The sequence below is a fragment of the Camellia sinensis genome, chromosome 9 (genome assembly GCF_055761805.1).
Source record: "Camellia sinensis isolate YWXY chromosome 9, ASM5576180v1, whole genome shotgun sequence".
Classification (NCBI taxonomy): Eukaryota; Viridiplantae; Streptophyta; class Magnoliopsida; order Ericales; family Theaceae; genus Camellia; species Camellia sinensis.
In genome coordinates, this window is record NC_138969.1 from 98,743,330 (window position 1) to 98,887,508 (window position 144,179).

A 144,179-nucleotide genomic window follows, 5' to 3' on the forward strand; every position below is an offset into this window, starting at 1 on the left:
AATCAGGCTGAGATGCTGTCTGCTTTCTTCTTTTGCAAGGTAGTCCTGGAACCATAGCTTCAGAAGGCTCCGATATCCCCCAGGTACATTGGACTTGTGTTGATAGACTTTGTTAGGTCAGAGATTCAATCAAGGGCAACCAGTGTTTCCTTCGCCAGTGGTAGGGCAAAGAAAGGCCAGTCAGGGCTCACCAGTTCAACTGATCCGATAGTTACCAGTCACATCACCTTTGTTTAAACTCAGAAGACTCGTGATGGCATAGAGTTCGGAAGAAGTTGTTGCCATGATAGCAGCGTTAAAACAGGGAATTGCTAGGCAGGATGGGACCAATGTTGAAATGCAACACCCATCTGGGACACCTACCACACATTTAGCCTCGGGACCCCAGTCGACCTTTGACCCACTCCCGCCAGCTGAAGATTTGCATGGTCTGGATCCCCGAGAAGGGTTGGCTCAAGCTCGAGTTTTCAGACCCCTGGTGCAGCCTAATGGGAGGCTTTATCCCCTTGATATTACTGATCTCGATCTGAGCTCGGAGAAAATTAAAAACCTTGATAAGCAAGTCAAAATGGCACAGGGCCTTAACTCCATTCATGACATTGAGGATGGGTACACCGAGGCTGCAGTAAGGCTCCCAGATAGATTCAGAATGACACACATTGACCGTTTCGACGGGTCTGGAGATCCTATAGTACATATCCGACTTTTCTTGGAAGTCCTTAAACCGATGGGTCTGACTAAGTCGCAGAAACTCTCTCTGTATGGGAGAACCCTGTCGGGTGCAGCCGCCACTTAGTACGCTGAGTTGGAGCATACAGTGAAGCAAAACTGGGAAAAGTTGGCTGAGGCCTTTGTTGATCAGTACTCTTACAATACCCAACCTGAAATAACCACCCAAGACCTTGAAGCAACCCACCAGAACCCCACAGAGTCTTTTGTGGAATTTGTTGCACGGTGGAGAGCAAAGACAGCACAGATGACAGATCGGCCTTCTGAGAGGGACCAAGTGCGGATAGTGGTGCAAAACCTTAAGCCTGATATGTTGCAAAATTTAATAGTCGCTCCACTATTTACTTTCAAAAGTTTGCATGAATTGGGGGTTTAGATTGAGAGTGCGTTCAACAGAGGGATTATTCCCAGAACAAATGAATCGGTAAGGAGGGTGTTTTCCAAGAGTACCCATGCTGGTAGTAGCACTATTTCCAAACCCATTGAAATCAACACAATCGCCACAGCTGACCCTTTTGCCAAATCAAGCCTACAAACAACCAGCCCAGTTCGAGTTGAAGGCAGAACTTTCACCTCTCTCTATATGAGCCTAACCAGCACACTAAAAGTCCCGATGGAAAGAGGGTATCTCAAACCCCTTTATTCTCAACCTTTGCTTGACCCACTCCCTGTTAGACATAACCCCACCAAATACTATGTGTATTATCAATAGCACGGTCATGATACGAACCGTTACATCCGCCTACGTCATAAGATTTAGGATCTTATTGACGAAGAGACCATAGCTCCACCAAAAGGACCTCGGGCTAGTACTAACCTGTCACCTCCACATTTCAATCTAATCCATACATTGCCACTCACTTACAATCCTAGTGTATACACCCCGACCCATCTACCCAAGCCTGAGGTGTTTATCCCAGACAGCATGGACTTGTGTATGATGAATGTGCTCGAACTCCAATCATCGCAAACCCATGAACCCACTACTTTTGAGCTAGTGAGCATGATTGAAGATCTTCAGAGAACAGTGGCAGATTTAGCCTTTGGGGTTTTGGCCCCATCATCAACCACATCACATACCAGGGTTTCATGTCAAAAGGCTCCCCAACCTTGGGATGGGCTGCATTGGAAGAAGGCCAATCTCTTAGCAAAGTGGAGGCCAGTGATAAGAACAAGGCAGGGGCAGGCATTGATCCCTATGAACATCTTCAGTGGGCTGTTGAGGCCTTGAAGGCTAAAGGACTGAACAAACAGCAAATGCTCGCAGTTGTTGCAAAGACTATGGATGACACTTTTGGCAGTCAGGATGAGAGCATTCTGAATCAAGGGGCAAACCGAGAAAAGGGATGTCGTGCCAGAAACATTGCTTCTAGCTTCAATCCTACACTCCGAAGAGATCATCAAACCCAGTCAGCACCTGCCAATCCCTTTGCTGGTACATTCAACACTCTACAAATCTTGAAGTACCAACCCCGAAGCCAAAGGGTCTTCAATCCCCTCTACATGACTTTGTCCAAAGCTCTCCAAATCTTTGTTGGACAAGGCCACCTCAAACCCCTTGAGCCTCAGCCTCTCCCGGATCCCGTTCCAGCCAAGCATGATGCGGCCAAGTACTGTGCCTTCCATCAACAAGTCGGCCATGACACTAACATGTGTTTTCGTCTTCACCACGAAATACAAGATCTGATTGATAACGAGGTCATCGTCGCACCAGGCTCTGCAAATTCTATTGGCACTGGATCAGTGAACTTGGGAAATAATGTGACTATGTGATCGAGGGATGAACCAGCTGCCGATGACACTCATTTTACTCCAGATATGGGGATGGAACGCACTATTTTGAGCATTTTGCGAGTGCGGTTTACTTTACTTTTTGACTTGGGTATTGAGTCGGCTCTGTTATGTTGTATTGAGTCAGTTCTATTGTGTTATTTTGAGTCAGTCTTGTTGTATCGAGTCTGTCTTGTTGTGTCGGAGTCGGGTGATTTCGGGAGTGTTACCTCAGACATCACTTGCTTGTATTATGTTTGTTTTTTACACTCTTTCTTTTGTGTCTATTTCTGCTATGGAGCCAGTTGTGCCAGCAAGTTCTGAATGAAATGGTAGAGATTTTCACCTACTTTTCTGTGCCTTGAAATCATTGCATTGACCTAAGTTTTTCAAAACTTTTCTGACACTGTGATGAAAACAAAGAGGAAGGAATTCCTCAGGATTTGCAAAAATTGATCAACTGAGAGAAAGAGAGGCATGGTAAGCTCTTAATGAATGAGATCATGTTCATTAATGTGAGTACTGAGAAGGATCCTGGCTTGATCCAGATTGGTTCTACATTGTCTTCAGCACGAGCGACTAGTCATTTTCTTAAAAGATTTCAAAAAATGTTTTGCGTGGTTTTGCGAAGACATGCCTAGAATTGATCTTGAGATTGTGCAGCATAGGATCACTCTCGGCCTCGAGACTTACCCCCTTTTGCTTTCAAACCTTGAACTTTGATTCAGAATGTTCAATGATCAACCAAAACGTGAGGCTTGTATAACCGGATCAGAAGCAACCCTTGTACTAGGGGCGAGAAGGTCAGATCGAGAAGGTCAGATGTCATCAAATGAAGCTTACAAAGATAGATCAGAAGTAGCCCTTGAACTAGGGGTAAAAAAAGTCAGATGTGCTCGAAGAGTCAAAGATGAGTTATTTCTCAAGCTAACGAAGGCCAACAAGAAAGCCAAATCCCAGAATGAAGAAAAGAAGAAAGTTTTTGCTGAAGAAAAATCAAGTTCCTATCCACAACATTGGGGGCAATTCAGACCCGATTGGATGGACTCATACATCATCAGCGAACAACAACCATTCTCCTAGATTCAGATGGCTTAGAGATCCTAAAACCGATCAACATGGACAAGTTAAACCCTTTCTATCCTTGAGAGGCTCGCTGGGCCGAAAACCCGGAAGAGTGACCCAAGCAAAAGTTATAGCAAGAAAAAGAAGAAAAGAAGAATGAAAACAAAAATGGAAAAAATGAAAAGAAAAAAAGAACAAAAATGGAAAAAATGAAAAGAGAAAAAAATGAAAAGAGAAACGAATGCAAAGAAAAGAAAACAGAGCTCACATGGTTGAAAATCCGGAAGGGCGACCTTGGCAAAATTTAGAGCATAAAAGGAGAGTGTCAACACCCGAGTGAACCTTAACCCGAAACTATGTCAGGCCTGATTCCGTCTTTGGGATACGTAGTCAACTTCATCCTGAAGTTCGGCCCCAATCATTTTCAGCCTGCTTGGCTCATCCATGTTGATTGACTTATCCTTGTTCAAACTCGGCTATCTTATCCATGCGCAAATTGGTCTGTCTTTGTTCAAATACGGTTGTCCTATTCCGTTAGAAGATTCAGCTGTAAGACAATTCAAGTTCAGATCTGAGGTTGTGCGTCTCAAGAGTAAATTCTATATTGGTCGAGCAGTGGCCATTTGCAAAAATAATTTTTGAGGATTTTTAATAAGGTTGACTAATTGTCTCAAAAATTATTCCATTTTTTTCCCCAAAACTGGACCATTTCTTAGACAAAAAAAAAGGGAAAATTTTCAGTGCTCACAACCTGACTTGCGTGATTTCAAATCAGAAAATCGAACAAGTATGTTCATCTAACTCTCATGTTGGTCAAAATTGTTTTAGTGGAAAGCCAAAAACAAAAAATGGTTAAAATGATGAACTAGGGGCACAGTTGAGTCAGGTTTTCTATCTTTTCCCCATTGTCAACATACTTGCCGGAAAAAGGCACAATATTTGCCAGAAAGGGTACAACTGAAGCTAACAGCAAAGGGCTGGAAGCTCTCTTGACCTCTAAGTAGCGAGGTATCAAGTCAAGTGCAAAGCACGAACTAGAAATGGAACTGGATATTCAGTTCCCTCATTTGGGACGATCACACCCAAATTGGCATCTGACCTGGAATGGGGATGTAGAAAATACAATGTGTTAGACCAATCAATTGTATGCCTAGCCGGTGGGACATGCTGTAACTCACCTCGATCAAGCTAAGCTAGGGGCACCGTCAACCGATGCAAGTTGCAGATCTGCTGCACATCCGGTCGCACCGCAACCCCTCTGTGGGAAAGCTCACTAGTTGTGAGCGAAAAAAGGAGAATCTAGTAGAATACTAGGGGCAAGTGCCCACAACTTCCTGTTTATCCATCAACCACCTAGGGGAGGGATAAAAAATAAGAGAGATTAAAGAATAGAGAGATGTGCGCTGAGAGAAAAAGTGAGGAAAGGGCTTTTTCAGAAAACTAGAGATTGAGTGCCAAAGTGATGTGAGAACCACAAATGAGAAAGGGTGGGAAACATTACCTGGAGAAGCTGTGGGCTCCTTGTGAACTGAGAGATCTCTCGCCATTGAAACACATCCGAGTGTTGTGTTTGTTGTTTTTTGTTTGTCTCGATTCTTGTTTTGAGTCATTTCAAGTGTCAATAGATGTGTTTAGGTTGTTTTACCTTTGTTTTCCTTTGTTGAAGTCATGGTGCACTGTGTTCAGTCGTAGGCTCAATACCCGGTTAAGAACTCATTTCTTCATTTCAAAAATTAATCGTTTTGTGCTCAGAGTACTGTGTCGTTCTCCGCATTTGTGCAAAACATGATTTGTTCTTTCATAAAACTACAGGGTTCAACCCAGGTCATGTGAGAACAGTAGAACAAGGACCTATCTGAAGCTACATGGGTTCCAAACTGCAAAGCAAAAGAAAAGAGGGAAAATTTGGAGCATCTTAGTGTGTTTCAACTTCAGTGAATTTTGAGATTGCGTTCCGAATGTACCTCTTTAGGCCTTGTCAATGCTCCGAAGTATGAGTGTACCTCAAGCTCAAGCTCAAGCTCAAGCTCAAGCCTGCTTCAAGCTAGAATGGCGATCAGAAGTGTTCTCCCGAAGTACCATTCTCTGCCAGAGGCATCTTGACTGTGTTTGCAATGAGTTCCTAGGAGACCAACTGTGACAGTGAAAACTAGAGTTCGAATGGCTGATGCCTAGAACGCAAAGGTTCGGGATTTCTGAGACTAAAGTCTGGTTTAAATACCCAGGGGTGTATCCCCGGCTTGAAATCTGTATGGAAGCCCCATAGGTTGAAGTAGCGTGTACGCGCCACAATTCTGGATACTGAACTAACCTAGTCTGTCACCCCGTTGGAGAAGAGGGAAAGTTGTGAACATGGTCAGGAAGAAAAGGTAGTAGCTGCGGTTTGGAAGCACAATAAAAAAACAGCAGATCCCTAACAGCATAAGGCACGATATTGTATGTACGGTTCATTCAGCGAAATTCCAGGTAAGATCATTCTTATCCTTTGAGGCTTTGTTGGTTAGAAACATTCGAATACGCCTGGTGTTTACACTGACTCCTTTGTTGGTTAGAAACATTCGGGTATGCCCGATGTTTACACCAACGTCCTTTTAGTTAGAAGCGTTTGGGATGTGTATCCAACGCTTATTCCATCTCGTTGGTTAGAAACATTTGGGTACGCCCGGTGTTTACACCAACACCTCGTTGGCTAGAAACATTTGGGTACGCTCGGTGTTTACACTGACATCTCGTTGGTTAGAAACATTCAGGTAGGCCCGGTGTTTACACCGACATCTCGTTAGTTAGAAACATTCGGGTACGCTCGGTGTTTACACCGACACCTCATTGGTTAGAAACACTCGGGTACGCCCGGTGTTTACACCGACATCTCGTTGGTTAGAAACATTCGGGTATGCCCGGTGTTTACATCGACATCTCGTTGGTTAGAAACATTCGGGTACGCCCAGTGTTTACACCGACGCTTGGTTGGTTAGAAACACTCGGGTACGCCCGGTGTTTACACCGACGCCTCGTTGGTTAGAAACACTCGGGAACGCCCGCGGTTAGAAACACTCGGGTACGCCCGGTGTTTACACCGACTCCTTTGTTGGTTAGAAACATTCAGGTACGCCCGATGTTTACACCGACACACTTTTGGTTAGACGCGTTTGGGATGTGTGTCCAACGCTTATACCACCTCGTTGGTTAGAAACACTCGGGTACGCCCGGTGTTTACACCGACTCTCTTATTGGTTAGAAACATTTGGGTATGCCCGGTGTTTACACCAACACTTTGTTGGTTAGAAACATTCGGGTATGCCCGATGTTTACACCGACACCCTTTTGGTTAGAAGCGTTTGGGATGTGTGTCTGATGTTTATACCACCTCGTTGGTTAGAAACACTTGGGTACGCCTGGTGTTTACACTGACTCCCTTGTTGGTTAGAAACATTTGGGTACGCCCGGTGTTTACACCAACACTTCGTTGGTTAGAAACATTCGGGTATGCCCGGTGTTTACACCGACATCCGTTTGGTTAGAAGCGTTTGGGATGTATGTCCGACGCTTACATCTTTTCGTTGGTTAGAAACATTTGGGTACGCCCGGTGTTTATAACACTCCTCGGTTAGAAGCGTTTGGGATGTGTGTCCGATGCTTATACCTCCTTGTTGGTTAGAAACATTCGGGTACACCCGATGTTTATACCACCCCATATTGGTTAGAAACATTCGGGTACGCCCGGTGTTTATACCACTCCTTGGTTAGAAGTGTTTAGGATGTATGTCCGACGCTTATACCACCTTGTTAGTTAGAAACATTCGGGTACGCCCGATGTTTATACCACCTGTAGACACCCCATTTTTGACCGTCCTCAAGACTTGGATGTCATTATTTGAACACACGATAATTATCCATGCTCGTGTTCGTTTTGAGTTCCCGAAGGTCTCGGCTGCGCGCCTTGCCTTAGGATCTCTCAACTTGTTTGTTTTGTGCTTGGTTGTGGACCAAGGACTTGTGGTTTTGCTTTTGAGGGAAGAGGGTGGCTTTTTGGCCATCCCTACAACCCATCGGCCAAGCCTTGTGCTTATCGGCCTTGTCTTCTTGCCATCGGCCATTAGTGGTGGCCGATCAACACTCTTTTTGGTCGATTAGCACTCTTTTTGGTCGATCGACCATATCTTTTGGCTGAGGCCTTTCCACCTGCTTTTGCAGATATTTTTGTGCTAGCTGTGACAACTGGTGAGCCCAGATTTCATCCTCCATACACGTGTATGGAGGGATTGAAACAAGTCTCAAGCTTGCTCAACAAGCTTGAGATTTGATTTTCTATAAGAAGGGAGACCCCTCTCCCTTTCCAGGGGTTCTGAAAAATTGAGATAGAAGTTATATATCACTCTCTCTCTATATTTCTTTTTCTTTCTCGCTCTCTCTATATATATATATTTGTGCTTGTTTGTGCTCTAAAATGCATTTTCTTCACATTTTTGCACACAAACACCTAGTGAAACACCATACTCTTGTTGCTGAGGTACTTGAGGGTTTTTTTTGAACTCAAAGTTTGGTTTTTAGTTCAGAAAGTTGCTGGAGTTACCTCTTTGAAGTGGTTCTACAAGGGTGAGTCACTAACCCTCTTTTAAGCTTTGTGTTCATTGCTTACCTAGCCTTATTTGCATGCTTATTTTGGCTTAACTCTCAGCTGTAAAAATATTCATTTTCATGTGTTTGAAATGATTGGTTAAGGTCTTGTCGGTGTTGGGGGTGATTTACCCCCTTGAGTGCCTTGTTTTGCCTTGTTTTGGGCCACCCCTTTAGGCTTTTGTTTTAGCGTTTGTTTAACCTTTCTAATTTAGTGGTGGAAAGTGTGTTTTGAGGCCTTAAATAGGAGAGGGTCATCCACTCTCCTTGTGTTTTGCATGCTTGTATAGATGGCTCATCAAAGTAGCATGTTTATCTAGCATATGTTGGCCATATCTCAGCATGTTTTTGGTGTTGTTTTGCCATGCTATACCTCTATCTAAGGTTGGTTTGATAGCATCTTGCATGCTCCATGCACTTGTAGTGCAATTCTATTCAATAGCCTAACATGCATCATGTGTTTGGACCATCATTCTTGCATGTTTTGGCTCAACTCCAAGAAGCTTTTGTTTATTTTTAGTATGCTCTAGCTCTGATTTATGTTGTTTTGGTCATGCATGCCATGCTTTGTATAGCCATAGTGCATTCTAGCTTGTTAGCTTAGAGTTTCCAAGCCACTAGCATGCATTGCTTAGGCCATTTGCATGATTTGGCATCATTTGATATGAGATTTCAGTGCATGTTTCATGGTCATGCACTCACATTTGTCACTCTTTCAATGCTTTGAGGAGTTGGTTCTTTATGCCTTAAGAATGAGCCATTGCATATGCCATTTTCCCTAAGCTTGTAAGCTGCCATATCAGTGTGTATTTGGTCTTATTTTGCCATGATATAACTCTAATTTTTGTTGTTGAAGTCACCTCATGCTTGATTTTGATAGGTGTAGTGCAATACTCCTTATTAGCCTTGCAAGTTCATGCTTCATGCCCTTCATGCTAGCATGTTTTAGCTTTGGTCCATGCATGTTTTAGTCTCATTTTGACATGTTCTGGGACTATTTTGGGTTGCCTTGGCCATATGATTCATGTTTTGCATAGTAGTAGTGCAATTGGCCTTGTTAGCTTTGAGTTTTGAGCACCATAACATGCTTAATTTGTGACATGTATATGATTTGGCATCATTTATCATGACATTTTAGAGCATATAGACTTGCCATGCTCCCACTTCTTTCACCCTTAGAGTGCCTCTAAGGGTTGTGCATTGTTGCTTAGCTTATGGACCAATATGTGTGCATGCATGTTTTGCCTTTTGGTGCCTTAGTTTTGGTGTTTAATGGCCACTATTTTGAACATGATTGAGGTCTATCCATATCCAGTTTAAGTCCATCTAGCATGTTGTTGCATGCTTGTTGCATTGCATGGCATTTTCATGCTTGAGTTGCATTGCATTTGGCATGCTTATGTTGAGTTGCATTGCATTTCCATGTTGTGTGCTTTGCATTGTGTTTAGATAGGGAGTTTGTCCAAACACGGGAAATGAAGGACATTTCGTACTTGAAGTGATGAAACGTGCCTCATTTCTCGGTCGCCGACCCTCTTGATCATGCATGATAGAGGTTAAGGCATTTATGTGTTCATGTGCATTCATTTGCCATTGACTTGTGCAACTCGGCCTCTTTGGTCATCATGAATTGAAATGCGTGATTGATAGCTCGAGAGTCGAACACTACACTCCTTTGAGCTTTGAACATGATAAGGAGTGTGGTTGTACACACATTTTCTTGCAAATACATTGTCATGCCTCTGTTAGTGCTCTGTTGCAGCAAAAGGAGAAATTTGCAGGAAGCAGTGGCCGATCGACCACTTAGTATGCCGATCAGCTATCAAAAATTGGCCGATAGCCTTAAAATTGGTCGATGATCATTATTCTTTGGCCGATGGTCACACCTTTTGGCCGACTACCCCTCAGATGGTTCCTAAGGTAGGTCAGAAGCATCACAGAAGTTGGCATAATTTTCAGAGGTGCAGAAGTGTGCAAACAGAGGCAACATGAGGCATGGTAATGGATTTTCGAGTGAGGCGATCGAGCATGCATCTTCGAACTCTTAGAATTGAGCTGAGGCTTTGTAATTTGTAGTTATCTATACTTGTTAGTTAGCTTTTGGAATTTGTAATTAAACTAGCTAATTTGTTAATTAGTTAACGTGTTGTAATAATTAGCTTAGTGTTAGTTAGTTATTCAATTTGATTATGTAATAATTAGTCTAATTAGATTATTAGATTAGTTAGAATAGCTTAGCGTACTCATTCTGACCCTCCATCGAGAGGGCCAACTTTTGTAATAAGCGTGCGTGTGTGTGATGCATGTCTTCTAAACCCCATTTCTTTCTCCCTTTTACTTAACCACTTACGATGGTTATTTTTAGGGCATATTTCGATTAGCATCCTTATGCTTCGCATGCATGCATTCATTCATCTGTTTTGCATGCACTGGGCTCGGCGTATCATACAAACTGCATTGTATTTCAATACGTTTACTTGAATACGTGTTCAACAGCATGTTATCAAGTTACATTCACATGATATCTTAGAATAGCCGAGCCTATCTTAGTTGCATTTTTGCATGTGTTCCATTAGCCATCTTAACATGAACTAGGATCATGCATGATTTCTAACTAGTTCTCTGTTTTGGCTTGGAGTACACTGTGAGTGTTTATGCTTTAGCATCCTTGCATGCATGTAAGTGATTGCCATGTTAACATGCTTGCCATGAGGCTAACTGCTTAAGTGATTAAACTGCTTAAATGCCTGTGGGTAAAGGTTGTCAGATATGCATATATCTTGTCTTCCAAAATGACATTCATTGGGCTCGTCTCAAATTTAACCATCCTTTTCTTTTCTTTTCTTTTGTTAGTAATGACTTCCTGACATTTACTCTAAGTCAATGTAAACACATTAAATATTGTATTGAGCAAGATTCTCATAAAGAACACTGGCTACACATGGAAAATAAGGATTCAAGTGCTTACAGCAATGATGGGCATCCTTTTTTTAGATGACTCAAATTTTTGATCATTTGGAGGCACAAATTGTTCAATTCCTGCTTTCACTGCAGCATCCCAACTACCAGTTTCCTCCAAAGAACGAATTAGTCTTATAGCTTGAAGGCCATCCATCACTGGCATGCATACATCCTGTACATGGTTACAGTTTCAATGTATTAGGATAAGACTACAAATCTATGTGACAATGTTCAGAAACATTTAAATGAGTTGCAAGGTTTGTTTATGCAATTAACCTAATTTCCAAGATAAACTCCTCTGAAAAGTTTTGTGAACATGTAAGTATATTAAGGAAGTTTTGGGATGGACATCTACATTGAACTATTCGCTTTGATGGACAAAAAACTACTAAAATTTTGGAGATCTAAAAAGGAATAAAAAGTAAAAGAGAAAGCAACTATAGGCTTTGATAATGAAGAAGAGAAAAGAAATAAGGCAATCAAAATAATGGCACAACCAGTGACAAACCATTTCACCTAGCAATGTAACAACCATTGGGATAAGCTCAAACACTATCCTGATCTTAAATTGAAGTCTGAAAAAGAAAAGGATATGCATAACAAGTGATTAAAATGGTAAGTTGGTAACTAAAATAATAACCATAATCGAAAACATTTTTTAATTCTAGGAAAATTACCATCAGAACGAGATCATAAGTACAGGACTGAGCTGTACGTACAGCTTCAACTCCATTATTCACAACATCTATGATATGGCCCAACTGCTTCATCATTGACCGTGTCACCATCACATTAATCTTGTTATCTTCCACAAGAAGGATCTTAGGTTTGAACATCGATTTGGGAATTTTTGGACTGTTGTTAGGACTGCACTGGGTGCTTTTATTAGTTCTCTCCCACATCTCACTTGCTTCTTGGGAGTCTATTGCCTTTATTGTTTCCCCAATGTTGCTTTCCCTTGAAGGGTGAGTGGAATTCATATCAGGATTCTGGAATTTACCATTTTCTTTATTGTGACACTGTATCTCACTATCACTACCAATTGCAGTTTTCTTAGCAGAGTCTGGGCTGTCCCTCATTGAAGATTCATGTTCCAATGATGTATTAGCACCATCAACCGAACGGGCATCCTCTAATGAAGTTACCTCTTTTGTTGCAATGTTGCTAGAGGGAAATGAGTAGGAATCTTCTAACAAACCATTAAGTTTATGAGGCATTAAAAGCAATATTGTTTGACAATTTTTTAGCCCTGCCAGGACCACTAGAAGCGAAAAGAGAACCCAAAGTGCGTGGTTGAAATTGAAAAAATATGGAACTTGTGTCATCATCATTGGCATCATCCGGAGCATCATGATCAGCCATATCTAAGAGTTCATCAAGATCATCTGAATTATCAGCTGCAGGTGAAACCTTGTATGGTAGTATAAATGTAAATGTAGATCCATGGTGCTCTCGGCTGGAAACACTGAGATGACCTCCCATAAGCTCAACCTATTTCATACGCATATGAATGTGAAGAGTAGTACATCAGCTAAGAAAGTTTATATCAAAGCGACAAAATGAAAATTCATGTCTCCATATGAAATGAAAGACAATTTGAACTTCAAGTCGCAGATAGACTGGAAATTCACATAGAAAGTTTATATCAAATGAAGTGGTATGGGCAATAGGCTTGGAATAATTTAGAATGAGATGCTCAATTTCAGTAATTTTAAATTTCTATTGGATTTCTTGCATGTAAACTACCTACTCTCGTATAAAAAGTGATATAAATTGCCGTTTCTCACCGTAGGGACAGATGTTTCAGGAAGAAGATTAATGTGATTTAGTGGAAATGTCTGCCTATGAATACAATGCTTGTGGTTCATATAATTGAAACATATATGCCTTCTAATGCCCATTTCACAGTACAGCATGAACCCTGGTCTAGAAAAAAAAAAAAGAAAAAAAAAAGAGTTTAACATGATCACCAGTTGTTTGCAGATTGCTAGGCCTAGCCCAGTCCCACCATACTTCTGTGCCGTGTCTGCACCTACTTGCATGTATTTCTTAAATAGAGTAGGCAAAGCATTCTCTGTTCCATTGAAATGAAAAGTGAGATTCTAAGAAATAGCAGAAAAATAATTAATAATAGTCTGTACTCAATGTTTCAAAGCATATTTCAAGATGTGAAATTACCCGGTATTCCAATTCCCGTATCATAAACATCGCAGCATATCCATACTATTGTTTCATTTGGCTGAAGGTGGTTCTCTTCACCTCCATCTATCGAGGCCCCATTTCTAACTGGGGTTTTGGGTTCGTCATCAAGTGTATGGTTTTTGTAAGGACCTTCCCCGTGTTTCTCTTCATGAAAACCTTTTTGATCACAGCAACTTTGAGACAATGATACGCATTTATCTTGTTCGTGTACATTTACTGAAACTGTTGGCCTGTCTGCAGTGATCTTCTGATTGGATCCCTCTTCCATACCCGAAGATGGGGCTGGTACCACATAAAGCTTCATTCCAACCTTCCCTTCATGGGTAAACTTGATTGCATTGCTGGAAAAATAAAATCTTATAAATTTGAAGCAGAACCCAACAAATTTGGTAAATAATGCAAGAAAGGTGCTACAAAACCAGAAAGCATGTTGCATATTCATTTTAGTTGTGACAAATGCTCATATTCACAGTGTTATAAAGAGACACACTACTCATTGCTGATCATCCTAATCTAAGGTACTGGGAGAAGTAGATTGGTGTTACATTGTCATTGCATTTAAGAAAGCCACTTTTGTTAAATATCATGGATAAAGTAAAACAATCTCGCCTCAAGAAAGGAATTATAATTTTCTTTTTAACTAAGGAAAAAATAATATACACCTTAAGTTTACAAATTTCTATAACATCTGTCACATAATTGTTCAAAGGAACAGTTCCTTGGTCCTCTTGACAAATATTTCGCAAATCCGGGGAAATCAAACATCATGACCTCTATTGTCTTTTATTGTGATACAATCACTTTCTAATCATATCAAATAGGAATTTCTAGAGGAACAACTATGGAAGCAGAATGTTACATATGGAGCATAATGTTGGACAAGCAAGTAGCAGAAAGTGCACAAGGCTCTAAACATAGTTAAAACCATCCATATAATCTACAAAGGAGAATTTGAAAATAGTACTTGATTAAATTTGTGAGAATCTTTCGAATCCTTAGAACATCTCCAATAACCTGAAATTGATGCATACGGGGTTAACATGTAAAATAATTGCAATATAGAACAAAATACTAGAAAGTTTTGCAATATGTTTAGATCATGGATTTCAATACAAATTTGGAAAGGAAAAGGGAAATGGAGAAAAAATTTAGCTTATCTTTCATTCATATTTCCCTCCCCTTTTCCCTTTCCCTTTCACTTTCCAAATTCCGACCTAAATCCGTGATCCAAACACGGCGGTGGTAGTATTAGTCCCAAGGTTTCTAGATTTGGGTAGGGATTACTTTTCACTGTGAGTATTAGAGCTTGCATTGTGCATCTAGACCATTTCATGGATCATGTAATTTGTTAGGGCTTGGTAACAGTGTGTAGTAAAACTCTCACCTCCTCAGGAACATCATCTGCTACATGACCTTCCAAGGTTAGTATCTTTTGCAATGATGCTGCAGCAGTCTGGAGTACATGCCTTACTACCTCTCTTGGCCTGAATTTTGCAGCTTCCAACTTCATAACTCCTAAAGGAGAAAAGAAAATAAAAAATCAAATCCAAAATTGTAATTAAAATCCTAGTAAGATCAGCTTTACAGTGGAATGCTAGACTATATTGTATGACTAAGATTCCACCGTCACCTAGATTGAAGCCAGATTACTGACTATAAGGAAGACTCACATTCACTCCCTCACATCCGACCCCCTCTTGTGCATAGAGAGATAGACTAACACAGAAACCAAACTAGTAGTGTACAAACACACATGCAAGACTGCACAGTAGTATACTATTGAGGAAACAAATACATACAACAAGACTTGAACCTAAGACCTCTTGAAACCTAAGTTTTGATACCTTGTTAGATAGATCACCAATTGATTAGGGAATTGGTCCAGGAATGTTGATCAAGTCTCATACAAACAATGTAAACAAGGATAAGAACATGTAAATATAAGGGAGGGATGAAACTTCAAACCTGATTCAACTTTGGAAAGGTCAAGAATGTCATTTATAAGTTGAAGAACTAAATCTCTTGAAGATAACATGACACTCAATAATTGTCTTTGCTCCTTGTCAAGGTTTGTGGTGGAAAGAATCTCAGCCATGCTTACAACTCCTGATAGTGGGGATCTTATCTCATGCGACATGGTTGCCTGCATTTGTTTTGCTCGCATTGTTTCCTCTGCAAGAAGAATCAATTGGTAAAAAATGAATACCCTTTTTCTTCTAATGCTTATTCAAACCCACCAAGAATAAATCAAAGAGAAACCTGTTATATGAATTGTTTTGTTTAGCTCTGTCTCCTTGGCTTTTTGTACTGCTATTTCCTCTCGAAGTTTTGCCATCTTTTCCCTTTTTCTCACCTGTCAAGTAATAAGGCACATATTGTATTTTTTGTTGTCATATTGCTTAAAGACCTATAAAACTTCTAAATTTTTTCTTTAAAAAAAAAAGAAAGAGGAAGAATAAAAGGGCATGGTGACATTGAAGGAATCATATAATATAGGTCAAACCAAAACATTGAACATAAAAAATCAATATAATCTAGTCCAACATTTGGACAGGATATATCATGAAAAATGAACTGTTTCTCTAACTTGTGATTCACAAAATCTCAATACTAAAGTCTTTCTTCTCTGATTCAGAAATACAACCATTGATTAGTACATAAGAAGAAAAGCTAATAAGATTTTCTTTTCAAAATGGTAGTCACAAATCAATTTGTAATATTACATAGTGTTGAATTTAATTTTGAAGACCACCATGGCACTATACAGACTGCTGAATCTTGTAAATGAACTCACCTGATTAGTTACATCCATTCCCATGTAATTCACACCAATAGTATCCCCTGCATTGCTGAAGACAGGTTCAACATATATCAAAAATGTCTTTGACCCAAATAGTTCTGTCTCAAAAGTAATTTCCCTTTTTGCAGGTACCCCTCGTTCCAAAACTTCTCTTTTGAAGTGTTGAGATTCCTTTACACCAGCACCAGTGAATATCTCCACATCCGTTTTTTCTATAATGTCCTGAAAAATCAGTGAATTTGAGGAATGCATGTGCCAGATTCTGCAAACAGTGCTTTACAGAAATTACATGAATTACAAAAGTGAAAAAATCGATAAGAAAGGAAAAGTGCATATTGTCAGGTTTCACACCAGCACTGAAATAAAGGATGCAACTTGTAGCAGAAAATAAAACCTCAGAATAAGAAAATCACTGGCAGTCAATTACCTCCTCGTGCAAACTCGGAAAATGATTATAGATGAAACGCTACCGCAACTCTTTATCCTGAAAGAAATGAAAATGAACGCTAAGATATAGATGATGAATTTTCAAGAAACTTATTGTAGATAATAAGAAACATTAAAATGACTGCAACAAAGTGGAGAAAATTTTAGTCAAGAACCACAGTTAGAACAAAATCTTATATCAAAGTTCATCCCCAAATAACTACCAGTTAAATATTGTGTCCATACTGAGTTGCATCCATATGCACTGATAGCATTGCGGCAAAGCAACAAACGGAAGGATTTAAAATGAAATCTGTTCTAAATTACCTGATGGCCCATGACAACTGGTGCATTTTGAATAATGAAATTTAAGAAATTATCGGCTCTTTTTAAAAGATGGGACAATTCTTCCACTGGTGAAGCCCGCCTTTCCAAATTTTCTATGTTTTCCTGCAATTTCTCCGTAAGTATCTGCTCCCGCTGGTTGCTAGCCTTCAACAATTTCTGTAAATGCATGGCCCTCTGCTTCAATATATGACAGTGTCATACTCAGCTTCTATTTCTAGTCCTTTATTTTGAACAACCATGTCATTTCTCCTCCGAGGAACATCTGGCAATATATCATATATAGCATCCAATATAGAAATTAGGCGCTTATCACCACTATAACTTTCTTCCTCAAAACGATATTCCTCAAAAATCTCCAATTGCTTGAGCTCAACCTCTTGCATTTGTTTGCTCAGGTTGTCAAGCTCTTCTCTAAGAAGTCGATTAGCATTGGCCTGCTTATACTCCCAGTTTTTTACAAGATGTACCAACTGAGACAAGCCCTTCTCACTGTAATTGCTTAGCTCTGAAAGACATTTGAAGTCAACTATAGTCTTTTCTTCAATGATTGTAACCTCCTCTAACATATCTTGATCTGCTCCAGGCCTTTCTATATTGAATTTCTTTCCAGCTTCATTTATATCTTCAGGCCACATTGAAGAGAGGACTTCAATGTCCATTTCTTCTACACTGTCGTTCTCCATTTCACAAGCCATTAATGTCACTTATGTATCACACCCAATTCAGGTGTCTAAGTGCCTTCAATGTAGGTGAACATCAAAATGATACTAAGCCATGCTTTCTTGCCTGTATATTTACATCTGAGCCAAGTCGAGGTTATCACTATTTAAAATTGAGTTCCACAAACCAGACTTAACAGAAAAATGGGCGATGTGTGAACGCTTCACTGAACCTTCCTATCAAGAATAAGTTCCAAATAAGATTGAAGCATGCAAGACATAAAGGTATAATTGTATTTTAAGAAGAAAGTAGGTAGGTAATCAAGTAATGCAACATAATCAAATTTTACTATTTGGAGAATCTTCTTAATTCAGCTACTTTGACCTTTTTATTTTTAGAATTGTTCAGTTACAGATTATTAGGCTTAATTTTAGGCTACATCATTGAGAAATCCTTGATTTCAACCATACAACTTTTTAACAAAAAATATATATCTTTTTTACTCTGAAAGTTCCTTCAAACATTGACCCGAGTCCCACCTACTTGGCCATGACTCATAAAAAGGAGGATAATTACTTCCATAGATCATGCCTCAAGTGAATCTCAAATCAAACTCAACACAGGTATAAGGTAGCCTCTTCGTGCATCAATTGCATAAAGTATAGGCGAACCCAAATTAAGAATTTTTCTTTTGGCTTATCTGAATTCAACCTCTACAGTTTTCTAACTGACAAAAAAAAAAAAAAAAAAATAAATAAATAATAATAATAATAATAATAATAATAATAATAATAATAATAATAATTGATTGTTGTAGAACAACCATAGCTAAAATGAAATATAGAAGACCAAGTCCTATCTTTCAAATTGTGACCAAGTAACCAGAAAATTGGTAATATTGTCATCCTAAAACAGTTCTTAGAACCCTTATAAATCCCCCGGAGGGAAGGGAAAGGAAAAGTGAAAAGGATTGTAGATTATGTGACATTAAACTAAAACATTGAAAAACATATATACTCAAAATTTCAAGTATTTTCATTGTATGTAAAATTCATAAACTTTGTCCATTGAAACACAATAAATTTTGAGCTGCCTCACATCAAATACAAAGCACAAGAAATAAGAAAAACCTATCAAAATCAGTCTATTCAAAGAAAAAAATTTTGAGAAGACTGAATTTAAACAGATAGATTAACACAAAACATAAATTATAGAGATAGATTCAAAATCAACACAGGTCAAAAACACAATGCGTAACACAAATTGCTTATGATGATGAATACATGAATTGCAGAGCCACAATTTGAATCGAAATTCAGAATAGAGATTGAAAAAGGCAAGTAAAAAGCTAACCTTTGTGATCCGAGAACAGTTTAACACACACACAAACACACTCTCTCTGTTCCAACAACAAATGAAGGTCTGGCTCAGCAGCCCCTTCCTTTTCACTATAGATCTGAAAGAATCTCTTGAGAAAGTGGTCGGTCAATGAAAAAAAAACTACCGAAGTTTTTGGACCATTTATATGTATATACATATATATGTATATGTATATGTCTATGAGAGAGAGAGAGAGAGAGAGAGAGAGAGAGGAGTGCATGTGAGGGAAAGGAAAACAAAACAAAAAATAAATAAAAAATGGTGAGGGAAGAGAGGCTCAAGAAGCCATGTGAGTTGGAGGTCAAAAATATTAATGTAATGCCAAATACAGCGAGAAAATCATAAACTTTTTTTTACATGCTGTGTTTTTTTTTATAGTACTCTCTTCATTTTTTTTTTTGTTGATGTATGTATAGTATATCAATAATGATAGGTAGCCGAAAGTTCATGGCTCGAATGGTTCGAATGGCTCGAAACACTCAAAACGACGTTGTTTTGAGTGTAAAATAACATCATTTTGATACATTTGAGCCATTCGAGCTACACAAATTCGGGCCACCAAATATTTTTCATAGTATATTTAGAGTTGAGTCTCTCTGTTTCAACTTTAGACTCCCCATTTTCATAGCGTTTTCTTCACTCTCTCTCTCTCTTGTTGTCTCTGCAGAAGATTCATTCAATCAAATTGATTTATTTATTAAATTATGCTATGAATCTTAAATAATTTATTAAATATTTTATCAAATCTCTTAAATTATGTGAGATTCACATAGGTGAATGTGTGAATTTATATAAGTTTCACACCCATATAAGAGATTTAATAAAAAATTTAATAAATTATTTAAAACTTGTAACATTGTTTTATTTATTTTTTTTTAGAGAAATGTTTGGACCCTTTTTGGATTCCTTTTTAGTAAAATATATATATATATATATAGAGAGAGAGAGAGAGAGATTTAAAATGGGCTCTCTCCCGCCCATTATGAGGTAACGTATTAGCCCAATGTTTGAGAAGTTATTTTATAAAGTTAATCACGGCAAGACCCCTCAACTATTTGAATATATTAACTTATTCTACTCATTCATGAGCTTATTCATTTTGATTTCTTCAAATATAAAAATGTATCATTTTTTTTTACCGGATCACTTTTAAAAAACATGTATTCGTATAATTTTTATAATTGAATGAATTAATTTAAACAAATTTATACATAAGAAAGGTAATCCTATTTTTATTCCCTATAAATCTACAAAGACAAAATTAATCACAAAATCAACCATATAAATATAAGTGGAGAAATATGAATGAAACTATAAATTTAAAGATGGAGCACAGTTAGCCAAGTTTATTTTATGTGATTGGTTCTGCAATTGATTCTATAGACTTGTAACGAATATTCTTAATATTAAAATTTGTATAAAAAGTGTTTTGAAAATATAAAAAAATAATAATTAATCAATAAAAAGTGTCTTGTACAAATTTTTCATTTTGTTTTTAATTGTATTCTTGTGGTCAAGTGACACTTTTTACTTAAGCCTTAATCATAGATTAGGATGGTTTAGTTTGTTTTAAACCGTAGTTAAGACGGGCATGTTACCTTATTTATTTTAAACTAATAGCTCATAATATAATTTAAAAGGAAAAAATATCATAATATATAAAAAAAAGTTAAAAGCATCACACTTGTCAATTTTAAATTTATTTAAATTATTTTTAGCATGAAATACTAATAAATCTTAAATAATAATTTTATGAACTATTTGATCATTGCTTTGTTCATATGGACCCAAATGTGTCATTCTAGTGTGAATTACATAAAGGGTCAAATATAAACGCATGTGTTATATGTTGAGGAATAAATGTGAGTTTTGTCATAATGTTGAAATTATTAAACATAATATTTCAAAAAAAACACTTCTTAGTATATTTTTTTCAAATATAACACTCTAATATAACACATTAAAAAACTTCTTATGGTACTTTTCTCAAACTTAACACTCCAACATAACATACTAAAAAACTCCTTAGTATACTTTTCTCAAAAGTAACAACGTAACATTTCACAAAAATTCTTTAGTATACTTTTTTCAAACATAACAAATGTAACATTCCAAAAAAACTCTTTAGTGTATTTTTTTTCAAACGTAACACTCTAATCAATGTAACACAATAATTGCTTAATGTATTTTTTTCAAACGTAGCACTCTAATATAACACTCCAATCTAACACCAGAAAACTACACTAACAGAAATGTAGATTTTCATGTTCGACAACCAACACTTCGGCCACCAATCCCTTCAAAAAGAATATTTCACATCTCACATTTCTATTCTCATCCCAAAAACGAATTAGAAAATTAAAAAAATGAATCATAAAGGGCATTCACTTAAACTTAAATGTCACCAAATCAAATGAATACAACTTCCAAAACAAAAAAAGACTAATTGGTTTATAAGAAAACTCTTAAGACTAAATGAATTAACATTCCCCATATGAGATTTATTTATGGGTAAATTTTCCTTATTTTTACTACAAAACTATATAAATAATTTAGTACACGATGCTTTTAAAAAGTTATAAACAAAATTATTTTTAAAAAAAATCATAAACACTTTATTCAAATTACAGCAAACCTTAATTTAGCCTCCTGGTCCTAGAATGTATACATTTATCAAGGCAAGTGGCATGGCTGTGGGGCTACTGACTTAACAAAAGTGATTTTAATCTATAGTTGAACTAAATCCCAAGGCCTCTACCATTTATTGAATTATTTTATCACCATTTTTTCACAAATAAATGAAAATTATGGAGTTTTCATTTCTTTTTTAATTTAGAAAAAGTGTTCTTCTTATTAAAATGAATTGTGGTTTTGTTTTTGTTGCTTTGTTAATTTATATAAGATGGGAAGGGGAGTGTCATTTAAAATAATCAAATATTAAAATATAGAAATGTTTGTAAAGCAAATGATTTGGGCATAAAATATAAAGAGTATTTGAAATTTGAACTTTAAAGAGATTATTCTAATCAGAGTCACTTTTATCTCGTGAAAGAAAGATGTTATTTTTAAAATTATTCTATTTTCCTTTCATTTAGCGGTGGTGCTACATGCACCAATTAGTGTACTAACTAGTATATTAACATTAGTTATGACATTATTATTGATCCCACTCATTAATTACATTATAAATACCAAAAATCTCTTAAATTATGTCACATCATCAATTGGTACGTTAGTTGGTACACTAATTGGTGCACATAGCATTATTCTTCATTTAGAGCAGATTAGAATAAAAAAAAAAAATTCAATTAACATTCTTCATAATGATATGTGAAGTAAAAACTATATAATTATTTTAAATTTTATTAAAAAAAATTTAGAACACTCATTAATAACACAAATTCTTATAAATTCTTGAGAAGAAGTTTGTCAATTAGTTAATTGATTGGTCACGTTTTACTTTTTCTTGTGTGAATTTGCAAATTTTTTTTTTAGAGTTCCAAAGTTCCTTGATTCAACAGGCACTGATTCCCACCTACCAAGTTTAGAAGCTGGTTATTTATTGATGAGCAATATGGTCAATTCATTCACCTCTAAACCGTATGATATATAGATAATTATTTAGTAATTTCAAAATATCATATTATATTATTTAAATATTATTTTAAATCAATTTTGTAGTGAAAAATTTACGAAGGGAATGACTCACTTAGTATGCATTACGGTTTCTTATTTACCTAAAATATCTCGTAAATAATGTTACATGACACTCTAAAAATATTTATCGATTTTTATAAATTATTATTGTTATGTTTTTTTAGATAGGATATAAATTATTATTATTATTATTATTATTATTATTACAAAGAATATGAAAATAACGACTTGGTCCATCATTAACTTATTGTTATGGATTTGAGTGTCGAAAAATAATAAATTAGGATTAAAATTACAAATATCTTATCCTTCGTAGACTGCTCTTTAACTGGAGGCTGATCACTTTTACTAATCTCTTGACATATGCAAACATGAAATTTTTTCAAATTGTTTGACTTGGATAATTGTCAGCAAAGAATAATTTTAAGCAAAATTTTCGAAATTATTTGACTTTGATAATTGTAGGCAGAGAATAATTGTAATATTAAAAAAAAAAAAGTTACATAATTTCATTGTGTCAATTGGAATGTGTTTCATAATATAATAATGTATATATTATCATTTCATCTCATATTTTAGTTTGCAATAGTACCATAAAATGAAAAGAAAAAATGTTTTGGGTTAATAAATATTCATATTTAAGAGGAGTTCGATGAAAAATTTTACGACAGTTCTCCTCCTTTATGTATGTCAATTTTATACTTTTTTTTCACCAACTTCAAATAGAAAATCCAATTACCTTTATGTTATACTTTGTTAAAAATTAATCCAATTTTTTTAACAATTGCATTGACCTATATTTCATTTGGAAAACAAAAACAGACATTATTAATCAAGTTAAGTTCAATATAGATTGTAAATAAAATGAGTTGTTTTACATTAGATTATTTGTGTCAAAAGCACTTTGCTTATTTATTTATTTTAAAAATTTTAAATTTGGTAATGGGGTGGTTATAGTGATCAAATGGAATCCTTTGGGAAATTTAGTATAACTTTTGAGGGAAATTAAATTATGAATAAAATAAAAGAAGCCTGGAATAAATTATTATTTCAACACCGACAACTTTGAATTAAATTAGTTGGTTGTGGTGTGTGATAATAAATAGGTCTAAGTAGAGCTTATTTTAAGGACAAGTGTTCATAATTTATACGAACTGAACAACTAAAGCCACATTCTCCCCTCCTTTGTCTGCCACTTGGCCTTTGTCTATGTAGCAATTCTCCATGTGACAATCTCTGCTGACCCACCATGCCACATCATTTATAGACAACCACGTGGACACAAATAGAAATTGACACATGGCATACTCCACATGTAGTAATGTTAAAGGTGCCGCCAATGAATGCAATTCATGATTGATGTAAAAGCATAGCAACAAAATTCTTTCAATTATACTACTTGTACCATATTTTCTTCTAATATGTGGGCGAATTTGATTTTAGTTTTTAATCTATTTTGTATCATATCATCTTTCTATTTTTTTATACGTTTTTTTCCAAAAGAGCAAAAAAATTAGCTTTTAACCAACTTTTTAAAACAACCATTTGTCTGTTATCTGGGTTGTCTTGAAAAATTGGTTTAAAATTGACTTTTTAACTTTTTTTTAAAAAAAATGTATAAAAAAGTAGAAAGATGATATAACTCAAAATAAGTTAAAAATAAAAAATGGACTTTTAACCATGTTTCCAAATTGGCCCCTAATATGTATTCACAATTATTAATATAATGAGTCCATTTATATTTAATAAATGAATGTATCGCAAAACAAAATGTGATTATTTAAAATATATATATAAGCGTACATTGTTGAAAATTTTAAATATATTATATTTATATGTGTGGCTTGTTTTTTATTTTTATTTTAGATAGGGTATGTATGGCTTGTGTATATGAAAAGATTTTTTTTTTATAGATGAAGTGTATATGAAGAGATTGAATTAGGTAATTCCAAGATTTTAGAATATGGTCATGGAATGATTTATTTGTCAAGAGGAAAAGGAATTTTTATTTATTTATTTGTCAAGAGGAAAAGGAATTTTTGGGTTCGATATCGAGTTGAATTTTTGTCAGTTCAAGGACTCGTTTCAGATTATTTCATAAATCATAATAGAAGTTGGTAGCTTTTGATTAACTGGAGAATGGAAAAGAATAATCATTTAGTCTCACTAAGTTTTGGAGAAGATAAAATTAATAAAATATTTTTTAGTGGGCATGCTGCAATATTATCCTCACATTTTTTGTTCTAATTCTGTGTACCTAGCATTTTTTATAAAAACAACATAATAATATTAGAAACGAACAAAACACAATGAATGTAACGCCCTCAAAATAACAACATAGAACCCATTAATATAGACATGCATTGATTTACAAAAGTTCCACATTCTTCCATTAATCAGAGTTTCATTACAAAAAGTATTACATGTTAACAATAAAAGCAAATGCCCTAGAGGCTTGCAGCTTTCCAAGTTAACACTTGGTTACAACAAAAGAGTACTAACTCATTTACACATTTAGCCCTTGGCTTGAATATACATGTAATACATCAAGATAAGACAACAAAAAGTGTGTCCGCCTCTAGCCTCCCTAGCTACGTCCTTGGAGGTGGCATGCTACCTGTACCTGAAAATGATATTCCCATATAGGGTGAGCCACAGCCTAGTAGAAATACACTAAACCAAATATGAACAATGACTAAAAGATTAGCAGTTGATAGTTGGTCAACACTGATACTTTCCCTTATCACACTTTACATTTTTATGACATACAAGTCCATATTACAACTCATTTTCCAATTCCTTTCAATTCTCAAATTACAACCATGGCTCAGAACCTGGCCAAATAACTCATATGAGACAATAACCCATATCAAACACTTCCCATTTCATATTAGATAAGCCTACTAGCTATATCACACAACAACAGATAAGCATACAAGCTATATCATTACTTCTACAGATATGCATATGAGCACTATCACACTTCCAATGACAAGCATATGAGCTCTGTCAACACCTTAATAGATAAGCATATGAGCTCTATCTATGGAGTCCATCCCCTATCTCCTCCCAACACATCCGGTTTAGAGGTCCATCCCCTATCTTCCCCTAAACCGTGGAGTACATCCCCTATCTCCTCCAACACAACACAATGCATATAAACAACAATTATACACATCATCACACAGTACATAAATTTAATGTATTCTCTCAATCGTCAATCTCAATGACACATTCTAGTGATTAGTTACAGTTTGCCTAATCATCATGCATTGTCTACAACAATCACGACTATCCTCCACCGATAGCCCAAAGCAGTTATTTCTATACAGAAAATAAATACAACAATGGATATATAATCGACATTTCAATTTGTTGAGTGATAAATAATCCAACTACACCCTTTAACCCCTTCCCTTTCCAATTTCCACATTCTCAATTCAATTCCTCATTTCCAACAATTAACTATACAAATTTATCAATCAATGTAATTAAGGCATTTTCCATAATTAACATTTCAACCCTTAGGTCCCATTTTCATCGATGATTCAACATTAACTTCATTACTCTATGCCAAACATGCGTCTAGGTCTATTATAAATAAAACCCCAACTTTTGGAAATTTACACAAAAGCCCCGAATTTTTACCAAATTACCAAACCAACCCCAACATCTCAAAATACCAAAATTTAAAGACAAAGTTCATAGAAAGGAGTAGGTTATCCCTACCTCCAAGTTTGAGCTCCAATGGAGATGAAGACCAAAACCAAAATGCTCCAAATTTCGAAACTTTCAGATTAAAATGACGCCCTCGACGATCCACACAACTTTTACAAAGGCCGAAGAGAAGGAGGACACTCTAACTAGATCAAACCCTAGAGAGAAGGGAGTATCTAGAGAGAGAGGCTCTCAAAAGGGTTTTTAGAAAAAGTAGGAGAGAGAAAAGAAAGCAAAAAGTGATTTGAAATCACCCAGCGGGTAACTCATATACGTATGACCCGCTCGAGCAGAGAACACGACGCTCGAGCGCCAAGAACAAAACTCTGGACACGCTCGAGCGCAATTAGTCCCGCTCGAGCGCGAAGACACAAGTACAAAGCACTTCCGCTCGAGCACAAAACCAGTCCGCTCGAGCGCAGATTTCCACCTCCCAGAACTTACACCCAGAAAGTACTACTCGCTCGAGCGCCAAACGACCCGCTCGAGCGCCACCGCTCGAGCGTAAACAAACCCGCTCGAGCGTAGAAATCACATCTGCAGAAGTTTTGCAGGAACCCGAAATACTATAGGTGTGCAATACCCGCTCGAGCGCAAGAAGACCCGCTCGAGCGGAACGCCTAAAAACTGAACAACAAGGAATTGAAACCAAGGCCTAACCAACTTGTAACAACCCTGTTCAAAACATCCTAAAACTCAATCATGTGGAATTAAAGGACACAACAAGATAGATACCACTACCAACTTCACGGAACCGAGTCCGGAATACAACAGAACAGTAAAGGGATAACCGGGATCGCTATAATGAAAATGGAAGAAAAAAACAAATCCTTCTCTCTACTATAACTGACATTCCTGTCCACATATACACACACACATATATATATATATATATATTTATATATAGGTATATATATATATACCTATATTTAATAGCACTGCTCTTTAATTCTGTTCCTCTTCTGCTTCTCTTTGTGGGTACAAGTCCCATAAGGATGAACCCTACAATCCCTAGTTTGTAACTCTCCAATGTCGAACTCAAGACTAAAGCACAAATATATACATACATTATATACACATAATATACATCGAGATAAAAAGACAAATGGGAAGAGAGAGGGAAATTTTTAGCAATTCTGGGTAAATCTTAATGTTGATGGGATGCTAAATCATGCATCGTTTGTTACATCTCTCTTTAGCCCAAATCATCAATAGATTGTCCTCGCAACAAACATTTAAAAGAAGCGCAAAAGTTTAAAATGAGAATGCAAACTATGATTCAGCAATGTTCTTCTATTTAAAAAAGAAACTTCCCTCTCGCTAGCTAGCTAGCTACACACAATTTGTGTCTGTGCATTTTCTCACTTTCAAATGTTATTATAACTAAAAATAGTACAAGAGCAGAGCATCCAAAGCCTCGGACAAAAATTCCCAACTCGACCATTTGGCCATGGGATGATCATTCATGATTCAACAATTATGAACAAATATATCACGCGAAGAAAAGAATCGCACCTTAAAACTATTACCATGAACGATCATCATTGTCCATTATTCTAGCTCTTCCATTTCCATCTCCAGAATCTTAAGAAAACCGCTACCTGAACCATCCAATCTAAGCACTGAAACAATCTGCCCCTTCCTTGCTACTAACCTCATTTACGTATCAACAACAATTTCATTGGGTATGGGGACTACTACCATCAGTTTTGCATTACTTTGCCTTTTGGTCAAGGACTGTCAAATTTTACTTTTCAAGATTTAAGTCTCAAATGCAAATCCATTGATAGCGTAGATGCTTCAAACAAAATTTGAGTTGTTGAGTCATCTTCACTGAGATTACAAGTCACTTTCCACCGATCTTTCAGAATCTGTTCTGATCTTTTCGGGTGTAGTTTCACTCTCATGGAGCTCCTCCTTGTAGCTCGAGGTTTTCCCTGCCAATTGTTGGTCATCCCCACTAATATAGCTAATGCCCTCATCAAAAATAACAAAAGCACCAGAATCTCCATTGTAGTGATTAAAATCACCAGATCCACTGAGCACCATAACGTCCTTGTCCAAGTGATTCCTAACTCGTTCCTCAAAAGTAGGAGATGAAGAACTACTGCACTTAGAATGAGACTTTCCCACATCTTTTGTCCTCGCACCATTTTGATTAAGAAAACCAGGTTTTGCAAATCCACTAATATGACTTTATTAGGATTGTAAGAAGATGCACATTCAGCTAGTTCTGAAGGAGCTTTTGCTTTCCCACCTCTCTTTGGAGAATTGTTGCCAAAATGCTTTCTGAGAAAACCTGGAGGAAACAGAGGCTTCAACTTTCCTTCTGAAGAATTTCTTCTAGCCAACTTCCCTGTGGCATCCTTAGTACTGCTAGTTGATGGCAAGCCCTTTCCAGTCTCCATTTTTGCCTGCTCACCGTTGCAATCAACAGGACTAATCTCATCAAGAAGTTCACCTGAGCTTAAATTACCAACAGGAGCATCATGAGAAATTTTTCCCTCCTCACAGACACCATTCTGTATTGGCTGAGCGCTTTCACTTGAAGATTCAGTCAACCTTTCGGTACTACTTCTCTCAGCTGTATTCTCATCAACAGCAGAATGAGGAAAGTCTAATTCAGAATTCTGAGAATAAGCTTCAGGCTTAACCATCTCACTTAGAGAAGAACCAACCGCAGAGACTAACCTATTAGCATGTACAACAGGAGAAGCGATTTCTTCAATCGCATGAGAATACCCATTGCCATGTACTTCAATATCCTGTGGAACAGATGAACTTGACTCAGAATCTACCATTTCAACGTCCTCTCTCACATCTTCAGAATCAGTTCTCTCCTTTTCGCAAGTAGAAACTTTTTCTTGTGAGTCACTATCAGATGACAAGGAACCAGAAGTACATATGCCATTAATTGACTCGGTTGTAGTGAGGAATTCAATTGATTGTTTGACATGGGGCTCCTCTTCTTGAACTGTTTGCTGCTTCCCCTTAGTTAAAGATTCAATTGGCTTCAGACATGATGGTCGGGCACAAACCCTGAAAGCAACAGCAAACAAGATCATTTATATATACATATTATTAGGTATTCAACAAAATTGATACTGCCCAAGATTAGTCTATATGCATAATTTTTGTGAGAGGCCTCATGCTTTTGTGGGCTTAAAAATATGTTGTAACAATTTTCAATATCTTGGGGTCATTGCAATAACTTTTAGCTGGAGTGGAGCGTCCACTGGTTGATCTCCTCCAGGCTCCAGCAGGAATTCATGGGCAGCCTTTGCAGTCCATTATCATAACTAGAATCCAATTACAAAAACAACCCCAATGTAATCGGCATATTAGCCCCTTAAGAGTGTGCTTAGTGTACAAGTGTTAAATATAGGGTTTTGTTGTCAGAGTTTTCAAATAGATGCTATGAAGTGCCGAATCATTGAATGATTTCACATATGATTCTCCCTAACCAGAAAAATCAACCAAGTCTTTTTAAGGCAACAAGCTTTGTAGTACTAATAACAGTCTATTTGTATGGGATGATTTGGAGAGAAAAGAAAAGATAATCCCTTATAACCTACTTTTTCAATCTCCCCAAAAGTGGTGAGATTTGAAGAAGCTTCAAAAGTCAAGCTACAGGAAAGGATCGCACATATAAATAGACAAAATAAAAAATGAGTATCGTGCTGTCTTCAAGAAGCCTTATTTATAATATTGCCTATAATTTAAATCTGTAACGCCCTCAAAAAAATAACATTAAACCCAACAAATAAGACATGCATTAATACTCAAAAGTTCCACATTCTTTTATACATTAGAGTTCCATTACATAAGTATTACATGTTAGCATCAAAACAAAATGCCTCACGGGCTTACAGCTTTCCAAGTCAACACTTGGTTACAACAAACAGTATTAACTCATACACATTAAGCCCTTGGCTTGAAGTTACATGTAATACATCAAAAGTAAAACGACAACATTATGTCCGCCTCAAGCCTCCCAAGCTATGTCCTTGGAGGTGGCATGCTTCCTGCACCTGAAAATGATATTCCCATATAGGGTGAGCCACAGCCCAATAGAAATACACTAAACCAACCATGGACAATGACTAAAACATTAGCAATTGATAGATGGCTAACACTGATACAATGACATAAATCACATATTTATGTCATACGACTTACGAGTCCAAGTTTCCTTTCATTTTCCCTTTTTCAACAGATAAGCATGTCAGCTCTATCATCATTTCAACAGATAGGTATAAAAACTATATCCCACATTCAGATAAGCATATAAGCTATATCCACATTCTACAACAGATATGTATAACCACAATATCCACAGATAAGCATATAAGCTATATCCACACATCACAAGATAAGCATATAAGCTCTATCTTCACTTCTTTAGATAAGCATATGAGCTGTTTCTACGGAGTTCATCCCCTATCTTCTCCCAACACTATCCGGTTTAGAGGTACATCCCCTATCTTCCCCTAAACCGCGGAGTACATCCCCTATCTCCTCCTCTACACATAACGTATACAAACACAATGGTTCTATATACAATCACTCAATACATATTGTTAATGTATTCTATCAACCGTCAAATTCCATGACACATTTCATTGATTAGTTTCAGTTTGCCTAATCATCATGCATTGTCTACAACAATCACGACTATCCTCCATCGATAGCCCAAGCAGTTATTTCTAAACAGAAAATAAATGCACAATGGATATTCAATCAACATTTCATTTCCTCATTCTTCTCAATTAATTATCCCAATTAATTAAACAATGTAATTAGGTCAATTCCCATAATTAACATTTCAACCCTTAGGTCCCATTTTCATCAATGCTTTAACATTCACTCTATTCCTCTATGCCAAACATGCATATAGGTTTATTATGAATAAAACCCCAACTTTTGTAAAATTGCACAGAAGCCCCCAAACTTTCACAAAATTACCAAACCAACCCCAACATCTCAAAATGCCAAAATTTAAAGACAAAATCCATAGAGAGGAGTAGGATATCCCTACCTCAAAGTTTAAGCCCAAAAGGAGATGAAGACCCGAAGATTGACGTGCTCCAAATCCAAACTTTTTCAGATTAAAACAAAGCTCTCAATGCCCTCTATCTTTTTAACAAAGGCCCTAGGCTAGATTAACACCCTAGGGAGATCAATTCTTAGAGAGAATATAAGTGTAGAGAGAGAGGGTCTCGGATTTAGGGTTTGATAAAAAGAAAAGGTGAAAAAGTGATGTTTAAAATCGCTACTGTCCGCTGATATAAAACACGCTCGCTCGAGCGAAGACTTGGTCGCTCGAGCGACCAGACACAGAAAACTCTCGCTCGAGCCAAGATGTTCTCGATCGAGCGAGGAAAAACCCAGACCGCTAGAGCAAAGGAAGCTCGCTCGAGCTAAGAATGGCAACTCTCAGGTCCAGAACCAGACGCAACACTCGCTCGAGCGAAGCCACCCTGGCTCGACCCACCAGACACAACTCAACGCTCGCTCGAGCGACCAACTCCTCGCTCGAGCGAAGGTCCAAAAATCTGGGCAGCAACACTAGGCTCCCAAACACAACCAACCTGTAACAAACCTGCCCAACACATCCTATAACTCAAATATGAAGTAAAGAGGATGCAAACAAGATGATAAACAACAACCAACATCCACGGACACATGTCTGGATCACTGTACAACAAGGGTAAACCCGGGATCGCTATAAAATCAAATTTTGGCAAGTTTTGTTGTCAAAGAAGTCACTAAAAAAAGGTTGAATATGCAATGAATGTAATCTTTTTAAATGATATGTTCAAGATAATTATCAAGAAAAAAAAAATCACATAGTAATACCAGGATGAGGGTCATATAAAATAGCATGTGAAGGGGTTTTAAGATACAAGAAAGTAGTTCACTTAACAGGAGAAAAAAGAAAGATATAAGAAAGTAATGACTAAATAAGAAAGTATTTTAACTTGTATTAGGATTAACACAATTTCATTAATGAATGAGAGAAGCCATAAAGCGCAAAGGAGACAGCAATGAGCTGTCTTTCACCATTGGTGATAGCTTTGCTCCTCATCTACTTCTTCCTCATCAAGGAGATGTAGGGTTAGAGGTTGTTACAACTTAGCCTTTTCCTCAAAAGAGGGCTTGGCCATATGTTTCAAATCACATTTTAAGACATTATTCCACGTCAATCATGAACATGTGTATCCACTGAATTTTAGGTGATAGGCCATCCTTGAGTAACAAAATGTATGACAATTACTCTTATATTGAAATTGACAAGTCACTAATAGTAGGGAAAGTAAGAAGCTCAGCTACCTGCTATACAACAGCATATAAGCCCCCTGCGAGAGCACCTCTTCCAAATCAACCCTCATGACCTGAAAAAAAAATTGTGAATCAAGTTAGATGAAACTACAAATTCAAGTAGACTAACAAAAACAATACACGTTTCAACAAGACCACATAAATATTGCATTTTCTACTGATGTTTGTCTTGACCAGAATCAATTATGTCCCATATTTTTGCATAATGAACAGAGATTTACAAACTAAATGCGCACTGATAATGAACCAGCAGTAAAATTCAAAGAGTATGATACAGACGAGAGAGGAAGCTTCCATGGAGGACATTCTCAAAATGTAATGAGATTTTTTTCGAAGAAGTGAGATCACCATGTCTTACACTCGGTGTTATCAGATAGATGCCTTGGCAAATGGATGTCAACACACACACACACACACACATATATATATAGAGAGAGAGTTTAACATGGAGTAACAGGACAGAAATATATTCACATATGGGACACATGCTTATCAGTACATGTGGTACTGGTCCATTTTCCCCACTTTTATTTTCTTTTTGGGTCCTTGGGTACACACACACACACACACACACACACACACACACACACACACACACACACACAGATAGCTATTTCTACCTTGTAGTCATCAATCCTGTACCATTTTCCACAAAAATCCATTGTATAACAAATGTAATGGCCGAAAAACGATGCATTTAGCATGTCAACATGGACAACCACTACATATAGCTTGTAAACATCGTTACCATCTCCTACTTCACTCATGTAAGGGCTAAGATCTAAAGTCTCAGGGAAAGTCACCCCCTTGTTAAGTTTCCCAAACCTCCCGCTCTGCAACAAATAAGTGCATAAATTAGAACTTATCAGAGAGAAAAATAAAAATTTCAAAATTCTTCAAGCAATTAATTCACAAAACCAAAACAAAAATTCTTCCATGGACAAATCACCAATTCAAGATGTAGTTCAAAATTTAATCATATGGCAAATTAATGACTACTATGCTATGCTATTTCCACAGCCTAAGTATTGGCTGCTTCCACAGGAACCTCACTAGGTGGGCCCAACGTGTGAGTTGGTGCAGTGCCACCAAAAGGTGTGGAAATAGAGGTTCTCCCTTGAAAATTGTTGAAGATATACCCCAAGGAGGGAGGAGGAAAAGAGGAAAGACTACTACTATATATATATATATATACCAAAAGTGAAGGAAAGAAAAACTTAAAACAAACCTGAAAGCTCTTTAAAGCAATTGTAAGAATGTTTAGGGCCCTTCGAACAGTAAGACGCTTCCATGCCATGACATACTCATTGCATCTGCAAAGAGATTGGCATATTCTGATCTTAATACCATTGATTCAGTGGTGTTTACAGCAGAACATTTGCAGCAATATGTTTACAAGTAATCATTTATATTAATAATTATTACTACATTAGTGGAAAAATCAAACCCCCACAATGGGATATCATTGAACTGGTCCTTCTTCACTAGGCAAAAGAGTTGGCATCAGTAAAGGTTCAAATTCGAAGACAAATAGAACTATTGTGTCCTGATGTAGCATATATAAAAAATAAAATAAAATAAAAAAATAAAAGGCCATGCTAACGAGAGCCCTATGAGCTGTCATTAAGGTGGAGATCATGCCGAAATAGTTATGGGTCCCAATATATTTTTCACATATCCCTACTAGAGTAAAGATAGCATACCAGTGGTAGCCTACAAAAAAAAAAAAAAAAAACATAACAAGGCAATGTATCTCTATGTTTGACATGAAAACAAGAACAACCCTTACCCATCACATTTACACATATTATCTCCGTGAAGCCGCTCTCTGACGGTGAATAGGTCCAAGCATTCCTCTAAAGATGTGGCATCCCCTTGAATTTCAACAGTTAGATCCATCATATTTTCATACTGATTTGAAACATTATTGCATTTTGAACAAATCACCTGGGAAATAAGAGAGAAAATAAAAGGAATTAACACATTCAGGAAAAATGTGTGGAAATAGAGGTTCTCCCTTGAAAATTGTTGAAGATATACCCCAAGGAGGGAGGAGGAAAAGAGGAAAGACTACTAATATATATATATATATATACCAAAAGTGAAGGAAAGAAAAACTTATCACAAACCTGAAACCTCTTTAAAGCAATTGTAAGAATGTTTGGGGCCCTTCGAACAGTAAGACGCTTCCATGCCATGACATACTCATTGCATCTGCAAAGAGATTGGCATATTCTGATCTTAATACCATTGATTCAGTGGTGTTTACAGCAGAACATTTGCAGCAATATGTTTACAAGTAATCATTTATATTAATAATTATTACTACATTAGTGGAAAAATCAAACACCCACAATGGGATATCATTGAACTGGTCCTTCTTCACTAGGCAAAAGAGTTGGCATCAGTAAAGGTTCAAATTCAAAGACAAATAGAACTATTGTGTCCTGATGAACCATATATAAAAAATAAAATAAAATAAAATAACAAAAGGCCATGCTAACGAGAGCCCTATGAGCTGTCATTAAGGTGGAGATCATGCCGAAATAGTTATGGGTCCCAATATATTTTTCACATATCCCTACTAGAGTAAATATAGCATACCAGTGGTAGCCTACAAAAAAAAAAAAACATAACAAGGCAATGTATCTCTATGTTTGACATGAAAACAATAACAACCCTTACCCATCACATTTATACATATTATCTCCGTGAAGCCGCTCTCTGACAGTGAATAAGTCCAAGCATTCCTCTAAAGATGTGGCATCCCCTTGAATTTCAACAGTTAGATCCATCATATTTTCATACTGATTTGAAACATTATTGCATTTTGAACAAATCACCTGGGAAATAAGAGAGAAAAAAAAGGAATTAACACATTCAGGAAAAAGGTGTGGAAATAGAGGTTCTCCCTTGAAAATTGTTGAAGATATACCCCAAGGAGGGAGGAGGAAAAGAGGAAAGGCAACAAATATATATATATATATATACCAAAAGTGAAGGAAAGAAAAAACTTATCACAAACCTGAAACCTCTTCAAAGCAATTATAAGAATGTTTAGGGCCCTTCGAACAGTAAGACGCTTCCATGCCATGACATACTCATTGCATCTGCAAAGAGATTGGCATATTCTGATCTTAATGCCATTGATTCAATGGTGTTTACAGCAGAACATTTTCAGCATTATGTTTACAAGTAATCATTTATATTAATAATTATTACTACATTAGTGGAAAAATCAAACCCCCACAATGGGATATCATTGAACTGGTCCTTCTTCACTAGGCAAAAGAGTTGGCATCAGTAAAGGTTCAAATTCAAAGACAAATAGAACTATTGTGTCCTGATGAACCATATATAAAAAATAAAATAAAATAAAATAACAAAAGGCCATGCTAACGAGAGCCCTATGAGCTGTCATTAAGGTGGAGATCATGCCGAAATAGTTATGGGTCCCAATATATTTTTCACATATCCCTACTAGAGTAAATATAGCATACCAGTGGTAGCCTACAAAAAAAAAAAAACATAACAAGGCAATGTATCTCTATGTTTGACATGAAAACAATAACAACCCTTACCCATCACATTTATACATATTATCTCCGTGAAGCCGCTCTCTGACAGTGAATAAGTCCAAGCATTCCTCTAAAGATGTGGCATCCCCTTGAATTTCAACAGTTAGATCCATCATATTTTCATACTGATTTGAAACATTATTGCATTTTGAACAAATCACCTGGGAAATAAGAGAGAAAAAAAAGGAATTAACACATTCAGGAAAAAGGTGTGGAAATAGAGGTTCTCCCTTGAAAATTGTTGAAGATATACCCCAAGGAGGGAGGAGGAAAAGAGGAAAGGCAACAAATATATATATATATATATACCAAAAGTGAAGGAAAGAAAAAACTTATCACAAACCTGAAACCTCTTTAAAGCAATTATAAGAATGTTTAGGGCCCTTCGAACAGTAAGACGCTTCCATGCCATGACATACTCATTGCATCTGCAAAGAGATTGGCATATTCTGATCTTAATGCCATTGATTCAATGGTGTTTACAGCAGAACATTTTCAGCATTATGTTTACAAGTAATCATTTATATTAATAATTATTACTACATTAGTGGAAAAATCAAACCCCCACAATGGGATATCATTGAACTGGTCCTTCTTCACTAGGCAAAAGAGTTGGCATCAGTAAAGGTTCAAATTCGAAGACAAATAGAACTATTGTGTCCTGATGTAGCATATATAAAAAATAAAATAAAATAAAAAAATAAAAGGCCATGCTAACGAGAGCCCTATGAGCTGTCATTAAGGTGGAGATCATGCCGAAATAGTTATGGGTCCCAATATATTTTTCACATATCCCTACTAGAGTAAATATAGCATACCATTGGTAGCCTACAAAAAAAAAAAAAAAAAACATAACAAGGCAATGTATCTCTATGTTTGACATGAAAACAAGAACAACCCTTACCCATCACATTTATACATATTATCTCCGTGAAGCCTCTCTCTGACGGTGAATAGGTCCAAGCATTCCTCTAAAGATGTGGCATCCCCTTGAATTTCAACAGTTAGATCCATCATATTTTCATACTGATTTGAAACATTATTGCATTTTGAACAAATCACCTGGGAAATAAGAGAGAAAAAAAAGGAATTAACACATTCAGGAAAAAGGTGTGGAAATAGAGGTTCTCCATTGAAAATTGTTGAAGATATACCCCAAGGAGGGAGGAGGAAAAGAGGAAAGACTACTAATATATATATATATATACCAAAAGTGAAGGAAAGAAAAACTTATAACAAACCTAAAACATCTTTAAAGCAATTTTAAGAATGTTTGGGGCCCTTCGAACCGTAAGACGCTTCCATGCCATGACATACTCATTGCATCTGCAAAGAGATTGGCATATTCTGATCTTAATACCATTGATTCAGTGGTGTTTACAGCAGAACATTTGCAGCAATATGTTTACAAGTAATCATTTATATTAATAATTATTACTACATTAGTGAAAAAATCAAACCCCGACAATGGGATATCATTGAACTGGTCCTTCTTCACTAGGCAAAAGAGTTGGCATCAGTAAAGGTTCAAATTCGAAGACAAATAGAACTATTGTGTCCTGATGTAGCATATATAAAAAATAAAATAAAATAAAAAAATAAAAGGCCATGCTAACGAGAGCCCTATGAGCTGTCATTAAGGTGGAGATCATGCCGAAATAGTTATGGGTCCCAATATATTTTTCACATATCCCTACTAGAGTAAATATAGCATACCATTGGTAGCCTACAAAAAAAAAAAAAAAAACATAACAAGGCAATGTATCTCTATGTTTGACATGAAAACAAGAACAACCCTTACCCATCACATTTATACATATTATCTCCGTGAAGCCTCTCTCTGACGGTGAATAGGTCCAAGCATTCCTCTAAAGATGTGGCATCCCCTTGAATTTCAACAGTTAGATCCATCATATTTTCATACTGATTTGAAACATTATTGCATTTTGAACAAATCACCTGGGAAATAAGAGAGAAAAAAAAGGAATTAACACATTCAGGAAAAAGGTGTGGAAATAGAGGTTCTCCATTGAAAATTGTTGAAGATATACCCCAAGGAGGGAGGAGGAAAAGAGGAAAGACTACTAATATATATATATATATATATACCAAAAGTGAAGGAAAGAAAAACTTATAACAAACCTAAAACATCTTTAAAGCAATTTTAAGAATGTTTGGGGCCCTTCGAACCGTAAGACGCTTCCATGCCATGACATACTCATTGCATCTGCAAAGAGATTGGCATATTCTGATCTTAATACCATTGATTCAGTGGTGTTTACAGCAGAACATTTGCAGCAATATGTTTACAAGTAATCATTTATATTAATAATTATTACTACATTAGTGGAAAAATCAAACCCCCACAATGGGATATCATTGAACTGGTCCTTCTTCACTAGGCAAAAGAGTTGGCATCAGTAAAGGTTCAAATTCAAAGACAAATAGAACTATTGTGTCCTGATGTAGCATATATAAAAAAGAAAATAAAATAAAAAAATAAAAGGCCATGCTAACGAGAGCCCTATGAGCTGTCATTAAGGTGGAGATCATGCCGAAATAGTTATGGGTCCCAATATATTTTTCACATATCCCTACTAGAGTAAATATAGCATACCAGTGGTAGCCTACTAAAAAAAAAAAAAAAACCTAACAAGGCAAAGTATCTCTATGTTTGACATGAAAACAAGAACAACCCTTAGCCATCACATTTATACATTTTATCTCCGTGAAGACGCTCTCTGACAGTGAATTGGTCCAAGCATTCCTCTAAAGATGTGGCATCCCCTTGAATTTCGACAGTTAGATCCATCATATTTTCATACTGATTTGAAACATTATTGCATTTTGAACAAATCACCTGGGAAATAAGAGAGAAAAAAAAGGAATTAACACATTCAGGAAAAATGTGTGGAAATAGAGGTTCTCCTTTGAAAATTGTTGAAGATATACCCCAAGGAGGGAGGAGGAAAAGAGGAAAGACTACTAATATAAATATATATATATATATATATATATATATACGAAAAGTGAAGGAAAGAAAAACTTGTCACAAACCTAAAACCTCTTTAAAGCAATTGTAAGAAAGTTTGGGGCCCTTCGAACAGTAAGACGCTTCCATGCCAAGACATACTCATTGCATCTGCAAAGAGATTGACATATTCTGATCTTAATACCATTGATTCAGTGGTGTTTATAGCAAAACATTTGCTGCAATATGTTTACAAGTAATCATTTACATTAATAATTATTACTACATTAGTGGAAAAATCAAACCCCCACAATGGGATATCATTGAACTGGTCCTTCTTCACTAGGCAAAAGAGTTGGCATCAGTAAAGGTTCAAATTCAAAGACAAATAGAACTATTGTGTCCTGATGTACCATATATAAAAAATAAAATAAAATAAAAGAATAAAAGGCCATGCTAACGAGAGCCCTATGAGCTGTCATTAAGGTGGAGATCATGCCGAAATAGGTATGGGTCGCATTATATTTTTCACATATCCCTACTAGAGTAAATATAGCATACCAGTGGTAGCCTACAAAAAAAAAAAAAAAAAAAAAAAAAAACATAACTAGGCAATGTATCTCTATGTTTGACATGAAAACAAGAACAACCCTTAGCCATCACATTTATACATATTATCTCCGTGAAGCCGCTCTCTGACAGTGAATAGGTCCAAGCATTCCTCTAAAGATGTGGCATCGCCTTGAATTTCAACAGTTAGATCCATCATATTTTCATACTGATTTGAAACATTATTGCATTTTGAACAAATCACCTGGGAAACAAGAGAGAAAAAGAAGGAATTAACACATTCAGGAAAAAGGTGTGGAAATAAAGGTTCTCCCTTGAAAATTGTTGAAGATATACCCCAAGGAGGGAGGAGGAAAAGTGGAAAGACTACTAATATATATATATATATATACCAAAAGTGAAGGAAAGAAAAACTTATCACAAACTTGAAACCTCTGTAAAGCAATTGTAAGAATGTTTGGGGCCCTTCGAACAGTAAGACGCTTCCATGCCATGACATACTCATTGCATCTGCAAAGAGATTGACGTATTCTGATCTTAATACCATTGATTCAGTGGTGTTTAGAGCAGAACATTTGCAGCAATATGTTTACAAGTAATCATTTATATTAGTAATTATTACAACATTAGTGGAAAAATCAAACCCCCATAATGGGATATCATTGAACTGGTCCTTCTTCACAAGGCAAAAGAGTTGGCGTCAGTAAAGGTTCAAATTCAAAGACAAATAGAGCTATTGTGTCCTGATGTACCATATATAAAAAATAAAATAAAATAAAAAAATAAAAGGCCATGCTAACGCGAGCCCTATAAGCTGTCATTAAGGTGGAGATCATGCCGAAATAGTTATGGGTCGCAATATATTTTTCACATATCCCTACTAGAGTAAATATGGCATACCAGTGGTAGCCTACAAAAAAAAAAAAAACATAACAAGGCAATGTATCTCTATGTTTGACATGAAAACAAGAACAACCCTTAGCCATCACATTTATACATATTATCTCCGTGAAGCAGCTCTCTGACAGTGAATAGGTCCAAGCATTCCTCTAAAGATGTGGCATCCCCTTGAATTTCAACAGTTAGATCCATCATATTTTCATACTCATTTGAAACATTATTGCATTTTGAACAAATCACCTGGAAAATAAGAGAGGAAAAAAAGGAATTAACACATTCAAGAAAAAGGTGTGGAAATAGAGGTTCTCCCTTGAAAATTGTTGAAGATATACCCCAAGGAGGGAGGAGGAAAAGAGGAAAGACTACTAATATATATATATATATATATACCAAAAGTGAAGGAAAGAAAAACTTATCACAAACCTGAAACCTCTTTAAAGCAATTGTAAGAATGTTTGGGGCCCTTCGAACAGTAAGACGCTTCCATGCCATGACATACTCATTGCATCTGCAAAGAGATTGGCATATTCTGATCTTAATACCATTGATTTAGTGTTGTTTACAGCAGAACATTTGCAGCAATATGTTTACAAGTAATCATTTATATTAATAATTATTACTACATTAGTGGAAAAATCAAACCCCCACAATGGGATATCATTGTACTGGTCCTTCTTCACCAGGCAAAAGAGTTGGCATCAGTAAAGGTTCAAATTCAAAGACAAATAGAACTATTGTGTCCTGATGTACCATATATAAAAAATAAAATAAAATAAAAAAATAAGAGGCCATGCTAACGAGATCCCTATGAGCTATCATTAAGGTGGAGATCATGCCGAAATAGTTATGGGTCCTAATACATTTTTCACATATCCCTACTAGAGTAAATATAGCATACCAGTGGTAGCCTACAAAAAAAAAAAAAAAAAAAAAAAAAACATAACAAGGCAATGTATCTCTATGTTTGACATGAAAACAAGAACAACCCTTACCCATCACATTTATACATATTATCTCCGTGAAGCCTCTCTCTGACGGTGAATAGGTCCAAGCATTCCTCTAAAGATGTGGCATCGCCTTGAATTTCAACAGTTATATCCATCATATTTTCATACTGATTTGAAACATTATTGCATTTTGAACAAATCACCTGGGAAATAAGAGAGAAAAAAAAGTAATTAACACAGTCAGGAAAAATGTGTGGAAATAGAGGTTCTCCCTTGAAAATTGTTGAAGATATACCCCAAGGAGGGAGGAGGAAAAGAGGAAAGACTTCTAAGATATATATATATATATATATATATATACCAAAAGTGATGGAAAGAAAAACTTATCACAAACCTGAAACCTCTTTAAAGCAATTGTAAGAATGTTTGGGGCCCTTCGAACAGTAAGACGCTTCCATGCCATGACATATTCATTGCATCTGCAAAGCGATTGGCATATTCTGATCTTAATACCATTGATTCAGTGGTGTTTACAGCAGAACATTTGCAGCAATATGTTTACAAGTAATCATTTATATTAATAATTATTACTACATTAGTGGAAAAATCAAACCCCCGTAATGGGATATCGTTGAACTGGTCCTTCTTCACTAGGCAAAAGAGTTGGCATCAGTAAAGGTTCAAATTCAAAGACAAATAGAACTATTGTGTCCTGATGTACCATATATAAAAAATAAAATAAAATAAAAAAATAAAAGGCCATGCTAACGAGAGCCCTATGAGCTGTCATTAAGGTGGAGATCATGCCGAAATAGTTATGGGTCCCAATATATTTTTCACATATCCCTACTAGAGTAAATATGGCATGCCAGTGGTAGCCTAGAAAAAAAAAAAAAAAAAAACAAAAAAACATAACAAGGCAATGTATCTCTATGTTTGACATGAAAACAAGAACAACACTTAGCCATCACATTTATACATATTATCTCCGTGAAGCCACTCTCTGACAGTGAATAGGTCCAAGCATTCCTCTAAAGATGTGGCATCCCCTTGAATTTCAACAGTTAGATCCATCATATTTTCATACTGATTTGAAACATTATTGCATTTTGAACAAATCACCTGGGAAATGAGATAGAAAAAAAAAGGAATTAACACATTCAGGAAAAAGGTGTGGAAATAGAGGTTCTCCCTTGAAAATTGTTGAAGATATACCCCAAGGAGGGAGGAGGAAAAGAGGAAAGACTACTAATATATATATATATATATATACCAAAAGTGAAGGAAAGAAAAACTTATCACAAACCTGAAACCTCTTTAAAGCAATTGTAAGAATGTTTGGGGCCCTTCGAACAGTAAGATGCTTCCATGCCATGACATACTCATTGCATCTGCAAAGAGATTGGCATATTCTGATCTTAATACCATTGATTCAGTGGTGTTTACAGCAGAACATTTGCAGCAATATGTTTACAAGTAATCATTTATATTAATAATTATTACTACATTAGTGGAAAAATCAAACCCCCACAATAGGATGTCATTGAACTGGTCCTTCTTCACTAGGCAAAGGAGTTGGCATCAGTAAAGGTTCAAATTCAAAGACAAATAGAACTATTGTGTCCTGATGTACCATATATAAAAAATAAAATAACATAAAAAAATAAAAGGCCATGCTAACGAGAGCCCTATCAGTTATCATTAAGGTGGAGATCATGCCGAAATAGTTATGGGTCCCAATATATTTTTCACATATCCCTACTAGAGTAACTATAGCATACCAGTGGTAGCCTACAAAAAAAAAAAAAAAAACATAACAAGGCAATGTATCTCTATGTTTGACATGAAAACAAGGACAACCCTTACCCATCACATTTATACATATTATCTCCGTGAAGCCGCTCTCTGACAGTGAATAGGTCCAAGCATTCCTCTAAAGATGTGGCATCCCCTTGAATTTCAACAGTTAGATCCATCATATTTTCATACTGATTTGAAACATTATTGCATTTTGAACAAATCACCTGGGAAATAAGAGAGAAAAAAAAAAGGAATTAACACATTCAGGAAAAAGGTGTGGAAATAGAGGTTCTCCCTTGAAAATTGTTGAAGATATACCCCAAGGAGGGAGGAGGAAAAGAGGAAAGACTACGAATATATATATATATATATACCAAAAGTGAAGGAAAGAAAAACTTATCACAAACCTGAAACCTTTTTATAGCAATTGTAAGAATGTTTGGGGCCCTTCGAACAGTAAGACGCTTCCATGCCATGACATACTCATTGCATCTGCAAAGAGATTGACATATTCTGATCTTAATACCATTGATTCAGTGGTGTTTACAGCAAAACATTTGCAGCAATATGTTTACAAGTAATCATTTATTTTAATAATTATTACTACATTAGTGGAAAAATCAAACCCCCACAATGGGATATCATTGAACTGGTCCTTCTTCACTAGGCAAAAGAGTTGGCATCAGTAAAGGTTCAAATTCAAAGACAAATAGAACTATTGTGTCCTGATGTACCATATATAAAAAATAAAATAAAATAAAAAAATAAAAGGCCATGCTAACGAGAGCCCTATGAGCTGTCATTAAGGTGGAGATCATGTCGAAATAGTTATGGGTCCCAATATATTTTTCACATATCCCTACTAGAGTAAATATTGCATACCAATGGTAGCCTACAAAAAAAAAAAAAAAAAAAAAAAAAAAAAAAACATAACAAGGCAATGTATCTCTATGTTTGACATGAAAACAAGAACAACCCTTAGCCATCACATTTATACATATTATCTCCGTGAAGCCGCTCTCTGACGGTGAATAGGTCCAAGCATTCCTCTAAAGATGTGGCATCGCCTTGAATTTCAACAGTTAGATCCATCATATTTTCATACTGATTTGAAACATTATTGCATTTTGAACAAATCACCTGGGAAATAAGAGAGAAAAAAAAGGAATTAACACATTCAGGACACAATCAAAGAAAAATGGTTATAGCTAGATGCAAAAACTATTGTCATACTGATTTGAAACATTATTGCATTTTGAACAAATCACCTGGGAAATAAGAGAGAGAAAAAAAGTGTAACGCCCTCAAAAAAAATAACATTAAACCCAACAAATAAGACATGCATTAATACTCAAAAGTTCCACATTCTTTTATTCATTAGAGTTCCATTACATGGGTATTACATGTTAATACCAAAACAAAATGCCTTACGGGCTTACAGCTTTCCAAGTCAACACTTGGTTACAACAAAAGAGTACTAACTCATACACATTAAGCCCGTGGCTTGAAGTTACATGTAATACATCAAAAGTAAAACGACAACATTATGTCCGCCTCAAGCCTCCCAAGCTATGTCCTTGGAGGTGGCATGCTTCCTGCACCTGAAAATGATGTTCCCATATAGGGTGAGCCACAGCCCAGTAGAAATACACTAAACCTACCATGGACAATGACTAAAACATTAGCAATTGATAGATGGCTAACACTTATACAATCACATAAATCACATATTTATTTCATACGACTTAAGAGTCCAAGTTACCTTTCATTTTCCCTTTTTCAACAGATAAGCATGTCAGCTCTATCATCATTTCAACAGATAAGTATAAAAACTATATCCCACATTTAGATAAGCATACAAGCTATATCCACATTCTACAACAGATATGTATAACCACAATATCCACAGATAAGCATATAAGCTATATCCACACATCACAAAGATAAGCATATAAGCTCTATCTTCACTTCTTTAGATAAGCATATGAGCTGTATCTACGGAGTTCATCCCCTATCTTCTCCCAACACTATCCGGTTTAGAGGTACATCCCCTATCTTCCCCTAAACCGCGGAGTACATCCCCTATCTCCTCCTCTACACATAACATATACAAACACAATGGTTCTATATACAATCACTCACTACATATTGTTAATGGATTCTATCAACCGTCAAATTCCATGACACATTTCATTGATTAGTTTCAGTTTGCCTAATCATCATGCATTGTCTACAACAATTACGACTATCCTCCACCGATAGCCCAAAGCAGTTATTTCTAAACAGAAAATAAATGCACAATGGATATTCAATCAACATTTCATTTCCTCATTCTTCTCAATTAATTATCCCAATTAATTAAACAATGTAATTAGGTCAATTCCCATAATTAACATTTCAACCCTTAGGTTCCATTTTCATCAATGATTTAACATTCATTCCATTTGTCTATGCCAAACATGCATCTAGGTTTATTATGAATAAAACCCCAACTTTTGTAAAATTGCACAAAAGCCCCAAACTTTTACCAAATTACCAAACCAACCCCAACATCTCAAAATACCAAAATTTAAAGACAAAATCCATAGAGAGGAGTAGGATATCCCTACCTCAAAGTTTAAGCCCAAAAGGAGATGAAGACTCGAAGACCAACGTGCTCCAAATCCAAACTTTTTCAGATTAAATCAAAGCTCTCAACGCCCTCTATCTTTTTAACAAAGGCCCTAAGCTAGATTAACACCCTAGGGAGATCAATTCTTAGAGAGAATATAAGTGTAGAGAGAGAGGGTCTCGGATTTAGGTTTTGGATCAAAAAGAAAGTGAAAAAGTGAAGTTCAAATCGCTACTGTCCGCTGTTATAAAACACGCTCGCTCGAGCGAAGACTTGGTCGCTCGAGCGACCAGACACAGAAACTCTCGCTCGAGCCAAGAATCCCTCGCTCGAGCCAAAAACTCAAAAGTGCGCTCGAGCGAAAGAATTGCTCGCTCGAGCCAACAACTCAAACCCTCAGGTCTGCAACCAGAAGCACGCTCGAGCGACCAACTCCTCGCTCGAGCGAAGAACAAACCAGACCGCTCGAGCCAAGAAAGGCAACTCTCAGGTCCAGAACCAGACGCAACAATCGCTCGAGCGAAGCCACTCTGGCTCGACCCACCAGACACAACTCAACGCTCCCTCGAGCGACCAACTCCTCGCTCGAGCGAAGGTCCAAAAATCTGGGCAGCAACACTAGGCTCCCTAACACAACCAACCTGTAACAAACCTGCCCAACACATCCTATAACTCAATACGAAGTAAAAAGGATGCAAACAAGATAATAAACAACTACCAACATCCACGGACACATGTCCGGATCACTGTACAACAAGGGTAAACCCGGGATCGCTATAACCTCCCCCCCTTAAAGAATTTCGTCCCCGAAATTAAGCACAAGTTTTCAAAAACAGGTTTTCTTCCATTTTAAACAATGTTACATTTGAACATTCAACAATTTGACCCATTACCGGCCATCCCCTCCATTTAACAAGAGGTATCATACAATATGTAAACAACATATGTACTTTCAACATGCATCAACATTATGCACTATCTTTCCAATTTCAACAATATATTCAACATGTACAATGTTACATTCAACTTCCATATGAGGCAAGTTCCCAAAACATATTTCCAATAAACCAAACATTTTCAATGTTTCACAACTTAAGATATATACAAAAGCTCTTTAGTTCAACAAAACGCAAAATTTTAAATACAAGATCACATATCAACAAACAAGTCCGGATATTTCTCTCGGACTTCCAACTCACGTTTCCAAGTGGCTTCCTCCACTCCGTGATGTTTCCACAAGACTTTCACCAAAGGAATGGTCTTGCCACGCAGGACCTGGTCCCGCCTATCCAAGACCCGAACCGGTCTCTCCTCATACGAGGCATCCTCATCTACCTCTAAATCGGTCCAATCCAACACATGTGATGGATCTGGCTCATACTGCCGAAGCATACTCACATGAAACACATCATGTACTCCGGACAACTGCGGCGGCAAGGCTAACCGATAAGCAACCTCACCAATCCTCTCAAGGATCTCAAAAGGACCAATAAACCGAGGGGATAACTTCCCACTCTTCCCAAATCTCATCAGACCTCGCCTAGGTGATATCTTCAGAAAGACATGATCACCTACCTCAAACGCCAAAGGTCTCCTCCTACGGTCAGCATAAGATTTCTACCGACTCTGGGCTGTAACAAGCCTTCTACGGATAAGCTCAACTTTCTCCGTCGTCTCCCTAACCAACTCCGGACCCAACAAAGGTGCATCACCCACCTCGGCCCAACAAACTGGAGACCTACACGGTCGGCCATACAAGGCCTGAAACGGTGCCATACCGATGCTAGACTGAAAACTGTTGTTGTAGGCAAACTCTACCAATGGTAAGTGCCTCTCCCACGTCCCACTGAAATCCAGGACACAACCCCGAAGCATATCCTCGAGGATCTGAATAGTACGCTCGGACTGTCCGTCAGTCTGAGGATGATAAGCCGTACTAAAGGTCAACTTAGTGCCCAAGGCACTCTGCAAACTTTGCCACAACCTAGCAGTAAAACGAGGATCTCTATCTGAGATGATCGTCACTGGGACCCCGTGCAATCTCACTACGTCCCGAATATACAAGTCGGCTAGATGATCCACCGAATCTCTCACGCGCATAGGAATAAAGTGCGCCGACTTAGTCAACTGGTCTACAACCACCCAAATAGCATCACTACCCCGCTGAGTCCTCGGAAGACCTACAACGAAGTCCATAGTGACATGCTCCCACTTCCACTCGGCAATAGGCAAGGGTTGCAACAAACCCGCTGGCCTCTGATGCTCGGCCTTCACTTGCTGGCAAGTAAGGCACTTCGATACAAAAACCGCCACATCTCTCTTCATACCCCGCCACCAAAACTGGCGACCCAAATCCTGATACATCTTAGTACCTCCCGGATGCACCGCAAGGCGCGAATGATGAAACTCTCGGAGTACTTCCTCTCGGCAAGACTCCGGTACAAACAAACGGTCTCGGTATCTCACACTCAGGTCGGGATACACCGTCAAACCCTTCTCAACTATCCCACTGGAGATCTTCTCTCGGAGGGATTCTACCTCAAGGTCACCTCTCTGTGCCTCTAACACTCTAGTCACAAGTGTAGGCTGCACAACAACAGAAAACAAGGCCGCAGCCTCAACAGATTCGCCCAAAAGCAAAACAAACTCACCAAGTGCTCCCAACATCTCCCATTCTCTGATGGCTATACCAGCTACATCACTAATGGTCTTCCTACTAAGGGCATCGGCCACAACATTGGCCTTTCCCGGATGATAGTGCAACTCAAAATCATAATCCTCGATGAACTCCATCCACCTCCTCTACCTCAAATTCAAGTCTCTCTGGGTAAACAGATACTTCAAACTCTTGTGGTCCGAGAATACCTCGAACCTCTCACCATAAAGGTAGTGCCTCCAGATTTTCAAGGCAAAGATCACTGCTGCTAACTCTAGGTCGTGTGTAGGGTAGTTCTTCTCGTGTATTTTCAACTGACGTGAGCCATAAGCTACCACTTTCCACTCTTGCATCAACACACAACGCAAACCCTCTCGTGAGGCATCACAATAAACCGCATAACCCGACCCTCTCTCCGGAATAATCAAAACCGGAGCGGTGGTCAATCTAGCCTTCAACTCTTGGAACGACTTTTCACAAGTCTCACTCCATACAAACTTGACCCCTTTCCACGTCAATCTAGTCAACGGCGAAGCTAGCCTGGAGAAATCTTTCTCAAACCGACGGTAATACCCAGCTAATCCCAGAAAACTGCGGATCTCAAACACACTCTTAGGCTGTGCCCAATCTTGCACTGCCTCAACCTTAGATGTATCAACAGACACCCCTTCCCCGGATACCACGTGGCCTAAGAATTTGACTTCCCTCAGCCAGAACTCACACTTCCCAAACTTGGCATACAGCCTATGGGCTCTAAGCAACTCAAGCACCACTCTCAAGTGTTCCTCGTGCTCCTCCTCTGAAGGCGAATAAATAAGGATGTCGTCCACAAAGACGACCACAAATCGGTCTAAGAACTCCCGGAAAATCCGGTTCATCAAGTCCATAAAGACTGCCGGTGCATTGGTAAGCCCAAATGGCATCACCAGAAACTCATAATGGCCATACCGCGTACGGAATGCCGTTTTCGGAATATCCTCTTCCCTGACCCTCAACTGGTGGTAACCCGATCTCAAGTCTATTTTAGAGAAACAACGGGAACCCTTCAACTGGTCAAACAAATCATCTATACGGGGCATAGGGTATTTATTCTTAACCGTAGCCCGATTCAACTTCCGGTAGTCAATACACAATCTCAAGGCACCATCTTTTTTTTTAACAAAGAGGGCCGGCGCTCCCCACGGCGAAACACTAGGGCGAACAAAGCCCTTATCTAGCAATTCCTGGAGTTGAACTTTCAACTCAACCAACTCTGCTGGAGCAAAACGGTAAGGTGCCATAGAAATTGGCGCCGTACTTGGCACTAAATCAATAGAAAACTCTATCTCTCAGTGAGGTGGCAGACTAACAAGATCTTCGAGAAAGACATCCGAATACTCACAAACCACCCCCGGCAACACAATCTGAGTCTCAACACACTCACTACTCTCAAAGCTAGCAAGTAGACCACTAAGCTCACTTCGCCCTCGCGAATCATACCCCGGTGGCAAAACACTACCAACCCGGTCTCCCAAGAAATGGAACCACTCCCTGCTCAAGGTACATAACGTGACCCTCTGGCGGTAGCAATCGATAACAGCCCGGTATGACGATAACCAGTCCATACCCAAAATAACATCAAAACCCTTCATAGGCATGACAACAAACGGAAAAGGAAGCCTATAGTCGGCGACCTCTATATCACATCCTCTAACACCCTGTTTCAGGATCAACTCACCACCCAAAGGCGATACCACACAAATAGGAGATGCTAACTGTGCTAAGTCCAATTCCAAAACCGATGCAAATGCAGCAGATACAAAAGAATGAGATGCACCCGTGTCTATCAACACATTAGCAACCAAGTTGCAAAACAGAAAAGTACCTCTCACTACTGATGGAGCCGGTACTAAATCCTGCGCGGTAACAGCATACACGCGCCCCGTAGGCCCCTGGTCTACCTGCTCACCTCTCGGAGCAAAAGACTGCTGCACAGTCTGGGATGACGAAGCTCCCGGATTGGCCCTCGAGGCCTGCACAGACTGAGCTGGCTGAAAACCCTGCGTCTGCCTAGAACCAGACGCTCCCGAAGTGGCACTCAACTGCGGGCAAAACCTCTTCATGTGCCCAGGCTGTCCACACTAATAACAAGTCAAGGGCTGCCCCCTGCCCAAACTCTGACTCTGCGGTCTAGCTGAAGAAGAAGCAGCTCTCTGACCCCCACCCTTTTGCGGGCAAACAGAAACCTTGTGACCCAGCTGGCCACACTTGTAACAGGTGAATTCCCCTTGACCACCTCTCCCGGAGCCTGCACTCGGCACTGGGAAGGTCGATCTAGCAACACCACCCAGCGACTGCTGAGGGTTAGAACCCCTCTGCCTCCTGTCATTACCCTGGCCATCTTGGCTCCTCTTGGAGCCTCTCTGCCCCTCATCCTCCACCTGCATCATAATTTCCATATGAGCTGCAGCGTCCACTAGGTGTCTATACTCTCGGATGTATGACCCACCAACCCTCAACTTGAGGCCCCGCCTCAACTTCCGCTCAAACTCATAGCAACGGCGTTCCTCAGACGCCACCAGTTCAGGTGCAAACCTGGACAGACTGGTAAAAGTAGCCTCAAACTCGGCCACTGACAAGCCCTGCTGATTAAGCCGGCTAAACTGATCCCTCAGCTTCTCCCTAGCTACTGCAGACAAAAACCTCTCCTGAAAAGCATTCACAAACGCCTCCCAAGTACCACCAACACGAGCCTTCTCGTACTTCCACCATTGACCCGCATCTCCCTTCAGTTGGAAGGATGCCAAGGTCACTTTCAGTGCTCCGTCCTCGATGCCAAGCATCTCGAACGTCTTACTCATTTGTTCTAGCCACTCATCAGCCTTCAGTGGCTCCTTCGGATCCCCGACAAACTCATCCGGATTAGACCAGAAGAACTCCCTCTTCAAGAAAGAAGGCCCTGCCTCAGTTGCCTGATTCCCAGCTCTAAGAATACCCAAAGCTCCTGCTATCTCTCTGGCCAAGGCACCCATGGCCTGCTGACCCACTGGCTCGGCCACATTGGCCTGGCCAACACCCTCCTGTACTGCCGGAATCTCACCCTGTAACGGTGCTTCCTGCCTCGCAGGTCTATCACACCTAGCACCTCTTCCACGTCCTGACATCCTAATAAAGGTAACACAGAACATTAGCACATTCATAAATGTGCTGAAACTAAACACTCACGTCCTAATGCATGGACAACTGTAATTCACTCCACGTAAGCATATAAACACATAAGCACTTACGAATTTCATTTCCGGATAATGATAGTCCCGAGGCGTTACTTGAGTTCCGGTTAGAAACAGCATTGATCAAGTGCTTTTCCAACAAGACTCCCAGAAACCCAAGGATCCAATCAACATCCTAGAAATTAAATCCCATACCTACATAGTCACACAAGCATGTTATCAAGTAAACACATAGCATATGCTACTACATCTAAGTCTCTATCAAGCGAGACAAACACATTGTGATCCTAATCACTTCCCACGTACCCAAAGTATTCGAACCCGGTACGCTCTGATACCAAGTTGTAACGCCCTCAAAAAAAAAACATTAAACCCAACAAATAAGACATGCATTAATACTCAAAAGTTCCACATTCTTTTATTCATTAGAGTTCCATTACATGGGTATTACATGTTAACACCAAAACAAAATGCCTTACGGGCTTACAGCTTTCCAAGTCAACACTTGGTTACAACAAAAGAGTACTAACTCATACACATTAAGCCCGTGGCTTGAAGTTACATGTAATACATCAAAAGTAAAACGACAACATTATGTCCGCCTCAAGCCTCCCAAGCTATGTCCTTGGAGGTGGCATGCTTCCTGCACCTGAAAATGATGTTCCCATATAGGGTGAGCCACAGCCCAGTAGAAATACACTAAACCAACCATGGACAATGACTAAAACATTAGCAATTGATAGATGGCTAACACTTATACAATCACATAAATCACATATTTATGTCATACGACTTAAGAGTCCAAGTTTTTTTTTTTTTGGGTAAGTAAGTCATAAAATAAAGACAATGAAATTTACAAGTTTACAAGGGGCATACCCCAGGCATACCCTACAACAAATAAATAAACGAATACATAACCAAAATAACCTACCACTGCACCCCTAAGATTGGGGGAGATCCACAAGAACAACAGAAAAAACAAAGTAACCCAACTTTGCCCATATATCCTTTTGTCCCCAAGTAACCCCTACCATCAGAGATAATAGACGGAAACTTGGGATGGATATATGGGCAAAGATACAAACAAACACCAAAAAACTTAAAAGCCACAACAAGCAAACTCACAAAGCAACAACCCTCAAGACAAATCAAAAATGATAACCAACCACATTCGCCCCCAGTCTCTACCGTAGATCAACACATGGAATCCAGTAAGCATCCCACTCCTCACTGCCGTGACATCCTAGCCACTCAACAAAAGCCATGACGGAGGAAAAAATCTACCCCATGAGAAATCCCGACAGAGTCACATGAAGCTAGCACGATCAGTAACCATAAGCAACGGTCTAGTGAGTCGAAGTGACAACGGTAGCCCCATAGCAACAAACCGATACATAGCCAAAAAATAACCTGAGATCAATCATCACATCCCCCAGTCCCTTCCTTGGTAGATCACAAGCCTCAAACCCCACGGCAGTGTGCCCTTCACTCCATGTCAGGCGTGGCAATACGACCAATTAGGATGGGTCACATGAAGACAAGAAGCAACCGTAACCGGTAGCTATCCTCCCGCTCATCTCCCAGTCTCTAACTCGGCTAGTCATCGAACCACTATTCCCCATAGCAGTGACCCCTCAATCACTCTTGGCGGAGATGGCTCAAAACTAACCTCATATCGAGTCACATGAGGATCACACGATCAATCATCAAGATAAAATCGACTATACATAATCCGCTGCAAAGTGACTAAAAAGAAAATAAAAACCAGCTACTCAAATTTTCCTCGTGAAAAGGCACCCCACTTGACGGTGTAAAAACCCGGGCCACAAAATATTAAGCCCACACATGGTCATCAAAGACCCATAATCAAAAACCCACTAAAAGAAACGGCAAGAATAAGCCCACTGTCTTCGCCAAAAAACCAAGCCACGGATAGTCCACACAAAAGAAAACCGTGGGCCCAACTATTATTTATAACCCAAACGGCCACCACAAGCACATGGGCCAACGTCATTTGCTCCCACACGTGGCCCACCTACTACAACACCAAGCCCCAATCTAGGCAGCCGAAGCTTAAGTCCACCAAAATATATATCTATAATATATATATATATATAAAGTTGATATAGCTTTACCTCACCCAACAACAGCACCATGTGAAAGTTGATGTACATAACACCTAATCATGAACTGACCAGTTACCTTTTGGTCTGCCCCCAACCAAAACCGTGGGCTAAAAGTACACCCACGTGGATATCAACTTATTTTCAACCAACCTGTGTCGTAGGCGGGAAGCTTGAAAACAAGACACACTGTACGACGCAGGACACCCAAAAAGCAAGTATCCCATCAGCGCACGGCGAGGAAGCTTCAGCAACCACGCAACACTAATATCAAGAACCACGCGCTTAGCAGACCACCGCCAGTGCATCAGCGACGCCGGCAGATGTGAACCAGAACGCTAGCACCAAAGAACACGACCAAACACCATGCCAGAAACCACAGAACCAGAGTAGGAACACAGCTCTGTCGGCAATAAACACCGGCGTAAGCAGACATGAAGTCATCATATCAGACATTTTCATCTTCAATCTCTCGCCATCTTCAAACCCGGTACATTACACCACTGGACAAAGCCGGAAACCAGCCCAAACCAATCCATGAACACCAGCAACCAAGAAACCATAATGCACCATCAGCGCAACATATAACCACAACACTGCTGGTATAAACTGCGAGGCAACCAATCACTACTGAAACGAACTCCTTAATGCACAAGAAATCATTTCCAGCAGTCATGACGCCAGGAGCCAAAACCATTAGAAAACTCCGTAGAACATACCATCCCATATACCACCAATAAATAAACAAACCCAGAGTCGGCTGCCTCAGTCACGGCGCCAGAAAAAAACCAGCACCGCCAGCAACACAACATCACCTTCGGCACACAACATACCGAGTGTACAGAAGAAGTCACGCCCAGCTTACACCTCATCCCCGACGACGGCGGCTAAACCGAAACTGGATAACAAATGTAGCTGGGAAACCAAAATCAACAACAACCAGGCCTGTAGCATCACCTCCCTTGGAAAACCGGAGAAAAGAAACCACCACAGATCCACCGGAAAAGCCCGTCGCCCAGTGACGAACAACCAGGCCTTCGCTGAAACAGAACCAGCACCCAGGATAGACACCCAGCGTTGGTGACACCCCACCATCAAACAAAACAACCTGGGACCCAGCCCACACTCCTGGACGAAGTGGAAACAAAAGCACCTCTTAGCCAAACCATTGTCGGAGTAGTTTAGAACCCCAAACCGCAACCAAATCCTCCTTCTAGGTATGAACCCGCAGAATAGCACTAAAGTGCGTACTCACGTGAGACTACCGGAGTAGACCGAGGCAGCAACACACCGCACAATCACGCCGGCGAGCACAACGCCGGAAGAGAACATAACTAGAGCAGAATATATCACGAGGGGGCCCTTGTCACTCCAAGCAATACACTTCGGAAAGAGACAACTCAGGCCAGTTGGAATAAACTCATCGAAAAAACACCATAAAATAAATTAAAATTCAACACCATAGACACTATAAAACATGATCAGAGACCAACAACCTCACTCACACACAAAGTCAAGGGTGGAGGATCTAACAAACTGGCCGAGACAGACCAGATACCAGGAGAAAACCCATGGGGGGAGCTTTCTCTCTCTAGAATGTAGAGAGAGAGGCTCTGCTTTCTTCCCCTTTTTTAAGAGTCCAAGTTACCTTTCATTTTCCCTTTTTCAACAGATAAGCATGTCAGCTCTATCATCATTTCAACAGATAAGTATAAAAACTATATCCCACATTCAGATAAGCATACAAGCTATATCCACATTCTACAACAGATTTGTATAACCACAATATCCACAGATAAGCATATAAGCTATATCCACACATCACAAAGATAAGCATATAAGCTCTATCTTCACTTCTTTAGATAAGCATATGAGCTGTATCTACGGAGTTCATCCCCTATCTTCTCCCAACACTATCCGGTTTAGAGGTACATCCCCTATCTTCCCCTAAACCGCGGAGTACATCCCCTATCTCCTCCTCTACACATAACGTATACAAACACAATGGTTCTATATACAATCACTCACTACATATTGTTAATGTATTCTATCAACCGTCAAATTCCATGACACATTTCATTGATTAGTTTTAGTTTGCCTAATCATCATGCATTGTCTACAACAATCACGACTATCCTCCACCGATAGCCCAAAGCAGTTATTTCTAAACAGAAAATAAATGCACAATGGATATTCAATCAACATTTCATTTCCTCATTCTTCTCAATTAATTATCCCAATTAATTAAACAATGTAATTAGGTCAATTCCCGTAATTAACATTTCAACCCTTAGGTCCCATTTTCATCAATGATTTAACATTCATTCCATTTCTCTATGCCAAACATGCATCTAGGTTTATTATGAATAAAACCCCAACTTTTGTAAAATTGCACAAAAGCCCCAAACTTTTACCAAATTACCAAACCAACCCCAACATCTCAAAATACCAAAATTTAAAGACAAAATCCATAGAGAGGAGTAGGATATCCCTACCTCAAAGTTTAAGCCCAAAAGGAGATGAAGACTCGAAGACCAACGTGCTCCAAATCCAAACTTTTTCAGATTAAATCAAAGCTCTCAACGCCCTCTATCTTTTTAACAAAGGCCCTAGGCTAGATTAACACCCTAGGGAGATCAATTCTTAGAGAGAATATAAGTGTAGAGAGAGAGGGTCTCGAATTTAGGTTTTGGATCAAAAAGAAAGTGAAAAAGTGAAGTTCAAATCGCTACTGTCCGCTGTTATAAAACACGCTCGCTCGAGCGAAGACTTGGTCGCTCGAGCAACCAGACACAGAAACTCTCGCTCGAGCCAAGAATCCCTCGCTCGAGCCAAAAACTCAAAAGTGCACTCGAGCGAAAGAATTGCTCGCTCGAGCCAACAACTCAAACCCTCAGGTCTGCAACCAGAAGCACGCTCGAGCGACCAACTCCTCGCTCGAGCGAAGAACAAACCAGACCGCTCGAGCCAAGAAAATCTCGCTCGAGCCAAGAAAGGCAACTCTCAGGTCCAGAACCAGACGCAACACTCGCTCGAGCGAAGCCACTCTGGCTCGACCCACCAGACACAACTCAACGCTCGCTCGAGCGACCAACTCCTCGCTCGAGCGAAGGTCCAAAAATCTGGGCAGCAACACTAGGCTCCCAAACACAACCAACCTGTAACAAACCTGCCCAACACATCCTATAACTCAATACGAAGTAAAAAGGATGCAAACAAGATAATAAACAACTACCAACATCCACGGACACATGTCCGGATCACTGTACAACAAGGGTAAACCCGGGATCGCTATAAAAAGGAATTAACACATTTAGGACAGAATCAAAGAAAAATGGTTAGAGCTAGATGCAAAAACTATAGGGCACACAACGTTATGTGGGTGTTTGGGAAGTGGGTTTTTATGTAGGTTTTTTTAGTTGTAGGATATTATTGGATAAAATTTTTTTTGGTGTTTGGGAAGATAGTTGGGTTTTTTTGTGGTTGGATGTGATGTTTCTGAGAGAAAAAGTGAAATGATTATGGGGTTGGATGTGATATTTTGTTTGGATTTGTTTTTTTTTTTTGGTTTTGTAAAAATTGTCATTTAGTGAAAAAAATCAAAAAAAACCCAAACCCAAAACTTGCCAAACACCACCTATAAAACAACAAATTCACCTCAAGTCTAAGTGTGACGGGTTATAACATTTGAGGCACAACCACAAAGTGAATTGTCACTCCTCGAGGCTTGCCTTATGTTATGATCTGAACAACTACACCAGCTTCCAGTAAGCAATTAAAATTCTTTTCCCTCATATTTTTATTGATTTATTTCAAATAACATTCTATTTATAACTATGCAGCACATTCAAAGTTTTTAAAGCCCATTCAACTGTTATTTGACACCAGGAATTGCTAGATAAACTTCAATCAGTGATGCAGAAAATAATTCCTTAGAAAGTCAAGGGACAACAAAGTCACATATGACTGAAAGAAAAAGGAAATGACATTATCATGATGGATATGCTGGAATCATAAAATAATTATGTTAAGAATCTACCACCTGCATGCTCAACCAGAGTAGAAACAAGAATGGGTACATCTTAGATACTTGCAAGTCAACAGAATGTCAGAATCTATAACGGTGCATTTCACATATTAATATCAAAACCTCAGTGTAATTGCAAGCTACCTGAGATTGGAGATGACCCCCAAATATATGTTGAATAAGGGTTGTTTCTTGAGTGCTAGGATGAAGGGCCTTCTCTCCGCCAAATTGATCTAGGCACACTGATTGCATAGTATCGATAGCAAACCTGCAAAATGAATGAACTTAAGGCTCCATTTGTTTTGACGTAAAATGTTTTTGTCTAAAAAATTTAACTCATTTTCCGTTGTTCAGTTGAACAAAAAACAAGTAAAATATTTTTGAAGGAAAATATTTTTGCATCATTTTCTCAAAAATGACTTACCTTTAAAAATTTCGCAAGTCAAGTTTTACAAAGTTAACTCTCACTCACTACCTTTTCGACATGTTTAGCCTATTCAAATAAGTATCTTAGCTCACTAAAAAATCATAAATGACACTTTATTGGATCAAAATTTCTCTTTTAGGCACTAAAATGTTTTTGTTTCAAGTGTCAACCAAACGCCGAAAACCAAAAAGAAAAATATTTTTTCTATGTAAAATCAATTTACAAGAAAAATATTTTTTTGTGAAAATATTTTACGTTGAAACAAATGGAGGCTAAATCAAAATGAAACGTGTAAAATTTGTTATTGAAATCAGTAAAACTTTATCATATTAAACCAACACTGGCCATCAAATACACGAGGGTTCATGATAAAGTTTTCTTTATAGATAGAGACAAACTATGTTAAACTAGGAGTAAAGCAAGTAATAGGACCTCATGAACTCATGCGCATCCTCTTGTTTTCCATAGCCAAGGTCACCACCAATATTAGGTAACCGCGAGAGAATATTAATTGGTGAAAAGGGATGCCGACTTTCACTCGACCTTTCGACATGGGTTTGAAATTCACAAAGGAAGCACCAATCATTCCGTCTACCTGAGCAACAAGAAACAACAAATAAAAAAGTGAGAAATTGTTTGATCATCCGTAAAATATAGGCCATAAAAAGTTCTGGTTTGCATTTACATTTTTTCCGATGGCCTTTCTCCAACAAATAGGCAACAAGGGGCCGAGTGTACACAAGACATTGTAGAACCACATTAGCAAAGCAGCTGCACAAATACAATTACAATATAGCACATTGTGAGTTAAAACTGGATACTTAAGCATGTGCACTTTATGCAATTGAAGCTCTCAAGCTAGTGAAACCATCTGAACAATAAGTTTAGAACAAATAATGGAATGGTAAACACAAACCTGTTTCCACAATTAAGAAGCCCACATGGAGGAAATCCTCACTTGTCCCAATTAAATAGTTCCACAAAATCCTCATAGAGGAAAAGAATCTGAAATGTTACTGCACATTACTGGTGTCCTTCCCAACCAAAAGGCATACTAAAATATAGGAATATAAAGATCAATAAAAAGGAAATTATTTACCTCTTTGGACTGTTTGGTAATATTAACGGTTCCACTGGAAGGAACCAGTGTAACTGCACTAGAATCTCTCCGTCCATGCTGCATATATGCAGACTGCATTGATTTTACCTGCCCAGATAATTGAAAGTCCTTGCATTTTGTCTTATGCCCAGATTTCCAATGGGAAGTTTGGCAAGCTCCGGAGCTAGGATAAAGGAAGAAAGATTTAAAACATTAAAAACTTGTATGAAATATATAAAGGCAAACCTAGCAACAAGTCACGTACAAGAAAGCAAGAAAGCAAGAATACAAGATCAAACTCTTATGACAAAGAAGTGGGAATTAAGACGAAGCAGAAATACATAAAACCATAGGTTAATTACAAGAGATCCTGAGGTTGATGCCAAGAACAGAAAATAATACAGGAAACTTAAATAGGAATAAATAAAAACAGAAAGTGCTGCCAAATAAGCTTATAGCAATTACCTCTTGAACAAAAAAACAAAAGCAAGACACACACTGAAATTTCTTCCGTGGGAGTCACTTCTCAGGGTGTGTTAATGAAGGAACAAGAAAAGGTCCACATAAAAAAGAAATGTCTACCTAGAAGGATCAAAATGATTAAGGTCCTTATTCAGACTAGTTGCAGATGATTGCTGACCAACCTAAAACTTCTAACTAGCAGCGTTTTTTTTTTTGTTTTTTTGATAAGTTCATCTAATCCAATATCAAATCCATACTATTACTTCAATAGTAAACAGTTATCGAGAATGGTTCTGTCCTCACTGTTCATCAAATTTTATAAAGCAAAATTTAATGTTTGAGGAAGAAAGGCACTTTAAACCTTTGGCAAAATATCACCGACAGTTGTACAAATAACATCAGTTATTTAAAGCCAGTAGTTTCCTTTTAAGGACATCCTGCCACATGAAAAAGGCTTGTCTCTTCAATTTGAAAGAAGCCAACTGGATTGGGACACAATGATAAATCCAGGTTTTCAAATTAACCAGCTGAGCTGCTTAATAAGTAGCCAATCTGACTCTTGAAGGTGAGGGTAGAGCTTATCAACAGCTATGGCATGCTTTTAGGACATTAACTGAAACATAAACTTTAAACTTATTGACAAGTATAGCTACTACTGTACTGCCTACATCATCACTTCTATTCAATATATACTTTGAAAATGAATTTATTTATTTTTTCTCAAGTAACTCACACAGTGTATCTAGAAAATGTTTTGCACCAAATTACCATAGCACAAAATCTAAAACCGTGGTTGGCAATCAAATTAAACAAATCAAAAAATAATTGTCGCCAACACATAAAATTCCCATCAAACTATAACTTACAGCTATGTACTTTAATACTTCTCTCATATCTTTGCCTTCTTTATAAAGGATGCATCTTCCTTTCTATCTCCATTTCGTTCAATTTACCTCTTTTTAGAACAGAAAAGAGAAATAAACATAAAAAAGAACCATACTTTAATAAAGAACGGAATAGTAATAGATCATGATGCTCTTTCCAAAACCTTCCACTCTTTAATCCTAGGAAACGAGATACTATGTCATCTGGAAAAAGGGGAGTGCCTGGCTTTTCTGATGCAGCCTTCACCTATCATTGTACAAAAAAGTTTATAGTTAAAATTTTAAATAAAATTACCACAACAGTTTTAAGATTCAATATATGATATTTCTAAATCTTCATTGAAGCAACATTTACATTTAAGGACTGCTTGATAGATGTTAAGGGGGCATACCATGATACTACCAATGGAAAGGATTATAATTTTTTAGACTTCTGTGCAATGAGTTAGCATTTCAAAATTAAGGTTCTATGGATTTTTCAATCCATGCCAATGTGCATACATGGATTGCTTCAACTAAGAGTTCAGCTTACTATAATTCTTTTTTAAATTGAATTTTTTAAATGAAAAACACCAATGCTTAAGACTCATGTCATGCATCCTAGACCTATATGTTAGGAAGTTAAAAATGGGAAAACCAGGCTTTCACTATTTAAACACTATTTGAAATAAGGAGGGATAGGAGAACAACAGTCACACAAATCATAGCTTTAAGATGATTCCCAAGTTGACCACTCTTTCAAAAATCCAAAGCTACAAAAGTACTAACCAACCAAGTGGAACTCTTTCATCAAGCATACAAAACTTACTTTGTCCCTTATCAGAAGTAACACTACAATCCTAACAAGTACATCTTCTATCCTTAGTCCTTCTTTAGGAACACCATCTGCAGCAAAATAATGAGGAGAACAACAAATTAATAGCAGACAAAAAAGAAGAGAGAGAGAGAGAGAGAGAGAGAGAGGTCATAAAAGATGTCGAAAGAGCAGCAGAAAAACTAACTAGAATAAATAATCACCTGAAAAGGTTGGTGAGTCAGTAATATCCTCAGCAATGTGTGTCAAGAAAAGAGTCCCATATCTGGACAACAAAAATTAACCATAAATGAATGCACCCTACTGTTACAAAATTGCAAATAAATAAATAAATAATAATAATAAAAAATATGAAAGATTTCGATTAACAAAAATGCTGTAGTCACATTTTAGCAGCACTACAAGTCACTAATCAAGAAGATTCCAAATATTAAGAAGATATTATTATAGCGATCCCGGGTTTACCCTTGTTGTACAGTGATCCGGACATGTGTCCGTGGATGTTGGTTGTTGTTTATTATCTTGTTTGCATCCTCTTTACTTCATATTTGAGTTATAGGATGTGTTGGGCAGGTTTGTTACAGGTTGGTTGTGTTTGGGAGCCTAGTGTTGCTGCCCAGATTTTTGGCCATTCGCTCGAGCGAGGCGTTGGTCGCTCGAGCGAGAGTTGAGTTCGTGTCTGGTGGGTCGAGCCAGAGTGGCTTCGCTCGAGCGAGAGCTTGCTCCTGGTTCTGGACCTGAGAGGTGTGTTTCTTGGCTCGAGCGAGCTTTTCTTGGCTCGAGCGGTCTGGTTTGTTCTTCGCTCGAGCGAGAGGTCTGTCGCTCGAGCGTGCTTCTGGTTGCAGACCTGAAGGTTTGAGTTGTTGGCTCGAGCGAGCATGCTTTCGCTCGAGCGCACTTTTGAGTTTTTGGCTCGAGCGAGAGTCCCTTGGCTCGAGCGAGAGTTTCTGTGTCTGGTCGCTCGAGCGACCAAGTCTTCGCTCGAGCGAGAGTGTTTTATATCAGCGGACAATAGCGTTTTGAAACATCACTTTTTCACTTTCTTTTTTATCCAAAACCTAGATCCGAGACACCCTCTCTCTACACTTATATTCTCTCTAAGAATTGATCTCCCTAGAGTGTGAATCTAGCCTAGGGCCTTTGTTAAAAAGATAGAGGGCATTGAGAGCTTTGTTTTAATCTGAAAAAGTTTGGATTTGGAACACGTTGGTCTTCGAGTCTTCATCTCCTTTTTGGCTTAAACTTCGAGGTAGGGATATCCTACTCTTCTCTATGGATTTTGTCTTTAAATTTTGGTATTTTGAGAAGTTGGGGTTGGTTTGGTAATTTGGTAAAAGTTTGGGGCTTTTGTGCAATTTTACAAAAGTTGGGGTTTTATTCATAATAAACCTAGATGCATGTTTGGCATAGAGAAATGGAATGAATGTTAAGTCATTGATGAAAATGGGACCTAAGGGTTGAAATGTTAATTATGGGAATTGACCTAATTACATTGTTTAATTAATTGGGATAATTAATTGTGAGGAATGAGGAAATGAAATGTTGATTGAATATCCATTGTGCATTTATTTTCTGTTTAGAAATAACTGCTTTGGGCTATCGGTAGAGGATAGTCGTGATTGTTGTAGACAATGCATGATGATTAGGCAAACGGAAACTAATCAATGGAATGTGTCATAGAATTTGATGGTTGATAGAATACATTAATTATATGTATTGTGTGATTGTGATGGTATATAGAACCAATGTGTTTGTATACATTATGTGTAGAGGAGGAGATGGGGGATGTACTCCGCGGTTTAGGGGAAGATGGGGGATGTACCTCTAAACCGGATAGTATTGGGAGAAGATAGGGGATGAACTCCGTAGATACAGCTCATATGCTTGTCTAGAAAAGTGAAGATAGAGCTTATATGCTTATCTTTGTGATGTGTGGATATAGCTTATATGCTTATCTGTGGATATAGTGGTTATACATATCTGTTGTAGAATGTGGATATAGCTTATATGCTTATCTGAATGTGGGATATAGTTTTTATACTTATCTGTTGAAATGATGATAGAGCTGACATGCTTATCTGTTGAAAAAGGGAAAATGAAAGGAAACTTGGACTCGTAAGTCGTATGACATAAATATGTGATTTATGTGATTGCATCAATGTTGGCCATCTATCAATTGCTAATATTTTAGTCATTGTTCATGGTTGGTTTAGTGTATTTCTACTGGGCTGTGGCTCACCCTATATGGGAACATCATTTTCAGGTACAGGAAGCATGCCACCTCCAAGGACATAGCTGGGAGGCTAGAGGCGGACATACTTTTGTCGCTTAACTTTTGTTGTATTACATGTAACTTCAAGCCAAGGGCTTAATGTGTATGAGTTAGTACTCTTTTGTTGTAACCAAGTGTTAACTTGGAAAGCTGTAAGCCCGTAGGGCATTTTGTTTTGATGTTAACATGTAATACCCATGTAATGGAACTCTAATGAATAAAAGAATGTTGTTAGTTTATATGTAAATGCATGTCTTATCTGATGGGTTTTATGTTGTTATTTTGAGGGCGTTACAACTTGGTATCAGAGCGTACCGGGTTCGAATACTTTGGGTACGTGGGAAGTGATTAGGATCACAATGGGTTTGTCTCGCTTGATAGAGACTTAGATGTAGTATCATATGCTATGTGCTTAATTGATAACATGCTTATATGACTATGTAGGTATGGGATTTAATTTCTAGTATGTTGATTCGATCCTTGGGTTTCTGGGAGTCTTGTTGGAAAAGCACTTGATCAATGCTATTTCTAACCGGAACTCTAGTAACGCCTCGGAACTATCATTATCCGGAAATGAAATTCATAAGTGCTTATGTGTTTATGTGTTTACGTGGAGTGAATTACAGTTGTCCATGCATTAGGACGTGAGTGTTTAGTTTCAGCACATTTGTGAATGTGCTAATGTTCTGTGTTACCTTTATTAGGATGTCAGGACGAGGAAGAGGTGCTAGGCGAGGTAGACCTGCGAGGTAGGAAGCACCGTTACAGGGTGAGATTCCGGCAGTGCAGGAGGGAGTTGGTCACGCTAATGTGGCTGAGCCAGTGGGTCAGCAGGCCATGGGTGCCTTGGCCAGAGAGATAGCAGGAGCTTTGGGTATTCTTAGAGCTGGGAATCAGGCAGCTGAGGCAGGGCCTTCTTTCTTGAAGAGGGAGTTTTTCCGGTCTAATCCGGATGAGTTTGTCGGGGATCCGAAAGAGCCACTGAAGGCTGATGAGTGGCTAGAGCAAATGAGTAAGACGCTCGAGATGCTTGGCATCGAGGACGGAGCGCTGAAAGTGACCTTGGCATCCTTCCAACTGAAGGGAGATGCGGGTCAATGGTGGAAGTACGAGAAGGCTCGTGTTGGTGGTACTTGGGAGGCGTTTGTGAATGCTTTTCAGGAAAGGTTTTTGTCTGCAGCAGCTAAGGAGAAGCTGAGGGATCAGTTTGGCCGGCTTAATCAGCAGGGCTTGTCAGTGGCCGAGTTTGAGGCTACTTTTACTAGTCTGTCCAGGTTCGCACCTGAACTGGTGGCGTCTGAGGAACGCCGTTGCTATGAGTTTGAGCGGAAGTTGAGGCGGGGCCTCAAGTTGAGGGTTGGTGGGTCTTATATCCGGGAGTATAGACACCTAGTGGACGCTGCAGCTCATATGGAGCTCATGATGCAGGAGGAGGATGAGGGGCAGAGAGGCTCCAAGAGGAGCCAAGATGGTCAGGGTGATGGCAGGAGGCAGAGGGGTCCTAACCCTCAGCAGTTGCAGGGTGGTGTTGCTAGATCGACCTTCCCAGTGCCGAGTACAGGCTCCGGGAGAGGTGGTCAGGGGGATTTCACTTGTTACAAGTGTGGCAGTTGGGTCACAAGGTTTCTGTTTGCCCGCAGAAGGGTGGGGGTCAGAAAGCTGCTTCTTCTTCAGCTAGACCGCAGAGTCAGAGTTTGGGCAGGGGGCAGCCCTTGTCTTGTTACCAGTGTGGACAGCCTGGGCACCTAAAGAGGTTTTGCCCGCAGTTGAGTGCCACTTCGGGAGCGTCTGGTTCTAGGCAGACGCAGGGTTTTCAGCCAGCTCAGTCTGTGCAGGCCTCGAGGGCCAATCCGGGAGCTTCGTCATCCCAGACTGTGCAGCAGTCTTTTGCTCCGAGGGGTGAGCAGGTAGACCAGGGGCCTACGGGGCGCGTGTATGCTGTTACCGCGCAGGATTTAGTACCAGCTCCATCAGTAGTGAGAGGTACTTTTCTGTTTTGCAACTCGGTTGCTAATGTGTTGATAGACACGGGTGCATCTCATTCTTTTGTATCTGCTGCATTTGCATCGGTTTTGGAATTGGAGTTGGCACAGTTAGCATCTCCTATTTGTGTGGTATCGCCTTTGGGTGGTGAGTTGATCTTGAAACAGGGTGTTAGAGGTTGTGATATAGAGGTCGCCGACTATAGGCTTCCTTTTCCGTTTGTTGTCATGCCCATGAAGGGTTTTGATGTTATTTTGGGTATGGACTGGTTATCGTCATACCGGGCTGTTATCGATTGCTACCGCCAGAGGGTCACGTTATGTACCTTGAGCGGGGAGTGGTTTCATTTCTTGGGAGACAGGGTTGGTAGTGTTTTGCCACCGGGGTATGATTCGCGAGGGCGAAGTGAGCTTAGTAGTCTACTGGCTAGCGTTGAGACTGGTGAGTGTGATGAGACCCAGGTTGTGTTGCCGAGGGTGGTTTGTGAGTATTCGGATGTCTTTCCCGAAGATCTTGTTAGTTTGCCACCTTATCGTGAGATAGAGTTCTCTATTGATTTAGTGCCCGGCACGGCGCCGATTTCTATGGCACCTTACCGTTTTGCTCCAGCAGAGTTGGTTGAGTTGAAAGTTCAGCTCCAGGAATTGCTAGATAAGGGTTTTGTTCGCCCTAGCGTTTCACCGTGGGGAGCGCCGGCCCTCTTTGTTAAAAGAAAGATGGTGCCTTGAGATTATGTATTGACTACCAGAAGTTAAATCGGGCTACGGTTAAGAATAAGTACCCTATGCCCCGTATAGATGATTTGTTTGACCAGTTGAAGGGTTCCCGTTGTTTCTCTAAGATAGACTTGAGATCGGGTTACCACCAGTTGAGGGTCAGGGATGAGGATATTCCGAAAACGGCATTCCGTACGCGGTATGGCCATTACGAGTTTCTGGTGATGCCATTTGGGCTTACCAATGCACCGGCAGTCTTTATGGACTTGATGAACCGCATTTTCCGGGAGTTCTTAGACCGATTTGTGGTCGTCTTTGTGGACGACATCCTTATCTATTCGCCTTCAGAGGAGGAGCACGAGGAACACTTGAGAGTGGTGCTTGAGTTGCTTAGAGCCCATAGGCTGTATGCCAAGTTTGGGAAGTGTGAGTTCTGGCTGAGGGAAGTCAAATTCTTAGGCCACGTGGTATCCGGGGAAGGGGTGTCTGTTGATACATCTAAGGTTGAGGCAGTGCAGGATTGGGCACAGCCTAAGAGTGTGTTTGAGATCCGCAGTTTTCTGGGCTTGGCTGGGTATTACCGTCGGTTTGTGAAAGATTTCTCCAGGTTAGCGTCACCGTTGACTAGACTGACTCGGAAGGGAGTCAAGTTTGTGTGGAGTGAGACTTGTGAAAAGTCGTTCCAAGAGCTGAAAGTTAGATTGACCACCGCTCCGGTGTTGATTATTCCGGAGAGAGGTTTGGGTTATGCGGTTTATTGTGATGCCTCACGAGAGGGTTTGGGTTGTGTGTTGATGCAAGAAGGGAAAGTGGTAGCTTATGGCTCACGTCAGTTGAAAATACACGAGAAGAATTACCCTACACACGACCTAGAGTTAGCAGCAGTGATCTTTGCCTTGAAAATCTGGAGGCACTACCTTTATGGTAAAAGGTTCGAGGTATTCTCAGATCATAAGAGTTTGAAGTATCTGTTTACCCAGAGAGACTTGAATTTAAGGCAGAGGAGGTGGATGGAGTTCATCGAGGATTATGATTTTGAGTTGCACTATCATCCGGAAAGGCCAATGTTGTGGCCGATGCCCTTAGTAGGAAGACCATTGGTGATGTAGCTAGTGTAGCCATCCGGGAATGGGAGATGTTGGGAGCACTTGGCGAGTTTGATTTGCTACTGGGCGAATCTGTTGAGGCTGCGGCCTTGTTTTCTGTTATTGCGCAACCTACATTTGTGACTAGAGTGTTAGAGGCACAGAGAGGTGACCTTGAGGTAGAATCCCTCCGAGAGAAGATCTCCAGTGGGAAAGTTGAGAAGGGTTTGACGGTGTACCCCGACCAGAGTGTGAGATACCGAGACCGTTTGTTTGTACCGGAGTCTTGCCGTGAGGAAGTACTCCGAGAGTTTCACCATTCGCGCCTTGCGGTGCATCCGGGAGGTACTAAGATGTACTAGGATTTGGGTCGCCAGTTTTGGTGGCGGGGTATGAAGAGAGATGTGGCTATTTTCGTATCGAAGTGCCTTACTTGCCAGCAAGTGAAGGCCGAGCATCAGAGGCCAGCGGGTTTGTTGCAACCCTTGCCTATTGCCGAGTGGAAGTGGGAGCATGTCACTATGGACTTCGTTGTAGGTCTTCCGAGGACTCAGCGGGGTAGTGATGCTATTTGGGTGGTTGTAGACCGGTTGACTAAGTCGGCGCACTTTATTCCTATGCGCGTGAAAGATTCGGTAGATCATCTTGCCGACTTGTATATTCGGGACGTAGTGAGATTGCACGGAGTCCCAGTGACGATCATCTCAGATAGAGATCCTCGTTTTACTGCTAGATTGTGGCAGAGTCTGCAGAGTGCCTTGGGCACTAAGTTGACCTTTAGTACGGCCTATCATCCTCAAACTGATGGCCAGTCCGAGCGTACTATTCAGATCCTCGAGGATATGCTTCGAGGTTGTGTCCTGGATTTCAGTGGGACGTGGGAGCGGCATTTACCCTTGGTAGAGTTTGCCTACAATAACAGTTTTCAGTCTAGCATCGGTATGGCACCGTTTGAGGCCTTGTATGGCCGACCGTGTAGGTCTCCAGTTTGTTGGGCCGAGGTGGGTGATGCACCTTTGTTGGGTCCGGAGTTGGTTAGGGAGACGACGGAGAAAGTTGAGCTTATCCGTAGAAGGCTTGTTACAGCCCAGAGTCGGCAGAAATCTTATGCTGACCGTAGGAGGAGACCTTTGGCGTTTGAGGTAGGTGATCATGTCTTTTTGAAGATATCACCTAGGCGAGGTCTGATGAGGTTTGGGAAGAATAGGAAGTTATCCCCTCGGTTTATTGGTCCTTTTGAGATCCTTGAGAGGATTGGTGAGGTTGCTTATCGGTTAGCCTTACCGCCGCAGTTGTCCGGAGTACATGACGTGTTTCATGTGAGTATGCTTCGGAAGTATGAGCCAGATCCATCACATGTGTTGGATTGGACTGATTTAGAGGTAGATGAGGATGCCTCGTATGAGGAGAGACCGGTTCGGGTCTTGGATAGGCGGGATCAGGTCCTGCGTGGCAAGACCATTCCTTTGGTGAAAGTCTTGTGGAAACATCACGGAGTGGAGGAAGCCACTTGGGAACGTGAGTTGGAAGTCCGAGAGAAATATCCGGACTTGTTTGTTGATATGTGATCTTGTATTTAAATTTTGAACAATTGTTGAACTTAAGAGCTTTCATGTATGTCTTAAGTTGTGAAACATTGAAAATGTTTTGGTTTATTGGAAGTGTGTTTGGAACTTGCCTTATATGGAAGTTGAATGTGACACTATATGTGTTGAATGTATTGTTGAAATTGGAAAGATAATGCGTAATGTTAATGCATGTTGAAAGTACATATGTGTTTACATATTGTGAGATGCCTCTTGTTAAATGGAGGGGATGACTAGTAATGGGTCGGATTGTTGAATGTTAAAGTGTAACATTGTTTAAAATGAAGAAAAACTTGTTTTTGAAAAACTTGTGCTTAATTTCGGGGACGAAATTCTTTAAGGGGGGGAGGTTATAGCGATCCCGGGTTTACCCTTGTTGTACAGTGATCCGGACATGTGTCCGTGGATGTTGGTTGTTGTTTATTATCTTGTTTGCATCCTCTTTACTTCATATTTGAGTTATAGTATGTGTTAGGCAGGTTTGTTACAGGTTGGTTGTGTTTGGGAGCCTAGTGTTGCTGCCCAGATTTTTGGCCATTCGCTCGAGCGAGGCGTTGGTCGCTCGAGCGAGAGTTGAGTTCGTGTCTGGTGGGTCGAGCCAGAGTGGCTTCGCTCGAGCGAGAGCTTGCTCCTGGTTCTGGACCTGAGAGGTGTGTTTCTTGGCTCGAGCGAGCTTTTCTTGGCTCGAGCGGTCTGGTTTGTTCTTCGCTCGAGCGAGAGGTCTGTCGCTCGAGCGTGCTTCTGGTTGCAGACCTGAAGGTTTGAGTTGTTGGCTCGAGCGAGCATCCTTTCGCTCGAGCGCACTTTTGAGTTTTTGGCTCGAGCGAGAGTCCCTTGGCTCGAGCTAGAGTTTCTGTGTCTGGTCGCTCGAGCGACCAAGTCTTCGCTCGAGCGAGAGTGTTTTATATCAGCGGACAGTAGCGTTTTGAAACATCACTTTTTCACTTTCTTTTTGATCCAAAACCTAGATCCGAGACACCCTCTCTCTACACTTATATTCTCTCTAAGAATTGATCTCCCTAGAGTGTGAATCTAGCCTAGGGCCTTTGTTAAAAAGATAGAGGGCATTGAGAGCTTTGTTTTAATCTGAAAAAGTTTGGATTTGGAACACGTTGGTCTTCGAGTCTTCATCTCCTTTTTGGCTTAAACTTCGAGGTAGGGATATCCTACTCTTCTCTATGGATTTTGTCTTTAAATTTTGGTATTTTGAGAAGTTGGGGTTGGTTTGGTAATTTGGTAAAAGTTTGGGGCTTTTGTGCAATTTTACAAAAGTTGGGGTTTTATTCATAATAAACCTAGATGCATGTTTGGCATAGAGAAATGGAATGAATGTTAAGTCATTGATGAAAATGGGACCTAAGGGTTGAAATGTTAATTACGGGAATTGACCTAATTACATTGTTTAATTAATTGGGATAATTAATTGTGAGGAATGAGGAAATGAAATGTTGATTGAATATCCATTGTGCATTTATTTTCTGTTTAGAAATAACTGCTTTGGGCTATCGGTGGAGGATAGTCGTGATTGTTGTAGACAATGCATGATAATTAGGCAAACGGAAACTAATCAATGGGATGTGTCATAGAATTTGACGGTTGATAGAATACATTAATTATATGTATTGTGTGATTGTGATGGTATATAGAACCAATGTGTTTGTATGCATTATGTGTAGAGGAGGAGATGGGGGATGTACTCCGCGGTTTAGGGGAAGATGGGGGATGTACCTCTAAACCGGATAGTATTGGGAGAAGATAGGGGATGAACTCCGTAGATACAGCTCATATGCTTGTCTAGAAAAGTGAAGATAGAGCTTATATGCTTATCTTTGTGATGTGTGGATATAGCTTATATGCTTATCTGTGGATATAGTGGTTATACATATCTGTTGTAGAATGTGGATATAGCTTATATGCTTATCTGAATGTGGGATATAGTTTTTATACTTATCTGTTGAAATGATGATAGAGCTGACATGCTTATCTGTTGAAAAAGGGAAAATGAAAGGAAACTTGGACTCGTAAGTCGTATGACATAAATATGTGATTTATGTGATTGCATCAATGTTGGCCATCTATCAATTGCTAATATTTTAGTCATTGTTCATGGTTGGTTTAGTGTATTTCTACTGGGCTATGGCTCACCCTATATGGGAACATCATTTTCAGGTACAGGAAGCATGCCACCTCCAAGGACATAGCTGGGAGGCTAGAGGCGGACATACTTTTGTCGCTTAACTTTTGTTGTATTACATGTAACTTCAAGCCAAGGGCTTAATGTGTATGAGTTAGTACTCTTTTGTTGTAACCAAGTGTTAACTTGGAAAGCTGTAAGCCCGTAGGGCATTTTGTTTTGATGTTAACATGTAATACCCATGTAATGGAACTCTAATGAATAAAAGAATGTGGTTAGTTTATATGTAAATGCATGTCTTATCTGATGGGTTTTATGTTGTTATTTTGAGGGCGTTACAATTATATTGCGTACTCTTTAGTTTCTTCACAAGTCTTTTGCTTCAAGCGTGGCGTGAACTCTGCCCAGTCAAACTCCTCAACTCCAAATCTGTCAAACAATCTATATCATTAAAGACCAACATACCAGCACAAATATGCCATTTATTAGATTACGAATAAAATAAGTAGATTCTGAATTTTAATATACATCCAAAACTAAACCTCATCATAATCTGAACAAATGCAGCCCTTTGATTTTGATTGAATCCCTTTACTCTAAATGATCTCCCTTCACCTTCCATCAAGGGAAGTGATTCAGCGCTATCCACTGCAAATGATTGGAAAAAGGGCCTATGATCAAACATGATCACCAACTTCTTCAAATTATCGTATTAGGATGATACTAGCTACACAAAACAATACCACGGATTTTCTTTCTGTTAGGCCTCCTCCCAGTTAGAATTCCAGATGCAGCTGTTTCTTCATCAGTTAACTTAGCTTCATAGTTATTGTCTTCTCCTTCGGAACTTACATCTTCCAAACCAGCAAGGTCCTCGTCTTCTACAGACACCATCTAAATGAGCCCCAAGAGCACATGAGAAACATAACATTAGAAATCCATCTTATTTCATGAGCAGTCAGGTGAAACATTTGTCCTTGACAGGACTCAGAGATGTTCACATCGAAGAACAACAATTTAAATTTTCACACGGGATTATTAACGTAGTATAGAGCAGAATTCCACAACTACTACTATTTTATTCCATAGCATGTCAGAAGTTGATACAACTTCCAAAGTGAATGAAGTTTAACAGGCTCTAGTATCAAAGAAATTCAATTTGAAATAACAATTCACACGATGAATCATAGGTTATGTGCTTTAGAAATAATGAAACAAAAAAGAATGGGTGAGGATTGATAAATTTGAAAGGAATGCAATGTGGATTAATTCTCCAATGATGATAAAGAATTATGCACAAAAGGGCTTAGAAGACAAACCCTCTATGCAAGCAAATTAAATTGATTACAAAAGCAATGTACCTTTTAAAATGATGTAAAATACCTGTTTACGACTTCTACTCCCCTTGCCCATGGCGTTAAACTCTTCAAACTTCTGTACTTCATATCTGTCTTTCAACAACTCTTCCCAATAGCTAGCTCTATCTGGGTTGTTGGTGGTAGTTTTATTTTCGGTTAATACCTTTCGTGCTTCCTCTTCTGCTGCTGCTTCCACTTCATCAATGTACTCAAAATTTGCTACCTAAAGCATATGTGCAACTTTAGTTTCCTTAAAACCAAAAAGCATAAAATAAGATACGACAAAGATATCATAATAAGACAGGCTAGATACCCAGTTGGAATGGTAAAAATAAAAAGGGAGAATATCAAAAAGTTGGAGAGTAGAAAAATAATTTCAAAATGATGGAGGTACAGGTGATTTATGCATTAGATAATGCAAATAAATCTTATACCATCATTTAAAAATTATTTTTTTTTACTTTCCACTTTTTCGAAATTCTCCCAAATAAAAATGAGGTCCAAAACTATTAAATATTTTTTTCAACAACACACCAACAAAACTAATGTTCACTAACCTTGCAGTAGCTAATGGCAGAGGTTATCTTCTCATTCCTCTCCTCGGCACTCATTTCACTGTAATACATACAGTTTTTCAATGACTTCCCACCATCACCACGATCTGTCGGCTTGTAACACGTGAAGCACCTCTTGACTTTCCGCATCAACGACGTCCCGAAGCTCAAAGAGAGAGAGATTGGAGTTGAGGGCTTCATGGAAAGAGAGAGAGAGAAAGAGAGAGAGAGAGAGAGAGAGAGAGAGAGAGAGAGAGAGAATATATATTCCTATTCAACTCTTTTTTTCTCAGCAATGTTATAGTTTGTTAATGACTTGTGTCCTTGTTGCTGTGAGAAGACACTGTATATATAGCATAATGGTTATATTGGGAATTAGTGTAAATAGGAATTTTGTATATATGGCATAATTGGTTATATTAGGAATTAGCGAAAAAGGAAAAACAAAGATTCCTATTTACACTAATTCCTAATATAACCAATTATGAGAAGTAATATTTACACTAATTCCTAATTCCTAATATACAATATAATTCCTAAATCTATAACCAATTCCTAATATTTACACTAATTCCTAATTCCTAATATACACTAATTCCTAATTCGTAAATCTATAACCAATTCCTAATATTTTCTAATATAATCCTTATTTTCCTCCTAAAAATCAGAGATTATTTCCTTAGTTTGAAAGTTAGCAATAATTATTTTCTGATATTTCCTTATTTTCCTGAAAATTAAAAAAGAGTATTTTCTAACTAATTGAGTTAAAAGGTTGCTATCTACTGAAAGATAGTTGAACAAAGACAACATGCTAGAATCTTTAAAGAAGAAATGATGTGAGAAGAATAGGAAATAGGACTCAAGTTTAAGAAAAAAAATCCTCTTAAACAATCTGTTCAAAAGCCAGAACTTTTTTATTATTATTATATTGCAAAAAAAATTATTTCAATTTATTTTTTATTGGGGGATCAGCAATAAAAGAAGAATTTTATCAAAAAGGAGAAAAGAGAAGTACAAAGAAGGAAAAGAGGTCCTCAAAAGCAAAAACCAAAAACCAAAAACCAAAAAACTCTACGAAGGAAAAAACAAGAAGACCTCAAAATTATTTTTTTTTTCAATTTACTATCCAATTAAGGAAAAACCAGTGGTTTACAAATCAATTGTCACTAACAATTTAAGAAACATATATTGAGATTTTCATCATCAATTTAAGAAATAGAAAGTTTCCATATTGTTGAAAATTCCAAAGATTCTCTAATTAATGGACAAAATTTGAAAGGTATTGCCATATTGATAATTAAAAGGAAAAAGGAAAAAAAAAAATTGATGAGAACCAATAATATGACACGTAGATTTTTACATTATAAAAATTCAAAAATTTAAGAAAAATAGATTGAAGTATTCATCAATAAAGAGCTTACAACGTCTTTGCTTATATTATATAATGATTCCCAATTGTCTAGTAGTTCTAGTTTTAAGATGTAAACTGTAGCAACTCTTTATCATAAAATGTATGCTCTTAGTTGTAATAATCTAATCATTTTTATTTTATTTTTTTGGGAAAATATTTATCAAATAATTAGAGTTTATACTCCCTACTGTTTTTGGAATTGGAAACAAAAACTAATTTCCCATTTGTCTATGTTGAAATTTGCACCAATTAATCACAACATCAACAATAATCAACACATTAACTGTATTTTAACTGAGCACATTTGTCAATAAACATGGCATTCAAACTACAAAAGCTAACAAATTGAAATCAATTCCCAAACAGTAAACAAAAAGCTAACAAAGAGTAGTTCAATACAAATCTGAACAAGATCAAAACCAGAACAAACGTGTAAACCAATAGATTAGAACTTACCTCCAATGAGAAAGTTAGGGGTTTCTTTTCTCAAAGGAGTTGATTTTTCCACCGCCGCCGATCAATGATTGGATCAATCGAGAACTTGAAATTAAAATAAGGATGATTATTCAATCAATAAATAGAGATACATATATAAATTCATATATATACTTGTATAGAGAGATATGTAAGAGAAGAAAAATTATCTAAAAAAGGTCCGATAATGTGTACGCAGATATAGAGAGATCGAGATTGTACGAGAAAGAGACAGAGATCAAGAGAGAGATTGAGAGGGAGTCAGAGATCGAGGGAGAGATTGAAAGATCGAGAGAGACGGAGATTCATACCGGTGTTCTTCAGACGACGAGAGATTAAGGAAAAAATATTACGTGTTTAAGAAATAATGTTCTATTTTACTTATTAATTGACACATTTTATGTTGTTTCTTAAAATATTAATACAAACGTGATTTGTCATATTATTTAGATGAGTACTGCTATTTAGATTAAAAAATTAGACCCACCTTTTAAACTCAATGATGTGGTATTTTATCAAAATATCTAAGTCAATTCTCTTTCTCATTTATTCTCTAATCATTAATCAATCATCTTATTGACACATTACTCGGTCTAGAAATAGGTCTATAAAGTGGGTTTGTATATCATTTTTCTAAGATTAATAGCTATCAATTTGCATCACTTAAAGTTGAGTAAAACAGCCAACGGGGATTGGTTAAGTTGGTAAGGATCAGACTCTTCGTCTTTAAGACTTAGGTTCAATTCCCACTACTACCAGTAGTCCTCCTTGGTGGCTTGCCCTAACCCTGGACTGAGATAGCCTTCCCTCACCTAAACTTTTTTATACCCAAAAAAAAAAAAATTTGAGTAAAACAGTTATATCACGTCACTTTGTTGAGTGAAACAGTTACATCATTAATTGTGTCTGAAAATTTTGGTATGATTAGAATTTTCATTAAAATTTCCGTATCATCATGCAACACTTTCTGTCATTTTTTTTTCTAATTATCAACCAATCATATCATTTAAACATAACGAGTCTAGAAATTGTACTTGTATATCATTTTTCATTTATTTCACCAATATCAAATTAGCATTCTGCAAAAAACTTGGAATTAACCATTTTGATGAAAAACAAAGGTACAAGAGGCAAACTGGGAGCTCTACAACAAACAGAAAGCAGCCGAAGCAATTCTGTACGAGAAAGAGAAAGAAGCCCAAGCCCAAAAAGCCACGGCTGAGGTTGCTTTCTATGCCCTCCAACAACTCGCTGATGGAGAATTATATGCTAAACAAAAAGAAGTTGTAGGGCTTGTAGCGCTCGGACAAGCCCAAGGGGTTTATATATGCACGCTTTTGGACGCGTTGGGAGGGAATTACAATGCTCTTAGAGATTACCTGATGATCAATGGTGGGATGTTTCAAAAGATTGCCAAGATTAATGGCGAGGCGGTTCATGGGCTGCAGCATAAAATTAGTATTTGGACTAATGGTGGTGGCGGTGAGGGTGGTGCTATGAAGGAGGTTGCTGTTGTTTATAGGATGTTACCTCCATTATTTAGGATTGTTCATGAGCAAACTGGAATGTTGCCACCAGCATGGATGGGTGCCTTGCCTGACTCCAATAATGTGAACTAATGAGTCATGCATAAGATGGAGATTCTTTGTAGTTGGTAAATTGGGCCTCCATGGGCTGTCATATGATTTGAACCGTTCAACTTATAAGAACTTTTGAGTAGATAATTTATGTAAAAAAGTTAGATTGATCAAATAATCGTAATCACGTGATGATATCACATTTGTCCTCAAAATAACGGACAGTCTGTTTTCAAAATTATACTTGCCATGCATTTTTTTGAAAATAAATATGAACCAATCATGTGATTATAATTATTTGATCAACCTGATTTGGCATGGATTATCTGTTAGAGAGCCATAGAAGATAAACGATTTAGATAATGAGGTGATCCTGTGGTGAGCTCATAGAGACCCAACTCTAGTTGTGATTTCCAACCGGAATGAATCTCCGTACTTACGGACTAGACATTGTGACGTGGATTGAGAGGTTAAAAGATTAAAAATATTTATTTTATGATAAATATCATTTTTTACGTATAAATATCAAATTTTATATAAAAATTTCAGACAATTTGATTTGACATATTTTTCATATTAATGAAAGACACCACATTTTGGGCTTAGGATGTCAATTTTTATTTTATTTATTTATTTTTTTGTTTTTTTGAATGTGGGATGTCAAATTTGAATCTAAATTTTTGTATTTACTCTACATTTTCTTGAAGAAGTTGAAATATGTAATCGTATGGACACCATTCTATGTGTTCTAATGTTTGTGTTTAGTTGTGTTTCTTTTGATCAAAAGACATACATGTACATTTGTTCGTTTCAAATAAATACAGTATGATAAAAATATTAATAAATTTGATATTATTCACTTTGTTTGTAGTGATGCACCTTTTAAAAAGATGTACATTATAAAAAAATTATGATTTTTTATCATAAAAATTATGATTATCAGTAATGTATGTTATGATATTTTGTGGTAAAATTATGAATAAAGAATTTATGATGTGCACTCTAAAGTTAGGGAAAAGTTAGGGATGATAATGTTACGATACTTTGTGATTTTTGTTATAATACTTTGTAATTTTTATTATCACGATAGAGTAAAAGGGGAAGAAAGCAGAGCCTCTCTCTCTACATTCTAGAGAGAGAAAGCTCCCCCCATGGGTTTTCTCCTGGTATCTGGTCTGTCTCGGCCAGTTTGTTAGATCCTCCACCCTTGACTTTGTGTGTGAGTGAGGTTGTTGGTCTCTGATCATGTTTTATAGTGTCTATGGTGTTGAATTTTAATTTATTTTATGGTGTTTTTTCGATGAGTTTATTCCAACTGGCCTGAGTTGTCTCTTTCCGAAGTGTATTGCTTGGAGTGACAAGGGCCCCCTCGTGATATATTCTGCTCTAGTTATGTTCTCTTCCGGCGTTGTGCTCGCCGGCGTGATTGTGCGGTGTGTTGCTGCCTCGGTCTACTCCGGTAGTCTCACGTGAGTACGCACTTTAGTGCTATTCTGCGGGTTCATACCTAGAAGGAGGATTTGGTTGCGGTTTGGGGTTCTAAACTACTCCGACAATGGTTTGGCTAAGAGGTGCTTTTGTTTCCACTTCGTCCAGGAGTGTGGGCTGGGTCCCAGGTTGTTTTGTTTGATGGTGGGGTGTCACCAACGCTGGGTGTCTATCCTGGGTGCTGGTTCTGTTTCAGCGAAGGCCTGGTTGTTCGTCACTGGGCGACGGGCTTTTCCGGTGGATCTGTGGTGGTTTCTTTTCTCCAGTTTTCCAAGGGAGGTGATGCTACAGGCCTGGTTGTTGTTGATTTTGGTTTCCCAGTTACATTTGTTATCCAGTTTCGGTTTAGCCGCCGTCGTCGGGGATGAGGTGTAAGCTGGGCGTGACTTCTTCTGTACACTCGGTATGTTGTGTGCCGAAGGTGATGTTGTGTTGCTGGCGGTGCTGGTTTTTTTCTGGCGCCGTGACTGAGGCAGCCGACTCTGGGTTTGTTTATTTATTGGTGGTATATGGGATGGTATGTTCTACGGAGTTTTCTAATGGTTTTGGCTCCTGGCGTCATGACTGCTGGAAATGATTTCTTGTGCATTAAGGAGTTCGTTTCAGTAGTGATTGGTTGCCTCGCAGTTTATACCAGCAGTGTTGTGGTTATATGTTGCGCTGATGGTGCATTATGGTTTCTTGGTTGCTGGTGTTCATGGATTGGTTTGGGCTGGTTTCCGGCTTTGTCCAGTGGTGTAATGTACCGGGTTTGAAGATGGCGAGAGATTGAAGATGAAAATGTCTGATATGATGACTTCATGTCTGCTTACGCCGGTGTTTATTGCCGACAGAGCTGTGTTCCTACTCTGGTTCTGTGGTTTCTGGCATGGTGTTTGGTCGTGTTCTTTGGTGCTAGCGTTCTGGTTCACATCTGCCGGCGTCGCTGATGCACTGGCGGTGGTCTGCTAAGCGCGTGGTTCTTGATATTAGTGTTGCGTGGTTGCTGAAGCTTCCTCGCCGTGCGCTGATGGGATACTTGCTTTTTGGGTGTCCTGCGTCGTACAGTGTGTCTTGTTTTCAAGCTTCCCGCCTACGACACAGGTTGGTTGAAAATAAGTTGATATCCACGTGGGTGTACTTTTAGCCCACGGTTTTGGTTGGGGGCAGACCAAAAGGTAGCTGGTCAGTTCATGATTAGGTGTTATGTACATCAACTTTCACATGGTGCTGTTGTTGGGTGAGGTAAAGCTATATCAACTTTATATATATATATATTATAGATATATATTTTGGTTGACTTAAGCTTCGGCTGCCTAGATTGGGGCTTGGTGTTGTAGTAGGTGGGCCACGTGTGGGAGCAAATGACGTTGGCCCATGTGCTTGTGGTGGCCGTTTGGGTTATAAATAATAGTTGGGCCCACGGTTTTCTTTTGTGTGGACTATCCGTGGTTTGGTTTTTTGGCGAAGACAATGGGCTTATTCTTGCCGTTTCTTTTAGTGGGTTTTTGATTATGGGTCTTTGATGACCATGTGTGGGCTTAATATTTTGTGGCCCGGGTTTTTACACCGTCAAGTGGGGTGCCTTTTCACGAGGAAAATTTGAGTAGCTGGTTTTTATTTTCTTTTTAGTCACTTTGCAGCGGATTATGTATAGTCGATTTTATCTTGATGATTGATCGTGTGATCCTCATGTGACTCGATATGAGGTTAGTTTTGAGCCATCTCCGCCAAGAGTGATTGAGGGGTCACTGCTATGGGGAATAGTGGTTCGATGACTAGCCGAGTTAGAGACTGGGAGATGAGCGGGAGGATAGCTACCGGTTACGGTTGCTTCTTGTCTTCATGTGACCCATCCTAATTGGTCGTATTGCCACGCCTGACATGGAGTGAAGGGCACACTGCCGTGGGGTTTGAGGCTTGTGATCTACCAAGGAAGGGACTGGGGGATGTGATGATTGATCTCAGGTTATTTTTTGGCTATGTATCGGTTTGTTGCTATGGGGCTACCGTTGTCACTTCGACTCACTAGACCGTTGCTTATGGTTACTGATCGTGCTAGCTTCATGTGACTCTGTCGGGATTTCTCATGGGGTAGATTTTTTCCTCTGTCATGGCTTTTGTTGAGTGGCTAGGATGTCACGGCTGTGAGGAGTGGGATGCTTACTGGATTCCATGTGTTGATCTACGGTAGAGACTGGGGGCGAATGTGGTTGGTTATCATTTTTGATTTGTCTTGAGGGTTGTTGCTTTGTGAGTTTGCTTGTTGTGGCTTTTAAGTTTTTTGGTGTTTGTTTGTATCTTTGCCCATATATCCATCCCAAGTTTCGTCTATTATCTCTGATGGTAGGGGTTACTTGGGGACAAAAGGATATATGGGCAAAGTTGGGTTACTTTGTTTTTTCTGTTGTTCTTGTGGATCTCCCCCAATCTTAGGGGTGCAGTGGTAGGTTATTTTGGTTATGTATTCGTTTATTTATTTGTTGTAGGGTATGCCTGGGGTATGCCCCTTGTAAACTTGTAAATTTCATTGTCTTTATTTTATGACTTACTTACCCAAAAAAAATTTTATTATGACATTTTATAGTGAAAAATAAGTAAAAAGTATATAAGGTGTAATTTCTTGGAAGTTTGATAGAGAACTTGTAAAGAGAGAAGTTGTTTGACTTGACAAAATATAAACATGCACAGAAATATACATATTCCACTCAAAATACTCTTATGTATCTTTAGGAGATGATGATAGCATTGAAGCCTATTGAGAGTTGCGCAAGCTAACACAAGAAAACAAATTGTTCTTTAATGCAATTCTAAATTTCATGATTGATATTAGAGATGCTCAGAGTCGCACCAACAACTCATGAATCAAGTTTTTTAAATTTGACGAGTGTACTTAAGTTAATGTGTTAAAAAATGGCAAATAATTTGTTTAGTCAAAAAGGGGGAAGAACTCCCTTCATTTAAAACAGGCTATCAACCAAAAATCACTCAATGGGGAAATATTCAGTTTCCGAATAAATGGAAACCAAAAAAAAAAAAAAAAGAAGTCCAGCATTTAGAAGTATTCTCGAACTATGAAGTTATTAGACGAAAATCTCATTCTAAAATTTGAAGGAAGAAAATGCTTCAGTGTATCATTTAGTGTAAGAATTCCTATAGAAGAGAAATATAATGAACAAAGATTCACATAAAAATATGAAGACTATGAAAGTATAGGACACTCTGGCCTTTAGAATAAGAATTTAAAACTACTAGAGATGTAAAAAGACTTGAATGTTTAATCCAAATGATTCAAACTTTGAATCAAGAAGAAAATGTAATAGTTAGTAATTGTCGCGAGAAATAGAGATCCATTCGATGGAGTTTCCAGCTAATTTTTTCTCAAAGTACCACTAGGAAACCCAATATAATCCTAAAACAGAAGAAGAAAAAAAAGAAAAACAAAAACAAGAACAAAAACTTAACTTCATAGATAAAACACAAGATACAACCAAGGAAACTACAATCGGAGTCCAAGGTACAAATTAGGAAGGTGTGAGGCACCCATCTTGCCCAGCTGATAAGTTATCCTTTAGTCAATTTCATTAGGAATTTGTTAGACTTTAATATGCAAGATGACTTCACTCAATTTCATTGGTTCAATTAGTTAAATTAGTGTTTCGCAAAAAAATAAAATAAAATAAAATAAAAATAGAAACTAACAACTATAATGATGCCAATCAAACACTAGACTATCATGAAAATTAACAAGCATGCAATCATGGCAAAAAAACAAGACAAAACATGATTAATGCATGACAATCCTAAACTAAACATGAGACAATGACATGATCGAGACAAACCAGCAACTATGACAACGAAACGGAAACATCAAACAATCTCTCAGAAAATTATGAAAATTTTATGAGACACAAATATATGTGATTAACTTACAACTCCATAATTAAAGGGTCCTCAACTTTCCCTTTATGTTAGAATTGAATCTAAACATTCTCTCATTGTTCTTGATGAAGTAGGAGAAAAATTAACAAAAAAACGATCTTTCGAGTTTGAAGCTATGTCGTCCAAAGATCCAAAGAGTCCTTGGGAGTTGCAAATAGCATTAAACTCCAAAACAAAAAGGGGTCTCCAACTTTCACACTGGGTTAGACGTAGGGGTGAAATTGGTACAGTTTGCTGATAATATAAATCAATTGTGACCGATCAGGGGAGAGAACCAAACCGACTGAAATCTAAGCGGTCAGTAAGAGTATTCAATTTGCCATTGTTTAACAAAATCAGAGCAAACGATATATAGAAACAAAAACTGGAACACAAAGTAAAACCATAACTCCTTTACATGACACTCCTTTACTTGGAAAAATCAAAGAGTAAGGGTACCAATATTCAGGAATGGTTGGATAGGGTCTAGCTAATGCAAAATCTTGGTTTTACATTTTCCCAAATGCTCTTATTTGTCATTTACCAACTAGTGAATCTAATAATTATCACATTGTTCTAGATAAAGTACAAGAAAAATTAGCCATAAAACGACCTTTTAAGTTTGAAGCTATGTGAATTATAGATCTAGAGACCCACTGGGTGTTGCAAGATGCATGCAACTTGAGAATTTAGGGTTCCCAACTTTTACGTTGTGTTAGGAGTAGGGGAGAAATCAATGTAGTTTGGCGGAGGTCTAGGTGATTTCTCCACCACACAGAAGCTTTTAAGTAACAAAAACAAAAATCCAAAATAAAAATAAAAATAAAAAAAAGAAAAGAAAAATTGGAACACAAAATAAAACCATAATAATTACTTTACAAGTAACTCCTCTACTTGGATAAATTGTTGAGCACAATATACAAATAATCAGGAAAGGTTAGAAAGGTTAGATAGGGACCTGGCTAATGCATATTGCATGTCGATTCTCCCAAACTCTCTTATTCTGTCATCTACCAAATATTGAATCTGATCATTGCCTCACTGTCCTAGACAATGCAGGACAAAAATTAGCCATAAAAACGATCTTCTAAGTTTAAACCAATGTGGGCCAAAGATTGAGAGAGCCCATCGGGTATTGCAGGAAGGATGTAATTTGAGAATATATGGGTCCACTTTCACGCTGTGTTAGAAGTAGGGGTGAAAATAAGTGCAGTTTGGTCGAGGTCTGGGGTGGGGTTTCCCCACCAAACCAAAGATTTTGATTTGACATTTACATGAATTTATCCTAGTCGGGGAAGAGAACTAAGCCGACATTGTGAAATTTTGAAAACGATTCGGTCCGTCAGTGTATTCAATTTGCATTGTTTAATAAAGTCAAGGCAAACTATATACAGAACACAATAAGCCAACCTATATTCAAGAAAGGTTGGATAGGAGCCTAGAAAATGCATCTTAGATGCCATTTTCCCAAACACTCATAGTTGTCATTTACTAACTACATGATCAGATCATTCTCTCACGGTTCTGCATAAAGTAAAAAAAAAAAAGAAGCCATAAACAATCTTTTAAGTTTAAAGTTACGTGGACCATTGGGTGTAACAGGGAAACAAGCAACTCTAGAATTAAGGTGTCCTCAACTTTTGTGTTGTGTTAGAATTGAATCTGATCATTATCATCATTGTTGATGTAGTAGGAGGAAAATTAGCCATAAAACGATGTTTCAAGTATGAAGCTATGTGGACTGAGATCCAGAGTGCCATTGGGTGTTGCAAAAACCATGCAACTATAAAATTTAGAGGTCATAACATTCCCACTATGTTATAAATAGGATTGAAATCAGTGCAGTTCAATCAATATAGCGATCCCGGTTGTCCCTTTACTGTTCTGTTGTATTTCGGACTCGGTTCCGTGAAGTTGGTAGTTGAATCTATCTTGTTGTCATCCTTTAATTCCGCTTGATTGAGTTTTAGGAGATTTTGGGCAGGGTTGTTACAGGTTGGTTAGGCCTTGGTTTCAATTCCTTGTTGCCTAGTTTTTAAGCGGTCTGCTCGAGCGGGGATTGCACACTCCCAGTTTTTCGTGTCCCTGCAAAACTTCTGCAGGTGTGATTTTTAAGCTCGAGCGGGTTTCTTTACGCTCGAGCGGTGGCGCTCGAGCGGGTATCTGACGCTCGAGCGGGTAGTACCTTTTCGGTGCAGGTTCTGGGAGGGGAAAATCTACGCTCGAGCGGACTGGTTTTCGCGCTCGAGCGGATGTGCTTTATTCTTGGCGCTCGAGCGGGTCTTCTTGCGCTCGAGCGAACCTTGTTTTTGTTCTTGACGCTCGAGCGTTGTGTTTTCCGCTCGAGCGGGAATGTCGTATATCAGTTGACTGTGGGGCAGTTTTAAATCACTTTTTCTCTCTTACTTTTTCCAAAAAGGCCATTTGAGAGCCTCTCTCTCTAAAACCTTGCCTTCTCTCTAGATATTGATCTAGCTAGGGTGTTTTCCTCACCTTTGGCCTTTACAAAAGAGTTGTTGATCGTCGAGGGCTATCTTTTGATCCGAGAAACTCGTGGTTTGGAGCAAGTTCGTTTTCATCATCTTCTTTGTTGGTTGTCATCTTTTGAGGTAGGGATTCCTACTCACTCTTATGGTCTTTGACCTAGATTTTTAGTTGTTTTGATAGAGTGTTGAACTTGGGAAATTTTGGAACTTAGGGTTTCAAAATGTGTAAAAACGGTTTTGTGATTTTGGGCTCATAACTTGTATTTTGGGTTTCAAAGTGATGATATAGTTGTTGGTTGTCGATATTAGGCCATTGGGTCAATATTGGGAAAGGGGGTAGAAAACCCTAACTTGTGGTATAAATTAATTGGCATAATTAATTTGGGAAAATTGTGAACTTATGGAATTGTGTGGGAAATAATGAAATTGGTTCATTATGTTGTGAAATGATGGAGTTGGATTTATAAATCGCTCACTTTTGAAAGTATTGATATTTTATCTGTTGGAGCTTTTATTATCTGTTTAGAAATAATTGCTTGGGCTACCAGTGGAGGATAATTTTGATTGTTGTAGACAATGCATGATGATTAGGCAAACTAAAACTAATCAGTTGGACATGTCATAGAGTATGACGGTTGATAGAATACATTAACGTTATGTATTGATTGATTGTGTATATGACCTTTGTGTATATATGCATTGTGTGTGTGTGGGAGGAGATAGAGGATGTACTCCGCGGTTTAGGGGAAGATAGGGGATGGACCTCTAAACCGGATGTTGTTTGGGAGGAGATAGGGGATGGACTCCACTGATACGGCTCATATGCTTGTAAGAAAATGTGTTGATACAGCTAATATGCTTGTCATTGGAAGTGTTGATATAGCTAATATGCATATCTGTTGAAGTGTGGATACAGCTCGTATGCTTATCTGTTGAGATATTGATATAACCAGTGTGATTATCTATTGTAAAAATGGAAAATGTTTAATATGAGTCTTTGTCTCATATAAGTGGTTGGCTAGGTTCTGAGCCATTGATGGAAATTGTGAAATTGATAAGAAATGGAAATGGATTATGAATTGGTTTATGAAAATTGAACATTTATCAATTGCTAATGTCTTAGTCATTGCTCATACTGTGTTTAGCATATCTCTACTAGGCTGTGGCTCACCCTATATGGGAATATCATTTTCAGGTACAGGTAGCATGCCACCTCCAAGGACGTAGTTTGGGAGGCTAGAGGTGGGCAGACTTTTGTTGTTTAGTATCTTGATGTATTACATGTATATTCAAGGCAAGGGCTTAATGTGTAAATGAGTTAGTACTCTTTTGTTGTAACCAAGTGTTAACTTGGAAAGCTGTGAGCCTTTAGGGCATTTGCTTTTGTCGTTAACATGTAATACTTTTGGTAATGGAACTCTGATGAATTGAAGCATGTGGAACTTTTATATATCCATGCATGTCTATATTGATAGGTCTAAAGTTTTTATTTTGAGGGCGTTACAACTTGGTATCAGTGCGTACCGGGTTCGAATACTTTGGGTACGTGGGAAGTGATTAGGATCACAATGGGTTTGTCTCGCTTGATAGAGACTTAGATGTAGTGTCATATGCTATGTGCTTAATTGATAACATGCTTATGTGACTATGTGGGTATGGAATGTAGTTTCTAGGATGTTGATCGGATCCTTGGGTTGCTGGGAGTCTTGTTGGAAAAGCACTTGATCAATGCTGTTTCTAACCGGAACTCTAGTAACGCCTCGGGACTTTCATTTTCCGGAAATGAAATTCGTAAATGCTTATGTGCTTATGTGCTTACGTGGGGTGAATTACAGTTGTCCACGCATTAGGACGCGAGTGTTATAGCTTCGGCACATTTGTTAATGTGCTAATAGTCTTGGTTACCTTTATTAGGATGTCAGGACGAGGGCGTGGTAGGCATGGCAGGCATGGTAGGCAGGAGGTACCTGTACCGGATGACGTTCCAGCAATGCAGGAGGGTGTTGGTCAGGCCAATGTGGCCGAGCCAGTGGGTCAGCAGGCTATGGGCGCCTTGGCCCGAGAGATAGCGGGAGCTTTGGGTATTCTCAGAGTGAGAATCAGGTTGCTGTGGTAGAACCTTCTTTCTTGAAGAGGGAATTCTTCCGGTCTAACCCGGACGAGTTTGTTGGGGATCCAAAGGAGCCACTTAAGGCTGACGAGTGGTTGGAACAAATGGAGAAGACATTTGAGATGCTTGGCATCAAGGACGGGGCTTTGAAGGTGACCTTGGCATCCTTCCAGTTGAAGGGAGATGTGTGTCAATGGTGGAAGTATGAGAAGGGCAGTGTTGGTGGTGCGTGGGAGGCGTTTGTGAATGCTTTCCAGGAGAAGTTTTTATCTTCAGCTGCGAGGGAGAAGCTGAGAGAGCAGTTTTGCCAGCTTAGACAGCAAGGCTTGTCTGTGGCCGAGTTTGAGGCTACTTTTACCAGTCTGTCCAGGTTTGCACCTGAACTGGTGGCGTCCGAGGAACGCCATTGCTTTGAGTTTGAGCGGAAGTTGAGGCGAGGCCTCAAGTTGAGGATTGGTGGATCTTTCATCCGGGAGTATAGACGATTGGTGGATGCGGCAGCTCATATGGAGCTCATGATGCAGGAGGAGGATGAGGGGCAGAGAGGCTCCAAGAGGGGCCAAGATGGTCAGGGTGATGGCAGGAGACAGAGGGGTTCTAACCCTCAGCAGTCTCAGGGTGGTGTGGCTAGATCGACCTTTCCAGTACCGAGTACGGGCTCTGGGAGAGGTAGTCAGGGAGGCTTGACTTGCTTTGCGTGTGGCCAGCTGGGTCACAAGTCTTCGGTTTGCCCGCAGAAGGGAGGAGGTCAGCGAGCTGCTTCTTCTTCAGCTAGACCTCAGGGCCAGAGTCAGGGCAGGGGCTAGCCTTTGTCTTGCTATCAGTGTGGTCAGCCTGGGCACTTGAAGAGGTATTGCCCATAGTTGAGTGCTACTTCAGGAGCGTCTGGTTCTAGACAGACGCAGGGGTTTCAGCCAGCTCAGTCTATGCAGGCCTCGAGGGCCAATCCGGGAGCTTCGTCATCCCAGTCAGTGTAGCAGTCGTATGCTCCTAGAGGTGAGCAGGTGGATCAGGGGCCTACAGGGCGCGTGTATGCTGTTACTGCGCAGGACCTAGTACCGGCTCCATCAGTCGTGAGAGGTACTTTCCTGTTTTGCAACTCGGTTGCTAGTGTGTTGATTGATACGGGTGCATCTCATTCTTTTGTGTCTGCTGCATTTGCATCTATTTTGGAATTGGAGTTGGCATAGTTAGCATCTCCTATATGTGTGGTATCGCCTATTGGTAGTGAGTTGATCTTGAAACAAGGTGTTAGAGGGTGTGATATAGAGGTCGCCGACCATAGGCTTCCTTTTCCTTTTGTTGTCATGCCCATGAAGGGTTTTGATGTTATTTTGGGTATGGACTGGTTATCGTCATACCGAGCTGTTATTGATTGCTACCACCAGAGGGTCACGGTTTGTACCTTAAGCGGGGAGTGTTTCCATTTCTTGGGGGATCGGGTTGGTAGTGTGTTGCCACCGATGTATGATCCGCGAGGGCGGAGTGAGCTTAGTGGTCTACTTGCTAGCTTTTTGAGTGGTGAGTGTGATGAGACCCAGATTGTGTTGCCGAGAGTGGTTTGTGAGTATTCGGACGTTTTTCCCGAGGATCTCATTAGTTTGCCACCTCACCGAGAGATAGAGTTCTCTATTGATTTAGTGCCCGGCACAGCGCCGATTTCTATGGCACTTTATCATTTTGCCCCAGCCGAGTTGAGTGAGTTGAAGATTCAGCTCCAAGAATTGCTAGATAAGGGTTTTGTTCGCCCTAGTGTTTCGCCGTGGGGAGCACTGGCCCTCTTTGCTAAAAAGAAAGATGGTGCCTTGAGATTGTGTATAGACTACCGGAAGTTGAATCGGGCTACGGTCAAGAATAAGTACTCTATGCCCCGTATAGATGATCTGTTCGACCAATTGAAGGGTTCCCGTTGTTTCTCGAAGATAGACTTGAGATCAGGTTACCACCAGCTGAGGGTCAGGGAGGAGGATATTCCAAAGACGGCATTCCGTACGCGGTATGGCCATTATGAGTTTCTGGTGATGCCATTCGGGCTTACCAATGCGCCGGCAGTCTTTTATGGACTTGATGAACCGGATCTTCCGGGAATTTTTGGATCGATTTGTAGTCGTTTTCGTGGACGACATTCTTATCTATTCGCCTTCTGAGGATGAGCACGAGGAACACTTGAGAGTGGTGCTTGAGTTGCTTAGAGCCCATAGGCTGTATGCCAAGTTTGGAAAGTGTGAGTTCTGGCTAGGAGAGGTGAAATTCTTAGGCCATGTGGTATCCGGGGAAGGGGTGTCTGTTGATGCATCCAAGGTAGAGGCAGTGCAAGATTGTGCACAGCCTAAGAGTGTGTTTGAGATCCGCAGTTTTCTGGGATTAGCTGGGTATTACCGTCGGTTTGTGAAGGATTTCTCCAGGCTAGCATCGCCGTTGACTAGATTGACGCGGAAAGGGGTCAAGTTTGTATGGAGTGAGACTTGTGAAAAATCGTTCCAAGAGTTGAAGGTTAGATTGACCACAGCTCCGGTTTTGATTATTCCGGAGAGAGGGTCGGGTTATGCGGTTTATTGTGATGCCCCACGAGAGGGTTTGGGTTGTGTGTTGATGCAAGGGGGGAAAGTGGTAGCTTATGGCTCACATCAGTCGAAGATTCACGAGAAGAATTACCCTACACATGACCTAGAGTTAGCAGCTGTGATCTTTGCCTTGAAAATTTAGAGGCATTACCTTTATGGTGAGAGATTCGAGGTGTTCTCGGATCATAAGAGTCTGAAATATCTGTTTATGCAGAAGGACTTGAACTTGAGGCAGAGGAGGTGGATGGAGTTTATTGAGGATTACGACTTCGAGTTGCACTACCATCCGGGGAAGGCCAATGTTGTGACCGATGCCCTTAGCAGGAAATCCATAGGTGATGTAGCTTGTATAGCCATCCGGGAGTGGGAGATGTTGGGAGCACTTGGCGAGTTTGATTTGCTACTGGGCGAATCCGTTGAGGCTGCGGCCTTGTTTTCTGTTGTTGCGTGGCCTACACTAGTGACTCGAGTGTTAGAGGCACAGAGAGGTGACCTTGAGGTAGAATCCCTCCGAGAGAAGATCTCAAGTGGGAAGGTTGAGAAGGGTTTGACGGTGTATCCCGACCAGGGTGTGAGATACCGAGACCGCTTGTTTGTAACGGAGTCTTGCCGAGGGGAAATACTCCGAGAGTTCCATCATTCGCGCCTTGCGGTGCACCCGGGAGGCACTAAGATGTATCGGAATTTGGGTCGCCAGTTTTGGTGGCGGGGTATGAAGAAAGATGTGGCTGTTTTCGTATCGAAGTGCCTTACTTGCCAGCAAGTGAAGGCCGAGCATCAGAAGCCAGCGGGTTTGTTGCAACCCTTGCCTATTGCCGAGTGGAAGTGGGAGCATGTCACTATGGACTTCGTTGTTGGTCTTCCGAGGACTCAGCGGGGTAGTGATGCCATTTGGGTGGTTGTAGACCGGTTGACTAAGTCGGCGCACTTCATTCCTATGCGCGTGAGAGATTCGGTAGATCATCTCGCCGACTTGTATATTCGGGACATAGTGAGATTGCACGGGGTCCCAGTGACGATCGTCTCAGATAGATATCCTCGTTTTATTGCTAGGTTGTGGCAGAGTTTGCAGAGTGCCTTGGGCACTAAGTTGACCTTTAGTACGGCTATCATCCTCAGACTGACGGCCAGTCCGAGCGTACTATTCAGATCCTTGAGGATATGCTTCGAGGTTGTGTCATGGACTTCAGTGGGACGTGGGAGAGGCACTTGCCATTGGTGGAGTTTGCCTACAACAACAACTTTCAGTCTAGTATCGGTATGGCACCGTTTGAGGCCTTGTATGGCCGACCGTGTAGGTCTCCAGTGTGTTGGGCCGAGGTGGGTGATGCACCTTTGTTGGGTCCGGAGTTGGTTAGGGAGACGACGGAGAAAGTTGAGCTTATCCGTAGGAGGCTTGTTACAGCCCAGAGTCGCCAAAGGAGTTATGCCGACCGTAGGAGGAGGCCTTTGGCGTTTGAGGTAGGTGATCATGTCTTCTTGAAAATATCACCTAGGCGAGGTTTGATGAGATTTGGCAAGAGTGGGAAGTTATCCCCTCGGTTTATTGGTTCTTTTGAAATCCTTGAGAGGGTTGGCGAGGTTGCCTATCGTTTAGCCTTACCGCCGCAGTTGTCCGGAGTACATGACGTGTTTCATGTGAGTATGCTTTAGAAGTATGAGCCGGATCCATCCCACGTGTTAGATTGGACCGATTTAGAGGTAGATGAGGATGCCTCGTATGAGGAGAGACCGGTTCGGGTCTTGGATAGGCGGGATCAAGTCCTGCGTGGCAAGACCATTCCTTTGGTGAAGGTTTTGTGGAAGTATCACGGAGTGGAGGAAGCCACTTGGGAACGTGAGTTAGAAGTCCGCGAAAATACCCGGACTTGTTTGTTGATGTGTGACCATGTAATGGAATTTTTGTAATATTGTTGAACGTTAAGAGCATTGTATGTGTCTTACGTTGTAAAACATTGTGAATGTTTTGGTTAATGGAAATTTGTTTTAACATTGTGTATGTTAAGTATATTGTGGAAATGCAAACATGATGATAATGTTGCATGTGTTATGGAATTGTGGAAAACGAGTTGAAATTGCTAAATTTCAAAAGAATGCATGTTGATAATGCAGGTTGTTATGAATAATGTGTAATGCCTCTTGAAAAGAGATGGGAGTGACCGATAATGGGTCGGGTTGTTTAATATTGTTGTAATATTATTGAGAATGGAGAAAACCTGTTTTTGAAAAACTTGTGTTTAATTTCGGGGACGAAATTCTTTAAGGGGGGGAGGTTATAGCGATCCCGGTTGTCCCTTTATTGTTCTGTTGTATTCCGGACTCGGTTCCGTGAAGTTGGTAGTTGAATCTATCTTGTTGTCGTCCTTTAATTCCGCTTGATTGAGTTTTAGGAGATTTTGGGCAGGGTTGTTACAGGTTGGTTAGGCCTTGGTTTCAATTCCTTGTTGCCCAGTTTTTAGGCGGTCCGCTTAAGCGGGTCTTCTTGTGCTCGAGCGGGGATTGCACACTCCCAGTTTTTCGTGTCCCTGCAAAACTTCTGTAGGTGTGATTTTTACGCTCAAGCGGGTTTCTTTACGCTCGAGCGGTGGCGCTCGAGCGGGTATTCTGACGCTCGAGCGGGTAGTACCTTTTCGGTGCAGGTTCTGGGAGGGGGAAATCTACGCTCGAGCGGACTGGTTTTCGCGCTCGAGCGGATGTGCTTTATTCTTGTGTCTTGGCGCTCGAGCGGGTCTTCTTGCGCTCGAGCGGACCTTGTTTTTGTTCTTGACGCTCGAGCGTTGTGTTTTCCGCTTGAGCGGGAATGTCGTATATCAGTTGATTGTGGGGCAGTTTTAAATCACTTTTTCTCATCATTTCTCTCTCTTACTTTTTCCTAAAAGGCCATTTGAGAGCCTCTCTCTCTAAAACCTTGCCTTCTCTCTAGATATTGATCTAGCTAGGGTGTTTTCCTCACCTTTGGCCTTTACAAAAGAGTTGTTAATCGTCGAGGGCTATCTTTTGATCTGAGAAACTCGTGGTTTGGAGCAAGTTCGTTTTCATCATCTTCTTCGTTGGTTGTCATCTTTTGAGGTAGGGATTCCTACTCACTCTTATGGTCTTTGACCTAGATTTTTAGGTATTTTGATAGAGTGTTGAACTTGGGAAATTTTGGAACTTAGGGTTTCAAAATGTGTAAAAACGGTTTTGTGATTTTGGGCTCATAACTTGTATTTTGGGTTTCAAAGTGATGATATAGTTGTTGGTTGTCGATATTAGGCCATTGGGTCAATATTGGGAAAGGGGGTAGAAAACCCTAACTTGTGGTATAAATTAATTGGCATAATTAATTTGGAAAAATTGTGAACTTATGGAATTGTGTTGGAAATAATGAAATTGGTTCATTATGTTGTGAAATGATGAAGTTGGATTTATAAATCGCTCACTTTTGAAAGCATTGATATTTTATTTGTTGGAGCTTTTATTATCTGTTTAGAAATAATTGCTTGGGCAACTGGTGGAGGGTAATTTTGATTGTTGTAGATAATGCATGATGATTAGGCAAACTAAAACTAATCAGTTGGACATGTCATAGAGTATGACGGTTGATAGAATACATTAACGTTATGTATTGATTGATTGTATATATGACCTTTGTGTATATATGCATTGTGTGTGTGGGGGAGGAGATAGGGGATGTACTCCGCAGTTTAGGGGAAGATAGGGGATGGACCTCTAAACCGGATGTTGTTTGGGAGGAGATAGGGGATGGACTCCACTGATACAGCTCATATGCTTGTAAGAAAATGTGTTGATACAGCTCATATGCTTGTCATTGGAAGTGTTGATATAGCTAATATGCATATCTGTTGAAGTGTGGATACGGCTTGTATGCTTATCTGTTGAGATATTGATATAACCAGTGTGATTATCTATTGTAAAAATGGAAAATGTTTAATATGAGTCTTTGTCTCATATAAGCGGTTGGCTAGGTTCTGAGCCATTGATGGAAATTGTGAAATTGATAAGAAATGGAAATGGATTATGAATTGGTTTATGAAAATTGAACATTTATCAATTGCTAATGTCTTAGTCATTGCTCATACTGTGTTTAGTATATCTCTACTGGGCTATGGCTCACCCTATATGGGAATATCATTTTCAGGTACAGGTAGCATGCCACCTCCAAGGACGTAGCTTGGGAGGCTAGAGGCGGGCAGACTTTTGTTGTTTAGTTTCTTGATGTATTACATGTATATTCAAGCCAAGGGCTTAATGTGTAAATGAGTTAGTACTCTTTTGTTGTAACCAAGTGTTAACTTGGAAAGCTGTAAGCCTTTAGGGCATTTGCTTTTGTCGTTAACATGTAATACTTTTGGTAATGGAACTCTGATGAATAGAAGAATGTGGAAATTTTATATATCCATGCATGTCTATATTAATGGGTCTAATGTTATTATTTTGGGGGCGTTACAACTTGGTATCAGAGCGTACCGGGTTCGAATACTTTGGGTACGTGGGAAGTGATTAGGATCACAATGGGTTTGTCTCGCTTGATAGAGACTTAGATGTAGTGTCATATGCTATGTGCTTAATTGATAACATGCTTATGTGACTATGTGGGTATGGAATGTAGTTTCTAGGATGTTGATCGGATCCTTGGGTTGCTGGGAGTCTTGTTGGAAAAGCACTTGATCAATGCTGTTTCTAACCGAAACTCTAGTAACGCCTCGGGACTATCATTATCCGGAAATGAAATTCGTAAATGCTTATGTGCTTATGTGCTTACGTGGGGTGAATTACAGTTGTCCACGCATTAGGACGCGAGTGTTATAGCTTCGGCACATTTGTGAATGTGCTAATAGTCTTGGTTACCTTTATTAGGATGTCAGGACGAGGGCGTGGTACGCGTGGCAGGCATGGTAGGCAGGAGGTACCTATACCGGATGACGTTCCGGCAATGCAGGAGGGTGTTGGTCAGGCCAATGTGGCCGAGCCAGCGGGTCAGCAGGCTATGGGTGCCTTGGCCCGAGAGATAGTGGGAGCTTTGGGTATTCTCAGAGCTGAGAATCAGGTTGCTGTGGCAGGACCTTCTTTCTTGAAGAGGGAATTCTTCCGGTCTAACCCGGACGAGTTTGTTGGGGATCCAAAGGAGCCACTTCCGGTCTAACCCGCCCGCCACCCACCTGCCACCACCAGCCACCATCTGCCACCGTCACCCACCCACCCACCCACCCACCCACCACCCGCCATCCACACCCACCTGCCACCACCACCACCACCACCACCCACTCGCTACCACCCACCACCGTCACCCACCCACCCACCGCCACCACCTGCCACCACCACCTACCACCCACTACCACCACCCACCCGCCACCACCCACTACCACCAGTCATCCGCCACCCACCTGCCACCACCACCCACCACCCGCCACCACCACCACCACCACTACTACCCACTCGCTACCACCCACCGTCACCACTTTCCACCACCGTCTTCCGCCGCCACTTGCTACCACTTGCCATTTCTCACTCTTTTTTACATTTTTAAAATTTTTAAACATTTTGTAAATTACCAAACGCGTTTATAGTTTATGTTTTTCTAAAAATAAACAAAAACCAGTTTATAAAATTTTTGTAAATATAAACTGAAAACGTAAATATTACCAAACAGACAAGTGTTTGATTTCACATTTACATAAATTGATCCTGACCAATCAAGAGAGATCAAGCGAGACATCCAAGCCGACCACGTAAAATTTTGAAATAGTTCGGTTCGAACATAAAATAAAAGCAAACCGATGCTTTGATTGGAGCATAAATAAAAGCAAACCAATGCTTTCGATTTGACATTCACATAAATTGATCTTGACCGATCAAGGAAGACAACCAAGCCAACCATGCAGAAGATTGAAACAGTTCACCTAGTCAATGTATTTAGTTTGCCATTATTAAACAAATTAGTGCAACCACATGCATAACATAATAACCTAGCATTAAAAATATCCAAGATCCCAAAAAATAAAAATTTGTAGAATTTTTAAAAGCAAACCGAAGCTTTTGAGTTGACATTCACATAAATCAATATTGACTGGTCAAGGGAGACTACCGAGCTGATCGTGCAAAATTTTGAAACGGTTCAGCTAGTCAATGTATTCGGTTTGCCATTATTAAACAAAATTAGTGCAATCATATATAGAACATAATAAGCTAGCGTTGAAAAATATCCAAAATCCCAAAAAATAAAACTTTGAACATAAAATAAAAGCAAACCGAAGCTTTTGATTGACATCCACGTAAATCGATCTTGCCTGGTCAAGGGAGACAACCGAGCTGACCGTGCGGAATTTTGAAACCGTTCGACTGGTCGATGTATTCGGTTTGCCATAAAACTATCTTCATCATGGCTAGACTTTGTTTCATCTGTTTCGGGAAAAAAAAAAAATGAAGGCAATTACCTAGAGCATATAATCACTCACTCTCATAGGAAGAATGTAAAAAAAAATAAAAAAATAAAAAAATAAATTATCTCCCTTTTTTGTTTTTGTTTTTTTTTGTTTAATGAAAGAAGAAAGCATAAACTTCAAAAATCCCTAACAGCCTATTAGATAATGAGGAATTGCCAAATAAGGTATCATACAAATAGAGGAAAAGGAGAGGGGGAAAAAAAAGAAAAGACAACTTGAAAAAAGACATACTAAAACAAGCCTAGGCTTTACTAGGCTTCTTTATCGCAGAAATTCCAGAACCTTAATTATATACCTTATACATGAATTCTCTACATCTCCAGTTGAATCATATACTACATGCTTTCCTTGCTAGATTTTGGAGGAGGTGTTCCGAACACAATATCCCAAAAGGAAGAGGTGATTCCAAAGCCCTTGTCATGAATTCGAAAGTGATGGTTCATGTGGAACCTCTGTCATAGACAACCATAATGAATTTTAAGGATAAACCACAGATACTATCACTATTAAATGAACCATCTACTAGTTGGAAAAGTAATATAATTTTGTTTCATTAATAAATGATTTTTACCTTCAAATTTGAAGATACTCCTTTATTTGGCTTTCCATGGTGCACGTAGTAATGAGTGCAATCATACATTATGTATCCTAACAAGACACCCCCAAAGAAAGTAGGGGCAATGGATGAAGGTGTTGTAAGCTTAATCAGGTACCATAACTAGGAGTCATACAAAAAATAAAAATAAATAAATAAATAAATAAATAAATAATTAGAAGCAATGGAAGCTATAAGCATAACTCTAGAGTAGACAAATGCAACCTTCTTTTCTTGTATATTTTTCTCAAAAAATTAAAAATAAAAATTAGAAGCAATGGAAGCAATGGAAGCTATAAGCAAAACACTAAAGTAGACAAACGCAACCTTTTTTCTTGTATATTTTTCTCCTCTTAAGCTCTAGCAATCTTTTGCATTCATTACAAAATTAATAAGAAATGAAAGAAATATATTTTGGAGTAAATTCCAAACTAATTTATCAATACAATACAATATAATTTTGCTTCAATCATATTTCACTTATGTTTATGAATTATATAGATTAGGCATATGTCCTGTTGCCATATTACATGCGGTTTAATGACAATATTACACCATATAAATATACTAATTATTGATCACTCCATGAAAAATCTACATTTAGATCTATATCTTGAGTTGGGTTGAATCCAACATGTTTGTGGCTAAATCAAACATGTTCCAAAATTGAGTTTTGAAACTAACTTGGTTTTAAATTAGAAATTATTAAGGGTGAAACTTGCGGCTTTGTCCTCTTAGCTATCTAATTTTAATGTGAGAGAGAGAGAGAGAGAGAGAGAGAGAGAATGAAACATACAGGCACCGCTATGCATGTAGCTCCAGCAGGAGGGAAAACAAGTCGTAGTCTATCCATAGGGTGTTTATGATGGCAACCATGAAGAAGATAATGTAGGGTGTTTCCCCTGCATCATATATATTGTCAGTCTAGAAACCTAAAAATTTAATACGTACATGCTAATATGAACCATAATTAATTCAACTAAAAATTAACAACTCTTGAAGGGAAGGATATGACAGGGTAGGAAAAGAACTAACCAATAGCCATTTGTTTTGATGTGGAATAGAAATCGGTGCAAGCAGTATTCCAACAATGTCCAAAAAAAGATGCCACCAACCAATGATACTACTATTTGTGTAGAAGGAACACCCATCACGACAGCTTTGGAAACAAACCAACATACAACTGGTAGCCAAACAATTGGAATTGCCCACCATACTGTGTGAGTGAAGAACTAATTCACGTGAAAGGGTTATTGCCCGTACAAGAAATTTATTAATAACCAAAACTTTAGCAGTGATTTTGATTGTGTTTAATTTATAAACAACTCTAGATACACTACATTTTTACTTATATAGGTTTGGAGACTTAAATCAATCTATTATATAGGCTTGGAGACTTAAATCAAGACAAAGATATTATAATATCCAAACAAACAAGTTGGCACATTTTCGACTATATATGACCACGAGTAGAGAGTTCACAAATATTGTTACGCTTTTAGCTATACTTTGATAACTTATGTTTATGGGTTTGACTTTGTGTTTGTTCAACAATTAAGACTACCATAACTTTTCACACACAATCAAGATAATTACTTGAATAAGAAAAATAATAGTAAAAATTGTGCTCTTAAAGCACAATATTGTTAGTGGCTATAATTATAGAAGTCGTATGAATCAATTGAAAGAAACCACATGAACAAAAAAGAAAGACGAAAAAGAAGTCTAGACAAGTATTGAAAAAGACATATAATCTGTAATTTAATAGGAAAAAAATGTCCAAATTAATAAGTAGTTATTAGAAATGATTCTAGAGTTGTTCAGTTGTAATTGTTTTAATATAAGGTTATAAAAACAAGAACATATGAAAGAAGGAGCTAAGAGAAAATTTATATGAGGAAACAAAACAGGACATCATTCTAGAATCGTTTACGTAATAAACATGGATATATAAGATGAATGTAAAGAGGTGTAGGTCTGTCACATAGATAGAAATTTAGATTGTCTTCACCAATCAGATGTTGAAATGATTTTAATGCCATTATAGCAACACATGACATGCCATGTGAATAATTATAACTTTTCATTGGAATTCATACTATCTGTTGATAAGGAAGACAACATATAGAGACTCATGGATTGTTGAAGTAGAGAAGTAACTCTAATGTAACTGAATTAGTTAGGTTAGATGTTAGATGTTAGATGTTTCAATAGAGTAGTGGTAAGATGGTTAGTTGGTTAGTTAGTTGAGTATCTATAGATATTGAATAAGGTTGTAATGGATCTTGTGTGTGAAAATATTTTTGATCAATCTAGGTTGTTCTTCATGGTATTAGAGCTCGAAAAAGCTCCAACGAACAATCTCATGGTTTCTTCAATGGAGTCATGTTCTTCTTCACTTGAATAGTTATAGTTAAGCTCGATAACACAAATTTCATTGTTTGGAAAAGTCAAATGCGAAATCTTGTTCACGCAACTGATCTTCTGAAGATTATTGATGGCTTACTGTGTTGTCCTGTTAAGATGATTCAAAACTCTTTTGGAATAGAGATTCCAAATCCTAAAGTTTTGAAGTGGAAAAAGATCAATGCACACTTGCTCAGTTGCATCATAGTTACACTCTCTCCTGCAATCTTCACTTTTGTTCTTCATTTTCACACAAGCTCTCAGGTATGGCAATGGCTTGATAAACGATTCACTTCTCTATTTCGTTCTCATTTCCATCAACTCAAGGACAAACTAAATTCCATTTCAAAGAAATCTGATTCAATGGAGGTATATTTGAGCAATATAAAAAATCTTGTTGATCAATTGTGCGTGGCTTCATCATTTGTTGATGATGAAGACATTGTTCTCATTACCTTGAATGGCCTACTGAGTGAATATGATATAGTAAAAACTACAATTCGAACATGATCATAGAGTATTTCGATAGAGAATCACTCTTCTTTTCTTTGCTCGGAAGCCATTCGCATTGAAGGTAAACTGAAGCACTCTTTAGATTTGACTATTACTTATGCAACAATGAAAGAAACTTGATCTTATTTAAGGGGATTTAATTCTTATCAAATAGATCTAATCAATCTAGGTCTTCAAACTCTCGACACAAATCTCAAGGTAGAGGCAGATTCAATAGTCATGGCACTATCTATCAAATCTGTGGCCAGTCTGACCATTCAGCGCTTGAATGTTGGCATTGATTGGATCCTCAGTTTCAACCTTCATCCCCTCATCAGCACCAAATTTCTCGGCCATATCAGGTTTAGAATCAGGCTTTTCATATCAACCTCAATCTAAGGCTTTTGTTGCCTCTACATCTGATGAGTCACATTTTTCTAATCATTCTCCTTGGTTTCTGGACTCTTTAGCTTCTGATCACATCACCAATGATCTTCATCACTTCAAAGCCTATCAACCATATCATGGTGGTGACCAGATGACCATTGATAGTGGCGTATCTCTTCCTATTCATCACACTGGTTCAGGTATCCTTTCTACACCTCACCATTCTTTCAAGCTGAACAAAATTTTACATGTGCCATTTATCTCTTAAAATCTAGTGTTTGTAGAATAGTTAGCTAAGGATAATTATTGTTCTATTATCTTTGACGATTGTTCTTTTTCTATTTAGGAAACTATTCCAAGGCCATTCTACATAGAGGTCCCCATGCTAATGGTCTTTACTAATTTCCTGTGCATGCTTCTCATAATTCACCACATGCTTATCATAGTTCTACGTCTTGATCTGTCTCTGCTAATGTTTGGCACAAGAGATTAGGTCATCCCTCTTCTCTCAAGTTTCAAATTCTTAAAAAGATTTACCTATGTCTTCTAGTTTAAATAAAGAATTTTCTTGTATTGATTGTGTTATGGCTAAGTGCCATTGGTTACCCTTTCAGTTTTCTACCTCTCATGTAAATCAACCATTGGCATTGATCCACAGTGATGTTTGGGGTCCATTTACATGTTCTTCTTTGGGTTATAAGTACTATGTCTTGTTTGTTGATGATTTTACCAAGTTTATGACATTCAAGGCTTTTGTGGAAAAACAATTTAATTTTCCTCTGAAAATCTTAAGAATAGATGGAGGTGGTGAATATGTTAATCATTCCATGCAAGATTTTATGACCACTCATGGCATTCATCACCAATTCTCTTACCGTTACATCTCATCCCAAAATGGGGTTACTGAGAGAAAACATTTGCATATAACTGAAACTACGATATCTCTTCTTCATCGTTCTTCCATGCCTCTTACCTACTGGTTTGATGCAATTGCTATTGTTACATATTTGATTAATAGAATGCCTAGTGTGTCTATCTCCAACTGTTCTCCTCTTGAGCTTCTATTTCAACAAGTTCCTAATTACACTCTTCTCAAAGTATTTGGTTCTCTTTGTTTTCCTTGGCTTAAACCTTTTTCCCCTGGTAAACTTTCACCTAAGTCTATTTCTTGTGTCTTTTTAGGGTATCATCCTAGTGCTAAGGGCTATAGGTGTTTGGATCCATTAACTGGCAAAGTCTATCTCTCTAGGCATGTAAGATTTTATGAAAATGTGTTTCCCTTTTCTTCTTCTATGATTTCTTTTGGTTATTCTATATCATAGTTTCATGCCTTCTTTTGGTCCCCTTCTCATTCTTTTCAGTTTAAGTCACAGGCTAGGTCAGCTCAGCCTAGGCCAGCACAACACAACTCAGTTCGGCATATGTCAGTTTAGCCTAGGCAAGCACAACTTAGACCCGCTTAGCTTAGACCTTCTCAACCTACTCCTATGCAATTCAACTCTATTTAAACCAATCATTATCAATCTTAGAACAGGTCTCAGACCACTCAAACACCTCAGTCTGAGCCACCTCAAACAACTATCCATCCTGCTACTTATTCAAACCAATCTTTGCTAGATTAGACCATTTTAGTTTAGGCTCAACCTCTTGAGTCATTTATCCTCAATGCCAACGTCAATTCCTCTCTGGTTCAGCCAATGCCCATTTAGTCCTCTTCTCAACATATTCCTATTGATTCTATTTTTATATTCTTGTCTATACCACCTCTTTCGCCCACCACCACTCATCCTATACAAACCAGGTCCAAAACAAAGCTTGTGTATTTCACCTCCACCTCTAGTTCCTCTGTTTCTGCAAATGATAATCTTGAGCCCTTTTCCTATAAGACTACTCTTACATCTCTTATTTGGTTTAAGGCCACGATGGATGAATTTAGTGCTCTTAAAAAGCAAGTAACATGGTCTTTAGTCCCTCTTCCTCCTTTCAAACTGTGATAACCACATCTTGCATATTACTTTACATTCATTTAATTGTAGGAATGTTAATCTTAATTGCATTTCATGTGTATGTGATTGTATGTGAATTAGTCGTTTGGAGATTGTGATTTGAATCAGTTTAACAGGTAGAGCCTAATAAGAACCCAATTAAAAACTTTAAGTGAGATTAGTATTAATTAAGATTGATTAAATTAGGATTTAATTGGAATTGATTAAATGAAATAAGTCAAGTGTTAATATTGCTTACTTAAGAGTAATGGATGGTTAATCAAGCTAATAGGTGATTAGTGAGTTAATTAAAGTAATTCTAGTTCTATTTAATATATAAGTGAAGAAGAGAGGCTTGAGTTCATTTTATACAGCATTTGGCTAGAGAAAACAAGAGAAAGATTGAGAGAGTTCAACTTTGAGCTAAAAATTGAGAGATTAAGAGTGAATTGAAGAAGAAATTGAGTAGAAGAATAAGAGAAGCTTAATTTCATCATATAGCTCAAGAATTCAAGACTTTAGGTAAGAAATTGAACCTTAAATCTTGTAGTTAATTCTTCATACACTATGAACTAAGAAAGAAATAGAATCAATTGCTTGTAGTTTGAAAGAATATAGAATGAAGATCATGAATTTGAGCTAGAATCATGAGTTATAGAGTTAATTTAGAAGTCTATTCATTTTTGGTTTGAATTCTTGTTGCCTAGCATGAAATTGAATCATGTCCACATCTAAGGAATTTTTAAATTGTAATTTTTTAGAAATTCATGAAGTTATGCTTTTAATTTCATGTTTTGAACATGAAAGGAAAAAGAGTTTGAAAACATAGCATGCATGGAGTTTTGGCTCATGTTTTGACAATTGAAGGAAGTTTAGAGCAATTGATTGGAAATTGATCAATGTTTATATGCTTTCTAAAGTATTTTCATGATTTTGGACGAGCTGTGCATCAGTTTTAGCTTTGAAATTTCATTTGGAAGCTTTTTGAAAAAGAATTTCAAAATCGGAGTTTTCGCAGAGCGCTCAAGTGGTCTATCTACCGCTCGAGTGAACTTTTCGAGGCAGCTAGAATTTATTTTGCAAACAAAAATATTGTGACCATGCATTCACCGCTTAAGCGGTGAAGAGACTGCCCAAGTGGACTACCCTATTTTAGCATATTTTGAAATGCATCACTTTGTTCATACTTTCTTTCCTGACATTTTTCAAATCATCTTTAGGCATGAAGTAAGTGTAATTAAGAAATAACTAAGCTAGAAATCAACATAAGTTAATCAATTATAAGAGAATAATTAGAATTTGGCTAGTTGATGAATTTTATCCATGTTTGTATATGTGTCATTGTAGGTTGAGCTTTGTTAAGGATCTTTGGAGTCAAGCCCACTGTGAGTCATGTCTTTGTAAAGTTATGTTTGTATGTATCGTTTGAAAATGATACTTTATGAAATTTAGGTTCTGTATGAATGAATGAATGTCCCTTTTGTTAAATGTACTCGTGGCACCCAGCCATTGGGGAACGTATATGTGCCATGGCCCTTTGATTTTTAGAGATCTCCCATTGATTTGCAAACCTAAATGGACCCTTTGTATAGACTTGAATGGTCCCTTTGATTTAGGCCTAATTGGGCCCTTTGCGTTGTTTTGTGAATATAACATATGTTTTGATAATATGATTGGACTTCATTCATTAACCACTTTACTCTATTGTTACTCATTGGGTTTTAGCTCACCTCCTTCCCCTATATGTATGTAGGTGAGCATCAGGGCGATCAGTTGTAAAGTCTGCTATAGAGTATACCCTTTTGAGAAGTCAACAAGGATGTGCCTTCGAGTCAAGGCTTTACCTTTGTTTTGCATTTGCTTTGTGATGTTTTGCAAGTCATGTTTATGAACTTTTGGATATAGTTATGTATCAATGTTGTACTTAATGTATTGTAAATATTATAAGTTATGTTATGAAAGTTTGTGTGGTTTAAAATTATATGTCATTTATGCATTGCTCAATGGACTCTTTATTGTTTGTTAGCTTCCACTTCAGGCCCCAATATATTAAATATTTTGTGATCTATCAGGTTAGGCCATAGGTGATCCACGATTATTGGCCGGTCACTAGTCTAACCTCTAGTGGTGGGTTAAGGTTGTGATAGAGTGGTATCAGAGTACGAGTTAATTTACCTACTCACTCGTCTATTCGAGCAATAGGATGTCCGGAAATGATTAAGTTTTGCATTCATCTTATAGGTATGTGATATAAGTTGTGCATCTATAAATGTTAATATGTGTACATATTTTTCTGTGTGTATCATAATACATGTTCATATAAATCATGGTGAGAACAAGATCAGATGAAAGAGGGGAATCTTCCTCCGCCTAGCTTGATAGGCTAGAGAGAATGATGAAAGGAATGGTTGAAACTCTAAGGAAACAACAACAACCACCACCACTGCCACCACAACCTATACCACAACTAGTTCAGAATAATCAAGTGGATGATCATACTATTGCTCTTGTAAAAGAATTCAAAAAGATGAGACCGCCACCATTTTGTAGAGGAGTAGATCCATTGAAAGTCGAGGCACGGGTTCTCGAAAAATAAAAATTGTTCAAAGTCTTTTCTATGCACTAATGCACTAAAAGGTAATACTTGTTGCATTTACCTTCGAAAATGAAGCTAGACAATGGTGGATGTTGGTGAGGAATGCAAAATAGGGGAATCAATTAGGCTTAATTTTTGGAGATTTTTTTATGAGAAGTATTTTCCGCAATTCATCCAAGATAGAAAAAGGTGTTAGAATTTGAGAGATTGAGGCAAGCCAACCAAACAGTGGCAGAATATGAAGCACAATTTATTGAGTTAGTGAGGTTTGCGCCACATATGGTTGATATAGATTATAAGAAGGCCAGGAAATTCGAAGAAGGACTCCGTAATTCCATCCAAGAAAGAATTAACCAAGAAAGAATTAATGTGTTGAAGCTGCCAAAATATGTTGATGTTTTGAATATAGCTTCAATGTCCGAATCAAATATAGTTGCACAATACCAATCTTCAGAATGGAGGGGGAAAGAAACAAGGTTACAATGCTAATAGGCGATCGGGATCAACAATGAATAAAAAGTCAATTTGGAAGCATCTAGCAATTCTAGTCAAGAAAGTAATTATGCACTGACCTGCCCAGATTGTGGAATGAAAACATTGGGGAGTTTGTTATTAAACTTCAGGGGCATGCTTTTACTGTGGAAAGGTGGGTCATTTGGCTAGGAATTGTCCACAACCTCGTCAAGCAAGTAATAAAGTTACTGCAAGTTCATCTGGTTTAGTTTCAGCAATAAAGCCTAATGTAACATCCACCACAGGAAAAGAAAATTTCAGATAAGGGAGTGTGTTTGCGCTTGTACCAGGAGACACCCAAAATATTGAAGTCATTGTCTCAAGTACCCTTTTTGTTTGTGAACAAGATGCTTATGTACTAATTGATTCGAGTTCCACACATTCCTTCGACTTAACTTATTTGCTCATAAATTGAATAGACCGTTTGAATCTTTGAATTATGTGTTATGTGTATCTTCACCATCTAGGGGATCAATGTTATGTACATCCATATATCTTGCATGTGAAATTTTAATTGGGGGTGTCGCATTATATGTTGATTTACTATCTCTAGATATGGGTCACTTTGATGTAATTTTGGGAATGGATTGGTTATCTAAATATTGTGCAACTATAGATTGTGTGTCTAAAAAAGTTATCTTCTGACCTCTGGGAGAACATGAATTTTGTTTTGAGGGTAATGGGGTAGTTGCTCCACCTTTCTTGATATTATTTATGAAAGCTTGTAAGTTACTCAAGAAGGGATGTCAAGAATATTTGTGCAGTATTACAAATATATAAACAACAGATGAAAGCTTAAACAACATTCCAATAGTCAGAGAATTTCCTGACATTTTTCTAGAGGATTTGCTAGGTAAATTGATAGATTGAGAGATTGAATTTGTCATTGATGTGGTACTAGGCACCCAACCAATTTCGAAAGCTCCATATAGAATGTCAACAACAGAAATGAAGGAATTGAAGGTTCAGTTGTAAGAATTGCTTGACAAATACATCACCATGGGAGCACTAGTTCTTTTTGCAAAGAAGAATGATGGAACACTTCGGCTATGTATTGATTATCGAGGACTAAACAAGGTAATTGTAAAGAACAAGTATCCTTTGCCTCGAATTGATGACTTGTTTATCAGTTATACGGAGCACAAGTGTTCTCCAAGATTGATTAGAGATCCAGGTACCACCAATTGAAAGTTAAAGCTAAAGATGTAGAGAAAATGCTTTTCGAACTAGGTATGTACATTATGAGTTTTTGGTCATGCCGTTTGGAGTCACAAATGCACCTACAACTTTTATGGATTTAATGAATCGGATTTTTAAGTCATTTTTGGATGAATTTGTGATCATGTTTATAGCTGACATTTTGATTTATTTGAAACACAAGGAAAATCATGAAAAACATTTGAGATTAATTCTTCAAACACTTAGAGATAAGAAGTTATATGCTAAATTGAAGAAATGTGAGTTATGGTTGAATGAAGTAGTGTTTTTGGGTCATGTGATTAACAAGGATGGTATTTCAGTTGATTCGCAAAAGATTGAAGCTGTTGTAAATTAGCCTACACCGACTAATGTGACAGAGGTCTAAAGTTTCATGGTTTTGGCAAGATATTACAAGAGGTTTGTTAAAGACTTCTCAAAGATCACAATATCACTTACTCAATTGACTCAGAAAGGTGTGCCATTTGAAGGACATACCAAAGAGAATTTGCTTTTCAAGAACTAAAAGCGAGACTAACTACAACACTGATCCTTACATTGCCATTAGGTACAAAAAGGTTTGTTATTTTTAGTAATGCATCGTATAAAGGTTTGGGTTGTGTTCTCTTGCAGAATGGAAAAGTGGTTGCCTATGCTTCTCGTCAGTTAAAGCCCCATGAAAAAAATTATCTGATTCATGACTTGGAGTTGGCCGTTGTGTTCTTTGCATTGAAAATTTGGCACAATTACCTCTTTGGAGCAACATGTGAAGTCTGCATCGACCACAAGAGTTTAAAGTACTTTACTCAAAGGAAGTTAAATATATGACAGAGAAGATAGTGCTCTTAGTAGAAAATCAATGGGAAATTTGGCATGTTTGCTTTCAGGACAAAAAGATTTGTTAGAAGAATTAGAAGATAGAAGTTGTGCTTCATGAACAATGTGGAGTGTTAGCTGCAACTTCAGCACAACTGACAATAATAGAAGAAATTAAGTAGAAGCAAATAGAGGATGAATTCTTCAAGAAAGTGTGTGATGAAATGGAGTCAAAGCCAAAAATGGGGTTCACTTTAGAAGATCAAGTATTGAAGTTTCAAGGCAGATTGTGTGTTCTAAATATTCCAGAAATCAAAAAAAGAGTCTTGGAAGAAGCTCACAAATCAAAGTTTGCCATGGCCCCATGAAACTCCAAAATGTATCAAGATCTCAAACAAATTTATTGATGGTCTAACATAAAGAAGGAAATTGTTGAAGTTATTTCTAATGTCTTCAATGTCAATAAGTCAAAGTGGAACATCAAAGACTAACAGGGTTACTTCAACCTTTCCTTATTCTAGAATGGAAGTGGGATCACATAACCATGGATTTTGTTGTTGGATTACCTCGGACACCTAGAGGTAAGAATTCTATTTGGGTTATAGTGGATAGATTAACTAAGTATGCTCATTTTTTTCCTGTAAGATCGTTCTATAATGCGGATAGACTTGCTACTATTTACATAAATGAGATTGTCCGATTGCATAGTGTGACAATTTCTATTGTATCAAATAGGGATCCTAAATTTGTGTCTAGATTTTGGCAAAGTCTACAGAAAGCAATGGGAATAGAGTTGAGATTCAGTACAACATTTCATCAACAAATAGATGGTCAATCAGAAAGGACTATACAAATTTTGGAGGATATGCTTTGTATGTGTGCATTGGATTTTCAAGGGAGCTGGAAAACCTACCTACCGTTGGCAAAATTTGCTTATGACAATAGTTTTGAGCCTAGTATTAGTATGACACCGTATGAGGCTTTATATGGGAGGAAATGTAGGTCACTGGTGTGTTGGACAAAGGTTTGGGATAGAGCTTTGTTTAGACCAGAAATTGTACAAGTAACCACCAAGAAGATCAAAATTATTCAACAATGGCTCAAGATCGCCCAAAGTTGCCAAAAGAATTATGCCAACCAAAGAAGAAGAGATATAGAGTTTGAGGTTGGTGATCACGTGTTTGTGAAAGTAACTCCAATAAAAGGGCAATCAAGGTTCGGGTTAAATCAGTTCATTTCAGATAAAGACTTGATACAGTGGCTTATCGTTAGCTTTACCACTTGGAATGGAACAAATGCACAACGTATTTCAAGTTTCGTTGTTATGAGGCTATCTTCGGAATCCTTTTCATGTCATTGATTATCATTGACTAGCACTTGATGATGATATGGAATATGAAGAAAAACCGATTCAGATTTTTAACCGACAAGTCAAGCAACTGAGGAATTGATCAATTCCTATGGTTAAGGTAGAATGGAAAGAGCATTATGGAAAAGAAGCCACTTGGGAATGGGAAGATGAGATGAGACAGAGATATCTGGATTGTTTCTGATATGAGATAACACAAGTTTGGAGGACCAAACTTTCTAAGAGAGAGATTTTGATAACCATATCTTGCATATCATTTTACATTCATTGGATTGTAGGAATTTTAATCTTAATTGCATTTTATGTGTATGTGATTGTATGTGAATTATTTGTTTGGAGATTGTTATTTGCATCAATTTAATAGGTAGAGCCTAATAAGAACCCAATTAAAATATTTAAGTGAGATTAGTATTAATCAAGATTGATTAAATTAGGATTTAATTGGAATTGATTAAATTAATGAAGTCAAGTGTTAATTTTGTTTAATTAAGAGTAAAGGATGGTTAATCAAGATAATAGGTGATTAGTGAGTTACTTAAGGTAATTCAAATTCTATTTAACATATAAGTGAAGAAGAGCGGTTTGAGTTCACTTTATACAACATTTGGCTGGAGAAAACAAGAGAATGTGTGAGAAAGTTCAACTTTGAGTTGAAAATTGGGGGATTAAGAGTGAATTGAAGAAGAAATTCAGTAGAAGAAGAAGAGAAGCTTAATTTCACCAAGTAGTTCAAGAATTCAAGACTTTAGGTAAGAAATTGAACCTTAAATCTTGTAGTTAATTCTTCATACACTATGTATTAAGAAATAAATAGAATCAATTGCTTGTAATTTGAAAGAATATAGAATGAAGATGGTGAATTTGAGTTAGAATCATGAGTTATAGAGTTAATTTAGAAGTCTATTCATTTAGGGTTTGAATTCTTGTTGTCTTGCATGAAATTGAACTCATGTCCACATGTGTGGAAGTTTTTAACTGGTAAATTTTTAGAAATTCATGAAGTTATGCTTTTAATTTCATGTTTTGAACATCAAAGGAGAAAGAGTTTGAAAACATAGCATGCATGGCGTTTTGGCTCATGTTTTGACAAATTGAAGGAAGTTTTGAGTAATTGATTGGAAATTGATCATGTTTATATGTATTATAAAGTATTTTCATGATTTTGGATGAGCCATGCATTAGCCTTAGCTTTGAAATTTCGTTTGGAAGCCTTTTGAAATATAATTTCAAAACCATAGTTTTTACAGACAACTAGAGTGATCTATGTACCGCTTGAGCGAACTTTCGAGACAACCAGAATATATTTTGCAAACAAAAATACTGTGACCATGCATTCACCACTCGAGTGGTGAAGAGACTGCTCAAATGAAATGCCCTGTTTTAGCATATTTTGAAATGCATCACTTTGTTCTTACTTTCTTTCCTAACCTTTTTCTAATCATCTTTAGGCATGAAGTAAGGGTAAATAAGAAATAATAACATAAGTTAATCAATTAGAAGAGAATAATTAGAATTTAATTAGTTGATGAGTGTTATCCATGTCTGTGTATGTGTGATTGTAGGTTGAGCTTTGTTAAGGATCTTTGGAGTCAAGCCTACTGCGAGCAATATCTTTGTAAAGTTATGTTTGTATGTATCTTTGAAAAATGTTATGAAAGTGATATTTTATGAAATTCAGAATTTGTATGAATGAATGAATGTCCTTTTTGTTAAATGTGCTTGTGGCATCCTCTAGTGAGTTCCAGCCAGTGGGAGACGTATATGTACCATGGCCTTTTGATTTGTAGAGATCTCCCTTTGATTCGCAGACTTGAATGGTCCCTTCATATAGACCAGAATGGTCCATTTGATTTAGGCCTAATTTGGCCCTTTGCTTTACTCTATTGGATGTTACCACACATTATGTTTTGAGAATGGAATTTATTCATAACAAATGCTTTGTTTTGTGAATATGACTTATGTTTTGATAATATAATTGGAGTTTATTCATTAATCACTTTACTCTAATGTTACTCAGCTGTAGAGTCTGCTACAAAGTCTACCCTTTAGAGAAGCCAACAAGGATGCGCCTCCAAGTTGAGGCTTTACCTTTGTTCTGCTTTTGCTTTGTCATATTTTGTCAAGTCATCTATATGAACTTTTGAATATAGCTATGTATCGATGTTGTACTTAATGTATTGTAAATATTATAAGTTATGAAAGTTTGTGTGGTTTAAAATTATATGTCATTTATGCACTGCTCAGTGGACCCTTTATTGTTTGTTAGCTTTCGCTTCAGGCCCCAATATATTAAAAATTTTGTGATCTATCAAGTTAGACAGTAGATACTTTATGATCACTGGCCGATCACCGCTCTAACCTCCAGGTGTCGGTTAGGGTCGTGACACAAACAATCCATTGGCTACAAGTGGGTGTTCAAATTAAAAAGAATTCAAATGGTTGTATTGCAAGACACAAATCTAGGCTTGTGGCAAAGTGTTTTTTGCAACAACATGGAGTTGATTTTTAAGACACTTTTAGTCCCGTGGCCAAGCAACCAACGATTTGAATTTTGTTATGTCTTATTTTGCATCATCAATGGCCTCTTAAGCAATTGGACATTTCCAATGGTTTCCTTCATTGTCTATTGGAAGAAGAAGTGTACGTGGAGCAGCCACCTGGTTTGAAACAATCCCCAAGAGCTTGGTACTTGACCTTCTCCTTCTTTCTCCTTTCTCAATGTTTAACTTTTATGTGACTCATCTCTTTCTCTCTCTCTCTCTCTCTTTGTGCCCAAGACTCCATCCTCCATCACGTATCTTCTCATATATGTCGATGATATTCTTCTTATAGGCAATAATGAGTCTTATATTCAGTCTTTTTTGGATATTTCACATTTTCTGGGCATTTCAGTTCAACCTTGTTCCTCAGACTTCTTTCTTTCTCAACAAAAATATTCAGCTGAACTTTTGGTCAAAGCTAGCATGGTTGATTGTAAGCCTCATGCAACACTAGTTTCAGCAAAGCCTTCCCTATTGACCACTGATGCTTTGCCTTGCACTAACCCCTCTCTTTATAGAACCATTGTGGGTGCTCTTTGATATCTTACTAGCACTAGACCTGAGTTGTCTTTTTCTGTTAATCAAGCTTGTCAGTTCATGCACTGTCCCACCTTAGGCCATTTTTCTGTAGTCAAACAAATCCTAAGATATGTCTATGGCACTCTTTTACATGGTCTTGTTTTTAATCCCAGTTCCTTTCATATTAATGCTTATATTGATTCCAATTGGGCTAGGGATTCTAGTGATTATAGATGTACCTACTGTGTGTTTTTATGCTCTAGTCTCATTTCATGGTATTTCAAGAAGCAATCTACTGTTTCTAGGTCCTCCACTGAGGCTGAGTGTCGATTCTTCGCTCACACTGCTACAGAAGTTACTTGGTTATAGACGCTTCTCCATGGCTTTGCCATTCCTCAGCCAGCTCTTCCAGTTCTATAGTGTGACGTGTCTGCTTTATCCTTGGCTGCTGACCAAGTTTTTCACAGTATATCCAAGCACATTGAAGTGGATTGCCATTTTGTATGAGGGAAAGTTGCAGCTCATAAATTGCAGCTCAAATACATTCCGACTTTAGATCAGTTGGCTGACATTTTCACCAAGCCTTTGTCCACTGCCAGGTTCTCTTTTCTTGCATCCAAGCTTCAGGTTGGCTTTCCTCCCTTGAGCTTGAGGGGGAATGATAAGGAAGACAACACAAAGAGACTCACGGACTGTCCAAGTAGAGGAATAACTCTCATGTAACTGAATTAGTTAGCTTAGCTATGGTAAGATGGTTAGTTAGTTGAGTATTTGTATATATATCGAATAGGGTTGTGATGGATCTTGAGTGTGAAGATATTTTTGATCAATCTCAGTTGTTCATTATCTATGACGTTTCCCATCGGGCAAGAATTTAAAAATATTTTATTTTGTGGTGTTTAACTAAGAAGGAAGATAGATAGAAAATTATATTAATTACAAAATAAAGGCAATTTTCATGCTTCTTAAAACTGTATTCCCCTACCCACAACATATAATAATTAAAATTATTTGTTGTACATAATTAATAGGGTAAATTATAAAAAAATAAATAAATAAATAATCCAATGTTTGAGCTTGTAACAAAATAAACCTCAATTTTTAATTTTGTAAATTTAAATCCAAACTTTTGATTTGTTTCAATCTGAACCATTTATCTATTTCCTTTAAGAAAATTCAACGGAAAAAATAGGTAATTTAGTTATTAAAAACTTAATGAAAATAAGTATTTAAGATACTTTATGTATACATACATTGAGTTTAATGATTATAATACTATAGTTTTCATTGATTTTTTAACAAAAATAGACAAATGGTTTAGATTGAAAACAAATCAAAATATTATGATTTAAATTGATAAAATTAAAATCTTAAGGTTTATTTTGTTACAAGAGTCAAACCACAGGTTTTCTTATTTTATTTTATTTTATATTTTCGTAATCATCCCTAATTAGTACTACATATTTTCATGATTATGAAATAGGAATGAAACCAAAAGAACTAAGGACAAAATATATTTGTCTTCCAGATTAAACTTGTATATGTCTGTCATGTTTATGTAATGATGCCAATGATTGCATGGAAGAGCCTAATATTATTTTTGAGTAATATACCTCCAAAATATCATTCTCAAAAAGTCGAGGTCCTTCCTTGCTGACTACAGGCTGGTGAACCCATTCCTCATAAGCTTCTCCAAGATGGCCAACCTGCAAACATTCTTCTAAAATTAAGTAAATAATGATTTTTTTTTTTTTAATTTCAAATACTTCATCTATAATATTAATGTCACATATTTCCTTCACAAAAACATATATACATATATAACATAATAAACAGAATATAGCAAACAAGTTTCATAAAATGTTACAAGGAGAGAAAACTTATATATATACAACTGACATTTGTTCAAGAAACAAATACAACAAAAGAAAATAAATATAAGCATTACTTTGTCCTATTTCTGTATGCATTCACGTGATTGCATTGTTTGTGAACTGAGAAACGAATGAACACATGTAATTAAACATTAACAAGAGAGATGAAGTTAGACAACTTGACAATTCTTATTAGAGATTGTTAAAATTCATCATGGCAATTGAATATAGTGATATACTAATAAAATCCTCTATCCCCATTTCATACCAATAACTTATGCACAAAATAATATACCAAATCCTAATAAATTAAACCCTGTATGACTACTTCGAAAAACATGTTATAGCCGTATCGAGTAGTTACCGACGTATGGTATTTTGTATTGTACTTCTGTATACGTACCAGATACACGAAACACGTATCTAAATTTTTTCTTCTTAATTTTTGACATACCCAGACGTTCCTAGTATATACCCAAGTTGTGCCGTGTCTTAATTGAAACAATATTTTCTTCTCCTAAAGAGATAAAATTCCTTTCAGTAGACTAATTTTTTTATTTTTTTATTTTATGCATAGCATTATTTTAAAATTAAACTATGATTTGTAAGATATTTAATATATTGACATTTAATTTTGATTTATACATTTACTTTCGACATTAAATGTTAATTGTATGTTGAATCTTAACAAATAAAACTATTTAATCAATTTTTGCATCATTTTAAATTAAAATAAATATTTTTTTAGAAATGTACCAAGCCGTACCCGTATCTTACTTTTTTTTGAATTTTACTATATTAATGTACATGTATCGTACCAATACTAGTATTCATACCCATACCTGTACTTCATAGATTAAACCCATGAATACAATCCAAAGATTGATAAAAACTATTATGTTTTATATAAATTAAAAATTGTTCAAACGGCCAACTGATAGATAAACAAACAACGATGGAATCTGACCTGAGAAACAAGAGGCTTGTTTAAGTCCACAATGAAATTCTTTGTCACCATGTTGGCACCTTTCAATACAAGTAGACGCAAATTATTATTGATGATGAACAAAAAAAATGAAACCCAAATACACATACCCAAAAAAACAAAAAAAAAAAAAAAAAAAAAAAAAAAAAAAAAAGAACAAACCAAGTTAACATATCATAGAGATGCTTGGTATCATTAATGAAAATATTTTTTCAAAGGTAAATTATACTTTTACTTCTATACTTTATATCAAATTCCAATTTCATCTCTTATTTCTCAATTAAATAATCAATTCTTACACTTTCAATAAATGATTTCTCATGGGCAAATATTTTTCATTGTATTTTCTCTCTACTATATTTTCTAGTAGTTTAGAAAATATAGTAGAGAGTTTAAGAAATTTTATGTAGGTGGGGAGCACAGGGATCAAACAATTATACATTGTGTATTGTCAAATAAGTTATGAGTGGGGTTGGTTAAATCCATCAAGTTGTGATCTATACAAAAAAATATGATCGGGTTATAGACACGCCCTCAATAGCACATATTTCGGTCATGCTATGAGCATTAAAATGAGTATGGGCGAAACCATTACAGGCCTACTTGTAATTATATTTATTTATGATGGCAAATATGAAACTAGGACTTTACATATATGTGTAAATATGTGGTCACACTTCCCACTCCAAACCCCAGCCTTCATTTCATATTTTTCCCATCGTTGTGTACTTAGACCATTTGTTTGTGCCAAAGTCATGTATAGAGGAAATATTTCGAGAGTTTCATCATTCACGTCTTGTGGTACATCCAGGACACACAAAGATGTATCACAACCCTAGCCGTCAGTTTTGGTGGAGAGGTATGAAGAAGGGTGTAGCCTTGTTTGTTTCGCAGTGCCTACTTCGTCAACAAGTGAAGGTCAAACACCAAAAGTGGGCGGGCTTGTTATAGCCTTTGCCTACAACTGAGTGGAAGTGGGAATATGTCGCTATGGATTTTGTTGTAGGGCTTCCTAAAACTTAATGAGGGTAATGATGTCGTTTGGGTAGTTGTCGATTGTTTGATTAGTCTACACACTTTATTCCTATGCACACTGGTGACTCAGTGGATTATCTTGCTGAGTTATACATTAGTTACATAGTTCGACTTCATGGGGTTCTGGTGACCATTATTTTGGATAGGGATCCGCATTTCATGACTTGGTTATGGCAGAGCCTTCAAGACGCTTTGGGTACAAAATTGACTTTAGCGCCACCTTGCACCCTCAAACTGATGGGCAATCTGAGCGCACCATCCAAATCTGAGAGGATATGCTTCTGGCTTGCGTTCTTGATTTCAAGAGGTCTTGAGATAGACACTTACCTTTGATAGAATTTTCCTGTAACAATAGCGTTTAGGCGAGTATCAGGATGGCACCTTTCGAGGCCTTGTGTGATAGATCACCAGTATGTTGGGCTAAGGTAGGGGACACACCTATGTTGGATCCGGAGTTGGTTCGAAAGACAATTGAAAAGGTTGCTCTCATCTGATGGAGGTTAGCTATAGCTTAGAGTCCTTAGAAAAGCTATGCCGATTGAAGAAGGAGACCTTTATCTTTTGGACTCAGTGATCACATGTTCCTTAAGATTTCACCGAAACAGGGTTTGATGAAATTTGGGAAGAGTGAGAAGCTTTCTTTGAGATTTATTGGGCCTTTTGAGATTCAGAGCGGATTGGAGAGTTAGCTTACCATTTGGCCTTTTGACATGTTTAATATATCTATGCTTCGAGAATATGAGCCTGATCCTTTTCATGTGCTTGATTAGTTCGACTTAAAGATAGATAAGGATGCCTCATATGAGGAGAGATCTTTTTAGATTCTAGATACCTGAGAGCAAGTATTAAGGGGCAAGACCATTTCATTAGTGAAGGTGTTGTGGAGACACAACGGGGTTGAGGAGGCGACTTGGGAATAAAAGGCAGAAGTCTGCTCCAAATATCTTGATTTATTCAAAGGTAATTAGTTTCATTCAAGTATTCGATTTTTTTTCAGTTGTTATTGCTTTCATTAGCTCTCATTTATTTCTTTATTTAATTTTGGAGATAAAATTTCCTAAGGTTTGTGATCTCCCGGGCCATTGACCTGACTTGGTTACACTTTTTTAGACCATTTGTTTTACCTTCGGAGTTTCATGAGTCGTGTAATATCATTGATCGTTGTGATTGCGATCTGCATCTTGTCAAGCCTCCTTAATGCTTTAACAATTAGAAATTGTGAGCTCCATGCGTAAGGACGAGATGAAAAAGGCATTGGAGTGCCTTAGAAAGAAATCTGGACCAGCAAGCATTCCAACACATTCGGTTTGTGCAGGAGAAACTTTGGTTTTCTGGGTTGGGGTCCGCATATGTGGTGAGTGGGCCTACACATGCTGAGTGCCAAGCGAAAACACACTGTAGTAAGACCGCACGTACAACGGGAGGTTCCCCGCATACAGCCTTTTGTGTTTTCTATTTCGATTGTTGTGCTTAATCCCTAAAATATGATATTGTCACTCCTATTTCCCTCACTTTTCTCTATTCTCTCTCTCTCTAAACTCTCTTTTCTCTCTACAAACACACCGAACTCTCATAATTTCTCTAATCCAGCAAAATCAAATAATATTTTGATACTAGTTCTTAAGGCCAATTTGACGAGCATATCAAGGGCTTCGTGTTGACCATAACAGATCAAATTTTCAGCAATGTTGATTTTAGGGCTTTCTTTCATTTCTAAGCTAATACTTGAGGTAAGGATTTTCTTAACGTTGTGTATGTATTTTATCTCTATTATTTGCTATTTTCGAAACCCTTGGAATGTTCATCGCTATGCATATGATTGCAAGTTAAGCTTTGTTTTATCATGTACAATGGTGCCATGTTTAAACTATGATCTTGTGCTTGGATTTGTTAAAAATTATCGATGTTCATTCATTTACCACTGTATTACTATTCATTGGGTAATGGCTCACCCCTCTCCCTTATATGTATGTAGGTGATGAAGAGCATAATTACGAAGAGAAGTTTGGTTAGAAGATGGTCCTGTATGCTTTAGTTGGTTTTGTAAAGCTTTATTACAAGGGTTGTATTTTACTTTGTTGTTTAGATCGTGTAATAATGTAAGCTAACAATCCAATAGGAATGTATGCTTTCGTTTCATATAGGTATGCACTGCTCTGAATGAATGTTTTAAATGGACTCAATTATAAGCTAAAAATGGTTTCCACCCTCAAAAAATGGAAAATTTATCCCAATTATTCTAGAAAGTCCAACTTGTTTTGAAAGTTAGGCCTTTGGTAGTCCATGACTACTGGATGGTCACTGCACTATCCTATTTGGGGCGGGATGGGGTCATGACAGTAAGTGTGAGGCCCCTGACATTTGTAATTTCTTTTTAAACCCTTACTTTTAAATTATTTTAATAAAGACCATCGATTCCTTATTTGATTTCAATTTTAACTCTGGAGTCGAAAATGTACGCCAATTGAAAACTCGCAAACCCTAATCGAACCTGGGAACTTAGGAATCATTTTCAAAACCCTAATAATAATTAACTAACTCCCCAATTATGGATTTACCTCTCAAAACCCTAGGTTTCTGATTCTCGTTACGATTCATCCTTTAAATCGAAATGAAGAAACTGTAACCGAATTGAATTCCCGAATACTAATTTAATTAAATACTGCACTTAACTAAACGTTCCAATTCATATATTAAGGCCTTAGCCCTTATATTTTACTTAAATTACAAATTGACCCTAAGATAGTACCATTATATATATATATATATATACGTACTTGTACTAATGTCCTTAAACAAATAGGTTTGTACACAAATATCACCACAAAATATAAATGAAAAAAATCAAGAAAAATTCCCCAAATCTAGAAGATATGGCCAGCCACCCCCTAGGCTACAATTATAGGGTACTTTTTTTTTTGAAATACATCCCTAAAATAATGGAAAAGATTTTGACTTTGGTACCAAATTATATATATGTGTGTGTGTGTATGTGCATTGTACGTGTAACTAGGATAGTTTAATTCAGAGAAAAGCCTAACAAGATCATGTTTAAGTACATCATTAAGGTTCCTAATCATCCACTATTCCATTTCATCATAACTAAATCCAAAAATATTCAATTGAATTGGAACCAAGGGCAAAATAGTCTTTTTTATCACTTTTTCTCTATAAATATCCCACTCACCTCCACATTTTGAACACAAGCACACACTCATACACTCATATACACGGCTGAAGGAGAGAGAGAGAGAGAGAGAGAGAGAGAGAGAGAGAGTTGTGGTGGAGAGGAAATCAAAGAAACATTGTGTAAACATCTCACCTAGGCAAGAAGTAAGTGACATTACCACCCTTCCTTCTATTTTCTCTTTCAAATACATGTTCTTGGAGGTTTTAAATATTTTTTCAGAGGTGTTTTAATGGTGTTCTTGTGTTAAAAACGAAAAGAGTTTAGTCTTGTTCCACCCTTGTGTTTTCTCTTAATAGACACAAAACTGTCTTTTTTGACACTTATCTCACATGAATTCCAAAGGCACCCCTTGAATCTAAAATTATGAGTTTATGATATATTATTTAGCATGTTTTCATCAGAATAGAAGTGAAAAATTATCTATGGTTACCCTTTTTTCTTACTTTTTCTCTTCTTTCAAGTTTTGTGCTTAAATAATCGGCATTTATAGCCCACGCGAAAATTTTTTAGGAAAATGCAGAAAAAGATCTTTAACCTCATTTTTATGTAAAAACCTTCCTTTAAGTGTTAGCCTTCATGGATTTTTATTTATTTATTTTATCAAAAAAGGGTGAGCGGTTTGAGAGAAAAACAGTTGATGAATCCAAACAGCACTGGAGTATTTATTAAATAACTAAAAATCTAGGAAAGCTATTCCACTTATGAAAAGTATTTTGAAAACTAGATAAAATTCTCTACAAACCATGTGAAGGCTAAGTTCGGTAAAAATTTAAAAATGTCTCTTTAATTATTAAAGTGTATCTAATCTGGAAATTATGTTTGGTGATGATTTCATGCTTTTAATTTGATAAATGTTCTTCTTATCTCTTGTTTGGGCCTTGATATGATATATACATTGTTGTGCCTATATGACATCTAACTCAAGCGAAAACTAAATGGGGTGGCGTTGGGTTTTTGATCACTTGAATAATGATGAGATGACAATGGATTGATAAGATGCATTCCATAAATGAAGGTTAAGTCTTGCGCAAGTGGTTGTTTCGGAACCCTTGAATGGATCGGTTGTATTCGGACCCTGGGTACTTATAACAAATAAGGTTGGAGGAGGTTATATATTTTTACTGCCTCTTTTGAGGTCCTCGGTTGGCGCTACGTGGTAGGTAATCGTTGTGGGTATCCATGGTAAAGTCTGCAAAGCAGCAAAACAGGGGGCATACTGAATAATCTGAATCCAATTCTTGTGGTTGGAGGATGAAATCTCTTTGGGGGATCTAGATTACTAACATCTAACCTTGTAATCCTTTGTTATTGATTTGAATATCATGTTTCATTACTTGTTTGTTATAATTTTGATTGTGTATTGGATTGTGAAAAAAAAAAAAAAAACACAATGGAGTTTACTGGGCATTCTAAACTCATGGTGGTGTGATGAAATTTATGCAGACGATGACGAAGTAAAAACATTGGAAGACATATGGCTATCTTAGAAGAACTAAGAATTAGTAATTATATTTTGAGATTATAAGTGTTAAAACTCTTGTCATAATTAAGATATGAATTTATAAATATTATTTTACATATATATATATATATTGTGAACTTATCCTTGTCCTTTTGTCAACTTATGTAGACCTTGTGTTAATATCTTGTTAAGATTTGTCAAAAGTCTAGCTTTGCTATCTAAGGAGATTGGACTTTGAAAGGAGGCTATTGTAGTGGCCCAAGTCAGTTTAACTCGACCCATTTTCGATTTTGGATAAGACACGGGGTTGCCCCGAGCGATGTGGACCATTCTGTGTGGTCGTGACCATTGGCGTGCTTTGGGATAGGTGCTGGGCAGCATCCCAGGAAATTTGGGGTTGGCCGGTCATGCTCGCAAGGTGTTAGGTTGGAAGTTGTGCCTGTAAGTGGGCTACGACTAGGCCGCAACCAAAACATGGCTTCAGGTCCTTTGGTTGGGAGGTTGAGTGTAATATCCTTGTTCTGTAGTATGCTAATTGGTCCTTAACATGAATATGATTATGTGTTTGACATGATTTTGTGTGCCATTATGTGAAAATATGTGGTTTTGAATTTCTATCTGTTCACCGTAGGAATATCTGTTTGATTATCTACTTTGGAAATTAAATTGAAGGCCCTATCGGCCATCGAAACGAAAATTGATTATGCCATTATGATTAGCGTAATTTTTAGAGCCTACGGTGGAATTTAATTAGAAATTGATTCAGATCAAATTAAATTGATGAATTAGTGCCCCATTACTTTAGTATTATTATATTGGAATTAGTGGAATTGGTTGTAATAGAGCACTACACCCTCAATTCTCTCTTTACCTTGACTTGGCTGATCATAAACTCTAAGGAAAAGGAGAGGGTCGGCTAGAGGGAGAGAGGGTGAAGGAAATTGGAGTTTTGGCCTCAAAGCTTGGTGATCTTGAAGGCACACTCAAGAATTTACCATAAATTGTAAGGATTAGGCTCCGAGGTAAGTAATCAACTCTTGACTCAAGGATTCTAGTTTGTAATTTGTGAATTCAAAGTTGAATGATGATAAAGAACATATATTGAATTGGTTTTGTTGAATTTATAGTCATGGAATGCATGCATGTGCATAATAGCCATAAATTTGTATAGTTGAGCATGAAAGATATGATCCATGCAGAATTGTGGCTAGAATCCATGCTTGTGACCACCATTTGTACAATTTGAGTTGAAATGGAAGTTATATCTCACATGCATGTGCCATTCATAAGAAGTACGAGCTTGAATGCATGAAATTGTTATGTTGAAAGTGAATTTGGTGTAAATTGAGACATGCTTGTGATTAAATTGTGAAATTGAGTTTCATTGTGTTGTAATTTGGTGTTTACACCATGTTAGAATATGTATATGTGAAGTTTGAGCCAAAATCGTGCATTTGGAACCTTTGAACATCAAATTGAAGCTCAAGAACATGTTCTGGATTTTCTAGAATTTTGATTCCCGCTCGAGCGGGCTCGAGCGGGGAAATCGCCGCTCGAGCGTGAAATTCGTGTTCCCAGTATTTTTTGTAGACATGGTGTCCGCTCGAGCGGGGAAGTTTACGCTCGAGCAGGGAGCCATGTAGAGAGCCCTTCCGCTCGAGCGCCAAAGTTCGAGATTGAGTGTAAATTTGACATATCCAGTACTTTTGCAGGCCTTGAGGGTCCGCTCGAACGGGGACCCTGTTTTCTGAAATTTTGAAAAGACATTCTGTGTTTCATTTTCTGTTCTATTTCACTTCCAAGTACTCTTAGGCATACATTGAGCATTGTAATTGAGTAAAAGAGATAAAAATGAAGCCTAAAGAGGAAAATGTGAATTTAGAACGGATCAAATTGTTGTGACCCTTTTGTGTTCATGGAATGTGTAGGGTCGAGCTCCAGCGCAAACTAACCAACCGATCACTATGAGTAATATCTTAACAAAGATATCTGAAATATGTTGTTGTCCAAATTACTTACTTCTATGTAAGTTTTATAAGTTCGTTGATTCGATTGGTGGACAATGTTGCTATGCCAAATGAATGAATGGGCCATAGGCTGTTTTGACATGTGTGAATGGGCCAGAGGCGGTTTTGACAAGAATGAATGGATGGGCCAGAGGACGTTTTGACATGAATGAATGGGCCGGAGGCTGTTTTGACATGAGTGAATGGCCTAGAGGCCGTTTTGACAAGAATGAATAGATGGGCCAAAGGTCGTTTTGGCATGAATAAATGGGCCAGAGGCCGTCTTGACATGAGTGAATGGGCTAGAGGCCATTTTGACAAGAATGAATGGATGGGCTAGAGGCCGTTTTGACATGAATGAATGGGCCAGAGGCCGTCTTGACAAGAGTGAATGGGCCAGAGGCCGTTTTGACAAGAATGAATGGATGGGCCAGTGGCCATTTTGACATGAATGAATAGGCCAAAGGCCAATTTGATACGAATAAATGAATGGGCCAAAGTCCAATTTGACATAAATGAAAATATGAATTGGGCCCAAGGCCGTTTGAAGCATGTTGTTCTACATACCGTTGGTATAACTCCTTTATTTGATATTATTCGCTGGGTTTTCGCTCACGCTCATTCATGTGTTTTGTAGGTGAGCCAAGAGAAGTCCAAACCCAGCCCCAGTGAAGTCTATGAGGAACAACAAAGGTTTTAAAGAGTCAGCCCTTGCGTCTCACGCACGAGACCCGTCTTCGCCTTTTTGTCATTCTGTTTTATTTTGTCATGTGGGCGAAGTCTTTGAATACGTTGTATATAGTTTTCTTGGGTAGACTTAGACCTATATGTTCCTGTATGCACAGAACCTTGTGTAGTACATATTTTGTTGTGAGTTATTAATATGAATATATATGGTTTGTTATGAGGTGCCATGTAAGCACAACTCTATAGACAAAGTTTTAAACTACTTCCGTTTGGCCCCCATTAACTCTGCTAACATACATTTGGTTTGGTTTGAGGCCGTAGGTAATCTCATGATTACTGGCCGGTTATGTCCTCAACCCACGGGGGTGGGTTCAGGTCATGACAAAGTGGTATCAAAGCACGAGTTAATAACTCACACATTTGTCCGAAAGAGCAATAAGTGTCTAGAAAGGATCTAGGATGCATTCATATGATAAGTGTGAAATTGAAAGCATAAAAAATATGCTTAAGTGTTTTGATTTGAACAATTATGTGCTATAAGTTGTGATTTACTTGCATTGCAAATTATTTGACTACATATGCTCTCTAGTATATGCATACTTGTGAATCTTTTGTGTGAAATATAATGCAAGTTTAATCAGATGGTGAGAACAAGAGGTGATGAGATAGAAGAATCCGCTACTGCCAGAATATACAGAATGGAAAGACTAATATAGGAAATTGCAGAAACTTTGAGACAGCAATAGGAGTGGCAACAACAGTGGCGGCAATCGCATCCGCCACCTCCACCTCCACCTCCACCTCCGGCACCACCCGTGCCAGATAATCAGAATGATGATTGGATAATAGCACTCACTAAAGAATTCAAGAAAATGAAACCACCACAGTTCCACGGGGGACTAGATCCGTTGAAAGCCGAAGCATGGGTCCTTGGCATTGAGAAACTGTTTGAAGTGTTCCCGTGTTCAGAGACACAGAAAGTACTTCTAGCCACTTTTATGCTAGAAGACGAGGCAAGAAGATGGTGGATGTTAATGCGAGAAAATCATAAAGATGTTGACTGGGTGAAATTTCTGGAGATTTTCTACGACAAGTACTTCTCACAATGTGTTCGGGATAGGAAAGTAGCAGAGTTCGTGGAACTTAGGCAAGACAGCATGACTGTAGCGGAGTATGAGGCCAAATTCACTGAATTGGCCAGGTTTTCACCACATGTAATTGATACTAACTATAAGAAGGCGAGACATTTTGAAGGTGGACAGCGAAGTGACATTTTAGAAAGAGTGAATGTCTTGAAGCTGGAGACCTACATTGGGGTGCTAGACAGGGCCATCATATCAGAGGCTAACATAGCTAGACAGACTGAGTCGACAATTGACTGGAAAAGTAACAAAAGGCAAGGCTTCTTTTCAAAGAAGAAATTTTCAAAAAAGCAAAATACGGACTCCTCAAATACTTCAAATTTTTCTCGAGACACCGCTCCCATGTGCAATATTTGTAGCAGAAAGCATTGTGGAGTTTGTTACCGTGTGTTAGGAGCCTGTTTCAAATGTGGGAAACAAGGGCATATGGACCGAGATTGTAATCAGAATGGTGGAAAGATAGCTACGAGTTCCACTGCATCGATCCCAAAGCTGGGAAATACTTTGAGATCTGCTACCACCGGGGATCCTGTGAGGCAGGGGAGAGTTTTTACGCTTGTTCTGGGCGATACACGGAATGCCAACGCAGTTGTCTCAGGTACTATTTCTATATGTAATCAGGATGTTTTTGTGTTAATTGACTCCGGATCCACACACTCTTTTGTGACATATGCATTTGCATCTAGACTGAATAGACCCTTAGAATTAGTGCCATATCTGCTATGTGTGTCTGCCCCATCTGGGGAATCTGTATTGTGTGAATTTATAAACCGATTTTGTGATATGCGTGTTGAGGATACTATCCTATATATGGATTTGTTGCCTTGAATTTTAGACATTTTGATGTAATTTTGGGCATGGATTGGTTGACCAAATATTGTGTCACCATTGATTGTGTGACAAAACGAGTTGCGTTTAAACCACCAGAACATAAAGAGATTGTGTTTGTGGGTAATGGGGTAGTGCCTCCACCTTATTTGATATCTGCGATGAAAGCATGTGAACTGATCAAGAAAGGGTGCCAGGATTATTTGTGCTATGTGTTGTTTGAACAATCTGTGATTGTTGAATTGAACAGTATCCCTATTGTTAGAGAATTTCCAGATGTGTTTCCAAATGAATTACTAAGGGAATTGGTACTATTGAAACTGTGTCAGGCACCCAGTCCATTTCTAAAACTCCTTACAGAATGGCTACTGCTGAAATGAAAGAACTGAAAGAACAGTTACGAGACCTGCTTGACAAGGGGTTTATTCGACCTAGCACTTCGCCTTGGGGTGCACCAGTATTATTTGTGAAAAAGAAGAATGAAACTTTGCGTTTGTGCATCAATTACTGGGAATTGAATAAAGTAACAATAAAGAACAAATACCCCCTACCCCGTATTGATGACTTATTTGACCAGTTGCAGGGATCACAGGTGTTTTCTAAGATTGATTTGAGGTCCGGGTATCATCAGTTGAAAGTTAAGGCAGAAGATGTTGAGAAAATCGCATTCAGAACGAGGTATGGACATTTTGAGTTTCTTGTTATGCCATTTGGAGTGACTAATGCTCTGGCAGCATTTATGGACTTAATGAACTGAATTTTTAAAACCTACCTTGATGAATTCGTTGTGGTTTTTATTGATGACATTTTGATATATTCTAAAGATAGACTTGAACATGAACATTATTTGAGAACTGTCCTACAAATACTTCGGGAAAGAAAATTGTTTGCTAAACTAAAGAAATGTGAGTTTTGGTTGGATGAAGTTGTGTTCTTAGGGCATGTTATCAACAAAGAAGGGATTTCAGTGGACCCACAGACAATAGAAGCAATTGTGAATTAGCCTACCGAGAAATGTAACAGAGGTCCATAGTTTCATGGGCTTGGCCGGGTACTACAGAAGGTTTGTGAAGGACTTTTCGAAATTAGCTGTGCCTCTTACCCAATTGACACAAAAAGGACAACCGTTTGAATGGAATGACGAAAGAGAAGCTACCTTTCATGAACTAAAAACAAGGTTGACCACTGCACCAATTTTGACACTACCTTCAGGTACGGAGAATTTTGTAATTTTTAGTGATGCGTCTTATAAAGGTTTGGGTTGTGTGTTAATGCAAAACGGAAAGGTTATTGCTTACGCCTCCCGACAGTTGAGGCCACATGAGAAGAATTATCCAACACATGACCTGGAATTAGCCACAGTTGTTTTTGCTTTGAAAATCTGGCGGCATTATCTGTATGGAGCAAAGTGTGAAGTCTACACGGATCGCAAAAGTTTGAAATACTTTTTCACATAGAAAGAGTTGAATACGCAGCAGAGGAGATGGCTAGAATTGATAAAGGATTACGATCTGGAGATTCAGTATCACCCCGGGAAAGCTAATACAGTTGCTGATGCCTTGAGCAGAAAATCAACGGGGAGTATGGCTTGTTTGCTTACTGAACAGAAAGAGATCTTGCAAGATTTTGAAAAATCTGAAATTGAAGTGGTAATGTGTGGACAGGGTGGACTGATAGCCGCTATTGGAGCCGAGTCGACAATCATTGACGAAATCAAATAGAAACAGAAAGAGGATGAATTCCTCAAGAAGGTGATAAATGAATTTGAGACAAGTCCAAAAATAGAGTTTGGCGTTGTAAATGAAGTGTTGAGATTTCAAAACCAAATGTGTGTCCCAGACATTCCGGAACTAAAGAAGAGGGATTTAGATGAAGCCTACAAATCAGCATTTGCTATGCATCCGGGTGACAATAAAATGTATCGAGATTTGAAACAAACCTATTGGTGGCCTAAGATGAAGAAAGAAATTACAGAATATGTGTCCAAATGTCTTCAATGTCAGTAAGTTAAAGCTGAACATCAAAAACCGGGCGGTCTACTACAACCTCTCCCTATTCCTGAATGGAAGTGGGAGCATGTAACTATGGATTTCGTTGTTGGCCTACCTCGGACTTCTCGAGGTATGGATTCTATTTGGGTTGTAGTTGATAGATTGACTAAATCTGCACAATTTCTACCAGTTAGAACCACGTTTAATTCTTATAGACTGGCTACCATTTATGTTGATGAGATTGTCCGTTTACACGGAGTTTCAGTATCCATTGTGTTGGATAGAGATCCGAAATTTGTATCTAGATTGTGGAAAAGTTTGCAGGAAGCTATGGGAACAGAACTAAGGTTCAGTATTGCATTCCATCCACAGACAGATGGACAATTAGAATGAACAATACAGACTTTGGAAGATATGCTTCGGATGTGTGCTTTGGATTTTCAGGGGAGTTGGGAAGACTATTTGCCACTTGTGGAATTTGCTTATAATAACAGCTTCCACTCCAGCATCGGTATGGCACCATATGAGGCTTTGTATGATAGAAGGTGTAGATCACCAAATTGTTGGACAAAGGTCGGGGATAAAGCTTTACTTGGGCCTGAAATTGTGCAAGATACTTCTGAGAAAATCAAAACTATTCGGCAAAAGCTCAAAACAGCTCAGGACCGACAAAAGAACTATGCAGATGTTTGAAGAAGACCTCTTGAGTATGAGGTCGGTGACCACGTGTTTATCCGTGTGTCCCCAATGAAAGGCCAAGTCAGGTTTGGAAAGAAGGGCAAGTTGTCGCCCCGTTACATTGGGCCGTTTCAGATTCTGGAAAGGCTTGGTCCAGTTGCTTATAGAGTTTCTTTGCCACCAGGATTCGAACAAATCCATAATGTGTTTCACGTGTCAATGTTGAGGGGTTACCTCCGAGACCCATTTCATGTGATTGATTATCACCGGGTAGCTATTGATGAAAACATGGAATACGCCGAATGGCCGGAACGAATTGTTGACCGACAAATGAAACAACTGAGAAGCAAGTCCATCCCAATGGTGAAAGTGGAATGGAAAGAACACTATGGGACGGATGCCACGTGGGAAAAGGAGGATGAAATGCAACTACGCTATCCACATTTGTTTCTCAACGAAGGTAAATTAAGTTTGGAGGACCAAACTTCCTAAAGGGGGGAAGACTATAATATCCTTGTTCTGCAGTATGCTAATTAGTCCTTAACATGAATATGATTATGTGTTTGACATGATTTTGTGTGCTATTATGTGAAAATATGTGGTTTTGAATTTCTATATGTTCACCGTAGGAATATATGTTTGATTATCTTCTTTGGAAATTAAATTGAAGGCCCTATCGGCCACCGAAACCAAAATTGATTACGCAATTATGATTAGCGTAATTTTTAGAGCCTATGGTGAAATTTAAGTAGAAATTGATTCGGATCAGATTAAATTGATGAATTAGTGCCCAATTACTTTAGTATTATTATATTGGAATTAGTGGAATTGGTTGTAATAGAGCACTACACCTTCAATTCTCTCTTTAGCTTGACTTGGCTGATTATAAACTCTAAAGAAAAGGAGAGGGTCGGCTAGAGGGAGATAGGGTGAAGGAAATTGGAGTTTTGGCCTCAAAGCTTGGTGATCTTGAAGGCACACTCAAGAATTTACCATAAATTGTAAGGATTAGGCTCCGAGGTGAGTAATCAAGTCGTGACTCATGGATTCTAGTTTGTAATTTGTGAATTCAAAGTTGAATGATGATAAAGAACATATATTGAATTGGTTTTGTTGAATTTATAGTCATGGAATGCATGCATGTGCATAATAGCCATGAATTTGTATAGTTGAGCATGAAAGATATGATCCATGTAGAATTGTGGCTAGAATCCATGCTTGTGACCACCATTTATACAATTCGAGTTGAAATAGAAGTTATATCTCACATGCATGTGCCATTCATAAGAAGTACGAGCTTGAATGCATGAAATTGTTATGTTGAAAGTGAATTTGGTGTAAATTGAGACATGCTTGTGATTAAATTGTGAAACTGAGCTTCATTGTGTTGTAATTTGGTGTTTACACCATGTTAGAATATGTATATGTGAAGTTTGAGCCAAAATCGTGCATTTGGAACCTTTGAACATCAAATTGAAGCTCAAGAACATGTTCTGGATTTTCCAAAATTTTGATTCCCACTCGAGCAGGGAAACCGCTGCTCGAGCGTAAAATTCGTGTTCCCAGTATTTTCTACAGACATGGTGTCCGCTAGAGCAGGGAACTTTACGCTTGAGCGGGGAGCCATGTAGAGAGGCCTTCCGCTCGAGCGCCAGAGTTCGGGATTGAGCGTAAATTTGACATATCCAATACTTTTGCAGGCCTCAAGGGTCCGCGCGAGCGGGGAAGTCCACGCTCGAGCGGGGACCCTGTTTTCTGAAATTTTGAAAAGACATTCTGTGTTTCATTTTCTGTTCTCTTTCACTTCCAAGTACTCTTAGGCATGCATTGAGCATTGTAATTGAGTTAAAGAGATAAGAATGAAGCCTAAAGGGGAAAATGTGAATTTAGAACGGATCAAATTGTTGTGACCCTTTTTTGTTCATGGAATGTGTAGGGTCGAGCTCCTGGGCAAACCAACCAACCGATAACTGTGAGTAATATCTTAACAAAGATATCTGAAATATGTTGTTGTCCAAATTACTTACTTTTATGTAAGTTTTATAAGTTCGTTGATTCGATTGGTGGACAATGTTGCTATGCCAAATGAATGAATGGGCCAGAGGCCGTTTTGACATGTGTGAATGGGCCAGAGGCGGTTTTGACAAGAATGAATGGATGGGCCAGAGGACGTTTTGACATGAATGATTGGGTTGGAGGCCGTTTTGACATGAGTGAATGGCCTAGAGGCCTTTTTGACAAGAATGAATGGATAGGCCAGAGGCCGTTTTGACATGAAGGAATGGGCCAGAGGCCGTCTTGACATGAGTAAATAGGCCAGAGGCCTTTTTGACATGAATGAATGGGCCAGAGGCTGTCTTGACAAGAGTGAATGGGCCAGAGGCCATTTTGACAAGAATAAATGGATGGGCCAGAGGCCGTTTTGACATGAATGAATGGGCCAGAGGCCATCTTGACAAGAGTGAATGGGCCAAAGGCCATTTTGACAAGAATGAATGGATGGGCCAGAGGCCATTTTGACATAAATGAATGGGCCAAAGGCCAATTTTGATACGAATGAATGAATGGGCCAAAGGCCAGTTTGACATAAATGAAAGTATGAATTGGGCCCAAGGCCGTTTGAAGCATGTTGTTCTACATACCGTTGGTATAACTCCTTTATTTGATATTATTCACTGGGTTTTCGCTCACGCTCATTCATGTGTTTTGTAGGTGAGCCAAGAGAAGTCCAAACCCAGCCACAGTGAAGTCTGTGAGGAACAACAAAGGTTTTGAAGAGTCAGTCCTTGCGTTTTACACACGAGACCCGTCTTTGCCTTTTTGTCATTCTGTTTTATTTTGTCATGCGGGCGAAGTCTTTGAATACGTTGTATATAGTTTTCCTGGGTAGACTTAGACTTATATGATCCTGTATGCACAGAACCTTGTGTAAGACATATTTTGTTATGAGTTATTAATATGAATATGTATGGTTTGTTATGATGTGTCATGTAAGCACAGCTCTATGGACAATGTTTTAAACTGCTTCTGTTTGGCCCCCATTAACTCTGTTAACATACATTTGTTTTGGTTTGAGGCCGTAGGTAATCTCATGATTACTGGCCGGTTATGTCCTCAACCCACGAGGGCGGGTTCGGGTCATGACAGTGAGTGTGCTGCTCATGATAGGCTGCAATGAGGGGCAGCGGTCAACACGATCATACTCGCGATATAAGTGGTCGCACCCGTGACCAGTTGCTCTAAAGGGTTGCGGCCGTGATGTCGTGGTCACACCCCTGATAGTCCTATTATATAAGCTGTCAGTGCGTGGAAAATATCACTTTTTTAGATCTTTTCTCTTCATTCTCCCTCCCTCGTGCCATTTTTGATCCTCAAAGCTTTTCAAGCTTGGGTTTCATCTGTTTTTACCCACTTTCTACCCCTAGGTCCATATACCAAAATGTAGAGCTCGACGAGGGCTACCATTTAATCTGAGCGGATCATCTTTTTGTCGCTGGTGGTTTTCCAGCTTGTCTCCTCTTTGCTTCAAGAGGTAGGGCCTATTTTCTTAACTCGATATGAGTTCGGTAGTGTGTTTGTGACATATTTTGGAAATATAGATTTTGTGGTTATTTGGGTTGGTTTTGAGATTATGTTTGTGGGTTGAGGGTTTATCCAAATTGGAAGTTGCTTGGTTATGATTTTGCTATCAAATCTAATTTTGGTATACAAAACTGCATGTGGGTTTCTACAAATGAAAAAGCCCCAAGTTGTGAAAAACCCTAAATAGTACTATTTTCGGGAGTTGGGTGGATTTTGGAAAATGGTTTGGTTAGGAAGGAGATGGAAAGGAAATGGTTGTGGGATTTTAGAAATGAGTATTATCACTCTTTTGGGAAATCTTGGGTGTTGAAAAATATACGGGTTTTGGACTTGTTGGATTAAATATATATCGATACTATACATAGCATTGCCAGTGTGGACTATGTGAACTAGAATTTTTATAAAACCATACATATCATGGAGCACGTCATGGATTTTGGAATGGATTTTAGAAATGAAATTGTATGTTTCCGAAAAGGTTGTTTGAGTATTCTCATTCACGTTTTAAAAACATTTGTATCATTTTGAAAATGATATTTTAGATCACATGTATTGTGTTTTTGGAAGGGGTAAATAAAGTGGTAAAGTTGTGAGGGGGTGTTAGAGCGGAATTAAGGTGTCCTATGTGTCCTCGGTGTAAGACTGAAAACCTACATGGTAGGTGCCAATTCCATCCGAATAGTCTCGGTAAAATGGCATGGTGGCTTGTATAGTGCACTATTATGAACACTAGCCTTGGAGATTTATCCATTTTATTTATTGTCATTTTGGTTTTGAAAATGATGTTTTGAAAACGATTCTAGCAATGTCTTTGCTATTGTTTATCGATGTATTCGCACTTGGTCTAACAATGCATTTGTTGGTTGGTATTGTCATATACCAAACTTGTTTTGGAAATGGATTTTATTCAAACAGATGTTATGAACCCGAAAAATGTTTTGAATAAACAAATGGTTTTAATGGTTTTAATGCGCTGAACATCTTGTATATATGTATTGCACCATGATCATTTACGCTAGTGGTGCATATTTAGTCTTTGAAATATTCTCTACTAGGCTTTATGCTCACCCTACGTTGCTGAAAATGTTTTTTAGGTGTATCGCTTTTACGGATATGGAGCGAGATGTTGGAGTTGAGATTGGAGCTATGTAGGACAGTTCCATTATTTGTAGCCTTGGGCCATTTGTTGTATTTATTAGGCTGCGTGTCTTTTTTGTAAAGGTTTCACCCTTGTATATGATATCATCGCATATCTTTATGTAATAACATCCATTCGACTTAGATATGAATGAAGGGTGTATGAAATTGGATAAACACATGTATTGTGTGACATTGTTGTACCCATTTGCATGAGAGACACTTTTTTTTTTCTATTGTATTGTCATCCTTAGTTATCAAACTTTTAGGTTTATTCACGTGGGTCAGACTCTGTAAATCCGGGGTGTGATAACTTGGTATCCGAGCTAACCAGGATTGAAAACGTTGGGTTGTTGGGAAGTGGCTAGCCATAATGTGTTTCTCATGGTCGGTGAGGACATTAGTATGTTATGTCCTAAGTGATAACATGCTTATGTATTCCATCTTATGTGGGTATGGTCTTGAGACTCATAGATATTATTCACTATCTAGTTGACTAACTTGGAGGCCTTATTGGAAACGTGCTTAATCGAAGTTGTTTCTAATGGGAAATCTAAGCGAGCGCTGGAACGAATAACTATCTTTCCAGACTTAGCTCGATTATGTGCTATGTGTTATGTAGTAAATGATGTGTGATTTGAATGGAGTCTCAACGTGTTGTGCTGAGTGTAATGTATGAGTGATTTGATAACGAGTGCTCTTGTTGAGTGGCCTAGGTTGTGTGTTTATCTTTTTATAGAGACGTTTTGGAAAGGAGTAGTGAACCCACAAGGGGGCATCTCGGTGTGTGCCGTATATGCTGTGTAGTTTTGGTTGTGAATCGATGTTGGTCTGCCTTTGGAGGCAATTGGTACGTCTTTGAGAGATGGTGGCGTTTCCGAGTCCATTGTGACAGTGTGAGAGATGAATCCTTTTACTTGATTGGGAGATGTTGTGTAGGTTTGGTGAGGGTTGTTTGTCTATGAACTAGTATGTTTTTGGAGTTAGTTATGACCTTGGTTTGTCAAGAGTATGAGATGTAGGGTGTGTTCCCCAATGGAATGAGTTGTTTTAAGTCTGGTAACTCGATCAAGGGGTGTAGGTGGTGCTGGAGTTTTGGAACACAAAGAGTTGGGATTGAACACGTATGTGTTGGTAGTGTTGGTGTATGGCTCTGACTTCAGTGTTGGTAACCTAACGGTCCGTGTTGTGGAATGTGAGTTGTGATTTGACTTCCCTCATGGTTGGTGAAGTTAATTGGGCCATTTAGGCCTAGGGTTTCTTGTTGCAGATGATGTGTGGTTAATTAACGTAGGTGGAGTTGTTTCTCTATGGTTAAGCGAAGTAGTTGGTTGAATACCTGGTAGCGTTATAGTTGTTATAAGTAACTCGGTAAAGCACGAGGTGTGCTAGGATGTTGTGAATGGCATGGTTGGTTTTGGGTTGGTGGCCCGGCGATAGATTATCGCAGTGGGTTTATGTATGATCGACCTAATATAATGGTGGGTGTGGTGTTGGATGTGTCCAAAGGTGGAGAATCCCTGTTGGTGGTTGAGTTAGGAGTTTTATGTTGATTTTGGTTTATTGGGTATATAGACACTTAGGATTACTGGTGTTTTGGGAATAGAATCGTTGTTTAGTTTGGGTATCGACTTGTACCTTAATTGTAGGTAATGTTAGCGGATCTTGGTAATATATGTTTGGTTGTTCTTTGTGAAGAGATGTTAGTCCCTTATTGTAATAGGGGTTGTTAATGTTTGGTGGGTAGTGTATTTTGAACACCTTGCATGGTGTTTTGGGAAGTGGTATCCTAAGTTCTAAGATTTAATTATTGTATATAGGTATGGAAGGTGAGTACCTCACTTTCGTTGAGCTAAGAGTTGTTATGAACCAGTTGGTTGGGTATATAACCCTTGATTGTGTTGTGACCGTATGTAGTGTTGTAGTAGTTTCATAGATATTGGTGGAGGATGTGATTATCTTTGGGGGTGAGCATTTTGGCTCATGAAGTGGTATAGAGTTGTTGAGAAAGTAGTTGAGAGTATGGAGTTGTGCCTTGGGTGGTGGAGCTTCTTTTCCTCTTTCATGGAGTTGGGATAGTATGATTTCAAAAGTATGGAAGTGTTGTGTGTATCTGTTGGGGTTTGATTCAAGGTACTTGTTCGATAAGTGTCAGCAAACTGGTAGGTTGGCTAGGAAAAATAGTAATTTGTTTGTACCTGTGTAATGTGTGATGGTACAGAATGTTGGATCAAGGGTTGACTTTATCAATCACCAAGAGATTGAGGTGTGGTGTTTATTAGTTAGATTTGAATTTCTACGTGGTAATGGGAGTGTTGTGGTGTGGTAAACTCTTGTAAGTTAGCTTGGTGTGAGAGAGTAAGGATATGTGTTTTAGTTATGATGAATCCAGTTGGGAGTGTGAGTGTATTGGTAGAATGAGGAATTCAATGACTGAGTAACCCACTTGGGGTTAATAGGGGATAGGGTATAGTGGGTAATGGAGGTTTGCTTTGCGTGGTGTGTATCGGTACATGGGTTATGTATTGTTAGATGATGTATAGAAGGGGATTGGTTATGGGACTATCCTCGGAGGTTTCCTCAGTGTGGCAATGGTGTGTTTAACATATTTATTAAGTGTTCTAATGTTCGATAGTGTCGAGGCACATTTATGTTTATGCTTGTTGTTTGGTGGTTTTGTGTGGAATCTCTCGTATTGGGACAATTGTTGTTGTGATTTCGGTTTAAGGAGGAACTTCGAGTGATGTAGTAAGATTGTGTGAAGTGATTGGTCTGCTATGCCAGGTTTGTTTTTGACCTTATTGGTCCTAGTGTATGTGATGTGAGGTATTTGGCTACCACGAGCCTATATGTAAGTAAATCTGAGGTTGTGAGTTATGTGTTTTGGCCTTTAAGAGTCCAACTCGGGCGCATATATGAAATAATGATGCCCTTGCCATATAGGCATATGTGTGGTGGGTTATTTAAAATTAATGTAGTATGGGTTGACTTTGAGGAATCCGGTGTGATTCAATGAATGTGTGGGAGTGTGTGTGGAACTCCATCTCAGAGTGGGTGAATTTGGGCAGTATGTGGGTGTTGATGTTGAGTTAGGTGGAGTTAAGTGGTATATTGGTGTTTGGAGCTAGTATAAGGTTGTTATGTGGTTAGTCAGTTGATTGATGTAAGGCCCCTAAAAATTTTATTTCCTTAAAAGTCCCTTACATTTAAATTATTTCTTTGGAGTCCCTTAATTTCTTAATTAATTGCAATTTTAACCCTAAGATCAACATGCATGCGCCAATTGAAAACTCGCAAAACCCTAATCAATTTAGGTAACTTAGAATCATTTCTAATATCCTAATACTAATTAATTGACTCCCTAAATATGGTGTTACCACTTGAAAACCCTAGATTTTTTCAGTTTTCATCATGTTTGTCGGTTGATAGCCTTTTTATTCGAAACATGAAATCTGAACCAAATTAAATTCTCTAACCCTAATTTAGTTTAATTCTACACTTAAATAAATGTCCCAATTCATAAATTAAACCCAAAGCCCTCACATTTTTATTAGATCACTAATTGATCCCAAACTAGTACTAATATATATATACTTGTACCTTCAAACCTCTTTTATACATTATATTTTGAACTTTCCAACAATTGTACACAAGAAAAAAAAAAAAAAAATTCCCTCAAATCTCCCCCACATGGCTAGCCACCCTAGGGAAGAGAAATGAATACAACTTTTTAAACATAATCCATGAATTCATGGAAAAAGTTTGCTAGTACCCCCAAAACACGGAATTTTCAATCCTAACTAAAGCCTAACTAGATCATGGTTAATTACATAATTAAGGCCTCTAACAATTCACTATTCCATTAAGTTCCAAGTAAATCCAAAATATTCAATCCATTTCCAACCAATGGGTACTTTAGACGTTTTGCACCAATTTTGCTATAAACACACCAATCCTCTCTACACTTTTGAGCACAAAACAGCTCAGAGGAAAGAGAGGGCAAGAGAGTGAGCTTTGGTGGTAGAGGAGAGAAAGAGAAGAACCTTTGTGAAAACTCTTTAACTAGGCAACAAGTAAGCCACATCATCATCTTTCATTCTATTTTCTTTTTCAAATCCATGTTATTACAGATTTAAAATCATATTTTCAGATGTGTTGTAATGGTGTTCATGTGTTCAAAGGTGATGAATTGGGCTTTGATCCTTCTTCTATTCATATTTTCTCTCAATAGATGCAAAACTACCTTTTGCTTCCCATATCTCACATTATTTCCAAAGGCATACCATCACTCTAAAAATCTTAGTTATTGATACATTATTTAGTATGCTTTCATCACAAAAGAAATGAAAATTCTCCCTTAGTTGGCCTCTTTTCTCACCAATCTTCTTATTTTGAGTATTGTGCATGAAAAACCAGTTTTACAGCCAACTTTCAAAAATTCTAGAAAAATGTATAAAAATCTCCTGGACCTCGATTTTATGTCAAAAACTTCCTTAAAAAGTTAGCTTTCAAGGAAAATTGGTTTCATTGAAAAAGAGTGAGCGGTTTGTAATAAAATTTGATGTTCGTAATGGTGGACAAATCTGGACAGCGCTAGAGTTTTTCTTAAATAACTAAAAGTCTAGAAAAGCTATTCCATTTCCTAAAAATGTTCTGAAAACTAGATGAAATTATTTGCGAACCATAGGAAGGCCATGCCTGAGAAAGATCTGAAATGGTCTTTTTGATTCTAATCTTTAGATGGTACTATATCTGAAAATTTAGTTTTGCATTGGTGTTTTATACTCTTGTCTTCATGAATATGCTTATCAGTAAATGATCATGTCTTGGTATGATATTGCACGTGTTATGGTTATGTTCCTTATCTACTTCATTTACTCATGCTTATGCGGATATTACTATCTTGTTAAGTTGTTCTAACTTTGATTTAAGACATCAAACTCAACGGTTACCTTAATTGGGGTGGTATTGGGTTTTCGATCACTTGAATAATGAAGAGATGATAATGTGTTATGTACAGATTGATGGGATGTGCTCCCTAATTGAAGGTTAAGTCTTGTGCAAGCGGTTATCGCGTAAACCCTAGAATGGAACAGACTTATTCAGACTCTTGCAATGATTTGATTTGGTGAGACAAGGTTTGGTCTAGATGGGACATTCAGGAGGATAAAACTTTTTTTGGAAGGATAAGGTTGGATTCTGGATGATAAACCTTTTTCTTTTCACCATCTCTTTTGAGGTCCACCGATGGCGTTGCGCAGTATGTAACCGTTGCAGGCATTTGTGGTAAGGTCTGCAAAGCAGCAAAAGGGAGGAGGTCTAAATAATCCGGTGTCCAATTCCTGCAGTTAGGAGGATGAAATCTCTTTGGGGGATTTCTAGATTACTAACATCTAACCTTATAATCATTTATTATTGAATGATTATCATGCTTCATTACTTGCTTATTATAATTATGATGGTGTATTGGATTTGGAAAACGGGACGGGATGTGTGTGCATTTACTGGGCATTCAAAACTCATGGTGTTTTATGCTAGGTATTGAAGACTATTAGACCAGTCAAAGGCAAAGCTGAAGTACTTAAAGACGTATGGCTACCCTATGAGAGTTAGAAACTAGCTTTGTAAACATGTTTTGAGATTGTAAGTGATTAATCGCTTGTTGTATTTAAAACGTGATTTTGTAATTTTTGGCGTTAGATTTGTTGTATTACCTGAGGTATGCCCCTTGTAAATGTGCATATTCATGGACCCAAAATAATAGGCCCAAGTATTTTAATTTTCAAGGCTTAGGGTGTCATGCTTGAGACTACACTTCTCATAAAATTAATATGGCCATTAAATCAATTGTCTTGGCGAGCAACAAAAGCCATATTGAGAATACCTTTTTTGGGTGGATAAGTCATAAAATAAATGCAAAGAATGTACACATTTACAAGGGACATATCCCAGGGAATACAAACAAATCTAACATTGTTCCTTCCCCTCGACTAATACTAAAATAACTAGCTAAAACAAACCCCTGCGATTGCGGGGGACCAACAGAAAACCACAAATATAACCAAGATTTTCCAATATATCCTTTTTATCCCCAAGTTACCTCTACCATCAAAGATAATAGATAGGAGGTTAGGGCAGATATATAGGCAAGTAAAAAAATAAACACCACATAAAACACACAATAATTTCTTAACTGAGGCATGTACTAAAATAAAAAGAAATAAGCTAAAACACACCAAGACCAATAAAAATATAATAATCGCCCCCTTAGCTCCCAGTCTTTACCACGAATGAAACATGGAGTCCAATAAACATCTTGCACCTCATCGCCGTAACAACCATAGCCACTCACAAAGCCACGACAAAGGAAAAAATCTATCCCAAGAAAGATCTCGATAGAGTCACATGAAGCTCGCACGGCCCTATTGAGAATACCGAATTTGAGTTTTGAATTTTAATGTGAATGTTGTTAACCTTGTTGATCTCAAGTAATGTGATAAGCCCTTTAAGGATGTCATTGATATTATTTGTTGCCATCAACTAAACAAGGCATAACCCAAGAAGTTAAAAAGACAAAAGAATTTTGTACTCTAGTGAACTGTAGTGATCCATTGTGTTTTCTAGTGATTTATACATTGAATTGTACTAATGTTATAATAACCCAACCATGCATATCATGTTTGCATCCATTCAATTGTAGGAAATTTTGATTTTCATATTAATATCTTTCATGATTTGCATTTGTGTGTGAATATCTGTTAGATGTTATGTTTTAAATTAGAAATTGAATGTCTCTATGGCTTAGAAATCGTTAAGTGACGAGCTTAATCAACTTAATTGAATATTTAGAGCCTTATGGGAGTTTAATTAAAAATTTGATTTAGATTGATAGAAATTAAAAATAATTAATTAAGCTTAAATTGAGATTAGATTAAATAATTGGATTAAGTTTTAATCATAAGTCATTGAGTCAATTAAGGGAAGATTAGTTAATTAATGTCATACTTAATTAGAAGTTAAACTAGTTGATTAATTAAGCCTAATTAGCAATTAACCTAATCTAAGTTAATTAAGTAGATAGTTAAGTAGTAGACATATGTGTTGAGGTTAATCTAGAGTTAGACTCAAAACTTGTTGGAGAAAAACAAAGGGAGGAAGAAGAGAAAGAAGGCACAAGGAAGAACATCATGAGGAAAGCTTAGGGAAATTGAAGGAAATTGAAGGGAAACACAAAATTTAAGCTTAAGGTATGAAATTCAACCAAAAATCTTGTAGATAACTCATCTATTGCTTGAATTCAAGAAGTAATTTGAGGATTAAACATATAATTTGCTAGGAAATTGGGTTTCGTAAGTGTAATTAAGCTAGGTTCAAGAACATGAGTTCTAATTCCTTAAATTTGCTAAATTTGAGTTCAATTTTGAGAATTATACATGAAATGAGGCCTACAAATTACATGCAACAAAGTTTGTTTGAAGAATGTATTCATGCAAGTGTGTATGTAAATGAGTTTCGAGACAAAGATATCAAATTCATGAGTTCTTAAAATTTGAGAGTTTGATTTTTAAATTAATGGAATTTTTTATTCAATTGAGTTGAACTTGATCTTGGTTCCTGTTTATTTTCATGTTTTGATGATGTATTGCATGAGTTTTGGACACTAAATTGAGTTTTGAAGACCTACACTTTGTTGAATTTTCCGACTGCTCGATCTTGCCGAGAACCACACGTGCAGTTGTATGCCTCGCACGTGTGATCGTCGAGTGAAAATAGGGGATCAACTATTGCTTTAATTGCATGTGTAGCCCGCATGGCTGGGGGCTTTCGCATGTGCAGAAAATAGAAGAACGTGGTTTAATTTTATGTTGATCTTTTCGACCTTCCAAATATTATTTTGAACTCGTTTTGACCCCCTGGGAAATTAAAAGACATTTAGGAACCCATTTGAATTAACTTGAACAAGAAAAAATAAATGTTTAAATAAATGAATGTTTCGTTTTATCAAATTCGTATGATTGTGGCAAGAGAAAAGCATTAAGGGGAAGAAAGCAGAGCTTCTCTCTCTAGATTCTAGAGAGAGAAAGCTCCCCCCGGTGGTGTATAATGGTGGAGAAGGTCTGGTGCATTTTCTGGCCAGTTTGTTGAGCTGCTCTACCCATATCTGAGGGTGAGTGAGCATGTATTATGGTTTGTAGAGCTCCAGTTTGGGGTTGTGCTAATCATTGTTTGGGAACGCTCAAGTTTGTTGGGAGTTTTCTGGTTGCTATGGTACATTTTTTGTACCAGTTATTCGGCCTCAAACTTCGGTCTGCCATGGTTGAGTTCATCGCAGTTATTCTCGCCGACGTGCCACCTGTCAGCCCCGATGGTCCAACCGCCGTGGGTCAGGTGCCCTTCATCGGGTTTGGGTCTTCGTTTGGTGGGTTCTGTGGTGTTCGCGGCTGGAGGTGTTTGTGGGTATGCCGTAGTTGATCTGGCATTGTATTGCATGTGATGGATCGTGGTCACTCGAAGGAATGGCCAGATCTGGTTGTCGTTGGTCTACTTGGACTCGTGAAGGTTACTGGTCAGTTCGCTTGGCTTTGCTGTGCGTTGTAAATCTGTTCGATAGGTTTGTAGTAGGTAAGTCCGTTACGGTGCTAGTGGTGTATTGGATTGCTCCGTTATGGTGCTGGTGGAGTTTGGGTTTTCGGACGCTCATTCATTGGCTCGTGTGGCCCTGTTCGGCATGCTCCAGGGAAGACGATGAAGTGCTAACCACGCGCCTTATATGCGTTTGGGTGTTCTCTTGGACCTGGCGCGTGTGCCTCACGGTCAGAGTGGGCGTGCATTCAGTTGTTAAGGCTCTGCAGAGTTGATGTTACTGGTATGGGGTAGCCACGTGGGTTGGGCAGCCTGCTCAACATAGGGATAGCACGTGGTGGATTTGTGTGGTTGGTCATTTGGTTTGGGACTTCTAAAGTGGTTTTCAAATAGTTGAGTTTTATACGTATAACTTAGCTGATGTATGGCTGCATTTTGGAGGTAACTTCTATTTGGGTCATCGCATGGTTGCTTTGTTTATTGGTTTTAATATATATATTTTTATATATATTTGGTGTGCCGAGTTTATGGCCGTGGTTTTGAGTTGGAGTGGGTGGGCCCACGGTGGATATTTTAAATTGGTTTTGATGGAGTGGGTGGGCCCACGTCATGATGTGTGTTGGGAATGGTAAAAGTTATATAACCTTTACATATATTTATATATGTTTTAGTTGATTTGTGCTTTTTGCCGCCCAGTTTTGGATTTGGTGGTGTGGTGAGTGGGGCCACTTGTGAGCTCAAAGTTTGTATTGAAAATCTTTCAGAAAATTTTTGGTGGCCCGCGTGCTTGACATTGTCGTTTTGGGAAGTGTATCCTATGGGTGGTTTTGCCCACGGTTTTGGTATAGCAGGTCTCAATTTTATTGGTGAGCCATATATTTTGATTAGTCACAATGCAGCGGACCTTTTGTAGTCAGTTATTTCATGTTGATTGATCGTGTAATCCTCATGTGACTCGATACGAGGGTGGTTTTGAGCCATCTCTACCAAGAGTGATTGGGGAGTCACTGCTATGGGGAATAGTGGTTCGATAACTAGCAGAGTTAGAGACTGGGAGATGAGCGGGAGGATAGCTACCGGGTTCTGGTCGCTTCTTGTCTTCATGTGACCCATCCTAATTGATTGTATTGCCACGCCTGACATGGAGTGAAGGGGACACTGCCGTGGGGTTTGAGGCTTGTGATCTACCAAGGAAGGGACTGGGGGATGTGATGATTGCTCACATGTTTTGTTGGCTATGTATTGGTTTGTTGCAGCGGGACTATTGTTTTTTCACTAAACTTCTCAAGTCCGTTGATTATGGTGATTGACTTTGCAGGTTTCATGTGACTCAGCCAGGGTCTTTCATGGGATAGATATTTTCCTTCGTCATAGCTTTGGTTAAGTGGCTAGGATGTCGCGGCTATGAGAAGCGTGATGCTTATTGGATTCCATGATTTCATCCAAGGTAGAGACTGGGAGCAAGCGGGGGCAGTTATTTTTTTATTGGTCTTGTTAGGTGTTTAGTTAGTTACATTTGTATTGTGAGTTTGTCTGTTATGTTTTATGAGTCTGTGGTGTGTTTGTTTATTTGTCCATATATCCACCCCAAGTTTCTATCTATTATCTCTGATGGTAGGGGTTACTTGGGGACAAAAAGGATATATGGTCAAAGTGGGGTTGTGTTTTTTTTTTTTTTTTTTTTTTCTGTTGTTCTTTCGCTTTTGCGAGTGTGGTTCTATGTTGTAGGCTGTCCAATGGTAGTCTGTGGTGTTTTTGTTTTTTGTTCATCTATTATTGTTGTAGGGCGTACCTGGGGTATGCCCCTTGTAAACTTGTACATTTTACTGTCTTTATTTTATGACTTACTTACCCAAAAAAAAAATTCGTATGATTGTGTTATGTAGGTCGTTTGCTTGAGGGGGCTTCACATGATCACACTCATTGTGAGTAATAATTTTGTAAAGATCTGTTCTAGATATTTATTTTCAAACAACATGATATGTTATGTTTTTTTGAAATTCTATTTTAATTCGAATGAATGAGTTCTTTATGAATGATATGTGGACCTGAGGTCATTCCTAATAGTTGTTATATATGTTAGACCAGAGGTCGATCCGTATAATTGGACTAGAGGTCGTTCCGCTTAAGGATTGGACCTGAGGTCGTTCAGTTAAATTGAATCTGAACAATGTTTTATTTTTGAAAACTATTTGAATTATGTTAAGATGCTTTTCTTTAAATTCAGACTCATTCATTAACCCCTTTACATTATTATTACTCATTGAGCTTCGCTCACCCCCTTCCTCTATATGTATGTAGATGATCAGCGTGGAGAACGATCGTAGAGTCAGCCTGAGGAGTTGCTTTTGTGAACCTGAAATGTCATGCCTCCAAGTTAGGGTTTTTTGTATTTTCATGTAAAGCTTTTGGTTTTTGTAAAGTTAAGTTTTGAATGTGTGAACTTAATGTATGAAGTTTATCTAATGTATATAATCTATGTATGGGTTCAATGCTATGAATGAGAAATGTTTCATCTTTATCATATATGTACTGCTCAATGGACTTTATTTATTTTCAATTCGCTTCCATTTTAGGCCCCATTATATTAAATATTTTGTATTCCGTTTGAGGCCGAAAGTAATTAAGTGATTACTGGCTGGCTATGATCCAAACCTCTGGGGGCGGGTTCGGGTCATGAAAAATGTTGTATCATGTGGCATGGATTACTAACGCCACACTTAAAGTGGACAAGGAGTGCCTCTTGATATTCAATATTGGTAGGCTCAAGGAGACAATAAAGTGTGAGGGGCAACATTTTAAGCTTTGTCATCATATTCTCTTAGGGGGCAACTAGATTTGGGATTGTAATGTCACGCACATAGGGTGTGCCAATACTTATCATTGATGGCTCTATGAAATACGTCCTCACTTGTGCCGTTGACTACAAAGAAGTTAAATTGAACAATGATTCTTTGTTAACCAGGTGTGATCTTCATTCAGATGATGTTCTTATACATTATTATTGCAATTGGTAGATTACTATTTTCAAAACTCACAATTTTGAAAATAAATTTTCTCGGTAATTGTTCCTTATAAATTAAATAGTCTAAATTGATTTTACTAGATTTTTCTACGAAGTATTAGTCACTTTACTTCAAACATCAATTTAGTTTTTGCAATCAGAAAATTATTTGGTACTAAAACCGGGAGAACCACTTATTGATTTATTTGGATTTTGAATTTTTAGTATTTTTCTTTGAATCCAAATAGGGGTACTTCCTTATCTACATTTTAAACTTATGTAAAATGTTTACATATGGAAATAAGATTGTTGTGCAAGAATTCAGAACCAGCAGAATTTTCCCTAAGTGTTCGTGCCCGCGATCAATATGTAGTCCCAATACTTTGTTTGCGGAATCCTTGGAGCCTGCAAGCTTGTTTGCGACCCTCATGGTTGTGCCCACGATGAAGAAGACCACAAGCATGATGGTTTGTCTACAAAATTTTTGAGTGCGCGTCAAAACCACTTTTTTTGCATTTTTCTCTCCCTTTCTCTTTCTGTCCGCCATTGTTGAGCATCTAAGCTCATAAAACATTAAATCTAGAGTTTTGGTGTCAAATCCCACCCTAGTTCTTAAGAATGAAGTGCATGGATCGTTGATGGCTACGTTTTGAGCCGGTTAGATCGTCATTTCGTCACTGGTAA

At 38.2% G+C, this 144,179-nt stretch overlaps 1 protein-coding gene and 3 pseudogenes across 2 annotated transcripts; 1 reads left to right on the forward strand and 3 right to left on the reverse strand.

Annotated features, from left to right (window-relative positions):
- Positions 1 to 11,137: 11,137 nt before the first annotated feature.
- On the reverse strand, positions 11,138 to 17,705 carry LOC114322122 (histidine kinase 5-like; annotated as a pseudogene). The gene is made up of 11 exons (XR_014341303.1): positions 16,898 to 17,705; positions 16,572 to 16,628; positions 16,139 to 16,366; positions 15,604 to 15,697; positions 15,310 to 15,516; positions 14,729 to 14,859; positions 14,309 to 14,358; positions 13,321 to 13,685; positions 13,113 to 13,216; positions 11,820 to 12,633; positions 11,138 to 11,314 (listed from the first exon to the last, which is right to left on the reverse strand). The product of XR_014341303.1 is annotated as a histidine kinase 5-like (transcript).
- A 10,381-nt stretch (positions 17,706 to 28,086) lies between these two features.
- On the reverse strand, positions 28,087 to 73,590 carry LOC114272232 (uncharacterized; annotated as a pseudogene).
- Positions 73,591 to 73,751: 161 nt separating this feature from the next.
- Positions 73,752 to 76,944, forward strand: LOC114261164 (flotillin-like protein 6 pseudogene; annotated as a pseudogene).
- A 19,287-nt stretch (positions 76,945 to 96,231) lies between these two features.
- On the reverse strand, positions 96,232 to 114,203 carry LOC114302128 (dihydroceramide fatty acyl 2-hydroxylase FAH1). The gene is made up of 6 exons (XM_028247106.2): positions 114,153 to 114,203; positions 112,925 to 113,017; positions 97,527 to 97,723; positions 97,288 to 97,393; positions 96,468 to 96,614; positions 96,232 to 96,348 (listed from the first exon to the last, which is right to left on the reverse strand). The coding sequence occupies exons 1-6, from the start codon at positions 114,201 to 114,203 to the stop codon at positions 96,232 to 96,234; spliced, it is 711 nt and encodes a 236-aa protein (XP_028102907.2).
- Between the last annotated feature and the right edge of the window lie 29,976 nt (positions 114,204 to 144,179).

Coding starts and splice junctions, on each gene's coding strand:
- LOC114302128 (XM_028247106.2), bottom strand. CDS start 114,203: ATGGTGACAAAGAATTTCATTGTGGACTTAAACAAGCCTCTTGTTTCT. Junction 97,394..97,526: donor ATCAAAACAAATGGCTATTG/GTTAGTTCTTTT, acceptor TATATGATGCAG/GGGAAACACCCTACATTATC. Junction 96,349..96,467: donor GAGTATCTTCAAATTTGAAG/GTAAAAATCATT, acceptor TGTCTATGACAG/AGGTTCCACATGAACCATCA.